The following is a 140,519-nucleotide window of genomic DNA, read 5'->3' on the forward strand; positions in this document are numbered from 1 at the left end:
GAATGCTGGTCCCCCACCAGCTAAAATGCAATCCGTCCCTTTTGTACTGTTCCCCCTTAATCCAAAACAGATCCCAGTGATCTAAGAATCTAAAACTTCTAAAACTACTCAGAACTGCTGTAGTTTTGGGAGCAACAGCAGCACGAGGTTAGCAAGAGATAGGACTGATTGGCTCTAGCCCAAGTGGGAGGAGAGAAGTGAGTCAGAGGGGTGAAAACAGTTAAAAAGTAGAGGTCAAGGACAGGCAGACTTTACTCAGAACTGCTGTAGTTTGGGAGCAACAGCAGCAGGAGTTTAGCAAGAGATACGACTGATTGGCTCTAGCCCAAGTGGGAGGAGAGAAGTGAGTCAGTGCCGGGAAAACAGTTGAAAACTGAGGAATTCGGTTTGTAAATTGGTAAATCAGGCAATTTATCAGTCAATTTAAGCAAGACTGCTCTTGGGGAGCGGCAGTGAGGAGCGGCCTTGTGAGGGAAGTGTGAGTCTTTGGCTCGAGAGTCTTAGGAGGCTGAGGAAAGGAGGCTACGCAAAACGCTGGAGAGGTAGAGACGAAAGAAGGAGATGTCAGGCAAGCTGATTCAGTGCGATGCTTGCAGTATGTGGAAGGTCAAGGACACCGCTGGTGCCTCTGGCTGCTACAAATGCGAGAAGTGCATCCAGGTAGAGCTCATGAAGGGCCGTGTTGGGGAACTGGAGAAGCAAGTGGATGACATCCGGTTCGTCCGAGAAACAGAGTCGTTCCTCGACAAGTCCTACAGTACGCTTGTTACACCTAAGGTACTGGAAGAGAGAAGGTGGGAGACAGTGAGAAAGGGAGGGAAGCATGGAATGCTAACGTCCCCGGGTGTTGTACCTCTTGTGAACAGGTTCACCCACTTAGAAGCTGTCGGGGCAGAAGACGTGTTTACACTGAGCGGCGGACTGGCTTGCGATGCGAATAGGGCTGTTGAGCCAGAACCAAAAAGGCCTAAGGCAGGCAACGCCATTGTAGTGGGAGACTCCATTGTGAGAGGTACGGACAGGGGTTTCTGCGGCAACAGACGGGATGCGAGGATGGTGTGCTGCCTTCCTGGTGCCAGGATCCAGGATGTCACGGACAGAGTGCAGAGAATCCTCAAGGGCAAAGGTGGACATCCGGAAGTGGTAGTGCATGTCGGCACAAATGATGTTGGAAAGAAGGGGATGAATATTCTGCAGCGTGACTTTAGAGAGCTCGGAAAAATGCTGAAAAGCAGGACCTCCAGAGTTGTTATCTCCGGTTTGCTTCCAGTTCCTCGTGCTGGCGAGAGCAGGAACAGGGAGATACGGGACCTGAACGTGTGGCTGAGGAACTGGTGCACGGGGCAGGGATTTAGATTCTTAGATCACTGGGATCTGTTTTGGGGTAAGGGGGAACTGTACAAAAGGGACGGATTGCATCTTAACAGGTGTGGGACCAGCATTCTGGCAGGCAGGTTTGCCACTGCTACACGGGTGGTTTTAAGCTGAATAAGGGGGGTGGGGTGTCGAATGGGATAGTGGAGGATGGAGTTAAAGGGAAATGGTTTCTTAAATGTGTGAGCGTAGAGACAGAGGGGTGTAAAATGAGGGTAGAAGCAATAGGTAGCAAGGTGAAAAGTAAAAGTGGCAGGCAGACAAAACCAGGGCAAAAATCAAAAAGGGCCACTTTTCAACATAATTGTATAAGGGGTAAGAGTGTTGTAAAAACAAGCCTGAAGGCTTTGTGTCTCAATGCAAGGAGCATTCGTAATAAGGTGGATGAGTTGAATGTGAAGATAGCAATTAATGACTATGATATAGTTGGGACCACGGAGACATGGCTCCAGGATGACCAAGGCTGGGAGCTGAACATCCAGGGATATTCAATATTCAGGAGGGATAGAGAGAAAGGAAAAGGAGGTGGGGTAGCGTTGCTGATTAGAGAGGAGATTAACGCAATGGAAAGGAAGGACATTAATTTGGAGGATGTGGAATCGGTATGGGTAGAGCTGCGAAACACTAAGGGGCAGAAAACGCTGGTGGGTGTTGTGTACAGGCCACCTAACAGTAGTAGTGAAGTTGGAGATGGTATCAAACAGGAAATTAGAAATGGGTGCGACAAAGGCAAACCAGTTATAATGGGTGACTTCAATCTACATATAGATTGGGTGAATCAAATTGGCAGGGGTGCTGAGGAAGAGGATTTCTTGGAATGTATGCGGGATAGTTATCTAAATCAACATGTAGATGAACCAACGAGAGAGCAGGCTATTTTAGACTGGGTATTGAGTAATGAGGAAGGGTTAGTTAGCAGTCTTGTTGTACGTGCCCCCTTGGGCAAGAGTGACCATAATATGGTTGAGTTCTTCATTAGGATGGAGAGTGACATTGTTAATTCAGAAACAATGGTTCTGAAATTAAAGAAAGGTAACTTTGAGGGTATGAGACGTGAATTGGCCAAGATTGACTGGCAATTATTTCTAAAAGGGTTGACGGTGGATATGCAATGGAAGACATTTAAAGACTGCATGGATGAACTACAAAAATTGTTCATCCCAGTTTGGCAAAAGAATAAATCAGGGAAGGTAGTGCATCCGTGGATAACAAGGGAAATCAGGGATAGTATCAAAGCGAAGGATGATGCATACAAATTAGCCAGAAAAAGCAGCATACCAGAGGACTGGGAGAAATTCAGAGACCAGCAGAGGAGGACAAAGGGCTTAATTAGGAAAGGAAAAATAGATTATGAAAGAAAACTGGCAGGAAACATAAAAACTGACTGCAAAAGTTTTTATAGATATGTGAAAAGAAAGAGATTAGTTAAAACAAATGTAGGTCCCTTGCAGTCAGAAACAGGTGAGTTGATCATGGGGAACAAGGATATGGCGGACCAATTGAATAACTACTTTGGTTCCGTCTTCACTAAGGAAGACATAAATAATCTGCCGGAAATAGCAGGGGACCGCGGGTCAAAGGAGTTGGAGGAATTGAGTGAAATCCAGGTTAGCCGGGAAGTGGTGTTGGGTAAATTGAATGGATTAAAGGCCGATAAATCCCCAGGGCCAGATAGGCTGCATCCCAGAGTACTTAAGGAAGTAGCTCCAGAAATAGTGGATGCATTAGTAATAATCTTTCAAAACTCTTTAGATTCTGGAGTAGTTCTTGAGGATTGGCGGGTAGCAAACGTAACCCCACTTTTTAAGAAGGGAGGGAGAGAGAAAACGGGGAATTACAGACCAGTTAGTCTAACATCGGTAGTGGGGAAACTGCTAGAGTCAGTTATTAAAGATGGGATAGCAGCACATTTGGGAAGTGGTGAAATCATTGGACAAAGTCAGCATGGATTTACAAAAGGTAAATCATGTCTGACGAATCTTATAGAATTTTTCGAGGATGTAACTAGTAGCGTGGATAGGGGAGAACCAGTGGATGTGGTGTATCTGGACTTCCAGAAGGCTTTCGACAAGGTCCCACATAAGAGATTAGTATACAAACTTAAAGCACACGGCATTGGAGGTTCAGTATTGATGTGGATAGAGAACTGACTGGCAAACAGGAAGCAAAGAGTAGGAGTAAACGGGTCCTTTTCACAATGGCAGGCAGTGACTAGTGGGGTACCGCAAGGCTCAGTGCTGGGACCCCAGCTATTTACAATATATATTAATGATCTGGATGAGGGAATTGAAGGCAATATCTCCAAGTTTGCGGATGACACTAAGCTGGGGGGCAGTGTTAGCTGTGAGGAAGATGCTAGGAGACTGCAAGGTGACTTGGATAGCTTGGGTGAGTGGGCAAATGTTTGGCAGATGCAGTATAATGTGGATAAATGTGAGGTTATCTATTTTGGTGGCAAAAACAGGAAAGCAGACTATTATCTAAATGGTGGTCGACTAGGAAAAGGGGAGATGCAGCGAGACCTGGGTGTCATGGTACACCAGTCATTGAAAGTAGGCATGCATGTGCAGCAGGCAGTGAAGAAAGCGAATGGTATGTTAGCTTTCATAGCAAAAGGATTTGAGTATAGGAGCAGGGAGGTTCTACTGCAGTTGTACAGGGTCTTGGTGAGACCACACCTGGAGTATTGCGTACAGTTTTGGTCTCCAAATCTGAGGAAGGACATTATTGCCATAGAGGGAGTGCAGAGAAGGTTCACCAGACTGATTCATGGGATGTCAGGACTGTCTTATGAAGAAAGACTGGATAGACTTGATTTATACTCTCTAGAATTTAGGAGATTGAGAGGGGATCTTATAGAAACTTACAAAATTCTTAAGGGGTTGGACAGGCTAGATGCAGGAAGATTGCTCCCGGTGTTGGGGAAGTCCAGGACAAGTGGTCACAGCTTAAGGATAAGGGGGAAATCCTTTAAAACCGAGATGAGAAGAACTTTTTTCACACAGAGAGTGGTGAATCTCTGGAACTCTCTGCCACAGAGGGTAGTCGAGACCAGTTCATTGGCTATATTTAAGAGGGAGTTAGATGTGGCCCTTGTGGCTAAGGGGATCAGAGGGTATGGAGAGAAGGCAGGTACGGGATACTGAGTTGGATGATCAGCCATGATCATATTGAATGGCGGTGCAGGCTCGACCTAATTTCTATGTTTCTAAATCCCTCCCCCCTGCACCAGTTCCTCAGCCACACATTCAGGTCCCGTATCACCCTGTTCCTGCTCTCGTCAGCACGAAGAACTGGAAGCAAACCGGAGATAACAACCCTTGAGGTCCTGTTTTTCAGTATTTTTCCGAGTTCTCTAAAGTCACGCTGCAGAACATTCATCCCCTTCTTTCCGACATCGTTTGTGCCGACATGCACTACCACTTCCGGCTGTTCACCTTCGCCCTTGAGGATTCTCTGCACTCTGTCTGTGACATCCTTGATCCTGGCACCAGGAAGGCAGCACACCATCCTCGAATCCCGTCTGTTGCCGCATAAACCCCTGTCCGTACCTCTCACAATGGAGTCTCCAACTACAACGGAATTGCCCGACGTTGGCCTCTTTGGTTTTGGCTCAACAGCACTTTTTGCTTCGCAAGCCAGTCCGCCGCTCAGTGTGATAACGGCTTCTGTCCCGATCGCTTCTAAGTGGGTGAACCTGTTCACAAGAGCTACAACACCCGGGGACCTTTGCATTCCAAGTTTCCCTCCCTTTCTCACCGTCACCCACTTTCTCTCTTCCAGTACCTTAGGTGTAACAATCTTACTGTATATAACATTATGAGTGGCATAGATGGGATAGACAGTTTGAACCTTTTTGTTCACAGGGTGGGAATATCCAACACTGGAGAGCAGAGTATTAAGTTAAAAAAAATAACGCTTAAAGGAGATTTCGGAGCATTTTATTTTTCTCAAGATTGGGGGAGGCCTGGAACGCATTACCAATGGTGTTGCCGGAGCCTGATTTAGGGGGGGGGGGGGGGGGGGGGGGGGATCACGTGCAGACAGATGGAATCATGGTAGTTTAGTTTACTTTGCTTTACTTTGCTTTAGTTTAGTTTACATTTTGGTTAGTTTACTTCAGTTTAGTTTAGTTTAGTTTGGATTCATTTTAGTTGTTTAGTTTCGATATATTAAACTTAACTGGTATGGAAATAATCCCTTTAGCCCATCGAGTCCGCGCCGACCATCGATCACCCGTTCACATTAGTTGTATCCTATACACTGGTGTTGAGCTCAATTAACCGATTCACCTGCAAGTCTTTGAGGTGTGGGAGCAAACCGGATCACCCGCATAGAATCCACGCCGTCACGGGGAGAACGTACAACCTCTTCACTGACAACACCCCTAGTCAGGAACGAATCCGTACGGCAATACGGTGCGGTACGGTAGGAGCTATGCCGCTGCTCCACACTGCCGTTATTCTGTGCCGTAGGTGCAGTCAGAGAGCAAGCAACAGATAGTTTTTCAATGTACCTCGGTGGATGTAACTAAGCCTAAACCAAACATAAGCTAAACTACATCTCAACAAAACCTGAATCTTAACCAAATTAACGTATTTTCCTCCAAACCCCTGGCCCTGTCCTCCCATCTACATGATGGGACACGAACGGACTATCTTTAATCAGAATTTACTGGACTTTATCGTGACGACACGTTTTCCCAGTTTTCCTGTTTCTATCCGCTGTGAATAGCTTGGTTGAATGAATAAATGACTTATTTATTTAATTGATTGATTAATAGGTTTACTGGCCAAGTATTCACATACAAGGAATTTGCCTTGCTGCTCAACCCGCAAGTGAGAACCAGTTAGGAATGGCACATAAAACATTAAATATTAATAATAAAACATTATCGATTAAACATGTGAATTACATAAAATACCAGAGCAAAAGGAGGCTACAGATTTTTGGTAATTGAATCTGCTTTGACAATCCGGAGTCACGTCCAGAGGGAAGTGATTCAAAGAGTTTGTGGTCCGGGTGAGAGGGGTCAGAGATTATCTTCCCCGCTCGCTTCCTGGCCCTTGCAGTGTACAGTTCATCAATGGAGGGAAGGTTGCAGCCAATAACCCTCTCTGCTGATCGTACGATTCGCTGCAGCCTCCAGGTGTCGTGTTTGGTGGCTGACCCAAACCAGACCATGATGGAGAAGGTGAGGCCAGACGCTACTATGGCCGTATAAAATTGAACCATCATTGCCTGTGGCAGATTGTGTTTCCTCAGCTGCCGCAGGAAGTACATCCTCTGTTGAGCCGTTTTGGCTGTGGAGTCTATGGTAGCCTCCTATTTAAGGTCCTTAGAGATGATGGTTCCCATGAACTCAAAATACTCCACAGATGTGATTGTGGTGTTGCTGATAGTGAGTGGGGTTAGAGGAGAGGGAGCTCTCCTAAAGTCTACAAATAATTCCACTCTCTTAAGAGCATTGAGATCCATGTTGTTGCGATGGCACCAGGATGCCAGCTGTGTCAATTCCTGTCTGTAGACAGACCCCTCCCCCTTCTGGATCAGTCCAATCAGGGTTGTATCGTCCGCAAACGTGAGAAGCTTGACAGATCACTGGAGTTGTAGTCATTTGTGCAGAGAGAGTAGGGGTGAGGGGAGAGGGGAGAGTACGCAGCCTTGCGATGCTCCTATGCTGAGGGTCTGCGAGTCCGAGATGCGCTTTCCCAGCCTCAAATGCTGCTTCCTGCCTGTCAGGAAGCTGGTGATTCACCCACAGAGGGGTTTAGGCCCAGTCATAGAAACATAGACAAAGAAAATAGGTGCAAGAGGAGGCATTTCGGCCCTTAGAGCCAGCACCGCCATTCATTGTGATCATGGCTGATCGTCCCCTATCAAAAACCCGTGCCTGCCTTCGCCCAATATGCCTTGACTCCACTAGCCCCCAGAGCTCTATCTAACGCTCTCTTAAATCCATCCTGTGACTTGGCCTCCACTGCCCTCGGTGGCAGGGAATTCCATAAATTCACAACTCTCTGGGTGAAAACGTTTTTTCTCACCTCAGTCTTAAATGCCTTCCTCATTATTCTAATACTGTGGAACCCGGGTTCTGGACTCGCCCAACATTGGGAACATTTTCCTGCATCTAGCTTGTCCAGTCCCTTTATAATTTTATATGTTTCTATAAGAATCCCCATCATCCTTCTAAACTCCAATGAATACAATCCTAGTCTTTACAATCTTTCCTTATATGACAGTCCCGCCATCCCAGGGATCAATCCACATCCACAAATCTATTGGCCCTGTAGGCAAACTGCAAAGGGTCCAGCAGGGGGTTTGTGTTATTTTGAAGCTTGGCCAGCACAAGCCTTTCAAAGGTCTTCATGACTACACAGGTCAGTGCGACAGGCCTGTAGTCGTTAAGACTAGTAATCCTTGCCTTTTTGGGTATACGAACAATAGTGGAGACTTTGAAGCTGGCAGGGACACTACAGGTTTGCAGGGACCAGTTAAAAATGTCAGTGTAGACCGATGCCAGAAGTTCGACACAGAGCATGAGAGTAGGGGAGGAAACATTGTCCAGTCCTGGCCATTTCCGGCTTTTCTTTCTTCTGGATAGCCTCTCCACCTCCGCAATTTCTATTGTTGGTGATGGAGGTGGCCAGCATGATGCTGGGTAGCACGGAGGTGGTGGGTAGTGGTCAAGGCCGCAGTCGTTTGCAGTCAGGCTGTAATCGGGTGTTAAGTGGTAATTGGAGAGGTGTGGGTGGGAAAGGGTCCAGTCTTTTCAGACTGGGGTCTTTTGCTTTAACTAGTTGTGAAGAGCTGATTGGGGAGGAGTGGTTGTAGAAGGGTCCAGTCTTTGCAGACTGTGGTCTGGCTGAGGAGAAAGGGTGTACCAGGGTTACGTTTCTGCTTGTCAAACGTACAGTAGAACTCATTCAGGTCGTTGGTCACCTGACGATTGTCCAAAGAGCTTTCCACTTGTAGCTGGTGATTTCTTGCAAGCCCTTCCAAACTGAAAAAAGAATCACTTGCTCCTCAACTTCTCAGAGTACACTTCCTTGGCAGCTCTGATTCCTCTTCTCAGTTTGTACCTTGCCTGCCTGTAGAGGTCTGCATCTCCGCTCCTATGGCTTTCCTCTTTACACTGTCGGAGCAGCCTGGATTCTGCAGTGAACCAGGGCTTCTCGTTAATGAACCAGGTCTGGGTTCTAGTTGGAATGCAACTGTCTTCACAAACGTTGACATTTGATGATACAGTGTCCGTATACTCATCGAGGTTTGCGGTTGCTTCCCTGAACACATTCCAATCCGTGTAGTCAAAGCAGGATCGTAGGTTCTCAATGCCCTCGCTTGTCCACCTTTTCATTGTTCTGACCACAGGCTTAGCAGCTTTTAGTTTCTGCCTGTAGGTAGAAATAAGGTGAAGTAGACAATGATCATGCAATCATGTAATCATTGTATTAATATTCAGTCTTTTCGCTGACTGGATAAAACGCAATAAAAAAAACGGTTTTCAATGTTACATGGTACATGTAATGAATTTAAATTAAATCTAAACCGTAAACTAAATTAAACTCAACCTAAACTAAACGTAAATCAATCAAAAATAAACTAAAGATGAACTAAACGTATCTTAAACCTAAACTAAACTGATCCTACATCTAATCCCAAATCTAAACTCAAATAAACCGAAACCTAAACTTAACGTAATCTAAACTAAACCAAAACGCCACTATCCTATTGACCGCTACCTCCCCGAAAGCGTTTTCCAGACACCCACCACCGCCAGTGATCAATAAAACCTGTCCTCGGACATCCCCTATAAACATTTCCTGGGTCGGACGTGACACAGTCAGTCGAGACGCATGCGCGCCTCAAGTAGGCTGGGTAGGCGTCCAATGAAAATGTGTCGAGTGGTGAAGGAGGAGCGGCGATCCGTCCGGGTTCCGGTGACTGAGCTGCTTCGGGAGCGACTGAACGGGACGCTCTGAATATGGACGAGCTGGGTGAGTTCGTGAGACTGGCAGGGCTGGGGATAGAGCGGTCGGCGTTGGGGGATGGAGGCAGTGAGGGACGTGGTGGGCGTATGTGACTGATGGATGGAGTTGTGCGGTTAGGAGTTGGGCGAGGGAGGGAGTTATAGGGAAGAAGGGTGGTAGGTGTCCGTCAATCGAATTACGCGGCGGGAAACGGGGAGAGGGAAAGAAGGAAGGCGATGGGTGGAGGGAAGGGGAGATGGGGGACGTGGGATGGGAGACAGGGAACGTGAGTGGGGGACGATGCACGAAGGCAAGGAGGCGGGAATGAAGTGGTCGAGATTATGGCGACGGGGTTGGGGCGTAGGGAACGAGGAGACGAGGGGGGGGGAGGGGGAGGGGTGCCGCAGATAGACAGGGGGCAGGGAAGACGCGGACGCAGGAAGGGAATAGGGGTATTGGGACGCTGGACGGGGTGATGGAGGGAGGCGAGCATAGTGGAACGCACGAGGAACGGGGAGATGGGGACGGAAGGAAGGGAGACGGAATGGTGACCGGGAACGGTGAGAATGGGACGGGAGGACGAAAAGGGTGGAGGGGCTTCTGCGGCAGTGATGCTTCGGGCAGTGATGATTATCGGATGTGATGTGGGGCGGGGTGCAGAGGACACCTTTCGATGTGAGGCGCGGACGAAAGCTTGCGGAGTGATAAGGATGGAAGGCGAAGGCCAGCGGGAGGTGAAGTTTGTTGCCTTGAAAAGGATCCCAGGCTCACGTATGAATACGCCGAAGCTGTCTGCGGCTTTAGGGGTAACGGAGTGTTGAACCGAGTGTCCAAGTGTATCTCAGGAGGCAGTGCTAAATAAAAGCAAGGCATCAAGTGCTGTGGTAACTCAGCGGGTCAAGCAGCATCTCTGGAAAACATGAATAGGAACAAAGTGATCGAGTAACTCAATGGATTAGGCAGCATCTCTGGAGAACATGGATAGTTAAAAAGGTCTGGTGTAATTCAACCTGTCAAGAAGCAACTGACGTTAGTTGTGTGTGCGTGTGTGAGTGTGCGTGTATGTTTGTGTGTATGTGTGTGGGTGTGTATATGTGTGCGTGTACGGGTGTGGGTGTGTGTGCGTGTGCGGGTGTGGGTGTGTGTGCGTGCGCGCGTGTGTTTGTGTGTGTGTGTGTGCGTGCGCGTGCGCGTATGGGTTTATGTGTGTGCGTGCACGTATGTGTGTGTGTGTGTGCGTGCACGTATGTGTGTGTGTGTGTGTGTGTGTGTGTGTGTGTGTGTGTGTGTGTGTGTGTGTGTGTGTGTGTGTGTGTGTGCGTGCTTGTGTGTGTTTTTGTTTGTGTGTGTGTGTGTGTGCGCGCGCTTGCAAAGGGGAATGTGCAGTTTCTCGTATCACCGGATTTCGTCTTTGTGGTTTTAATTTAGCAGCGAGCTGGAGGGACGGATGTTGTGCCTCTCGCTGTGCCTCTCCCTGCGGTGTGTAACCAAGAGACCGAAGTTTCACTGGTCTGGTCACAGAGAGAATGCATCATCGGGGCGAGTGTCATCCGGTCTTCAGGTCATACGTACAACCAGGCCGTACGTGCCATCTCGTCACTGCCGACCAAGGTGCCACCTACACTAATACCACATGCCTGCGTTTGGCCAAATTCCTATCAATGCACCTGTCCAAATGTATTTCAAACGTTGTTATAGTTCGAATGTCCATATGTCAACGGAGCAGAAATGGGGTATTCGGCCCATCGTGTCCATTTATTCGTGGCTGTTCTATCATTCCCTTTCAACCCCACACCCCTGCCTCCCAATAATCTTTGATACTCTTACTAGTCAAACATGTCAGTCTCCGTATTAACATCACCCAATGACGGCCTCCACAGCCGCCGGTAGCAATGAATTCCACAGATTCACCGCCCTGTGATGAAAGAAAATCATCTTCATCCCATTTCCTAAGGTATGTCTTTATAATACTTGCCGTACCTAGATCCACAGACACCTCGTTCAATTTACCTACCACGCTATGTGCGGCCAAAGTTGCCTTTGACGTCCACGATGTCAAGGTCACCAGGCCAGCGACCGGAGCACTCCTCTCTGGCGACCCCCGGCAATGGTTCGCCCGCTCGCGATGGAAAGTCCACGCCGCGTCTGCTGCAGATGCTCGGTGCCCGACTCCGGGAAAGGCCGCTCCAATCCATGGTGTTAGGCCGCGAGGGAGGCGCAATGGAAATAGTCGCCTCTCGGTCGAGGAGGCGACCGAAAGCGGTTCCCCTGTCCCTCTTCCTACCACCCCCACACAAGACACACAGAGAGACACCCAAACTAACAATAGACAACAATAAAAAAGACGAAAAGAGTGAAATAAGCCCCACGGTGAGCTTGCGCGTCCTCTCGAAGGCGGTGGCCTGAGGAAAGTGTTGGCCGCAGGGCTACGTGAGTCGCAACAACAACCTCGTCAAACGGACCGCGTGCGAGTGAAGGAAGGCGCGCTATTGTACTTTACCTGCACTTTACTTGTATTGGGCACCGGGGGGCACCTTTGAAGCGCAGAGCAGGCTATGCTGGGAACTTGGATTAGATTGGTAGGAGAGGTCGGCATGGGTATGTGACATATATTAATAGCGTTTGACCAAGGGACTCAACCCACCAAAGTGCCACTGAATCACGTCCCACCACGTTTCTTTGTTAGTGGGCGAATCTCTATCGAGCCAATCCGATCATGACACAGCTACGCACGGGCAAAAGGAGAATTGTGAATAATTGTGTCTTGCAGAAATAAGAAACTGCAGGTACTGGTTTACACAAAAGAACACAATGTGTGGAATGATTCAGCGGGTCAGGCAGCATTTCTGGAGAACGCTTGTGCACTGTCACTTGCTAGCCTTTGTCCTGCTCTTACCACCCATCCGGATTTCTCTCCGACTGGATTCAGTCTGAAGGGGGGTGCCCACCCGAAACGTCGCAGTCCACGTTCACCAGATATGCCACACGACCCGCTGAGTTGCTCCAGCACTTATTCCTATCCATGTTCTCTGATGATGCTGCCTGACCCGCTGAGTTACTCCAATATTTTGTACCTATCCATGTTCTCCAGAAATGCTACACGTCCCGCCGAGTTCCTCACGCACTTGTCAAGTCAAGTCAAGTCAAGTTTATTCGTCACATACACATACGAGATGTGCAGTGAAATGAAAGTGGCAATGCTCGCAGACTTTGTGCAAAAAGACAAACAAACAAACAACCAAACAAACTATAAACACAATCATAACACACACATATTCTTTTACATATTAAATATTGGAAGAAAAACGTTCAGTAAAGTTAGTCCCTGGTGAGATAGGAGTTTACAGTCCGAATGGGAAGAAACTCCTTCTCAACCTCTCCGTTCTCACAGCATGGCAACGGAGGCGTTTGCCTGACCGTAGCAGCTGGAACAGTCCGTTGCATGGGTGGAAGGGGTCTCCCATGATTTTATTGGCTCTGGAGTTGCACCTCCTGATGTATAGTTCCTGCAGGGGGGCGAGTGAAATTCCCATAGTGCGTTCGGCCGAAAGCACTACTCTCTGCAGAGCCTTCTTGTCCTGGGCAGAGCAAGTCCGAAACCAGATGGTAACATTTCCGGACAAGATGCTTTACACAGCCGCAGAGTAGAAGCACTGGAGGATCCTCGGAGACACTCTGAATTTCCTCAAATGCCTGAGGTGGTTAAGGCGCTGCCTTGCCTTACTCAAGAGTGCTGCGGCGTGTGATGTCCATGTCATATCCTCAGAGAATTGGACTCCCAGATATTTAAAACAGCTCACCCTATCCACAGTATCCCCATTTATCCTCAAGGGTGTGTACGCCCTCGGATGATGTGCCGATATCCATGTGTACATATCCATGTGCTCCAGAGACATTTCCTCACCCGCTGAGTTACTCCAGCATTTTATATCACTGAAAACCAAAACCTGCAGCACCCTATGGCTTAATTGATAGGGCAGCCAGGCCTTTGTAAGTTCGAGTTTCGTGTACGTGGGTGTAGGAGATTTGAGAAGTAAATTTGGGGAAATGAAACGAGAAAGTGGCGTCGTTTCCTTGGAGATCACACGTTTGCTGAACTTTCCAAATGTCCTGCTTCTGTATGGTTATCAGATTTCGCAACGTTTTCTATTCTTAGCATAACAACCATGAATCATGCAGTATATCGGCCTATCCAACGTTCCTAATCCGCCACCAACCACTCTGAGTAAAATAATTGCCACACACATATTCTTTATACTGTGCCTCTTTCGGGTCCAAGCCATGCTTCAAATCGTTGACATTTTCGCCCTGGGAAAAGGAACTGCAGAGGTGCAAACTCGGTCTATATGGATTTCAGCAAGACATTTGGCAACGTTCCGCATGGGATACTGTTCAGAAAGTTTAGATCGCATGAGGTCCAAGGAGAGCTAACCGACTGGTTAAAAAATTCCTTTCATGGAAGAATGTTGGTTGGTTTTCGGACTGGCGGCTTATGACTAGTGGTTAGCCTCAGGGAACTGTGTTGGGCCCATTGCTGTTGGTTATCTATATAAATGATTTGCATGAGAACGTGCAAGGCATGACGTGTACGTTTGCACATGACACTCAGGTGTTGCAGTAGCGCAGATGGTTATCAAAAAATTGCAGCATGATCGCGATCGACTGGTCAGGTGGGCTGAAGAATGGTTACTGAACCCGGTTAGCACCTACTCAGAGAGTGGCAGGAATCTTGGGAGTGTTTTAGAGCATAGGTATCTGGGATCTTTGAAAGTATCGTCACAAGTAGATAAGGTGGTCAATAAGGCTTTCGCCATATTGGCCGTCACCAGTCACACTAATGCATATAGAAATTACGAGGCAATGATAATTATATGTGGCATTGGTGAGACCACATTACAATCGTTTTAGTCTCTTTATTAGAAAAAAATGTTTGTTATGATGGAAAGGGTGTACAAAAGATTTACCAGCATGTTCTCAGATCTCGAGGTCCTAAGCCAAAGGGAAAGATTCAGCTTGCGTGGGACTAATGTGCCAGAGCCATGTTATTTGGCGAGGATAATTGTGGCCAAAGGACATGTTTCCTCTATGACTGTGAATAATGTTTTGAATTACTACGATATGTTTACGTGTCATAATTTTATGTACTTCTATGAGGTCTTCTCGCAGATTTCAGCGTTCAACAATGCAAGTCTGTTCAACCTGCATATAATGCAGACAGAATTCTGGTAAACCTTATTTGCACAATTTCCAACGCTTCCACATCCATCTTGTTACGAGGCGAACACAACTGCGCATTGTATTCTTAAGACGGCCTACCTAAACCCTATAAAGCTGCACAATGAACTCCTTGCTCTTATGCTCAATGCCCCGAACAATAAATGTTCCTTTTCCCCTCTAGCCGTTTTACATCTGCTAGCTGCAACTCCCACCCCCACCCCCACGCCCCCCGCCGCCCACCCCCTTCTTCTGTATTCACCTCTCACTAACCATCTCTGTTTTCCTGCTTTCTCGCACGTGCTCCAATGTCTGAAGAAGCGTCTAGACTCGAAATTCCACTTCTCCATTTCCCTCCATATTTGCTGCCTGATCCGCTGAGATCCTGGTTGAGCGCGTGATTACTCGTTCTTCCCCCTTCCCAGTTTTGTGCAAGAAGAGGATTGCACATCGGGATAATATAGCATTCATGTGAACGGTGATCGTTTGTCATCATATTTTGTAGCCTACTGTTCTTAAAATAACAACCTCGACTCAGTGACATATCGGCGATTCAACAGTCTGACGTTTTTTGGTGGAGACACAAAGAAATACAGATAATGGCATCTTGCACATAACATAAAGATGTCTAGTAAAGCAGCGGTTCAAAGAACACCTGGAACGCAGGGGGTTGCGAGGAGACCTGACAGAAGTATATACATGTATTTACCCAGATAGGGTAGGCAGACAGAACCATTTACCCAGAATGAAAAAAAAACACACATTAGAGGCCATGACATCAAGATGAGATGGGATAAGTTCAATGGAGATGTGACCAGCAAGTTTTTTTGTACACAGTCCAGTGTCGTGAAGAAAATAAAGAGTGTGTTATTGTCAGATGTCCTCAAACGGAACAATCAAGTCCTTACTTGCAGCAGGACAACAAATATGTAAAAATAATACTCTGTAAACATCATGGCGAGCAACAAGCAAAGTTCAGTGCAAACATGCCCGCGCGCACACACACGCTCAACACGCAAACACATACGCGCACACACGCTCACACAAACTTTAATAGTGCAAAGAGAGACAATGTCCCCCAAATCTACGCTTTTCGCAGTTTATTTGGTGTGGTCCTTTTTAACATCTTGTTACAGATTTCATGCTCCTTTACTGATGACAGGAGCGAGCGTCTGGAACTCGGGGTTGGTAGTTGATATGCAGGAAATGGAGGGATACGAATTCTATGCAATCGGGTAATAGGTGTTCCGAGCATCATGTTTGGCACAGATATTGTAGACGATGGGCCTGTTACTGTGCTATATTAGACAATAGACAATAGGAGCAGGTATAGGCCATTCGGCCCTTCGAGCCAGCACCGCCATTCAATGTGATCATGGCTGATCATCTACAATCAGTACCCCGTTCCTGCCTTCTCCCCATATCCATTGAATTCTCTATTTTTAAGACCTCTGTCTAGTTCTCTCTTGAAAGCATCCAGAGAACCAGCCCCCACCGCCCTCTGAGGAAGAAAATTCCACACTCACAACTCTCTGCGTGAAAAAATGTTTCCTTGTCTCCGTTCTAAATGGCTTACCCCTTATTATTAAACTGTCGCCCCTGGTTCTGGACTACCCCAACATCGGGAACATGGTTCCTGCCTCTAGCATGTCGAAACCCTTAATAATCTTATATGTTTCAATAAGATAGCCTCTCATCCTTCAAATTTCCAGTGTATACTGGCCCAGCCCCTCCATTCTATCAACTTATGACAATCCCGCCATCTCGGGAATTAACCTTGTGAACCTACGTTGCACTCCCTCAATAAAAAGAATGTCCTTGCTCAAATTGGGAGACCAAAACTGCACACAATACTCCAGGTGTGGTCTCACTAAGGCCCTGTACAACTGAAGAAGGACCTTTGTGCTCTTATACCCAACGCTTCTTGTTATGAAGGTCAGCATGCCATTTCCTTTCTTCACTGCCTGCCAACACCCCCACCCCAGATCCCGTTGTACTTCCCCTTTTCCCAACCTGATCCATTTAAATAATAATCTACCTTCCTGTTTTTGCCACCAAAGTGGATAACCTCACACTTATCCCCATTAAACTGCATCTGCCCACTCACCCAAACTGTCCGTCACCCTGCATCCTCATAGCATCCTTCTCACAGTTCACTCAGCCAGCCAGCTTTGTGTCATCTGCAAATTTGCTAATGTTACTTTTAATCCCTTCGTCCAAATTTTTAATATATATTTTAAATAGCTGCAGTCCCAGCACCGCGCCTTGCGGTACCCACTAGTCACTGCCTGCCATTCTGAAAGGGACTCGTTAATCCCTACCCTTTGGTTCGTGTCTTCCAACCAGGTTTCTATCCATGTCAGCACCTACCCCCAATACCATGTGCTCTAATTTTGCCCACTAATCTCCTATGTGGGACCTAACGTGAATTTCCTTCTGTTCCTCCGCCACCCTGGATCCTCTCGCCACTAGTACATCAGGGAGATTGTTTGTGTCTTCCTCAGTGAAGAGGGATCCAAATTACCTGTTCAACTCATCTGCCGTTTCATTGTTCTCCATAATAAATTCACCCTTTTCTGTCTTCAAGGGTCCAACTTTGGTCTTAACTAATGTTTTCCTCTTGACATATCTAAAGAAGCTTTTACTATCCTCCTTTATATTCTTGGCTAACTTACCTTCGTACCTCATCTTTTCTCCCCGTATTGCCTTTTTAGTTTTCTTCTGTTGCTCTTGAAAAGTTGCCCAATCCTCTGGCTTCCCGCTCATCTTTGCTATGTTATACTTCTTCTCCTTTATTTTTATACTGTTCCTGACTTCCCTTGTCAGCCACGGTCGCCCCTTACTCCCCTTGGAATCTTTCTTCCTCTTTGGAATGAACTGGCCGTGCACCTCCTGCGTTGTTCCCAGAAATGTCTGCCATTGTTGCTCCACTGTCATCCCTGCTAGGGTCTCTTTGCTGTAAACTTGGCCAGCTCCTCCATCATGGCTCCATAGTCCCCTTTGTTCAACTGTAATACTCACACCTCCGATTGACCCTTCTCTCTCTCAAATTGTAAACTTATCATATTAACACTACCTCCTAATGGCTCCTTTACCCCGAGTTCCCTTATCGAATCCGGTTCATTACACAACACTAAATCCAGAATTGCCTTATCACTGTTAGGCTCCAGTACAAGCTGGAACTCTCTGCCAGAGAAGGTAGTTGAGGCCAGTTCATTGGCTATATTTAAGAGGGCGTTAGATGTGGCCCTTGTGGCTAAAGGGATCAGGGGCTATGGAGAGAAGGCAGGTACGGGATACTGAGTTGGACGATCAGCCATGATCATATTGAATGGCGGTGCAGGCTCGAAGGGCCGAATGGCCTACTCCTGCACCTATTTTCTATGTTTCTATGTTTCTATGCTGCTCTAAGAATCCATCACGGAGGCACTCCACAAAACTCCCTTCCTTGGGGTCCAGCACCAACCTGATATCCCCAGTCCACCTGCATGTTGAAATCTCCCATAACAACCATGGCATTACCTTTACGACATTCCAATTACAACTTTTAATTCAACTTGCACCCTATATCCAGGCTACTGTTTGGGGGCTTATTGATAAGTCCCATTGGGGTATTTTTACCCTTACAATTTAATCTTTAGAATTATTGTTAATGTTTAGAAGGATGAGAGGTAATTGAACTTTACAAAGTAATGGAAGTTCTGGATGTGAAGAAGATGTTCCCACGAGTGGGATAGAATAGGACCAGAAGGGACACTCAGAATTAAACGTCGTGCCTTTAGAAAGGAAATGATGGGAAATTTACTTAGCCAGAGGGTCGTGAATCTGTGGTGAATTGCAACAGACGACTGTGGAGGCCAAGTCAGTTGGTATTTTTAATGGGGGGATTGACAGGTTCTTGATTGGTGGATGTGAAAGGTTTTGACGAGAAGGCAGGGGAATCGGGTTGTAAGATCAGCCATGATTGAATGGCGGAATACACTCAATGGCCTAATTTTGCTCCTATTACTTGTGAGCCTATAAACTTCTAAGTTCTACATCTCTGGAGAATATGTCGATATTTTGGGTCGGACCCTACACCTGTTTTAGTGAATGGTTTAATTAAATGTTGCCTCTCATCTCCACCTTACCTTTGTAGATATGTTGCTGGCGGAACTTGAGCGACCGTCGGTTGCCGCCGCTGGGGCCGGCGACGACCCGTCTTTTCTGGCTGGGATTGACTTTCTGACTACATTGGCCACCGATGGCACTTCACGAGTGAATTCAGAGCAGCCAAAACCGACGACCTCTGGTGGCCAGCAAGTGGAGTCGTCTGTTCCAACTAAAGTGAGAATCAAAAAGAGACACACAATGCCTGAGTAACTCTGCGGGGCAGGCAGTATCTTTGGGGTATATGGATAAGTACAAAGTGATGGAGTAACTCAGTGGGTCACGTAGTATATCTTGAGAACATGGATAGGTACAACGTGCTGATGTAACTCAGCGAGTTCAGGCAGCATCTCTGGAGAATAGGGATAGGTATCAACTGCTGGAGTAACTCAGTGGGCCGGGTAGGATCCCTGGGTATCATCCTGAGACTGATATTGTATAACATTATGACCATATGACTCCCTGTCTGTCTATGTTTGTCTTCTCTCTTAATCTACTTACCTCATACCTCACACTCCACACTTTCTCTGTCTCCATAACTCTTTCATATGAACGCAGTCACTCTCATCGCCAGTTTATCTCTCTGTGTGTCCCTGTTCATCTTCTCGCTCTTTCCTTCTTCCTCCTCAATACGGGGAGATAGAGAGGAGATGAGAGCGAGAAGAGCGAGAGCTAGAGAGAGAGAGAGAGAGCGCGAGAGAGCGGAAGAGAAGAGCGGCGAGCGCTCGAGAGAGAGCGAGAGAAGCAGCGGTCTCCGCTCCTCTATCTGTCTATCTCTCTCTCTCGAGATATCTCTCTGCACTCCTCTCTCTCTCTCTCTCTCTCTCTCTCTCTCTCTCTCTCTCTCTCTCTCTCTCTCTCTCTCTCTCTCTCGCTTTCTCCCTCCCTCCATATCTCTCTCTCTGTCTCTCTGTCTCGGTCCCTCTCTCTCTCTTTCTCTCGAAGCTGTCACTTCGGCCGCCGGAGCCGTATGGAGTTGTGCGGGGCTGGTCCCGACGTCGCGCGGGGCTCCGAAAAACTGACACTGTCCAAGAAATCCGCGCGGCAACGGCCTGCCGGCCCGCAGCCGCATTGAGGCCATACGCACCGCCTCGACGGGCGTGCGCAACGTCTCGACGCCGTACGCAGCGACTTGACGGCGTACGCAGCGTCTTGACGGCGTACGCCTTCGCTCGAACTTCCCGTCAACTCGTACGGGATCACTCGACCTCCGCGCGGCCACTGCTTCCGGTTTGGTCGTGCTCGCCGCATGCAGTCGCATGCTGGTGGGACCGGCCCTGTACGAGGATCACTCGACCTCCGCGCGGCCCCCGCGCGGCCCCCGCTTCCGGTTTGGTCGCGCTTGCCGCATGCAGTCGCATGCTCCTGGGACAGGCCCTTTAAGGCACCCCGACAGGATGCGTTTTCCGGAGCATCTGTGGAAGTTTGCATGAGTCATTAGAGACATGCCGAGTTTCCTCAGTTTCTTGAGGAAGTTAAAGTGTCAGTGTGCCATATTGGCTATCATTTCAGCGTGGTGACCCACGCCAGGTTATTGGTGGCATTACGCGAAGGACTCTGAAGCAATTCGACATCTTTGATGTTGAGTGACGCATTTACTCCACCACACTTTTCTCCGTTCGAGTCTTTACTTTCTCTCTCTGCGTCTCCGTGTCTCCCATGTTCTCATCACTCTCGTGTCTCTCTCCTTTTCTTTCACTTTCTCTCTCTCTGCTCTTTCAATCTCCCTGCCTCTATCCCTGCCACTCCCTCTCTGCCATTCTCTCTCTGCCTGTCCCTCTCTACCTCCCTGTCTCACTCTCTGTCTCTCCATATCTGCATGTCTCCCTACGTCATTCTCTGCCTCTCTCTCTTTGCTTCTTTATCTCTGCTTCTTTCTCTTGTTCTCGCTTCCCATCTGCGTATCTCCGTCTCTCTCTCCTCTTCTCTCTTTCTCGGCGACTAACTTTGAAAACTGTTTTTATTGTTTTCAAAAGTTGGTGGACTGTAAATGTGAGAAATGCCAATCTCAGCTCCATCGACGTAAACGTTTGAGATCATAACTGAGTCTGCTATCCGCACCTGGACTAAAACTGATTCCATTTAATTTATCTTTGCAGTTGGACCCAGTCTATTTCACGTTTCTCGTTGACAACGAGGGAGCTGCCTCCAAAGGAGGAAGACCGTCTGATGGCGTTGAAAGGTGGGCTCCAAGACCCAGCACGAATACATCTGGTTCGGCCTCACTTGGAGTATTACGTGTAGTTCTGGTCACCCACTATAGGAAGAATGCGGTTGCTCTGTAGAGGCTGCAGTAGCCCTAACAGATGAGGGGATATTAGCTACAAGGAGATGTTGGCGAGTGTGCAGATGAGATTTACCAGAGTGCCCCCGGGGTTAGATGTTATTAGCTGCATGGATGTTTCGGGCAGAGCAAGATTACCAGAATTTTGCCTGTATTATGGGGTATCAGTTACAGGGAAAGGTGGGTGTAGAGGAGGTTTGTCAGAATGCTGTTTGAATTAGGGGGTAATAGTTACAAGGAGAGAGGTAATCCTTTTCAGGCGGATAAGATCAATAGAGGAATAGATTGGGTGAATGCAATGAGACTTTTAACCCAGGGTAGAGGAATAAAACAATTAGAGAGCATAGGTTTCAGGTGAGTGGGGGAAGATTTAAGTGGAACCTGGGCCTCTAGCACCATCGCTGGCAGCGCATTCCAGACCCCACCACCTTCTGTGTAAAATAATCTTGCCCCAAACATCTATAAAATTTGCCCGTGTCACTTTAAATCAATGGAAATTTGGGCAGGTGCACGGATGAGAAAATTTTGGAGGGATATGGGCCAAACACGTGTTAATGGGACGAGTTTAAATGGGGCATCTTGGTCGGCACGGGGGATTATTGGCCAAAGATCCTATTTCCTAATATAGACACAAGGTGCTGGGGTAAATCAACGGGTCAGGCAGCATCTCTGGATAAAAGGTTTCTTATGAAGAAACTACTTTACAGAGCCCGACTTCTGCTGCTGCGGCTGCGGGGCGAGACCCTTCTTCAAAGTAAATGTGGCGGGTGAGGGGCTATTGGTGAAGAGATGGATGTAAGAAATGACCGGGACAAATCAGGGTCTGAAACAACTGACCTCAGCAGGGCGGTGCGCTGCTAGGTCTATTGTTGGCCAGAGAATATGAGATCTCAAGAGAAACAACGCAGAACACTGTGGAACTGTCAACACGACCAGAGTGGAGGAAGGGGGCAAGAAGTGATGGGGGCAGGGTATTAGTGTGAAGTTAATTTAAAAAAATAGAGAATTCAATGTTCATACCGCTGGGCTGTAAGCTATTCAAGTGTCCTCCAATTTGCCTCTGGCCTCACTCTAGAATGGAGGGGGCATTGGCCGAAAGTTCACAACGGGAATGGACAAGGGAGTTGAGATGGTTAACATGCGGGAGAGCCAGTAGGCATCGGCTGACCGATTGTAAGTGCGCAGCGAAACAGTCTCCGGTCCAGATTTTGTCTCGCCGACATACAGAAGCTGACATAGATACATAGAAAATAGGTGCAGGAGTAGGCCATTCGGCCCTTCGAGCCTGCACCGCCATTCAATATGATCATGGCTGATCATCCAACTCAGTATCCTGTACCTGCCTTATCTCCATACCCCCTGATCCCTTTAGCCACAAGGGCCACATCTAACTCCCTCTTAAATATAGCCAATGAACTGGCCTCAACTACCCTCTGTGGCAGAGAGTTCCAGAGATTCACCACTCTCTGTGTGAAACAGTTTCTTCTCATCTCGGTCCTAAAGGATTTCCCCCTTATCCTTAAGCTGTGACCCCTTGTCCTGGACTTCCCCAACATCGGGAACAATCTTCCTGCATCTAGCCTGTCCAACCCCATAAGAATGTTGTACGTTTCTATAAGACCCCCTCTCAATCTCCTAAATTCTAGCGAGTATAAGCCAAGTCTATCCAGTCTTTCTTCATATGAAAGTCCTGACATCCCAGGAATCAGTCTGGTGAACCTTCTCTGCACTCCCTCTATGGCTATAATGTCCTTCCTCAGATTTGGAGACCAAAACTGTACGCAATACTCCAGGTGTGGTCTCACCAAGACCCTGTACAACTGCAGTAGAACCTCCCTGCTCCTATACTCAAATCCCTTTGACATCGGGAACACCCGCATAAAATAGACGAAATTTGAGGAGGCACACGTGAACCTTTGGCTCACCTGGAAGAACTGTCAGTGTCCCTGGATGGAGTACAAGCAGGACGTATATGCACATAGATGAGGCCCTCACACGTGTCTCCTCTGTGTTCAATCATTAAGAAACATTGAGACAGGTATATGGATAAGATGGGTTTACAGGAACACAGACGAAACGTAAACGGGAAGGAATAGTGCGGATGCGAGATGTTGGTCGGTTAGGACAAGTTGGGCCGAAGGGCTTGTTTCCACGCTGTATGACCCTGTGACTATGGGATCCCTGTTGCACAACTTCACGCACAAGGCCCCCCCTCATCCAACACATAATTCTCCGACATTTCCGTGACATCCTCAAAGTTTGTCACCACTGAACACATCTTTCCCTCCCCACCACCTTTCCACAAGGACCGTTCGTTCCGCAACTCCTTGGTCCACTAATCAAGTGATGCATCTCGTCCGGTTTTCCAGCAGGCGGACTATTAATACAATCTGCCTGTTTATCTGACAGCATTTGGTCCTTATTTCAGACCGCCTGTGGAGCGTTCTCCGGACACCCAAGAAACTATTTTACTGAGCCCGACTTCGGCTGCTCGGGAGTTGGACGAAATCATGGCGAACCTGGCCGGCGTAAGTCTGTGCGCCCGCGAGCCGCTGCAAATCCGCCACAATGCGTGGGAGGTGGTGGCAGGTGGGAGTGGGGGTGGGGGGTCTATATTGCTCCAAAAAGCCTCGTAAATCCAGAGTTGTTCAACGTCCCGCTCAAACAGGGGCGGTGCAGTGGCGCAGTGGTCTCACACGGTCAGAGACCCGGGTTCAATCCCAACCTCGCTTGCTGTCTGTACGAGGTTTGTACGATATCCCTGTGATCGCAAGGGTTTTATCCTAAAGCTCCGGATTCCTCCCACATTCCAAATACTAGCTGGTTTGTAGGTTAATTGGCTTCTGTAAATTGTCCCCCGGGTGCAGGGTAGAACTAGTGTGGATAACTGATCGTTAGTCGGCATGTACTCAGTGGGCCGACGGACCTGGTTCCACGCTACATCTCTAAACTTAACTGAACTAAATTAAAATAAGTGACATAATGCATTCCCTGTAACGGTCTGTAAATGTCACAGTTATATGACCCGTTGCATAATTTTAGAGGTAGAAGATGCACCTCATTGAAACTCAGCGAACAGTGAAAGGCCTCGATAGATTGGGTGTGGAGACGATATTTTAATTGCTGGGAAAGAATAAAGGCCTCCGCAGAATTCATTGCCACAGATAGTTGTGGATGCCACATCATTGTGTATTTTTAGTGCTTGGATTGACAGATAAGGGCGGCATAGTAGCGCAGCGGTAAAATGGCTGCCTTACAGCGCCAGCTACCGGGGTTCGATCCTAACCACGGGTGCTGGCTGTACGGGATTTTTTACGTTCCCCCTGTAAAAAAGCGGTCACAGGGAGAACGTTCAAAAACAGCTTTTTTTTCACGAGCAGTAACTCTACTCAATAACCAAATGTCTGTAGCCCCCTTTTACTCTGGTATTTTATTTCATTCACATGTTTAAATTATAATGTTTTAGACTTAATGTTTTAATGTTTTATGTTTTTTTCTTAATTGTTTACTGTATGGCGTGTTATTACTTGCGAGCGGATCATCAAGGCAAATTACTTGCATGTGTACATACTTGGCCAATAAACTTATTCATTCATTTGGTCATTCATACATTCATTCATACAGCACCCGTCGTGAGTGTCGAACCTGTGTCTCGGGGACTGTAAAGCAGCAACCCCACCGCTGCGCCACTGTGCCACCTTCAAAGGCTTACATTATTCACCAGTGCGTGAAAAGTACCTGTATATATGGCGATGTATTCATATCAGAAGCCTCTTCTTCGTCTTTAAATCAGGTTCTCAGCCTCAGTGAACCTTCGCCGACCTCGGCCATTCACATCCCAGAAGCAAACTCGCAGTCGCCGGAGACTTCGCTGGACACCATGCTTGGTACCCTACAAACGGACCTCAAACGTCTTGGGGTAAGCACCGGACCCAAGGGGATCTGCTGCTCCTGCAAGAAGCCCATCGTAGGAAAGGTGAGTGCAGCACTGTTCGGTTCCGTGTGATTGTGCGATGGGTTCTGGTCCTGGGGTTTTGCGCGTGTGACACGATTCGCGTAATGATTGTCATCTCATAGTGCTACTGGGCACTGAGTACCGGCCAATCGGTCGCACTCGTCCATGGTACTGCATCTAACCTGGTCCCGTTTTCCGTGGTTTTACCCAAATCCCAGCTAATCATTTCCTTTCTATGTACGTGCAAATGTATTTAAATATTGTTAATACATTCATATAATATATTATATTATATTAAAATAATTGATAATATTATATAATATATTAGCTTCATCCACTTCCTCTGGCAGCTCATTCCATACACTCACCACCCTCTCTGGATGAACATTACCACTCAGGTTCCTCTCAACATAAACCAATCCCCTCCAGTTCCTGACTCCACTACCCTGGGGGAAATTAGTTTTGTATTAACCGGATTAATTCCCCTCCTGCTGTTGTCCACCTCCATTGAATCATCCCTCCGCCTCTCGCTCTCCAAAGAATAACGCCCGAGGCTGCCCGACCTTTCTGTGTATATCTAACGCCCTCCGTTAATGGCAACATCCTCGTAAATCATCTGTGCGCATTTTCCAGATCAATTTGACGAGAATTAAGGGACTGAAGTTTAGGGGTAACATGAGGGGGAACTTCTTTACTCAGAGAGTGGTAGCTGTGTGGAATGAGCTTCCAGTGAAGGTGGTGGAGGCAGGTTCGTTTTTATCATTTAAAAATAAATTGGATAGTTATATGGATGGGAAATGGATGGAGGGTTATGGTCTGAGCGCAGGTATATGGGACTAGGGGAGATTATGTGTTCGGCGCGGACTAGAGGGGTCGAGATGGCCTGTTTCCGTGCTGTAATTGTTATATGGTTATATGGTTAATTACATCGTTCTCAGTGCAACGTTACGTTAACTGAATAATATTCCAACCGCGTGGTCAGGAACGTCTTGCACAACTACAACGTTATGTCCCAACTGCTATACTTAATTATTTCACTGTCGTGCGGCAGCGTTCTGGAAGCCTTCTCCGCCACCCTATTTATCTGCAGATGGAGTATACTGGTGCGCATGGACATCTTGGGACTAAGGGCCCGTTTCCATGCTGGTTGAGTATGATAAGTGTAAGACCCCACGAGGGGGGAGGGGAAATAGGAGAGGAGGGGCACCACTGGATTGGTGGTTGAGGAGGAAGAGGGTGGGGGCGCACGGGGGGGGAGAAAAAGAGACATCTTGTCTGGGATGCAACTGGGAAGGTGATGTTTGACAAAATGTGCTGCAGTAACTCAGCGGGTCAGGCGGCATCTCTGGAGACAATGGAAAGCGTAAAATGATGGAGTAATTGTGGGTCTGGCAACATCGCCGGAGAACACGGAATGGTATAAAGTGCTGAGATAAGTCAGTGGACCAGGTAGCATCTCTAGAAAACAATGATAGGTAAAACTGCTAAAGGAACTCAGTTGGTCTCAGGCAGAATCTCTGGAGAACACGGACATGTACAAGATGCTGGGGTAGGTATGCGGGTCATGCAACATTTCTGGACAACATGGAGAGGTACAAAGTGTTTAAGGAACTCGGCGGGTCAGACATCATCTCTAGAGAACATAGATATGTACAAAACGCTAGAGAAACTCGGCGGGTCAGGCAACAACTCTGGAGAACATGGATAGCTACGAAGCGCCACTGGAACTCGGCGGGTCAGGCAGCGTCTCTGGGGAACATGTATAGGTGACGTTTTGGAACCCTTCTTCCTGATGAAGGGGAGAGAGTGGAGGGGAGAGAGAAGGGGGCGAGAGAGAAGGGAGAGAGCCGGGGAGAGAACGAGAGAAGGGGAGAGAGGGAATAGAGTGAGGGGGGGAGATAGAGAGTGGGGAGAGAAAGAGAGAAGGGGGGAGGGAGAAGGGAGAGAGAGGAGGAGGAGAGAGAGGATGAGAGAGAGAAGAGAGAGAGGGGGGGAGGGAGTGGAGGGGAGAGAGAAGTGGACGAGAGAGAAGGGAAAGAGACGGAGGAGAGAACGAGAGAAGGGGAGAGAGAGAAGAGAGTGAAGGGGAGAGATAGAGAGTGGGGAGATAAAGAGAGAAGGGCGGAGATAGAAGGGAGAGAGAGGAGGAGGAGGAGAGAGAGGAGGAGAGAGAGAATGGAGAGAGAGAGGGAGATATACGGGGAGAGCGAGAATAGGGGAGCGAGAGGGGGGGAGAGAGAGAAGGGGGGGGGAGAGAGTGAAGGGAGTGAGAGAAGGGAGAGAGAGGGGAGAGAGAGAGAAGAGAGCAGAGAGAAGGGGTAGACATTTTTCCACACAAGCCATGGGTGACTGGGCAATCTGAACCTAAGCACCAAGTTGTGAGCGGCCAAAGGTGCGCATCGCTCGGGACAGCCCCCACTCTCGCACGGCTACCCTCCGCGGGCTGTTGGTCAGGTAGAGCGGAGGTTTGGGACAATGTTCATCCCTCCACAGTGATGTGATGAACGCGGGGATCTGGACCAATCGCTGACAGGTCCCGCCCCCGGCAACGTCATGTCCGTTATTGGACTTTTCTGTTGAGCGGCAGTCGGTTCGTTGGCTTGTAGGCGACGCCGCCTTTCGGGTTGGTGGCCTGTCGATACTGCGGGCATTCGGTGAGTTTGCTTTAAAGCGACGCAGCTTTTCGGTTAGTTGGCTTTTAGGCGTCCCGCCCTGTCAGTTATTTTGCATTTATGCGTCCCATACTTTCGGTTAGTTGGCGTTTCGCCTTCGTACTTTTTTGTTTTTTTGGCGTTTCGCCTTCGTACTTTTTTGTTTTTTTGGCGTTTCAGCCTCGTTTCCATTCGGTTCTTTGGCTTCGACTTCTTTGCTTCGGCTTCACGTGCGTCGGCGCCACGTCCGGGTACCCTGTCGAATAGTCTGGTTCTATGCTAATTTACACTGTCTGATTCCAATTGACGCAGCACAGTGGAGCCTCACAGCTCCAGGGACCGTGGTCGATCCTGAACTCGGTCGCTGTCTGTGTGGACTTTCCACGTTCTCCACTAAGCACGACACCCGGAGGCTGCAGCGCATTGTCCGATCAGCTAAGAAGGTTGCAACCTTCCCTCCGTTGACGAGGGCCGGGAAGCGAGCGGGTAAGATCATCTCTGACCCCTCTCACCCTGGCCACAAACTATTTGAATCACTCTGGAAGGCGACTCCGGACTGTCAAGGCTGTCACAGCCAGACATGAAAACAGCTTTTTTTCCACGAGTAGTAGCTCTACTCAATAGTCAAAGATCTGTAGCCTCCTTTTGCTCTGGTATTTTGTTTGGTTCACATGTTCGACCAAAGGTGTTTTTATTAATAATGTTTATTGTTTTATGTGTCATTCGTAACTGTCACTGTATGTCATGTTGTCGCTTGAGCACGGAGCACCAAGGCAAATTCCTTGTATGTGAATATTTGGCCAATAAACGTATTCATTCATTCATTCATTCATTCATTCATTCATTCATTCATTCAATCATTCATTCATTCATTCATTCATTCATTCATTCATTCATTCATTCATTCATTCATTCATTCATTCATTTTCATGTGACCGTGTGGGGTTCCTCAAGGTGCTCCGGTTTCATCCCACATCCAAAAGACGTGCGGGTCTGCGGGTTATTTATTCCTGGTGTGCAGGCAGTGGATGAGGGCAATAGACAATAGACAATAGGTGCAGGAGTAGGCCATTTGGCCCTTCGAGCCAGCAGCGCCATTCAATGTGATCATGGCTGATCATCCCCAATCCGTACCCGTTCCTGCCTTCTCCCCATATCCCCTGACTCCGCTATTTTTAAGAGCCCTATCTAGCTCGCTCTTGAAAGCAACCAGAGAACCTGCCTCCACCGCCCTCTGAGGCAGCGAATTCCACAGACTCACCACCCTCTGTGAGAACAAGTGTTTCCTCGTCTCCGTTCTAAATGGCTTACTCCTTTTGCTTAAACTGTGGCCCCTGGTTCTGGACTCCCCCAACATCGGGATCACGCCTCTAGTGTGTCCAAGCCGTAAACAATCTTATATGTTTCAATGAGATCGCCTCTCATCCTTCTAAACTCCAGAGTGTACAAGCCTAGCTGCTCCATTCTCTCAGCGTATGACAGTCCCGCCATTCCGGGAATTAACCTTGTAAAGTTATGCTGCACTCACGCACTAGCAAGAATGGACTTGGGATAACAATAGACAATAGACAATGGGTGCAGGAGCAGGCCAATCGGCCATTCGAGCCAGCACCGGCGTACACTGTGATCATGGCTGATCATACCCCGTTACTGCCTTCTCCCCATATCCCTCGAGTCCGCTACCTTTATAAGCTCTATCTAACTCTCTATTGAAAGAATCCAGAGAACCTGCCTGCACCGCCTTCTGAATTCCACAGACTCACAACTCTCTGGGTGAAAACGTTTTTCCTCATCTCCGTTCAAAATGGCCTACCCCTTATTCTTAAACTATGGCCCCTGGTTCTGGACAATATCAGGAGCATGTTTCCTGCCTCTAGCGTGTCCAATCCCTTAATAATCTTATATGACTCTTCCTTCTAAATTCCAGTGTACACAAGCCCAACACAGAATGAGTGAGAATGTTTGATCGATGTCAGCATGATGGGCTGAAAGGCCTGTTTCCAAGCTGCATCTCTAAACTAAAATAAAATAAAATACAGCGTAGAAATAGGCCCTTCAGCCGGACTATCCCACGACGACCAACATGCCCCATCTCTAACAATCCCACATGCCTGCGATTGGCCCATATGCCTCCACAACTACCCTTTCCATGTACCTGCACATACGATTTTTAAAGGTTTCGATAGTGCCTGCCTCAAATATCTCCACTAGGAAGTGTATGAAGGAACTGCAGATACTGTTTTAAACCGTAGATAAACACAAAATGCTGGAGTAACTCAACGGGACCATTGCGGTCTCTTCTGGGGTAGGGGAGGCCTGTACAATATGGACTGTTTACGCCTTAACTGGGGGTGGGGGGCGGGACTAACGATATGACAGATGGTTTGCTAGTGCTACACTTGTGGGCCTAAACTAAATAGTGGGCGGGAGAGATTGACTAATTGGGAATATAAAGATGGATTTAAAGGGAAAGCGAGTACAGGAAAAGTTAAAAAAGCCTCCCGAATTAATGGGAAGGAAAGTTCGAGATGGGATAACAGAGTAAGATCAGGTTCAATAGTGACCGGTGTGAGAGGGGAGGTGAATACCGAAGTTAAAGTGTTGTATATTAATGCGGAAAGTATAATAAATATAATGGACGAGCTTGAGGCTCAGTTAGAAATTGGCAAGTATGATGTTGTGGGAATTACAGAGACATGGCTGCAAGAGAGCCATCGCTGGGAACTGAATATTCACGGGTATACCTCCTATCGAAAAGACAGACAGGTGCGCAGAGTGGGTGGGGTAGCTCTCATGGTGAGGAATGAAATTCAGTCCCTTGCCAGAGGTGACATAGAATGAGAAGATGTAGAGTCAGTATGGATAGAACTGAGGATTTGTAAGAGTAAAAAGACCCTGATCGGAGTAATCTACAGGCCCCCAAACAGTAGCCTGGATATGCGGTACAAATTGAATCAAGAGATAAAATTGGCATGTAGTAAAGATAATAAAAGGTAATACAGGGGCTTTTAACATGCAGGTAGACTGGGAAAATTAGGTTGGTACTGGAACCAAGAAAGGGAGTTTAAGGAGTGCCTCCGAGATGGGTTCATAGAGCAGCTTGTATTGGAGCCGACCAGGGAGAAGGCAATTCTGGATTTAGTGTTGTGTCATGAAGCGGATTTGATAAGGGAACTTGAGGATAAGGAACCATTAGGAGGTAGGGACCATAATATGATACGTTTTAATCTACAATTTGAGAGGGTGACGGGTAAATCGGAGGTGTCACTATTACAGTTGAACAAACGGGACTATGGAGCCATGAGGGAGGAGCTGGCCAAAGCTGACTGGATAGATACCATAGCAGGGATGATAGTGGAACAGCAATGGCCAAGAATGTAAAGGAAGATTAAATTCTTTAGGTATGTGAAGAGAAAAAAATAGTTAGGACCAAAGCTGGACCCTTGAAGACTGAAAAGGGTGAATTCATTATGGGGAACAAGGAAATGGCAGATGAATTGAACAGGTACTTTGGATCTATCTTCACTAAGGAAAGCACAAACAATCTTCCAGATGCACTATTGGCCGGAGTATCTGGGGTGACGGAGGAAATGAAGGAAATCCACATTAGGCAGGAAATGGTGTGGGTAAACTGATGGGACTGAAGGCTGATAAATCCCCAGGGCCTGGTAGTCTGCATCCCAGGGCACTTAAGAAGAGCCTCGAGAAATCGTGGAAGCATTGGTGATCATTTCCCATGTTCTATAGATTCAGGATCAGTTCCTATGGATTGTAGTGTTGCTAATCTTATCCCACTTTTTAAGAAAGGCGGGAGAGAGAAAACAGGGAATTATAGACCGGTTAGCCTGACATCGGTGGTGGGGATGATGCTGGAGTCAAGCATATATGCAACGAGACCTGGGTGTCATAGTACACCAGTCATTGAAAGTAGGTGCAGCAGACAGTGAAAAAAGCGAATGGTATGTTAGCATTCATAGCAAAAGGATTTGAGCATAGGAGCAGGGAGGTTCTACTGCAGTTGTACAGGGTATTGGTGAGACCACATCTGGAGTATTGTGTACAGTTTTGGTCTCCAAATCCGAGGAAAGACATTCTTGCCTTAGAGGGAGTGCAGAGAAGGTTCACCAGACTGATTCCTGGTATGTCAGGACTTTCAAACGAAGAAAGACTGGATAGCGACTTGTACTCGCTAGAATTTAGAAGATTGAGGGGGATTCTTATAGAAACTTACAAAATTCTTAGGGGGTTGGACAGGCTGGTTGCGGGAAGATCGTTCCCGATGTTGGGGAAGTCCAGGACAAGGGGTCACAGATTAAGGATAAAGGGGAAATCCTTTAGGACTGAGATGAGAAAAACATTTTTCACGCAGAGAGTGGTGAGTCTCTGGAACTCTCTGCCACAAAAGGTAGTTGCGGCCAGTTCATTGGCTATATTTAAGAGAGAGTTAGATGGTCCTTGTGGCCCTTGTGGCTAAAGCGATCAGGGGTTATGGAGAGAAAGCAGGTACAGGATACTGAGTTGGATGATCAGCCATGATCATATTGAATGGTGGTGCACGTATTTTCTATGTTTCTATGAATGAATGATTGAATGAATGAATGAATGAATGAATGAATGAATGAATGAATGAATGAATGAATGAATGAATGAATGAATGAACGAACGAATGAATGAATGAATAAATGAATGAATGAATGAATGAATGAATGAATGAATGAATGAATGAATGAATGAATGAATGAATGAATGAATGAATACGTTTATTGGCCAGGTATTCACATATAAGGAATTGGTGCTTATCCGCAGCTGACTGAATGACATACAGTGACAGTTAGGAATGATACATAAAACATTAAACATTAATAATAAAACATTATTGTGCATGAAATAAAATGCGAGAGCAAAAGGAGTCTACAGATTTTTGGTTATTGAGTAGAAACTACTCGTGGAAAAACAACAGTTTTTATGTCTGGCTGTGGCAGCTTTGACAGTCCGGAGTCGTCTTCCAGAGGGTAGTGATTTAAAGAGTTTGTGGCCAGGGTGAGGTGTCAGAGATGATCTTACCCGCTCGCTTTCTTGCCCTTGTAGTGTGTACAGTTCGTCAATGGAGAGAAGGTTGCAGCCAATAACCTTCTCAGCTGATCGGACGATTCGCTGCAGCCTCCAGATGTACTGCTTGTGGGCTGAGTCAACCCAGACCATGATGGAGAAGGTGACAACAGACTTTACGATGGCTGTATAGAATTGGACCATCGTAGCCTGTGGCAGATTGTGCTTCCTCAGCTGCCGTAGGAAGTACATCCTTGTTGTGCCTTTTTGACTGTGGATGGTAGCTCCCCACTTAAGGTCCTTCGAGATGATGTTTCCCAGGAACTTAAACGACTCCACAGATGTGACTGTGGTGTTGTTGATGGTGAGTGGGGTCAGGGGAGGGGGATCTCTCCTAAAGTCTACAATTAATTCCACTGTCTTAAGAGCATTGAGCTACATAGTGTTGCGATGGCACCAGGACGCCAGCTGTGTCACTTCCTGTCTGTAGGCAGATTCCTTCCCATCCTGGACCAGTCTAATCGGGGTTGTGTCATCCACAAACTTGACAAGCTTGATAGAGGAGTCAGTGGAGGTGCAGTCATTGGTGTAGAGAGAGTAGGGGAGAGGGAAGAGTACTCAGCCTTGCGGTGCTCCTATGCTGAGTGTTTGCGGGTCCGAGATGTGTTTCCCCAGCCTCACATGCTGCTTCCTGTCTGTCAGGAAGCTGGTGCTCCACCGATAGAGGGGTTCAGGCACAGTCAACTCGGAAAGTTTGGAGTGTAGTAGCTCTGGCACAATGGTGTTGAATGCAAAACTAAAATCAACAAACAAAATCCTGGCATAGTTCCCCTGGCGGTCTCCGTGCTGGGGGATGAAGTACAGGCACAGATCTATTGGCCCGATATGCAAATTGCAGTTCGTGATATTTTTCAGCTTGGCCAGCACAAGTCTTTCAAGGATCTTCATGACTCCAGAGGTCAGTGCGACAGGCCTGTAGTCATTAAGACCAGTAATCCTTGCGTTTTAGGGTAAATGAACAACAGTAGAGACTTTGAAGCAGGCATGGTCAGCACAGGTTTGCAGGGACTGGTTAAAAATGTCTGTGTAGACCGGTGCCAGTTGTTCGGCACAGAGCTTGAGGGTAGAGGGGGAAGCAGTGTCCCGTTCTGGAGATTTCCGGCTTTTCTGTTTTCTGAACGGCCTTTCCACCCCCTCTATTTTTATTGTTGATGATGGAGAAGTGGTGTTGTGCAGCACGGAGGGGATGGGTAATTGGGTGTTAAGTGGTGAGTGGAGGGGGAAGGTAGGGCTGGAGTCTTGTCCTAAGTATGTGTGAAGTGGTGAATGGGAGTGAGTGAGTGAAGAAGGTTCCAGTCTTTGCAGTCTGTCAGGCTGTGAGTGGGTGTGAAAGTGGGTTAAGGTGGGAAAGGGTCCAGTCTTTTCAGACTGGAGCCTTACTTTAAGTTGGTGTGAAGTAGCGATTGGGGAGGAGTGGATGTAAAAGTGTCCAGTCTTTGGAGACTGGGGTCTGGCTGTGTTTGTTGGCGTGGGGGGGGGGGGGGGACTAGGGTTACGTTTCTGCTTGTCAAACCTGCAGTAGAACTCGTTCATGGCGTTGGTCAGCTGACGCTTGTCCAAAGAGCGGAGAGATTTCCTCTTGTAACTGGTGATATCTTGCAACCCCTTCCAAACTGAAGAAGGGTCACTAGCTGAGAACTTGCTCGTCAACTTCTCAGAGTGCCTTTCCTTGCCAGCTCTGATTCTTCTTTTCAGCTTGGACGTGGCCTGCCTGCAGTGGTCTGCATCCCCGCTCCTATAGGCTTCCTCTTTGAAACAGGTCCGGGTCCTAGTGGGAATGCAACTGTCCTAAAAAAAGCTGACATATGACGATACAGTGTCTGTAAACACACCGAGGCTTGAGGTTTCTTCCCTGAACACATTCCAATCCGTGCAGTCAAAGCAGGATTGTAGGTTCTCAATGCTCTCGCTTGTCCACCTGTTCGTTGTTCTGACCACAGGCTTAGTAGCTTTTAGTTTCTGCCTGTAGGTCGGAATAATGTGAACTAGACAACGATCAGAAAAGATTAAATATCGGCACATTTGCCTAGCACTAACAGGATCGGTCCGAGTCAGCATGGATTTACGAAGGGGAAACCATGCTTGCCTAACCTTCTGGATTTTTTTTGAGGATGTAACTAGGAAAATGGGCAAGGGAGAGCCAGTGGATGTAGTGTACATTGACTTTCAGAAAGCTTTCGATAAGGTCCCACACAGGAGATCAGTGGGCAAAATTAAGGCACCTGGTATTGGGGGTAGAATGCTGACATATAACCATATAACCATATAACAATTACAGCACGGAAACAGGCCATCTCGGCCCTACAAGTCCGCGCCGAACAATTTCTTTCCCTTAGTCCCACCTGCCTGCACTCATACCATAACCCTCCATTCCCTTCTCATCCATATGCCTATCCAATTTGTTCTTAAATTATACCAACGAACCTGCCGCCACCACTTCCACTGGAAGCTCATTCCACACCGCTACCACTCTCTGAGTAAAGAAGTTCCCCCTCATGTTACCCCTAAACTTCTGTCCCTTAATTCTGAAGTCATGTCCTCTTGTTTGAATCTTCCCTATTCTCAAAGGGAAAAGCTTGATCACATCAACTCTGTCTATCCCTCTCATCATTTTAAAGACCTCTATCAAGTCCCCCCTTAACCTTCTGCGCTCCAGAGAATAAAGACCTAACTTATTCAACCTATCTCTGTAACTTAGTTGTTGAAACCCAGGCAACATTCTAGTAAATCTCCTCTGTACTCTCTCTATTTTGTTGACATCCTTCCTATAATTGGGCGATTACAGTATTGGATAGAAAATTGGTTGGCAGACAGGAAACAAAGAGTAGGGATCAACGGATCCATTTCAGAATGGCAGGCAGTGACTAGTGGGGTTCCGCAATGCTCGGTACTGGGACCGCAGCAATTTACAATATATATTAATGATTTAGATGAAGGGATTACAAGTAACATTAGCTAATTTTCAGATCATACAAAGCTGGGTGGCAGTGTGAACTGCGAGGAGGATGCTATGAGAATGCAGGGTGACTTGGACATGTTGGTTGAGTAGGCATGTGTGCAGATGCATGGCAAATGCAGGTTAATGTGGCTAAATGTGTGGTTATCCACTTCGGTAGCAAAATCAGGAGGTCAGATTATTATCTAAATGATGTCAAATTGGGAAAAGGGGAAATAGAACGGGGTCGGGGGGGGTCCTTGTTCATCGGTCAATGAAAGTAAGCATGCAGGTACAGCAAATCGTGAAGAAAGCGAATGGCATGTTGGCCTTCATAACAAGAGGAGTTGAGTTTAGGAGCAAAGAGGTCATTCTGCAGTTGTACAGGGCCCTAGTGAGACCACACCTGGAGTATTGTGTGCAGTTTTGGTCTCCCAATTTGAGGAAGGACATTCTTACTATTGAGGGAGTGCAGCGTAGGTTCACAAGATTAATTCCAGGGATGACGGGACTGTCATATGCTGAGACAATGGAGCGGCTGGGCTTGTATACTCTGGAATTTAGAAGGTTGACAGGGGATGTTATTGAAACATAAAATTATTAAGGGTTTGGACACGCTAGACGCAGGAAACATATTCCCGATGTTGAGGGAGTTCAGAACCAGGGGCCACCGTTTAAGAATAAAGGGGTAAGTCATTTAGTTCGGTGACGCAGAAACACATTTTCGCACAGAGAGTTGTGAGTGTGGAATTTTCTGCTTCAGAGGACGGTGGAGGCCGGTCCTCTGGATACTTTCAAGAGAGAACTGGAGAGAGCTCTTAACGATTGCGGAGTCAGGTGATAGAGGGAGAAGGCAGGAACGGGGTGCTGATTGTGGATGATCAGCCATGGTCACATTGAATGGCGGTGCTGGCTCGAAGGCCGTATGCCCCACTCCTGCACTTATTTTCTATTGTCTCCAGTGATGCTGCCTGTACCGCTCAGTTACAACATTGTGTGTCTACCCCCTCTGGAAGCTCGTTCCAGATATAACCACACTTTGTTTTACAAAGTGTCCTCCCAGTTTTCCATTAATACTCCCCCTCCCCTCCCCTCCCCTCACCTTAAACCTATCTCATCTGGTTCTTGATACCGGTATTCTGGGTGAAATACTATTTGCATTCATCCTATCTATAATTCACGATGTTGTACACTTCTATGAGATCACAGATAATGCTCCTGTGGTCCAAGGAAAAGAGTCCAAGCCTGCTCAACCTATCCGTGTTGCTCAGGCGCTCCAGTCCTGGCAACGTCCTCGTAAACTCTTACAGATGTTTTCTGTACCCGATTCGCGAACGGTGGGTTGACCTGTGACTCCTGTTGATGCAGCCGCCTCTTTGCATTTCCCGCTTTGCAGATTCTCACGGCGATGGGTCTAACGTGGCATCCCGAACATTTCGTCTGTGCGCACTGCCAGGAAGAAATTGGACACAACGGTTTCTACGAGCGGGATGGTCGGGCCTATTGCAACAAGGATTACCAGAACCTTTTCTCACCACAATGTGCTTACTGCGGCGCAGCTATTATTGACGTAAGTCGTTCTACTTGGAGTACATTATGTAGGTCTGGTCTCCCAGCGACAGGAGTGATGTCATACATGGACCAAAGAACTCTGAAACTCTCGCTTACTGCCTCTACCTCTCTGACTGCCCATCTCTCCTTTCTTTCTTACTTTCCCATGTTTCTGTCCCAGTTTAGCTCTCTCACTAACCCTCTCACATCACCTACTCACTCAGTCCCAGTTTGTCTTCCACCTCTATCTCATTACCCCGCCCCCTCCCATCCCTCTCCGTCTCTCTCTCCCTCCGACCAAGCCAGTCACTCTCATCACCAGTCCCCCTCTCTGTCCGTCTCTGCCTTTTGTATCCATATTCCCCTTCTACATACCCCCTAATCCCGTCTTTATCTTTCACTAACTCTGCCGCTCATATTGTCAGTGCCGCTCTCTCTCACTCTCTCTTTCACCGCGTCTCGCTCTTTCGTTCCCGTCTGACCCTCTCGCAATAATCTCGTCGCTCTCACTGTCAATGTTTCTCTCTCTTTCTCTCTCTCTCGCGCGCGCGCTCCTTCACTCACTGATTCACTCACTCACTTACACGGTTCTAGTTCTTTGTCCGCCACGCGTTGTCTTCTCTTTCCCTTTCTCTTCCCCGTCTCTGTCTCCGCATCTCACCCTGATTAACCTTCTCTCTCAACACCGCTCACCCTCTCTTTCACTGTCTCTATTCGTCTCTCACCACCCCTTACCCCATATCTCGCTCTTCTCCCACTCTCTTTCTTGTCAACGTAGTCAGTCTCATCGCCAGTTTCTCTCTCTGTCTGCCCCTGTTCATATTTTATCTCTTTCTCTCTTCTCCCTCTTCCCCCTCTCTCCGTCTCTCCTACTAATCTAGTCGCTCACATTGTCAGTACCTTTCTCCATATCTCTCATTTTTCTCTATCCCTCTCTTTTCCCCATCTCTCGCTCTTCCCTCCACCTGTCTCCGTCTCCCTCCCCCACTGTCCCGGGCGCTTCAACTATCCCTGTCTCTCTCTCTTGGATTATGAATAGGTACAAAGTGCTGAAGTAACACAACGGATCAGGTAGCATATGTGAGGAGAAGGAATAGAATAGATGATGATTCTGATCGGAACCCTTCTTCAAACCAGTATATGTAGTTCTATCCTACTGATTTGCCTGCTCCTCTACGGAGTCTGAAGAATGGTTCCGGAAATGTCACGTATTCCTTTTCTCCAGAGATGCTGACTGACCCGCTGCGTAATTGCAGCAATTTGTAATTACAGCAATTTGTCTTCCATTCATTTTAGTCACTGATCACATAGTACACATGAACGGGCGCTTGGCCCACAATGTCTGCCATACATGATGCCAAGAACATTTCTTATTTACCTGCACATCACCCGCATCCCACCATTCAATGCATAACCGCGTACCTATCCACCGCCTTTTAAATACTGCTGTCGTATCTTCTTTCACCGCCAACCCTGTCAACATGTGCCACGCCTCTGTGTAAAATGCCAGGTACAAATAATCTAGGCGGGCTGCACATGATCCACACACCTCCATTCTTTGCATACTCATGAACCTATCTGAAAGCTTCTTAAACGCCACTATCATATCTGCGCCCACGCCCACACCTGGTAATGCGGTCCAGGCGACCACCACTCTGTGTAAAAAATAAGCTTGCCCCGCACATCTCCTTCAAACTGTGTTCCTTTCTCCTTAAAGATCTGCCCTCTGGTCTTTGATATTTACCCCCTTGGGAAAGTGGTTCTGGCTATCTCCCCTATCTATGCCTCTCATAATGTTACATGCTTCTATCAAGTCTCCCCCCAAACTCCCGCGATCCAGAGAAAACATTCGAAGTTTGTCTAACCTCTCAGTCTACCCAGTACCCTAAATACCACCACTCAGTGGACAGCACAGTGGTGCAGCGGCAGAGTTGCTGATATACAGCGCCAGCGATCCAGTTTCAATCATAACCACCATTGCTGTCTCTGTGGAGTTTAAACGTGCTCCCTGTGGACGGGTGGGTTTTCTCCGGGTGCTTGGTTTCCTTCCACACGCCAGAGATGTGCGTGTGTGGGGGTTATTTGGCTTCTCGAAATTGTCCGTATTACGTTGGATATAATTGGTGTACGTGTGATCGCTGGTCGGCGCGTACTCGCTGGGCCGAAGGGCCTGTATCCGCGCTATAACGATAGAAAAAAAATAAGGCTTTATTTGATAAACCTCTTCTGCACCTCTCCAAAGTCCCCAAACATTTGCTGATACATTACGATATCATCATTTTACATGTACAATTGAGATGAATTATATTTGCCGAACTGGCAATATCCAGTTGATTCATGGCCAATATTTCTACATTGCCGTTTTATTTTTGCTTCTTTACAGAAGATCCTCACGGCCTTAGATAAAACCTGGCACCCGGAACACTTTTTCTGTGCACACTGTGGCGATATATTTGGCACCGATGGTAAGTGTCATTGGTACTGCCGATATCGTGCTCATCATATAGTCAGCGAGGACAGAGCAATGGGCTGAACCTTAGAGCTGCCAAATGGCACAGCTGGTAGAACTACTGCCTCACAGCGCCAGAAATCCGCGTTCAATTCTAACCTCGGGGGCTGTCAGAGTCTAACTTACACGTAGAAAATAAGTGCAGGAGGAAGCCATTTGGCCCTTCGAGCCGTCCTTGTCGTTGGTCACCCTGTGCGTAGGAGAAAGGGTAGGGCAGAAGATGTCCTGGTTGGGTTGCTGCTGGGCTTGCCCAAGATGGCCATCTGCGAGTCACGGCGCCAGGCGGAAGAGGTCTCTGCCCGAGCCGGCTGCCTGCCTCTTTTCCTGGGTTACGTCCGCGCCCGGGTGGGGTTAGAAAGGGACTACGCCCTGTCCACGGGCACCCTGGCCGATTTCCGAGACCACTGGGGTTGACTGCACCCTCAATAAGCTTTGTAACATGGCTGTATAGTAGCTAAATTAGGATATTTCTTTGTATTGGATTATAGTGGTGGGTACTGGTTTGTTTTATTATATTGTAAATATTATTTTTAATAATTGAATACATTTGTTGATAAAAACATAATTAAAAAATTAAAATATCTATAGATATATTAAAAGCTGGTTACGCGATTGCCCGATCCAGAGGCTTGCCCCTTTACCGAGGTTACGTCTGCGCTCGGCTGGTGTTAGAGAGGGACATAGTCATATAGTAGTTGTTTAGTATGTTTATTACATAGTTGTTTGGAATTTAATGTCTGAATAATTTGGTGGTTTTGTAATATGGTGGTGGATGTGTCATCACGGTTTTGTTTTTGTTTTTTTGTTGTTTTTGTATCCGTGTTGTTCGTAATAAATATTGTGTTTGTAATCAAATAAATTATTTTTCATACAAATAAAAAGCTGGTTACGGAGACGAGGTGTGGTTTTGCGGTGCTCCCGTCCAAATACAAAACTAGTGAGTTCAAACATGTTTTTAAAATTCGGAGTTGGTACCTCGGCACATTTAAACATCCTTGTGTATCGATGCGACGCTGCATACATTGATTCGCAGATTGTCTGCGGTCAGCAGGAGAGCCCAGAGAGCCGGGCGAAGATGCAGCAGTTTTCGTGGGAGTTTTCGTGGGAGCCGCCATTACCGACGTTCGAGGCAACATCACTTGCCTCCCTCCCTCGAACGTCGATATTGTTTTTGTGTGTGGACTTGGCCTCGTGCAATTTGGACCGTCTGTGTATGACTAGCATTTTGTTTATGTGCTTTGCTTAAATTATAGCGCCTGATACCATGCAGGGTCAGTGTTCTGGGGGAGCAGGGCCTTTCCGGAACTATGCAGAGGCGGCTGCTTCGGTTGCTCCTCTTGGGGCCCGGTTCCCCATAAGGAACCCCCCTTTCGAGCATGGGAAAAGGTGCTTCAAAAGAAGATGAAACACCTGGAGAACAAACCCCCCGAAGCCAAAAACGTTCCACCCATGCCATCAGCTCCTGTTAGGAGGGTGGAAGATTGCAACCTTCACGTGGTCCGCCCTGTTTCGACTAATGCAATCAACTCGACGTGCACGAACGTAAGATAGGCTGTGCACGCCACACGAAAGAAGAAGACGCTCCTGTTAGGGAGACCGCAAGCCCCAAGCAGCGGGTATCGGGGCCGGTGGAGTGGGTGCTACAGACATACTTGCATGGCAGTTATTTAGAATATTTGTAACATAGTTGTTTGGAAATTTAGTGTCTGAATAATTTGGTGATTTTGTAATATGGTGGTGGGTGTGTCACCGCGGTTTCGTTTTGTATCGTGATAGTAATTAAATATATTATTTTTGATGAAAAAATAACGCAGTTACCAAGCTCATGAAACTGGTTCTGCAATTGGATAATCCCTCTGAAATTGGAGAATCGACTTCTCCATGCACAGTCTGTTCGAATTGGCAGAAATACTTCTTCCTCATTAACAATCAGTTCGGGAGCACCTCAAGGGTGCGTGCTCAACCCCTTGCTCTACTCACCCTAGACTCAAGACTGTGTAGCCGGACATAATGCGAACTCCATCTTCAAGTTCGCCGACGACACCACCATTGTTGGACGAATGATAGATGGTGATGAGTCAGAGTATGGAAGTGAGATCGACCGATTGACCAACAACCTGGCACAACAACCTGCCTCTCAATATCAGTAAAACCAATTAACTGATTGTGGACTTTGCAGGAGGAAGGATGAGGACCTACAATCCTGTTTATGTGGTGGAGAGAGTCAAAAAGTCCTGGGCGGGCATATTTCTGAAGAACTTTCCTGGACCCAGCACACTGATGCAACTATAAATAAATCACACCAACGCCTCTACAACCTGAGAAGATTTAGGAGATTCGGTATGTCCAATCCAATCCAATCCAACTTTATTTGTTAAGCACTTTAAGACAACCAATGTTGACCAAAGTGCTGTACAGAAGAAAAAACAAGACATCATAAACAGACAACATAACAGAACATAACATAACAGCTCACATAAGGCGCATAAATCACATATGAAATACAACAATAAATCAAAAGACATAAAACATGAGTAAAAACAATAGCCATGCAATAAGCAATCAAAATAAGAAACCAATCAAGCAAATAAAGTCGACATCTTACTGTGTATCAAAGGCCACGGAGAAGAGATGTGTTTTAAGAAGAGATTTAAAAACAGACAGAGAAGAGGCCTGTTTAATGTGGAGAGGCAGATCGTTCCATAATTTGGGTGCCGACACAGCAAAGGCACGGTCCCCTCTGAGCTTCCGCTTAGTTTTTGGCCCACTCAGGAGCAGCTGATTATCTGACCTGAGAGAGCGGGCGGGTGTATAAGGGTGTAGAAGCTCAGATAGGTAGGGCGGGGCAAGACCATTTATGGTTTAAAAGCAAATAAAATAATTTTAAAATGGATCCTAAACTGAATAGGCAACCAGTGGAGTGAGGCTAAAATGTGCGAAATGTGCTCATGTTTACGTGTGCCAGTTAAAAGACGTACAGCTGCATTCTGTACCATCTGGAGACGGGCGACGGAGGACCCACTAACCCCCACATACAGTGCATTGCAGTAATCCATCCGAGTGGTAACAAAGGCGTGGATTACCGTCTCAAAGTGCTGCCTTGACAGAATTGGCTTTATTTTGGCCAGCTGCCTCAAATAGAAAAAGCTTGATTTAACAACAGCCTTGATCTGACTGTCAAATTTAAGCTCAGGGTCCAATTTAACCCCTAGGTTTGTGATGCTTGGTTTGATATACTGGGCCAGGGAGCCCAGATCTACAGGGGGGGGGGCCCAGTGGTGCCACCAAAAACCATTACTTCCATCTTTTTATCATTAAATTTTAAAAGGTTCAGAGCCATCCAGGCCTTTATGTCGTTGAGACACTCAAGTAACAGTCCGACTGAGTGTTCATCCTTCTTTTTAAGAGGCACATAAATCTGACTGTCGTCTGCATAAAAGTGGAATGAAATTTCATGTTTCCTAAGTATGGAACCAAGTGGGAGCAAATAGAGAGAAAAGAGGAGAGGGCCAAGAACTGAGCCCTGTGGGACCCCACACGAGAGAGGAGCAGAGGAGGATACAGAGTCCCCAAAGAAGATTCTCGTGAACTTCCACAGAGTACAGTAGAGAGCATAGCATAGAGAGCATAGTGACTGGTGGCATCTTGGCCTGGTTCGGCAACTTGAACGTCTAGGAGCGGAAAAGACTGCAAAACGTTCTGAGCACTGCCCAGTTAATCACTGGCTTTGACCTACCCACCATGGGATTTATCGGAGTCGCTGCCTGAAAAAGGCAGCCAGCGTCATGAGAATGTCACACCATCCTGCCCTCACACTCATTTCACTACTGCTATCGAGAAGAAGGTACAGGAGCCAGAAAACTGTAACGTCTCGGTTCTGGAACAGTTTCGTCCCTACAGCCACCGGGCTTTGAAATACTACAACCTCAAATAAGCTCTGAACTACAATAGATTGTTTACAGGGTACTATGTTTACATGTTCTGTTGTGCTGCAGCAAGTAAGAATGTCATTGTTCTATCTGGGACATATGAAAATAAAACACTCTTGACTTGATTCTTGACTGGTGACTCTCTCATTACCCGAAAATCCACGTTTTCTTTAGTTTATCTGTACCATGCGAACGGCTTGATTGTAATCATGTATATTCTTTCTGCTGATTGGAAAGCACACAACATAAACGTTTTTCACTCTACCTCGCTACACGTGATATTAAACTAAACTAAACTAAAACAAACTAATCCAAAGTAAACTAAACGAGACTAAATCACTATCTATTTTCTCCAGATGTGCTGCCTGGCCGGCTCAGTTACTCTAACATTTTGCACGTGTGCATGTCCTCCAGAGAAGCTGCTTGACCCTCTGAATTACCCCAGCACTGTGGCCATCCATGTTCTCCAGACATGTTGCCTGGTTCACTGTTACTTCACCACGTTGTACATATCCATGTTCTCCAGAGATGCTGCTTGACCAGCAGAGTTACTCCTGCACTTTGCTTCTTTTATTAGTAAACCAGTCGCCTTTTCATCCAATTCCTGTTTAACACAGTCTCTTACCTAGAGTATGGCAATCGAGAACTAGGGGATGTAGGTTTAAGGTAAGTGGGGAGGTTCAATGGGAAACTGAGGGGTAACTCTTTTACACAAATTGTGCTGGGTGTGTGGAACGCGCAGCGGAAGCAGGTAGTTGATCTTGGTACTATCGTAATACTTCATATATTTGGACGGTTTGATGAATGGGATAGGTTTTGAGAAAATATGGGTCAAACGAGTGTAGTGGGACCAATGTAGATGGGACATTTTGGTCGATGTGGGCAGGTTGGGCTAAAACGCCTGTTTCTATGTTGTATGACTATCGTTTTATGTCTCTACCTCAAGGAAAAGGGAAATAGCATGGAAACAGACCCTTCATCCCACCGAGCCTATGCAGACACAGGGAGGCCGTTTCCACGTTGTACGTCCCTATGATTCTATGAGAGGCCTGTTTCAGGAGAGTTAGTTGCGCCACCAGTTAATTGACCCAAGCATGTGTATTGCTTTCACCAACTCTAGCATCCCCTCCCCATCCCCCCCACCCCCCCCCAACAATCCGCACCTCCGTAAACGCACCACCACACTCGCTCACATCTCCTCAATGTCCTTAGGTTACCTCGAGAAGGACGGGAAGGCGTACTGCCACAAAGATTACTTCTGCCTGTTCGCGCCCAAATGCGGCTGCTGCGATCGGCCGGTCCTGGAGAACTACCTTTCCGCGTTGGACAACGTCTGGCACCCAGAGTGTTTCGTTTGCAGGGTAAGTGGTTGTGACCCGGGGGGCAGATGGGTTGTACGGGAGTTGTGTGGGGGACGAATGCCCTTCACTTTTAAAGTGGGCAGTAGTATTGTGGATAGCGTAGACGATTTTCAAAATCGCAGCAGGATCTTGATGCTTTGGCAGGTGGGCTGATAAATGGTTACGTGGAGAGAAGTGAAAGGTGTTGCATTTTGGGAAGTCAAAGCAGGGCAGACGAATCTAGGAGTGCAGGTACACAATTCCATGAAAGTAGCATCACACATACACTGGGAGTGTTGTAGAACAGAGGAACCTTGGAGTGCAGGTACATAGTTCACTGAAAGTAGCGACATATATAGACAGGGATTATTGTAGAGCAGAGGGATCTAGGAGTGCAGACACATAGTTGACTGACAATGGCATCACAGGTAGACAGGCAGTGTTGGCGAACAGAGGGTTCTAAGAGTTCAGGTGCATAGTAGATAGGGTGGCAAATAAGTCTATCGGCACATTAGTCTTTATCAGTCAGAGTACCGAGTATAGAGCTTGGGTGGTCATGTTGTACAAGACGTTGATGAGGCCACACTTGGAGTATTGTGTTCAGTTAAGTACACCGTGTTATAGGAAATGTGTTGTTAAACTGGATGAGGGTGCAGAAAGAATTTACGAGGGAGTTGCCTGAAGCCGAGGGCCTCAGCTATACGGAGAGGTTCAGCAGGCTAGGACTTTATTCCTTGGAGCGCAGGAGAATGAGAGGTGAAGAGGTTTAAGATCATGTATGGTGTAGATATGATACATGCACATACTTTTACCAGAGTAGGAGAATCAATGGGCTGAAGGACCTGTTTCCACATTGTATGACTCCATGGCTATGACTGCGATCTGGGGACGGAGGAGGAGAGCGAATGGGGGAGCGGTATTGCCATGGCCTCCGCCGACTCCCCACATCACAGCAACTTCGGGAAGGGGCGTCAAGCGTGGACGGGCATGTGAGAAATCAAGGGTTCGTGCAGCAACTGCGGTTTAGCAATGGATTTATGTAACAAACAAAAAAACAGCTTTAGGCGATTCAGCACAATGTTCCTGCTATGGAATTCAGCAAGATAATGACAATCCCTCGACCGGTCAAAAACATTATGTTTTAGGCCACGGGATCAGTCCGCTACAACATAGAACATAGAACATTGAAAAGTGAACACAGAAAGCAAAACGTTGAAAATATGACACAGAACATAAAACATAGAAATGGAACAAAAAATACGAAACCTATCATATAGAGCATAGAATATGGAACATAGAAACATAGAACATGGAACAGTACAACACATGAACAGTCCCCTCGGCCCACTACGTCTGTGCTGAACAAGATGCCAAGACGATCTCTTATCTGCCTGCCTATAGTGAATATCCCCGAATTCCCTGCATATACAGGCATCTATCCAAATGACTCTTATATGTCTCCAAACCTTCTGCCTCAATCACCGCCCGATAGTTTGCTAGGCGCACACCACCCTCTGTGTAAAAAAAACTACCTCGTACATCTCCTTTGCACCCATCACTTAAAGCTATGCCCTCTCGTGTTTGATATTTCCATCCTGGGAAAACGTTTCTGACTGACTATCCTATCAATGTCTCTCAGAATGTGTTGTAAATTGCTCGAAGTTCCCTTCAAACTTTGTTGTTCCAGAGAATGGGATCCATGTTTTTCCTACCTATCCCTGTAACTAATGCCCTCTAATCCAGATACAATTCTGGTAAATTGACTCTTCCCCCATTCCACCCTCTCCCTCTAGCTAATAGTCTATAGTCCATGCATCATTCTGGTATAATAGACACAAAATGCTCGAGTAACTCGGCTGGTCAGGCAGCATCTCTGGAGAAAAGGTGTAGGTGACGGTTCGGGTATAGATCCTTGTTTAGTCTGCAGATAAAGGGTCTCGATGATCATCAGACGAAGGGCCTCGAACCGAAACGTCAAATTCGTATTCGCCATAGATGGTGTCTGACCCGCTAAGTTACTCCACCATTTTGTGTTTATCTTCGGTGAAAACCATCATTTGCAGTTTCTTCTTGCACATAATTTCGGTAACCCTCTCCTGAACCCTCTATATCTTCTCCCTGCAGCAAATAAGACGATCTGCTATCTGCCTGACTATAGTGAATATACCCGAATTCCCTGCATATACATGCATCTATCCAAATGACTCTTATATGCCCCCAAACCATCTGCCTCAATCACTAAGGAAGACGCAAACAATCTCCAAGTATTGGAGGACAGAGGATCTAAGGGGGTAGAAGAACTGAAATAAATTGTCATTAGGCGAGAAATAGTATTGGGTAGGCTAATGGGTCTGAAGGATGATAAATTCCCTGGGTCTGATGGTCTGCATCCCAGAGTCCTCAGGAAGGTGGCACAAGAAATAGTGGACGCATTGGTGATCATTTTCCAATGCTCAATAGATTCAGGATCAGTTCCTGTGGATTGGAGGATAGCTAATGTTATCCAACTTTTCAAGAAAGGTGCGAGAGAGAAAACGGGGAATTACAGACCAGTTAGCCTGACTTCGGTCATGGGAAAGATGCTGGAGTCAATTATTAAAGAGGTAATAATGGGGCATGTGGATAGCAGTAAAAGGATTAGTCCAAGTCAATATGGATTTATGAAAGGGAAATCATGCTTGACTAATAACCATATAACCATATAACAATTACAGCACGGAAACAGGCCATCTCGACCCCTCTAGTCCGTGCCGAACACATAATCTCCCCTAGTCCCATATACCTGCGCTCAGACCATAACCCTCCATTCCTTTCCCATCCATATAACTATCCAATTTATTTTTAAATGATAAAAACGAACCTGCCTCCACCACCTTCACTGGAAGCTCATTCCACATAGCTACCACTCTCTGAGTAAAGAAGTTCCCCCTCATGTTACCCCTAAACTTCAGTCCCTTAATTCTCAAGTCATGTCCCCTTGTTTGAATCTTCCCTACTCTCAGTGGGAAAAGCTTTTCCACGTCAACTCTGTCTATCCCTCTCATCATTTTAAAAACCTCTATCAAGTCCCCCCTTAACCTTCTGCGCTCCAAAGAATAAAGCCCTAACTTGTTCAACCTTTCTCTGTAACTTAGTTGCTGAAACCCAGGCAACATTCTAGTAAATCTCCTCTGTACTCTCTCTATTTTGTTGACATCCTTCCTATAATTAGGCGACCAAAATTGTACACCATACTCCAGAATTGGCCTCACCAATGCCTTGTACAATTTTAACATTACATCCCAACTTCTATACTCAATGCTCTGATTTATAAAGGCCAGCACACCAAAAGCTTTCTTTACCACCCTATCTACATGAGATTCCACTTTCATGGAACTGTGCACAGTTATTCCCAGATCCCTCTGTTCACCTACATTCTTCAATTCCCTACCATTTACCATGTACGTCCTATTTTGATTTGTCCTGCCAAGATGTAGCACCTCACACTTATCAGCATTAAACTCCATCTGCCATCTTTCAGCCCACTCTTCCAACTGGCATAAATCTCTCTGTAGACTTTGAAACTCTTCTTCATTACCCGCAACCCCACCTATCTTAGTATCATCTGCATACTTACTAATCCAATTTACCACACCATCGTCCAGATCATTGATGTACATGACAAACAACAGTGGACCCAACACAGATCCCTGTGGCACCCCACTCGTCACTGGCCTCCAACCTGACAAACAACCATCCACCATTACTCTCTGGCATCTTCCATTCAGCCACTGTTGAATCTTCTGGAATTTTTTGAGGATGTGACAAGTAAAATGGACGAAGGGGTGCCAGTGGATGTAGTGTATCTAGACTTTCAGAAAGCCTCTGATAAGGTCCCGCACGGGAGAATTGCGACTAAAATTAGAGCACATGGTATTGGGGGTAGGGTGTTGACATGGATAGAAAGTTGGTTGGCAGACCGGAAGCAAAGAGTAGGATTGAACGGGTCCTTTTCAGAATGACAGGCAGCGGCGAGTGGAGTGCCGCAAGGCTCGGTGTTGGGGCCGCAACTGTTTACCATAGATATTAATGATTTGGAAGAGGGAACTAGGAGCAAGTTTGCCTATGACACAAAGCTGGGTGGCAGTGTGAACTGTGAAGAGGATGTTAGGAGGTTTCAAGGTGACCTGGACAGGTTGAGTGAGTGGGCAGATGCGTGGCAGAAGCAGTGTAATATAGATAAATGTGAGGTTATCCACTTTGGCGGCAAAAACAAGTGGGCAGATTTGTATCTCAATGGGGTTAGGTTAGGTAAGGGGGGGGGAGGGGGGGGGGGTGCAGCGAGACCTGGGCGTCCTTGTACACCGGTCACTGAAAGTTGGCTTACAGGTAAAACAGGCAGTAAAGAAAGCTAATGGAATGTTGTCCTTCATAACAAGAGGATTTCAGTATAGGAGTAAAGTGCAGTTGTATAGGGCTCTGATGAGACCACATCTGGAGTACTGTGTACAGTTTGGTCTCCTAATTTGAGGAAGGACATCCTTATGATTAAGGCAGTGCAGCGTAGGTTAACGCGATTGATCCCTGGGATGGCGGGACTGTCATATGAGGGAAGATTAAAAATGACTAGGCTTATATTCAATTGAGTTTAGAAGGACGAGGGGGGATCTTATAGAAACATATAAAATTATAAAAGGACTGGACAAACTAGATGCAGGAAAAATTTTACCAATGTTGGTCAGGGAAGATATTACAGCAGTGCTTTGGCAGGATAGATTGGAGGGCTCATCTAGGGAGGCTATTTGGGTGGAACTGAGAAGTGGGAAAGGTGTAGCAACACTTATAGGGGTGTATTATAGACCGCCAAATAGGGATCGAGAATTGGAAGAGCAAATAAGTAAGGAGATAGCAGATATTAGTAGTAAGCACAAGGTAGTGATTGTGGGAGATTTCAACTTTCCACACATAGACTGGGAAACACATTCTGTAAATGGGCTGGATGGGTTGGAGTTTGTAAAATGTGTGCAGGATAGTTTTTTGCAGCAATACATAGAGGTACCTACTAGAGGAGGGGCAGTGCTGGACCTCCTGTTAGGAAATGAGACGGGACAGGTGGCGGAGGTATGCGTTGGGGAGCACTTCGGGTCCAGTGATCACAATACCATTAGTTTCAATATAATTATGGAGAGGGTCAGAACTGGACCTAGGGTTGAGATTTTTGATTGGAGAAAGGCTAACTTTGATGAGATGCGAAATGATTTAGAAGGAGTGAACTGGGACATTTTGTTTTATGGGAAGAATGTAGAAGAGAAATGGAGGACATTTAAAGGGTAAATTGTAAGAGTGCAGAATCTTTATGTCCCTGTTCGGTGGAAATGAAACAATAAAAATTGGAAAGAGCCCTGATTTTCAAGGTAAATTTGATATCGTTCGGAAAAAGAGGGAGATCTACAATAATTATAGGCAGCATGAAGTAAATGAGGTGCTTGAGGAGTATAAGGAATGTAAAAATAATCTTAAGAAATAAATTAGAAAAGCTAAAAGAAGACATGAGGTTGCTTTGGCAAGTAAGGTGAAAGTAAATCCAAAGGGTTTCTACAGCTATATTAATAGCAAAAGGATAACGAGGGATAAAATTGGTCCATTGGAGAGACAGAGTGGACAGCTATCTGCAGAGCCAAAAGAGATGGGGGAGATATTGAACAATTTATTTTCTTCGGTATTCACCAAGGCGAAGGATATTAAATTATGTGAGGTAATGGAAACTAGTAGAGTAGCTATGGGTACTATGAGTTTCAAAGTAAAAGAAGTACTGACACTTTTGAAAAATATAAAAGTGGATAAGTCTCCAGGTCCTGACAGTATATTCCCTGGGACATTGAGGGAAGTTAGTGTAGAAATAGCCGGGGCTATGACAGAAATATTTCAAATGTCATTAGAAACGGGAATAGTCCCCGAGGATTGGCGTACTGCGCATGTTGTTCCATTGTTTAAAAAGGGTTCTAAGAGTAAACCTAGCAATTATAGACCTGTTAGTTTGACTTCAGTGGTGGGAAAATTAATGGAAAAGATACTTAGAGATAATATATATAAGCATCTGGATGAACAGGGTCTGATTAGAAACAGTCAACATGGATTTGTGCCTGGAAGGTCATGTTTGACTAAACTTCTTGAATTTTTTGAAGAGGTTACTAGGGAAATTGACGAGGGTAAAGCAGTGGATGTTGTCTATATGGACTTTAGTAAGGCATTTGACAAGGTTCCTCATGGAAGGTTGGTTAAGAAGGTTCAACTGTTGGGTATAAATGCAGGAGTAGCAAGATGGATTCAACAGTGGCTGAATGGGAGACGCCAGAGGGTAATGGTGGATGGCTGTTTGTCGGGTTGGAGGCAGGTGACTAGTGGGGTGCCTCAGGGATCTGTGTTGGGTCCTTTGTTGTTTGTCATGTACATCAATGATCTGGATGAAGGTGTGGTAAATTGGATTAGTAAGTATGCAGATGATACCAAGATAGTGGATAATGAAGAGGATTTCCAAAGTCTACAGAGTGATTTAGGCCATTTGGAAGAATGGGCAGAAAGATGGCAGATGGAGTTTAATGCTGATAAATGTGAGGTGCTACACCTTGGCAGGACAATTCAAAATAGGACGTACATGGTAAATGGTAGGGAATTGAAGAATGCAGTTGAACAGAGGGATCTGGGAATAACCGTGCATAGTTCCTTGAAGGTGGAATCTCATATAGATAGGATGGTAAAGAAAGCTTTTGGTATGCTAGCCTTTATAAATCAGAGCATTGAGTACAGAAGCTGGGATGCAATGTTAAAATTGTACAAGGCATTGGTGAGACCAAATCTGGAGTATGGTGTACAATTTTGGTCGCCCAATTATAGGAAGGATGTCAACAAAATAGAGAGAGTACAGAGGAGATTTACTAGAATGTTGCCTGGGTTTCAACAATTAAGTTACAGAGAAAGGTTGAATAAGTTAGGTCTTTATTATCTGGAGCGCAGAAGGTTAAGGGGGGACTTGATAGAGGTCTTTAAAATGATGAGAGGGATAGACAGAGTTGATGTGGACAAGCTTTTCCCTTTGAGAATAGGGAAGATTCAAACAAGAGGACATGACTTCAGAATTAAGGGACAGAAGTTTAGGGGTAACATGAGGGGGAACTTCTTTACTCAGAGAGTGGTAGCGGTGTGGAATGAGTTTCCAGTGGAAGTGGTGGAGGCAGGTTCGTTGGTATCATTTAAAAATAAATTGGATAGGCATATGGATGAGAAGGGAATGGAGGGTTATGGTATGAGTGCAGGCAGGTGGGACTAAGAGAAAATAATTGTTCTTCACGGACTTGTAGGGCCGAGATGGCCTGTTTCCTTGCTGTAATTGTTATATGGTTATATGGTTAATGTTGGGCGAGTCCAGAACCAGGGGCCACAGTATTAGAATAAAGGGGAGGTAATTTAAGACTGTGGTGAGAAAAAACTTTTTCACCCGGATAGTTGTGAATCTATGGAATTCCCTGCCACAGAGCGCAGTGGAGGTCACTGGATGGATTTAAGAGATAGTTAGTTAGAGCTCTAGAGGCTAGTGGAGTCAAGGTATATGGGGAGAAGACAGAAACGGGTTATTGATAGGGGACGATCAGCCCTGATCACAATGAATGGCGGTGCTGGCTCGAAGGGCCGAAAGGCCTTCTCCTGCACCTATTTTCTATGTTTCTATGTTTCAATGTTTCTATGTTACCCTCTAATTCAGGCAACATTCTGGTAAAAGCTGCTGCACCCGCTCTAACCTCTCCCTGTAGCTCATCCCCTCTAATCCAGGCAACGTTCTGATAAACATCTTCTACTCCCTTTAAAAAAGCTTCTGCATCCTTTATGCATTGAGGCGACCATAACTACACACAATTCTCCAAATGCGGCGTAACTAATGTCCGAAAGTCTGCACCGTAACATTCTGACTCATAATGAGTGACCTAACATTGAATGCAAACATGCCATATCCCTTCGTTATAAATCAACCTTCTTTTATTGCCATTTTCGGACTTAGACCTCAAATTCTCCTGTACATCAATGCTATTAAGTTAAGTATCTGTATAGTTTATCTCACATTCAACCTCCCAAAATACATCGCCCCCACGCTTGCTCAGATTAAAACAGTCAGCAGCATCAATGACGCCCCTTTCACTGTAGTCGCTCAGCAGTTAAGATAATTGCAAGTGGAATGAGATCTGGTTTGCCTACACAGGAAACCCCTCTCAACTGCTCTCCGGTGGTTAACCCTGAACACGAACTTCCCCTCTCCGGTTCTATTTCCTCTCTGTGTTTCTGAGGCTTTTCTCTGAAATCTGCAGCAGAACACCTTCTACATATAACGTAAAACAGAACAGTACCAAACACCCCCTCCATCTTTGTATACCTGTTAACAGCACGGAAAGAGGCCTTTCGGCCCAAATGGCAATGCAGACAAACATCTGTCATCGACGCTAGTGCCACCTGTCTGCACTTGTTCCATAACCCTCTAAATCTAACCTCTTAAATGTTAATGTCGTACCAGCATCAACTACCTCCTCCGGCAGCTCGTTCCATACACCCACCACCCGTTTTGTGAAATTGTTACCCTCCAGGTTCCTGTTTAATTACCCCCATCCTCACATTAAGCCTATCTCTTTAGTTCTCGATTCCCCTGCTCTGGGCAAATGACTGTTCATTTAAGCGATCTATTCTTATCCATCTTGACAACATCCTTCCGAAAACATTGTGTGCAAAACTGAACACAATACTTTAAATTAGGCCTCACAAACGTCTTATACCAATGCAAAGAACCTCGCAACTTCAACACATTAGTCGGAAAGTGGGACCCACTCCTAGGCCCTTCTGCCTACAATGTGTGTGCGTAACAAGTCGCCAAGTTAATCTCAACTAATTTGCTAGCATATGATCCATATCCCAGCCCATTCGCGTGTCTATCCAAGGCAAATTCATCTGTCCCCGCCCCACGCCTGACACCCAACACCCTCTGTGTAAAAGCTCCCCCCCCCCCACCCCCCCCCCCCCCCCCCCCCCCCCCACACCCCCCCCCCCCCCCCCCCCCCCCCCCCCCCCCACACACACACACAACTCTTTGAAACTTGCCCCTGTCACCTCAGGTTCATTTGTCTCTAGTCAGTGATATTTCCATCCTGGGAGAAAGAAGACTGTCTACTCAATCTCATAATTTTAAACACTTCTATCAGGTCTACCCTGATCTTCCAACGTTCCATGGAAAACAATCCAAGGCTATCCCCATCTCTGCCTGGAGCTGAAACCCCCTGGAGTTAATACACCAGACTCTTCTCACGTACGCAGATCGAGTGTATAAATGTCCCCTTTTCCCAATGAAGCCAAGCATGCCACACGCCTTCTTCACCAGGATGGCACAGTGGCGCTGCGCTAAGTTTGCTGCCTACAGCGCCAGAGACTCTGGTTCGATGCTGTCTACGGCTGCTGTCTGTACGGAGTTTGTACCCTTTCATTGTGACTGCGTTGGGCTTACTCCGGGTGCTCCGGTTTCCTCCCAAATGCCAACGGCGTTAAGCTTTGCAGGTTTTTAAGAAGGAACTGCAGATGCTGGAAAATCGAATGTACACAAACCTCCTCCAACCTCAAATATTGCATCCGCTACTCTAGATGTCAGCAGATCTATATCGGTGAGACCACGCGGAGGTTGGGCGATCGTTTCGCCGAACACCTCCGCTCGGTCCGCATTATGCCTCATATTCCGCTTGGGGAGTCTGCATCCTGGGGGCATGAACATTGAATTCTCCCAATTTTGTTAGTCCTTGCTGTCTCCTCCCCTTCCTCAGCCCTCCTGCTGTCTCCTCCCATCACCCAGCATTCTGGCTCCTCCTTATGTTTCCTTTATCCCCGCCCCTCACCCCCGATCAGTCTGAAAAAAGGGTTTCGGCCCGAACGTTTTACATTCCTTTTTCCTTCATAGCAGCTCCATAGATGCTGCTACACCCGCTGAGTTTCTCAAGCTTTGCAGGTTAACTGGTTTCTGTAAATAAATGTTGCTAGAATATATTATAGCATCAATGTACAGTGATCGCTGGCCGACGCGCACACGTTGGGCCGAAGGGCCCCATTTCCACGCTATACCTCTAAACTAAACTAAACATCGCCCATCCACCCGACTCGCCATTTTCAGGGAACCGTGCTCCTGCACTCACAGGTCTCCCTTTTCCGCAACGCGGTCCGGGGTTCTACCATTTACAGTTGATGTCCTTCCCTGATTAAACATGTCGCAGTGCAGCAGAGTGGAGCAGCTTATCGGGTTGCTGTATCATTGCGCTAGTTCGACTCTAACCTCCGGTGTTGTCTGTGCGTGCGAGAACGTTCTCCCTTATCTGCGTGGGTTTTTTCTTGGTGGTCCTGTTTCTTCCCACATCACAAAGATATGCGGGTTGGCAGGTTAATTGGCCTCCGTAAATTGCCCCATAATATGTATGGAGTGGATGAGAAAGTGGGATAACGTGGCACTAGCGTGAACGGGTGATCGATGTCTGGCATGGACTCCGTGGGCCGAAGGACCTGCTTCCATGCTTTGGCTTCATTAAAAAAATAATATGAAGTACAACACTTCACCCTTGTCAGAGTTAAATTTCATTTACCATCCATTGACCCATCTTCCCAGAGAAATAGCTTCCGTTATTCCTAATATGGAGCGTCGGTCAGACTCAACTGCTTCCTACACAACAAACACTTCCGGCCATGTGACTTCTCCTGTCTTTCTGTAGCCTTGGTCGGTTGAATTATCTCCTCTAATCCAGAGGCACTCACTCAGTCCGAACACCTTCAGTTACAAGTAGAGAACTGAACGGGCCCATTGCCTATCCCCATTCTCACGAGCCATTCCTCCTGGGTTCAATATCCTCATAATTTCGGTAGAGCACGTTCTGTTGTCCGGGTGGACTCTGCATGTTCCTGTGTTAAGCATTGGATGGTCAACAGGATATCTGCCTCTGTAATCCAATCGATTGGCCATATGGCCTGTATCGATCAAAGAATCATAGCCACAAAGTGTACAGCATAAAACAATCCCTTTGTCCCGACATCTCCGTGCAGACCATGATGCCGACCTGAGCTCGTCATATCTGCCACGTTTGATCCTTTAATCGCTCTGAACCTTTCCTATGTACCTGTCCAGATATTTCTTAAATTGTATTTTAGCACTTGCCTTATCTACCTCCTGTGGCAGCTCGGTCCATATACCCGCCCTACTACGTGTAAAAAAAAGATACCCCACATATATCTTTCTCCTCTCACCTGAAATCCACGTCCTTTCAATCTGGATTGCCCTATTCGGCGAAAAAGACTGTGTGCACTTAATTATGTGTGACAATAGACAATAGACAATAGGTGCAGGAGTAGGCCATTCGGCCCTTCGAGCCATCACCGCCATTCATTTTGATCATGGCTGATCATCATCAATAAGTACCCCGTTCCTGCCTTCTCCCCGTATCCCCTGACTCCGCTAGTTTTAAGAGTCCTATCTAGCTCTCTCCTGAAAGCATCCAGAGAATCTGCCTCCACTGAGGCAGACATTTCCACAGACTCAGCAATATCTGTGAGAAAAAGGTCCTCGTCCCCGTTCGAAATGGCTCATTCTTTATTCTTAAACGGGAACATGTTTCCTGCCTCTAGCGTATCCAAACCCTTAACAAACTTATATGTTTCAATGAGATACCCTCTCATCCTTCTCAGCCCCAGAGTGTACAAGCCCAGTTGCTCCATTCACTGTGTGAATCTGTTAGCACGTCCTCTTGATCGATACATCTCCCTAAGATCATGTCTTAGCCTACTGCACGGCCAAAAACGTCGTAGCCTGCCCAATCTCTGCTTATAGCTCATGCCCTCCAGTCCTGGCAACATCCTCGTAAATCTTCTCTCCCCTTTTCCCAGCTTAATGATATGCTTCCTGGAGCAGGGTTACCAAAATAGAACACAATACTCCAAATTGTCCGTATCAATACAATTTCCCCAGTGAGGGATAGAGTGTTGGGCAAATCGCCTGTGGGCAAGGGGTAATATCTGAGGGGGGAGAGCGATAGCGTCGTACAACATTGGAGCAGGCCTTTCGGTCCAATTTGACCATGCCGACCAAGATACTGATCTGCGCACTATTGGTCCATATTGCTCTTCTTCTTCATCCGTATGGGGTACACAGCCCAAAGATGAAGGACAACTTGTTCTATTTGATCTTATCTGACTGCGCTCACCAGGCATTCGATGAAACACGGCGGACCACGTGAATGTTGCAATCTCCCACCCCCATATTGCTCTAATTCTTAGGTAGACACAAAATGCGGGAGCAACTCAGCGGGACAGGCAGCATCTCCTTTTCCTTCGCTGCAGAGATGCTGCCTGACCCGCTGCGTTACTCCAGCATTTTGTGTCTACCTTCGATTTAATCCAGCATCTGCAGTTCTTTCCTACGCATTTAATTCGCTCTAAACCTTTTCGTGTACCGGTCCAGGGGTATTTTCAATGTTGTTATATTATCTGCCTCAGCTGCTCCTCTGGCGGCTAATTCCATTTTCCAACCACCCTTCGTATTAATTCTGGCAGCTCTCAACTTAAACAAATGTCCTCTTGTTCTGAAATCCGCTACCCTGAGGAAAAGGTTTCGGTGCGCTCACCCGATCTTTCCCCTTCTTTAATTTATAAACCTCTGTAAAACCGCCCCCCACCCCCCGTTCCTGCGCTCCAATTAATAAAATCCACGACTGCCAGTTCCCACCAACCTTTGTGTGAAAAAAGTTATGTTTCAGATTCCTATTAAATCTTCTTTCCTCTCTCACATTAAACCTTTGTCCTCTGGTTTTCGATTCCCATAGTCCATGCAGAAGACTGTGCATTCACCCGATATCTTCGACTCATGCTTTTTCTACGGATCTATATTACCGCTCATCCACCTGCGCTCGCATGAAGGAAGTTTTCTCCTGCTCAATCCTTCAAAAGCCAAGGCCCTCGAATCCTTCTCTGCACAATTTTCGTTCCTATAACAGGATAACCTAAAATTGAATACAATATTCTAAATGCAGCCTCACCAACGACATACAACTGTAACGGTTTGGTGAATCTGTAGACTTCATCGGCACAAACGGTACCCAGACATGGCGCCGACGGACGAGAAGCCGAAGCAAAGAAGTGGAAGCCAAATAACCGAATGGAAACGAAGCCGAAACGCCAAATATCCGAAAGTGTACGAAGCTGAAACGCCAACTAACCGTAAGGGTGGGACGCCGAAAAGCAAACGAACCGAATGGGCGGGACGCCTGAAAGCCAACGAACCGAAAGCCTGCGTCGCCTAAAAGCAAACTCACCAAATTGCCGCTCTGCCGAAACGCCACCTACCTGAAAGGTGGCGTCGCCTACAAGCCAACGAACGAACGCGGCTCAACAGAAACGTCAAATAACGACATGACGTTGCCGGGGGGGCGGGACTTGTTAGCGATTGGTCCAGTCCCCCGCGTCCATCACATCACTGTGGAGGGATGAACATTGTTAGCCCCACCCGACCCATAGCCCGTCACAGTGCGGCCGCACGGGGGAGACGGGGCGGAGGGTGGCCGTGGGAGAGTGAGGGCTGCCCAGAGGGATGCGCACCTTCGGCCGCTCCAACTTGGTGCTTGGGTTCAGATTGTCCAGGCACCTATGGCTTGTGTGGGAAAATGACCCCCACCCTCCCACCGACAGCCCCTACTCTCCCACGGCCACCCTTGGCCTCGTCTCCCCCGTGGGGCCGCACTGTGACGGGATGTGGATCAGGTGGAGCGGAGATGTGTGACAATGTTCATCCCTCCACAGTGATGTGATGCGCGCAGGTGTCTGGATCGCAAACAAGTCCCGCCCCCCCGGCAACGTCATGTTCATTATTTGAATTTACTGTTGAGCGGCATTCGGTTCTTTGGCTTGTAGGCGACGCAGCCTTTCGGATAGGTGTCTTTTGGGCAGAGCGGCCATTCGATGAGTTTGCTTTTAGGTGACGTTCGGTTAGTTGGCTTTCAGACGTCCCTCCCTTTCGGTTAGTTTGCGTTTAGGCATCCCACCCTTTCGGTTAGGTGGTGTTTCGGCTTCGCACGCTTTCGATTATTTGGCGTTTTGGCTTCGTTTCCATTCGGTTATTTGGCGTCCACTTCTTTGCTTCGGCTTCTCGTCTGTCGGCGCCACGTCCGCACACGTTGTGATGTAAAACACAGTATTGGGGTTAACACAGTCGCCACCTTGCATTTCAGAAGGCATGTAGACATTACGGAAGGCTTTAATTCTGCTATTTTGTCTTAAGAACATGACCTCGCAACATCTGTGCACTCTGTGACTGATGAGATATTCTAGGTAGACAAAATGTACTGCAGGTAACTCAGCGAGCGGGCAGCATCACTGGAGGAAGCAAAAGATGGGCGAAGTTTCGTATCAGAACTCGTCTTCGGATTAAAAGATTCGGAAGGGAACTAGAGGCAGCAAATTGCCGGAACAAATCAGACCACCAGCAGATGACCGACAAGTGGAGCCCACAATGGAACATTCGTGGCTGCGGAAGATGTGATAGCAAAGGGATGTATGGATGCGAATTGTGGATCGAGTCGGACGACTAAAGTGGGGAAGGGAGGAGGGACGGATTGCAGTGGTTATTTGAATTTAGAGATATCAACGTTCATGCCAGTCGGTTGTCAGCTGCCCAAATGAAATATGAGGCGCTGTTCTCCAATTATCGAGGGGGCTCACTCTGACAGTGGAGGAGGCCCAGGACTGAAAGATCAGTAAGGGAATGGGAAGGGGATAAAATGTTCAGCCACCGGGATCTCGCGTACGAGAAGGCGGACTGAGCGAAACTGTACATCTTCGCTTGGTCTCGCCCTTTCTACACAAGAATAAATACTGTGACTGGTGTGTCAGAGTATTTTTTAATTTATTTTTTAATATATATATATTTTTTGAAGGAAGTAAGCAAGACAAGAAAAAGAAAACAATAGAAAGGGGAAAAAGAGGAAAAATAGATGGTAGAAAATAGAAAAACGTGAAGTGTGTATATAAAAAAAAGAAAAAGTGGAAAGTAGAAATAGGAGAGAAGGCCCCTTAAAAGAGAAATTTTCAAATCTTTATTCGGAGATGTAGATCTATCTACGGCATGAACTGAAATCAGCAATCTTTACGGTACCGCTGCATCACATGATTCCAAAAAGTCGATGAAAGGAGACCAACTCCTTAAGAATTGGTCATATTTATCTATTAGACGGAGTCTCATTTCTTCAAGGCGTGCTATGTCCATCATATTCCTAATCCACATTTTAACAGTTGGTATGGTTGTATTTTTCCAAAATGTAAGTATCAATTTCTTTCCAATTATTAACCCATAATTAAAAAAACCGTTTGGTCTTTATTTAAATTGATAACTTCTACTATTATTGCAAATTTAATCCATTCCGTTTTAGGTTATATTGTGGACTTGAAAAGCTTATTATAAAAGTATGATTTTAGTTTTAAATATTTGAATCAGCCTTAATATTCATTGCTTCTTCTAAAGGGTCTAAAAATATAGTGTGAAATCTATGTATATATTTCTTCATAAAGTCACATATCCGTATATATTTAAAATATTGATTATCCTTCAGTTTAAATTTTAATTTAAAATGTTGAAATGATAACAGTTTGCCCAATTCATACATATCCCCTACTTTCCTAATTCCCAGTCTATCCCATTGTTGATATGTTTTGTCGATGAGAGATGGTTTGAATGCGGGGTTGTTCAATAGTGGTGTTAGTACTGATAGATTATTTAATTTCATGGATACTTTTATTTGTTTCCAAATTCTTATTGTATTGTGAATAATTGGGTTCTTCTTATATATTATACTATTCAATTTTATCGGTGAGAGCAAGATCGTTCCTATATCGTGCGGATAGCACTCCTCTTTCTCCATTCTTATCCACTCCAACTGCTGAGTGGAACTATCCAACCAATACATTATGTTCTTAATATGCACTGCCCAGTAGTAATACATAAAGTTAGGTAATGATAAACCCCCAACTTCTTTAGGTTTACACAAATGCTTTCGTTGAATTCTGTGTGCTCTGTAATCCCATATAAAATTAGTGATAGTAGAATCTAGTTTTTTGAAAAAGTATTTTGGAATATATATTGGGATCGCTTGAAACAAATATATTAATTGTGGTAAGAAAGTCATTTTTATAACGTTAATTCTACCTATCAATGAGAGCGGGAGCGTTTTCCAAAATTTAATCATATCATTCAGTTTATTTAATAGTGGCATAAAATTGGCACTAAATAATGATTTGTGTCTTCTCGTAATTTGAATATCCAGATACTTGAATTTTTCTGTTGCAATTTTGAAGGGGAATTTTAGTAAGTGTCTCGAATCCTGTGGTTTTAAAGACATAATTTCGCTTTTATTCCAATTTATTCTATATCGTGAAAAAGAGCCGAATTCCTCAATTAATGTTAATAAGGTGGGTATACTCGTTTGTGTATTAGTAATATATAAAAGGATATCATCAGCGTATAATGACATTTTATTCTTTGAGTCCTTAGTGTTATATCCGTGAATATTCGGGTCAGAGTATTTAATAAACAATATTTGTCTTTACTCTCTGGCTTCCCATGCAGGACTGCCTGACGCCGTTCACGAACGCCAGCTTCTTCGAGGTGAGCGGGATGCCATATTGCGAGATGCACTATCACGAGCGCCAGGGGTCGCTGTGCAGCGCCTGCCAGAAGCCCGTCACTGGCCGCTGCATCGCCGCCATGGGCAAGAGGTTCCACCCGGAACACTTTGTCTGTGCCTTCTGCCTCAAACAGCTCTGCAAAGGGGTCTTTAAGGAGAACAACGACAAGCCTTATTGCAACGCCTGCTTCAACAAACTATTCCTTTAAACGCCAGTTGTCCCGCCGACGCTTCCCATCCCCCAGCTGAGCGCAAGCATAATCTCCTTCCCTTCTTCCATTTCACGACGACTTCGTCGCTCAATGCTCGGCATCGGATCCCGACCAAAATAAAGACGCGGAGAGCAACTTTATATTAGAGCAGGCACCGAGAGGTGCGGATACAGAAGATGAGGTTAGAGGAGGTGCGTAAACCTCTGCCTTACCATTCTCCGCGTCCCTCTCTCCCCTTCCCTCACCCTAGTCGCCCCACTTCTTCCACTTGTCGCATCTTGTATCTATGCTGTTAGCAAGCCATCGCGAGCCCCAAAGGGGTATTATTATATTATCTCCCGTACCTATCCAAGTTCTCCCGAGCCGCTGTTTACCCCGCTGTTACTGCGACACGTTGAAACTACCCATGTTCTCCAGAGATGCTGCCTGAGTTACTCCAGCACTTTGCGTTTATATTAAATATAACATGATTCAGCCATTTGGTACCTGTTTCATCAGTAACATCGGAGCATTTCCCTGGTATATCGCCAGAATCGTCAATCGTGACTAACTGGTATATGTACCGACACAGAACAATGGAATTCCTACGTGCAACAGGCCTGTAAACAGAATGCATTATAGTTTAGTTTAGTTTAGTTTAGTTTTGTGTGGTTTATTGTCACGTGTCCCCGGGTACAGTGCAATACATTTTTCTTGCGTGCTGTCCAGTCAGCGAAGAGTCTATACATGATTTCAACGATGCCACCCAAAGGTTGCTGTTAGAGGATAACGGGAATAACCTTTAGTGGAAGATACATTGCAGGAAAGCCCGGTTTAAGATTACAATCAAGCCATCCACCGTCCACAGATACAGGATAAAGAGGATAACATTTTGTCTATAGAAATTCTAGTAAAGTCTGATTAAAGATTGCAATTAAGCTGTCCACGGTGTAAAGGACAAAACAGTTGGTAGATAATAAAGACTGTAATATCACATTAGCGGAGAATTAGGCCATTCGGCCATCGAGTCTGATCCCCAATGAGATTATTTCGGATCTAATTTTCCCTCAACACCATTCTCCTGCCTTTTCCCCGTGATATTTGATGCCGTTACTAACGAAGAACCGAACAATTTATGCTTCAAAAATGCCCACTGGCGGCCTCCACAACTGTCAGTGTCAATGAATTCCACAGATTCATCATCCACTGGCCAAAGTAATTCATCATCAGCTCCATTTTAAATGTACGTCATTTGATTCTGAGGCTGTGCTTTCTGGTTGTGGACTCTCCCCGAAGTGGAAACATCCTCTGCACATCCATTCTATCCAGGCCTGTTATTATTCGGTAGGTTTCAATGAGATTCCCCCATCACCCTTCTAGACCCCGGCGAGTAGGGAGGGTCCCAGTGCCTTCAAGTGATAACTCTACGACAAACCAGTGATCAGCAGAATCATCTTGTTAAGCTTTCTCTGGACACTCGCCAACGATAGCACATCCCCCGCACATCTGGGCTCTATTACTGCTCACTATATCCAAATATGGCCTGACCAGCTCTTTATTAAGCGTCAGCATTACATGCTTGGTTTCATATTCCAGTAATTTCAAATTAATGCATTGATAGCATTTGCATTCCGTATTATCTACTCAACCTGCAAATTAGTCCTTTGGCGATCCGGCATTAGCACTCCAAATTCCCTTTGCACACCCGATTGCTAAATCCCCTCTCCATGTATATGCCTTTATTCCTTCTACCAAAGTGAATGCCCGTACAATTCGGTATGCTGCACTGCTCGTGACACTCCTTTATCCACACTTCCAACCTGTCGCAGCCATTCTGCGAACTCTCTGCTTCCTCAATACCACTTGCCCCTCAACCTACCTTCGCAGCATCCGCAAAACATGGCCACAAAGCCACCAATTCTATTATCCAGATCATTAACGTAACGTGAAAAGTAGTGGACCCATCAGCGAACCCTGCGGAACCCCACTAGTCACTGACATCCCACCGGAGAAAGGCACCCAATATTCCCACTTTTAATAATCTGCTAGTCAGCCAATCATATATACATGCTAGCAACTTGCCTCCAATACGTTCGGCATCCTCACGCGTGGCTCTTTATCAAAAGCCCTCTGAACATCGCAGTAAGCATGATCGACTGACTCTCCTGTACCTATCCTGCTTATTTTGCTTCCTCAGAGAATTCCAGCATAATAGCCAGGCAAGAACTTCCCTTAACAAAAAAGCATGCCGACTTCGGCCTATTTCATAACGTTGCTCCAAGTACCACGAAAGTTTATCGTTTATAATGCACTCTAAAATCTAACCAATCTTACTGAAGTCAGACTAAACTGATCAACTATTTCAATTCCTTGTGTCGCTCCATTCTTCCGTGTAAGTAGAGCTGCATTCGCGATTTTCCAGTCTTCTGAATCTATTCCCGACTAATAAAGCCTCCGCATTCGCCACAGCTACGTCTTTCAGAACCCTGGGGAGTGGTCCATTTGGTGCGGTTGACCTATTGTTATGATAAACAAATATTCGATAAATTAATAAACGCAATACTCGTGAAAGGGTACACGAAGTTACTCGAGCAATCAAAGTCCTTGATGCATAGTGAAGTCAGTGTTGTGCTAATGGTTGGGGAATAATCTACTTTTGGACTTCGTGGCCCCAATTTTCAGGCTCTTCTATCTTCTTCCCGAAGGTAGAATCTGGACGAGATCATGGCCAGCGTGGTGGGCTCCTTAATTATGTTTGGGCTCTTTTGAAACCTGCACATCTTGTAGATCCCTACGACAGTGGGAGATCAGCACGTGTGATGGACCGGGCATTGTCATCCAGCCTCCATTATCGAGACTAGATATAACCATATAACATATAACAATTACAGCACGGAAACAGGCCATCTCGGCCCTTCTAGTCCGTGCCGAACACTTATTCTCCTCTAGTCCCCTCTACCTGCACTCAGACCATAACCCTCCACCACTTCCACTGGAAGCTCATTCCACACAGCTACCACTCTCTGAGTAAAGAGGTTTCCCCTCATGTTACCCCTAAACTTCTGTCCCTTAATTCTCAAATCATGTCGTCTTGTTTGAATCTTCCCGACACTCAATGGAAAAAGCGTATCCACGTCAACTGTCTATCCCTCTCATTATTTTAAAGACATCTATCAAGTCCCCCCTTAACCTTTTGCGCTCCAAAGAACTAGTTCAACCTTTTTCTGTAACACAGTTGCAGAAACCCAGGCAATATTCTAGTAAAGACATGAAGGATGACCGAAGCATGCCGATAGACAATAGACAATACGTGTAGTAGGCCATTCGGCGCATCGAGCCAGCACCGCCATTCAAAATGATCATGTCTGATCATCCACAATCAGCACCGCATTTCTGCATTCTCACCATATCCCCTGACTCCGCTATCTTTAAGAGCTCTGTCTAACTCTTTCTAGAAAATATCCAGACAATTGGCCTCCACTGCCTTCTGAGACAGAGAAATCCAGAGATTCACAACTCTATGCGTGAAAAAGTTTTTCCTCATCTCCGTTCTAAATGACCTACCCCTAATTCTTAAAATGTGGCCCCTATTTCTGGATTTCCCCAACATCAGGAACATGTTTCCCGCCTCTAGCGTGCCAATCCCTTAATAATCTTAAATGTTTCAATAATATCCCCTCTCATTCTTCTAAATTCCAGAGTATACAAGCCCAGCCGCTCCAATTTATCAACACATGACAGCCCCGCTTACCCGGGAATAAGCCTTGTGAACCTACGCTGCACTATTTCAATAGCACGAATGTCCTTCCTCAAATTTGGAAACCAAAACTGTACACAATACACCAGGTGTAGTCTCACTAGGGCCCTATCCAATCGCAGAAGAACCTCTTTGTTCCTATATTCAACTCCTCTTGTTATCAATCCCAACATGCCATTCGCTTTCTTCACTGCATGCTGTACCTGCATGCTTACTTTCAGTGACTGATGAACAAGAACCCCCCTGATCTCGCTGTACTTCACCTTTTTCCAACTTGACACCATTCAGATAATAACTTGCCTTCCTGTTTTCAGCCACCAATGTGGATAACCTCACATTTATCCACATTAAACTCCATCTGTCAGGCATCTGCCTACTCACCCAACTGTCCAAGTCACCCTGCATCCTCAAAGCATCCTCCTCACAGTTCACACTGCCACCCAGCTTTGTGTCATCTGCAATTTTGCTAATGTTACTTTTAAATTGTACAATTGTACAATCACCCATACCAGTTCTATGTCATGCTGAACATTTGCGCTCGGTCCGCCCTTCCCTACTGAATATCCCGGTTGCTAACCATTTTTACTCTCCGTTCCATTCCCACACTGACCTTTCTGTCCCGGGCCTCCTCCTTTGCCAACGAGATGCTACATGAAAGCTGGAGAAACAACCCTTTAGATTTCGCTTGGCTAGAGTACAACCCAATGGTATGAACATTGAAATCTCCTATTTTAGGTAACCTCGAAATATAACCCAACCACCTTCTTCCTCCCTCCCTTGTGACCCACCTGGACCCCGACCCTTTTCGACCATCCATCTCTCCATCCCTGCTACGTAACTTCCTCCGACCTCACAGTCCACAACTCTTCAAACCTGTTATACACTCTCCATTTTTACCTCTGGCCTTTGCTCCAAAAAACACCTCGCCTATATCGACCTATTGCCTGCCACGCTTTCTCGTGCCTGTCCCCTTTTGTAGCTTCCGCCACCCCCACCTCCACCTACCCACAATCAGACTGAAGATGGGACTGAACCCGAAATATTGCCTATGCATATCCTGCCGTGATGCTGCCAGACATATTGAATAATTCTAACTCTTTGTACCTTTCCATATTCTGCAGGGATGCTGCATGACATGACATGAGTTATACTCGCACAATGTGTCCCAAGTTCTATGTAATCTCACGTTCTCTTCCATAGGAACCTGAGGGATACCTTTTTCATACAGATGGCTTAATGCGTCAATGGTTCATTTATTGTCACGTGGAGCGTGGACCGAGTTGGCAGAGGGGATAGTTGCAGCTGTTACATCACAACGTTAAAAAACATTTAGACGGGTACACGGGTAGGATGGGTTTAGAGAAATATTGGCCATACGCAGGCAACTGTACTTGATGCAAATTAGTCGACTTGGTCGTTTGGCCGAAGGACCGGTTTTCACGCTGTAAGGCTCTATGACTTTCCATAACACTGTGACATAATGAAACCCGAGGGTATCCCTTGCGGTCACAGCGCAACGTGCAAAAACACACACACACATAGATTGCACCCGAGGTCATAATCGAACCTGTGTCCTTGTCGCAGTTAGGCAGAAGCTTTACGAGCAGCGCCATTGCGTCGCCAAGGTGGTGGTGTGGTCTGTGTAAATAATTAGAAAAGGCGCCCTAGATATGTTGACGCGCGATCGCGTAGTTAGTTTACTTTGTGCCAATATAAAGTTTGGCCTCCTTTTCTTAGAAGACAATTGGTGCGTTAATGTTCCTCTTAAATCCAAGATGCTGCCAGCTCTGGCAACGCCCGTGTAAATCGCCTCTGATCTTGTTCCAATTGATCGCATCCCCAGCCTTAACTGGTGACTTGAACCGTGCAAGTGAACGAAAGGTCCAACTGCAAGTAAGACATCCATTGTTACTTTTCCGGACATATGTCAATAAAACTGTCTTTACGTTTGACTAGATGTCTATTTTATTTTAGTTTAATTGGGTTGAGTTTAGTTTGGTTGAGTTAATAACGTTTAGCTTGGTTTAGTTTCGTTTTTTTTGTTTTGTTTAGTTTATTTCCTCTCAGTTAGTTTTGAGTTCAGTTGACTTTTTTCAAGTCAAGTCCAGTCAAGTCAATGTTATTTCTATAGCACATTTAAAAACAATTCTCGTTGACCAAAGTGCTTTATATCAGGGCAGGTACTAACGTGCTACATACAGTGGTACATAGATCTAACAATACATACATAAATACATACATACAGCGCTCCCTCAGAGGACCTCAAGAAACGCATGTGAGTAGAAATAGGTTTTAAGTCTAGACTTAAAGGAGTCGATGGAGGGGGCAGTTCTGATGAGAAGAGGGATGCTGTTCCACAGTCTAGGTGCTGCAACCGCAAACGAGCGTTCGCCCCTGAGCTTATACCTGGACCGGGGGATAGTCAGTAGCCCCAAGTCGGCCGACCTGAGGGACCTGGAGGTAGAATGGTGGATTAGCAGATTTTGTCACGTACGGTGAGAAGCTTATTTGTTGCGTGCTATCCAGTCAGCGTGAAAACAACTATTGGTGATTACAATCAAGCCGTCCACTGTGTGTAGATACAGGATAACGGCAATAAGGTTCAGTGCAAGTCAAATAAAGGCCGATTAAGAAAGTCCTAGGGTCCACAATGAGGTTAATGGTAGCTCAGTTCCGCTCTCTAGCTCCTGAGCGGACGTCTCAATTGCCTGATAACAGTTGAGAAGAAACTCCCCCTGAATCTAGAGGTATGCATTTTCACACTTCTGCACCTGTTGCTTAATACGAGAGGAGAGAAGCGAAAATGTCCGAGGTGAGACTTGTTCTTAATTATGGTGGCGGCCTTGTCGAGGCAGCCTGAAGTGTATTTTGTGTCAAAGGAAGGGAGGTGGATTTGGGTTATGATCTGGTCAGCATCCACAACTCTACAATTTCTCGCAAACCATGCTGTGATATATTCCCACAAAAATGCTTTCTACAGTGCAGAAGGTCTCAATGTCACCAATTTCCTTGTGTACGTTCACCATCGATCGGGTTGGCATTAAGAAAACCATATTCGTTTCCCTGTTGAACCACCCCCTCACGTTTATTTAACTGCCTGTTGGACGGTCCAAGCAGATTGTTCTCGGCGTGCTATATTGAATAGCATTAACAATGCTGCTGGTAACTGTTTGAGCACGGTTCATTGTTTCACGACAGGCTATCAACAATCGTGAAGGGGAGCAGTTTTGCCATCTGTTCTAACCAACAGCCAAGTATGCATTTCCCAGGTGTACAGAGGCAACATCATCTGCCCACGCGTTCAACGTGACCTTTGAAGAGCATTTGACATTTATTGCACAATAGACGCCATCCATCAAAAGCCAGAAATTGGCTCCGATTTCCCTCACTGGTCTCTTAGACCCGGGAGTAAAATAACGGCCTGACTCGTTGGAGAATACAATTCATACTGACATTACATGCCTGCAACATCACCTACATGTGACATTTGTCTGATAGAACGCAGAATAGGGCAGCGGATCTGTGTCGCCCGTAATGCCGAAATAAACCTATCCTTATACTTGTGCATGGTCCATATTTATCTCTATTTTTCTCCTTGACCAATTGCCTCTTAATAGTCGCTCTCATGTGTGATTCTACCACAACCACCAGGATATGAGTATAGTAGAGGTTCTTCTGCAGTTGTACGGGGCTCTGGTGAGACCACATCTGGAGTATTGTGTGTGGTTTTGATCTCCGAATTTGAGGAAGGACATCTATGCTATTGAGGCAGTGCAGCGTAGGATCACGAGGTTAATCCCCGGGATGACGGGACTGTCATTTGAGGAAAGATTATAAAGACTGGGCTTGTATTCACTGGAATTCAGAAGGATTAGAGGGGATCTTATAGAAACGTATAAAATTATAAAAGGGTTCGACAAGCTAGATGAAGGAAGAATGTTCACAATGTTGGGGGAATCCAGAACCAGGGTCCACATTTCAAGAATAAAGGGGACGCCATTTAAAACTGAGATGAGAAAAAACTTTTTCGCCCAGAGAGTTGTGAATTTGTGGAATTGTGTGCCACAGAAGGCAGTAGAGGCCAACTCACTGGATGAATTCAAAAGAAAGTTAGACAGAGTTCTAGGGGTTAGCGGGACCAAGGGATATGAGGAGTAGGCAGGCAAAGATTACCGATTGCGGATGATCAGTCATGATCACAATGAATCATTCTCGCCATTTGGCTCGAAGGGCCAAATGGCCTCCTCCTGCACCTATTGTCTATGTTTCCATGTTTAACCACTGACATCGCGCGCCAGGCTCCCACCACTATCTATGTAACAGTCTTGTCACGTATACCTGCTTGAATTTGACACCCCCATCCCTCCACCAGCTAGTCATCGATATTTACAACCAAGCGAACGATTGTATTTCCACCGTAGCGACCAAAAACTAATGGTCGTATTATAAAACATTTGGATAGAATTATGCATATGGTGGCTCAGTGGCGCAGCGGTAGAATTTCTGCCGACAGCACCAGAAACCCTGTTTGCATCCTGACAACACGTGCTGTCTTTCTGGACGGTGTTTGTACGTTCTCCCTGCGTCCGCGTTGATTTTTTATCTGGTTTCCTTGCACACTCCAAAGAGGTGCAAGTTTGTAGGTTAAATGGCTTCTGTAAATTCCAAATTTTTCCGAATGTGCCGTGTGTACGCAGTGATCACTGGCCTGCCCAAAGGGCCTCTTTCCACGCTGTATCTTTAAAGTCTAAATTATGTAGGAACGGTTTTTAGAGATACGAGATTTGGAACGACCTCATAACGCGAACTTGATCGGCATGGCCAATGTAGGCCGAAGGGCCTGGTTCCGCGCTGTGTCAATAAAGTCCAAAGTAAATTCTATTGTCTTTAGGAAGGGGTTAGAGAGAAACGGGAGCAAATGGGATGACTCAAGTATGCGAACTTGGTGGCATGGCCAAGGTTGAGCGAATGGCCTATTTTTCTTCCGTTCAGCTTTGTAACTCTATGAGTCAACTAAACCATTGGAAAACTATTTCAAACAGTGTTATACAGTTAATAGTATTTGTGAAATTAGACAACTGTATCTACATATTTACCAATACTCATCGCTACTGGAATATAGACTCATTATGGGTGTTGTTGATAACCCATCCATGTTCTCCAGACATGTTGTCTGACCCGCTGAGTTACTCCAGCACTTTGTCGCTATCCGTTTTATCTAGAGATGCTACCTGACCCGCGGAGTCACTCCAACACTTTGTAGCTATCCATATTCGCCCAGATGCTGCCAAACATGCATAGCTACTCCAGCAGTTTGTACCTATCCATGCTCTCCAGATCTGCTGCGTGACCCGCTGAGTTACTCCAGCGTACTGTACATATTAATGTTTCCAGAGATACTGCTTGAAACGTTGAGTTTCTCCAACATTTTGTGTCCATCTTAGGTATAAACTAGTTACTTTTTATTACATTGTAGGTGTTAATTGCCCAGCCCGCCTTTACTCACGACCATCCAACGCAGCCGAGAACATTCTCAAAAAATGCAACAAGGAAGACAGCGTTGACGATTAATAATTTTTTATTAAATCCAGACTTCGTGAATATATGGCTACAGGATGGGTGGACTGCTATTCAGTTGAGTTACATTAGGCAGCCTCGGCCTGAATCCTAAATCAACAGTCGAAATGGATGCTATCGGATCAGAGGGCTCTGTAACAATAGGTGCAATCTCTACAAATACAGTTGGTCTAGCGGCAGTTGGCACTGACTGTTCAGTGACAACAGACAGGCGCGGCCCGGTATATACAGACACAGTTGGAGTTGATACAGTTGGAACATCGGGCAAACCGGCTCCCGTCCCTACAGGCACAGTCGGCGCGGTGAAAAGAGGGGCAAAATCTTCAGTTACATGAGACAAGCGCGGTCCGGTGTCTACAGACACAGACGGAGGGAATACAGTAGGAATAGTCGGTTCAGCAACAACAGACAGACCGGCCCCGGTCCATTCAGGCACATTAGGAGTGGTTAAAGAAGGGACCATCCGTTTTGTTACAACAGGTAGACGTGGTAAGGTCTGTATAGACAGAGTGGGGGGTGATACAGTTAGAATAGTCGGTTCAGTAACATCAGACAAACCGGCTTCATTCCTAACAGTCATAGTCCGAGTGGTTAAAGGAGGGTCAGAATGTTGAGTTACAACAGGCAGACGCGGTCGGTTACCTATATTCACACTTGGAGTGGTCACAGTTGGGATAGTTGGTTCACTTACAACGGATAGACGGGGCCCGGTCTCAATTTTTACAGCAGTAGTCGTCATTATAGGGACCGTGTGGCCAGTTGCATCAGACAGACCTCGCCCGGTTCCTGCAAGCACCGTTGGTCTGGAAGTAGTCGGGGTGTTTGCTTGAGTTACCACAGACAGACGCGGCAAGGTCTTCACATTTACAGTCGATATGGATGAGGTTAGGATATTCGGTTCAGTTGTGATAGTCAGACTGGGTCCGGTCTGCATGGACACGGCCATAGTGGAAACAGGTAAACGTGTCGGTACAGTTACAACAGACACAGTGGCCGCTGTCTGTATATTCACAGCTGGAGTGGACGCGATGGGCACAATGTGATCAGCAACAGCAGACAGACGCGGTCCGGCCTCTAATTTCACACTCGACATGGTTGGGACGTGCGTTTCAAATACCGCAGCCAAACCAGAACGGGTCGCTACGGAAACAATCTGATCGGATGCAGTTGGGACGCCAAGTCTAGTTACAATGGACAGGCTGGGCCCGGTCGCTGCAGGCACGGAGGCTCTCGTCGCGTTAGAGGGTGTGGGTTCAGTTGTAGAAACCAAGCGGTGTCCCGTTTGTGTGGACACAGTAGCGATGGTCACGGACGGGGCATTGCCTTTAGTTACGAAGGACAGTCGCGACCCCGTATCGGTCGAACTGGGCATTGTAGAGGCAATATTGGTAGTTACAATAGAGATACTCGGACCGGCCCCTGCAGCAGCCGGTTGATTGGATGAAATTGGGACCCTCCGCTTGGTTACAACAGAGGTTCCAGGCCTAGGGCCTTCTATCAATGCAGTGGTCACGGTAGTGTCAGCCCGTTCTGTTGGGTCAGTAGCTTCAATGGACAGTGTTGGGGCGATCGGTACAGAAATTCTGGTAAAGTTAGGACTATTCGGTTTAGCTACAGAGACCAGTTCCGGCCCGGTCCCTGCAGACGCGGTCTGACTTTTCATGATCGGGGCAGTTACAAAGGACAGTCGTGGGCGGGTCTCTATTGGTACAATCTGCCCACTCATGGTTGCGATATCAATTTTCTTTGTTGTAGAGACTCGCGCGCCGGTCCCGACATTCAAGGTCTGTCCGGGCGAAGTGGAAACATTCAGCTTAGTTACATAAGACATTCGTAGCCTTGTCCCTGTCGATGCAATCGTCCCGGTCACAAATGAAGCATTCTGGTTGTTTACGGTGGACGCTCGCGTTCCGGTCCCTACAGAAACTGTGGCTCTGGCCATGTTTGGGACGGTGGATTTAGCTACAGTGGGTAGTCCCGGTTTTGTCACAGCAGACAGTCGAGGCCCATTTTCGATCGGTACAAACATTCCAGCAAAAGTAGGGCCAATCGGTTTAGTTACAGTGCCCAGACCTGGTCCGGTTCCTGTAGACATGGTTAGTCTTGTCACGGTTGGGGTAGTGTGGTTCTTTACAAAGGACGGTCGTTGTCCGGTTTCTATCGGTACTGTCGATGTGTTCACAGTTGCGAGATTCAGTTTCGTTGCAGTAGAGAATCGCGCTCCGGTCGCCACAGTTACGGTGCGTTTGGTCGAAGTGGAGACATCGGGTTTAGTTAGATTAGACATTCGCGGCACAGTCCTTATGGGTGCATTGGGCCCGGTCACAAATTGGACATTGGGGATATTTATGGTGGAAGGACTCGGTCCGGTCCTTATATAAACTGTGGTTCTGCTCGTTGTTGGATCATGGGGTTTATTTAGAGTAGTCGTTCCCGGTTCAGTTACAATAGGCAGGCGCGGCCCGCTTTCGATGGGCACAGTCATTCTGGTAAAAATAGGGCTAATGTATTCAGATACAGAGGCCAGGCCCGGTGCAGTCATTGCCGACACGGTCGGCCTTTTCACAGTTGGGGCAGCATGGTCAGTTTGATGGGACAGCCGTGGCCCGGTCTCTACCGGTACAGTGGCCTTGGTTAGATTTGGCACATTGGATTTATTTATGGTAGACATTCGCGGCCTGGTTGCGATAGAGACTGTGGCTCTGCTCGCGGTTGAAATACTGGTTGTAGTTACAAAAGACATATACAGTCCTGTACCTACGGACACAGTGGATTTAGTCACAATAGGGACATTGGATTTAGTTACGGTGGGCAGACTCGAGCTGCTCGTAATCGGTACTCTGGGTCTGGGCACAGATAGGACGTTGGGTGCAGTTACAAGAGACAGACGCGGTCCGGTACCTACAAATACAGTGGATTTAGATATTGTAGGGACAATGGGTTTACTTATGGTAGACAGTCCCAGCCAGGTCCATATCGGTACCGTGGGTAGAAGAAGCGAAGTACGCCGGGATGTAGCATGGGCCGTGCTGGCATGATGTCCAGTGTGTGTAGAATGCGATGGAGAAGTCTGCACGAAAGCTTTGGGATCGGGCAACGGAGTTGACGTTGTTCCCCTCGACGACGTCGTCACAATTACCATATGTCGACTTGTCACCGTGGAAATGATAGGATCCCGCGCTGGGGCGTCACTGGGCGTCGAAAATATCTCTGTGATGGAGCTTGGTCTCTTCGGTGTTGTATCCAAACCTAGTTGGAGAGTTATAGCAAATTAGTTATTTGAAGCGTTTCGTTGGACTCAGTTATCCCACACTTTGGGCAATTTAGATTTTGTACTTTAGAGATACGGAGTGGTACGAGCGAGAGGTTGGGCATTCTATGACTTTACTCCTTGGAGCTCAGGCAGAGGGATGATCTAACAGAGGCGTATAAAATCATGTGATGAATGGAGCAAGTAAGCCCATTATTTCTGCCGAGTTGGGGAATGGCGAACTAGAGAACACAGGCTTAAGATAAGGGGGACGGCAGGTTAATAGGGAACCTGAAGGGTAACTTTTCAACGCAAAATGGCGGTTTGTGTATGGAACGAGCTGCCAGAGAAGGTACTTGAGGCAGGTACTATCGCAACTTTTAAGAAACAATCAGACAGGTACATAGATACGATAGGTTTAGATTGATGAATTCCAGAAGCAGGAAGGTGGTACTAGGGTAGATGGGACAGGTTAGTTGGCCTGGGCAAGCTCGGCCGAAGGAACTGTTTCCGTGCGGTATGACTGTAACAATAGTTGTTGAGGTTGGGCAGTATTCAAGAGCTATTCTATTAATCGGAGGAACTGTGGCGAAGTGGGAGCGCTGTTGCCTTACAGCGCCTGGGACCCGGGTCTGGTGCTGTCTGTACGGTGCTGTCTGCACGGTGCTGATCGCGGGTTTGGACCTCCTTCTTTTGACCACGTGGATTTTCGACGAATGCTCAGGTTTCATCCAACACTCCCAAAACGTACAGTTTTAGAGGTTAATTGGCTTCGGAATATTGTAAATGTCCTTAGTGTGTAGGAGAGTATCCCACGAGCATGCGACTTGCATGCGGCAAGCGCGACCAACCCGGAAGCGGGGGCCGGGCGGAGGTCGAGTGAGTGACGTGAAGTTCGAGGAAGTCCGCGGGAAGTTCGCGCGTGACGTAAGGCGTCAAGACGTGCGACCGGCGTCAAGACGCTGCGTATGTCCGTCGAGCCGGTGCGTACGGCGTCGAGGCGGCTGCGGGCCGGCAGGTCGTTGCCGCGCGGAATTTTTGAACACTGTCAGTATTCGGAACCCCGCGCGATGTGGGGACCAGCTCCGCACAACTCCATACGGCTCCGGCGATCGAAGTGGGACCGGCCCCGCGAGGCCGTTCGGCTCAAGCGACCACGTTAGGTCACGCTTGCCGCATGGAGTCGCATACTCGTGGGACTGGCCCTTTATGGTGTATGGCATGGACAGTGTGGGCCGAATGTTTCCCCGCTGCGTCTCTAAAGTCTAACATGTTTTATGCTTCTTCACTTCCTCCTCACACTCCGCACGCATTTTCACCAATTGCACTTACTTCCAGAGACTGGACAGTCTATATTCCTCACGTCCAGGTAGCTTTTTCCACTGAGAGCTATGAGCGCCTGGGACAATAATGTCAAGTCCCCGAGGTTTCCGCGCGCGATTTCCTGCCCTAATTTCTCCACTGTCTTGGCGCAATTATAGACACGTGAGGTGAAAACGTTAATGTGTTCGTTCAGAGCCTGGAAGACAAGGGACAAAACGAGCGTTTTAATATTCTTGCGAAATCGATGTTAATTTAGTTTAGTTTAATTTATAGATATAGAGTGGAAACAGACTATTCGGCCCTACATGTCCGCGCCGACCTTCAACCAACCGGCCATACTAGTTTAATTAAGAGATACAGCGTGAAAACAGATCATTTCGGCCCCCTGACTGCGCTCCGACCGTCGATTACCCGTTCACACTTGTTTCGTTTAGAGAAACAGCGTGGAAACTGCTCCTTCGGCCCAACTTGCCCACGCCGGTCAGCATATCCCATCTGCCTGCATTTGGCCCACATCCACCCAGACATCTCCAACCCACATAACGTATACAAAGGGTGGGCAATCAGAACCTTTCCCCCCAGGGTGGAAATGTCCAAGACTATAGGGGATACATAAGGTGACAGGGACTACGACGTCTCCAATGTCCTCCGTGGGAGAAATGGGATTGAGCAGGTGTGAACTGGTGATCGGTTGTCGTGGGCACGCTGGGCTGAAGGGCCTGTTTCGTATAATAAATCGACAAATATTTAAAAATCACCGCACTGATCTGATGTGAGAGGAACTGGATCAAGAACCAGAGGGCACAGTTATAAGAGGAGGAAGATTTAATTGCAATTTTTTTCCACACAGTGGGAGGGGGAACGAACTGTCAATGGCATGACGTCCGGAAGATACATCAGCAACATTGAAGAGGCTCTTGGGCAGATACATGGATACGCAATGTGGGCCAAAATCGGGCAAGTGGGCAGCTTATATCTCACAAGTTCTGGAGCAACTCAGCGGGTCAGGCAGCATCTTCGAAGAGAAAGATGGGTGACGTTTCGGGTCGGAACCTTTCTTCTGACTGAAAGTAGGCGATGAGGGGAAGGTGGTGGGGGACTGGTGGCGAGGAGAGGCCAGGAACAATCAGGGCCGGCAACAAATAACCCCCAGCAGGATGGTGCCCTGGAAGCCCCATTGTTATTAGGAAAGGTGTGATCTCAAGAGGGAGACAATGTGGAGAACCGCGGAAGGAGGAGGAGTGGGGAGGGAAGTGGGGGTGATGGCAATGTTACTAGTGTTTACACGTTCATTCCGCGGAGCTGTCAGCCAGTGGAGCTAAATATGAGACAGTCCGTCCATTTTGCATTTGGCAGCTTATATGTTGATCGGCATGGACGAGTTATGCCGATTCGCTTGTCACTAAAAAGCGTTCTTCTTTCCTATCGCCTCATTTAGTTCAGTTTAGTTTTGATGTCACGTGTTCCGGGATAAAATAAAAGCCTAATCAATGACCAGTCACACCCAGGTCACTCATCATTCGCTCCAACCCTATCAAGTAAGAGGCACAACATTATGAAAACGCGTACCTCTAGATTCAGAGTCGGCTTCTTCTTATCAGGCATCTCAACCACCCTATCAACAACCAGGGAGCGGTCCTGAGCTCATATCTATTCCCTTGCAGATGCATTGACTAGGTTTAATCGCACTTTACTGGACTTTATCTTGCACTAAACGTTATTCCCTTTGCAATGTTTCGGTACACGCATGCACAACTCGATTAGAAACATAGAAACATAGAAAAATAGATGCACGAGTAGTCCATTCGGCCCTTCGAGTCAGCACCGCCATTCAATAGATCTTGGCTGATCATCCGAAATCAGTACCCCATTCCTGCTTTTTCCCGTATCCCTTGATTCATTTAGCCCTAAGATCTAAATCTCAGGCTAAGAGCTAAGAGTTAACATGATTTTCATCATGTATAGTCTTTCTGACTGGATAACTTGGTTGTGCCACGGTACACTTGACAATAAACGAACCTAATCTAAACTACTTTGTGTGTTGCGTGCTCTCCGGTCAGCGGAAATACTATGCACGCTTACTATGGACCCATTCATAGCGTACAGATACACGATCACCTGCATGGCCAGTCCCGTGTCGCGCAGGCTCCCGATTGTCCCGTCGTAACGCACATGGCTGAGGATTCGCTTCGTTAGCCACATCAAAGTCCTGGCCAGGTGAAGCCGCGACCTGCCTCTGGCTTGCTGAGACTCGATCAAGCACTTCAACGTCAGGGTGACAGTGGACATCACGCCTGCGGCACAAAGCGGAAAATATCAATGAAGACAAATTTGAGAGAGGGTTGAGAAAGTCAATTTACAAGCACGTGACAAATAAGCAGGACATATTGGGAACATTCAAATTCTCCACGGAGTTGCAGGGATCCTATGAAATAATGTCCACTGTCCGGAAAAAAATGTTCGCGATGTTGGGGGAGGTGGGTGGGGGGCGGGTCCAACACCAGGGGTCACAGTTTAAGAAATATAGGTCGGCCATTTAGGACTGAGATGAGGAAAGAAAATCACCCGGAGAGGTGTGGATCTGTAGAATTCTCCGCCCTAGAAGGCGGTAGATGCCAATTGACTGGATATTTTCAAGAAAGGGTTTCAAGAAAGGGTTAGATTTAGCTCGGATGGCTAATATAATCAAGGGATATTTGGAAAAAATCCCTTGGGTACTGATTATGGATGATCAGCCATGATCATATTAAATTGCGGTGCTGGCTCGTAGGGCCGAATGGCCTACTCCTGCAACTAATTTCCATGTTTCTATGTTAGTCATTGCTGATCTATCTTTCTCCCTCAACCAACCCCATTCTCCTGCCTTTAGCCGATTATCTCTGACTCACATACTAATCAAGAAACTGACAATCTCCACTTTAAAAATACCCAAAACAATGGCCTCCACGGCCACCTGCGGCTACAAATTCTATAGGTTCACCTCACTCTAAGGAAATTCCTACTGATTTCCTTTCTAAAGCAACATCCTTATATTCCTTATATTCTGATCCTGTGCCCTCTGGTCCCAGATTCATTTACTGTGGAAATATCCTCTCCTCAACCACGGTATTGAGGCCATTGGTAGTTTTTCGCCAGGATTACCAGGGTACAGAGGGAACCATTGATTTTTGCCTGCAATCCCGGGAGAACATTTTTACATAAATACAACCCGGACACGCAGAAAATACCGTAGCGTTACAGCATCAGATGACACACTGACCAAAGAAAGTGTGCAACTTCTGCAAATACATCAGTTGTGAATTAGCAACTGTTTCAGAGGTCCATCTGATTTACATTTTACTCTTCTTTCAGGGCTCTTCTCTCCTTATCAACACAATATAGCCTCCATGTACTCTTCCTTTAATCGGATTTTGGCACCATGTCGTTACAAGCACAATGATGCAATCACAAACAAAGTAAGTCAACGCCTCCAATAACATTGGATGGATTCGGTATTTCAACTCTATTGAACATCCACAGGTGAAGGGTACAGAGCATATTTACTGGTTGCTTCATGGCCTGGGTCGGTACCTCGAACGCACATGGAACGAAGAAGTTTGTAAAAAGTGTTGAACAATGCCTGGTCCAACATGTGTACTGGCCTTCCCACCATCCAAGGGAAGGACAGGATGCGCTGCCTCAAAAAGGCAGCCAGCGTCAATAGAAGCCCACACCATCTTGGCTACGCTTTAATTTCACTCTGCCATCGGGAAGTGGGTACAGGAGCTGAAAACGGTGACATCTATGTTCAAGAGCAGCAGCTTCCCACCACCCATCAAGCTATTGAACACTACGAACGTCAACTAAACTCCGAACTACAAACTGCATTGATTGTACTTGGGACCTGTTTGCAGAGTATTGTATGTACATGTCCGTTGTGGTGCTGCAAGTAAGAATTTAATTGTTCCGTTTCTTGCCTATTGTCTCTTGAATATTTTCTCCTTTACATCCCCAGTTTGATGCGCACTGGACGACAGATTCAGACATCAGGAGTGCAAAGAGACTGGTGCAGCATTCCCAAAAGGTTAATGTGCAAGTTGAATCAGGGAAAGTGATAGCAAATGCAATGCATTTATTCCGAGGGGATTATAATTTAAAAACACGGGTGCATTGGTGAGACATTAAAGGACGATGGTTAGACCGCATTTGGAATACTGTGGGAACTTTTGGCTCTCATATCTGAGGAAGGATGCACCGGCATTGGCTGGAGTTGATGTTGAAGATAATGATCCCGGGGATGATTGGGTTAACATATGAGGAGCGTTTGATTGCACTGGACCTTTACTCGCAGGAGCTTAGACGGACGTTGGAGACCTCATTATGGAATAATGAACGGCTCGAATAGAGTGGGTGTGGAGAGGGTGTTTCCACTGGTGGAAGTATCTACGACCAGAGGACACTGATTCGCAATGACATGAGATGAATATGAGTTTATGTATCAATAGGGTAGAAAAGCAGTGGATTTATTTGCCATTGACGGCTGTGGAGGCCAAATCATTTGTTTTTTTCAAGGGGGAGATTGACACAATGATGAGTAAGTAAGTTTATGGGGAGAAGGCGGCATCATTGGGTTGAGATGGAACGATTGAACAACCAGGATTAGATGGCGATATGACGAGTGGCCTAATTCTGCTCCCATGAATTATGAACGACAATTAATGGTTCTTGAGTACTTTGTTTTACTGTTGAACCTGCCAGCATCTCGCGACTGAAATTGTCCAGTGCGCTGGTTTTCGTGACAAAGTTACCCTGGGTTTGGTGTAACCGTCTTTTTAACGTCTTAACCGTCATCTAAATTCACGACACATTTTACACTTTAGAGATGCTGCGCGAAAACAGACCGTTCGTCCCACTGACTCCGCGCAGAGAGGCGATCACCCCATATACTAGCACTATTCTACACATTAGGGACATTTTTTATCGAAGCCAATTAACCTACAAACCTGCACGTCCTTGTGGGAGGAATCCGGATCACGGAAATGAAACCACACGCGCTCCTAGGGAGAACGTACAAACGCCACACAGAAAACGCAGTCGAACATGTTACTCTGTGCGTCCGCAACTCTACCGCTGCGCCTCTATGCGGCCCGCATTTCCTCAAGCTGTGATTAGATGTGAGGACATATACTGTTTGTAAAATGGATATCTCTGGATTATTATTAAAATTAAACGTGGTGTCTCCACGCACAGACCTACGGTTAGGTGTCTCCCATGTGTAGCCATCTTTCTCAGATAACTCCGAGCGAACGTATGAATGAGAAACTTGTTGACAGGTTCTTCAACAACGCATAGCGTCAGCATGGCAAGACTTCCGTCGGTTAACTCCTTCAGGAAATACTTGGCGCTTCCTACAAAACAGGGCAACAGAGTTTGCGGTTGTTAGGATACAAAGGTAAGACGGCGACCCTTGGATGTGAGAATCACTCACTAATGTTAATCGTCATGAAGTCTGACTACAGAGATGCTGCCTGATCTACCCTGTTACTCAGAAATTGGAGTCTATCTTTGGTATGAACCAACATCCGCAGTTATTTGTTTCTAATAGAAGTAGTGTTCTTGCTGGCAGAAGGAGGGATGCAAACTTTTCTCACCACCTGGAAAAATTGCAGATGAAGTTTAGTCCGAGCAAGTGGGAGGTGAATTTGAGGGGAAGGCATACGGTTGACTGCGAGGCCATTGACAGCATCAATGTACAGATGGGGTTGAGGACCAAGTCCATAGTTGCCTGAATATAGCGACACGAGTAGATAGATTGGTAAAGAAGGCGAATACCATACTAGACTTCGTGGTCACGTTATTTTGTATAGCGATCAGAAATACAGAGGGAGTACAGAGAAGGTTCACCAGACTGATTCCTGGGATGGCAGGACTTTCATATGAAGAAAGACTGGATAGACTCGGCTTATACACGCTAGAATTTGGCAGATTGAGGGGGGATCTTACAGAAACTTACAAAATTCTTAAGGTGTTGGACAGGCTAGATGCAGGAAGATTATTCCCGATGTTGGGGAAGTCCAGAACAAGGGGTCACAGTTTAAGGATAAGAGGGAAGTCTGTTAGGACCGAGATGAGAAAAACATTTTTCACACAGAGAGTGGTGAATCTGTGGAATTCTCTGCCACAGAAGGTAGTTGAGGCCAATTCATTGGCTAGATTTAAGAGGGAGTTAGATGTGTCCCTTCACTCTAGTTATAGAGTCATACAGCTCGACAACAGGCCCTTCGGCCCACCTCGTCCATGCCGGACAAGATGCCCCATCTAAGTTAGTCCTGTTTGCCCGTATCTGACATATCTTTCTACAGCTTTCCCGCCTATGTGGATGTGCAAATATCTTGTAAATGTTGTTATGGTGCTTTGTACCCGGGTGCAATTACGGAATGTAAATCCCTCTTGGAAGGTACAGAGGGGGGAAAAGGCTATGCGGGTCAGCTTGGGTAAGCTAGGTGGCGGGCCCATTTCCCCCCAAACCTATCCTGCCCATGCACGTGTCCGAGTGACCTTTAAATAATGGTGTACATGCCTCAAATACCAAGTAGTTTATTTTAGTATAGTGCAAGTTTGTAGTAATTTGGGATCGGTAAGTTGTAAAAAAAATGTCCCAACTGGGGCGGGGATTGGTATTGTACGGTGTAATCGACAGTCTGCGCGTCCTTGGAGTGTGGGAGAAAACTGGAGCACCCGGAGAAAAAACATGCGGTCAGGATAAGACCGAACAGACTCCTCACAGACATCATCGGAGGTTAGGATGAACCCGGATCACTTGTGCTATGATGCGGCAACTGCCGCAGCGCTACCGTCCCGACCCTAACCCATATCTCATCCTTCCCTGCATATCCCCGTGCCGATGCTAAAGCCTCTTGGATGCCACGACCGTATCAGTCTCAACCACCACGCCCTGCGGCATTCTCCTTTAAAAGTTGCCCTTCTCACCATTGAGCTGTGACCGCTAGCATGTGATATTTTCATCTTGGGAAAGAAGGAGATTCACCTACCTTGAGTGATCGTAGAGGGTGGATGGGGGGAGGGGGGGGGGGGGGAGAGAGAAAGGAGATCTGGCATCAATCAGTTAATATCGCCGACGGGAGATCACCAGCAATATATAATTTACTGACAGAGTGAGGGGAGAGGGAACAGGAGGGAGGGCACGGGGCTCAAGTATGGGAGAACACAGTTGGGAAGGGGTGTAGTGGAAGAAACGAGAGAGGGACAGAGAATGGAGAGAGGATGTGTAGTGGGGGGAAAGAGAGGAAGGTGAGCGGGGGAGTTCAGCCCGGGAGGGTGACGTGATCCGGAGACGGGGTTGACACCGTCAGGAGCACGCTATGCGGCAGTGACTCACTGTCCGTGTGGCAGTGGCTGACCCGCTGCTTGAACTGCGGCAAGAGGGGGGAGGGGGGGGGCGTGTGTGGGAGGGCGGGTAGCAACCTCCCCCTCTCCGCCGGTACGGGTCTGCTCTCATCGTGCACCCCTTCCCCCCAATACAGAGAGCGGTAGTAACTGAGGATGGTGGGCAACCGGCCAGTGACATGTATCATTATATTTGTTCAACTGTCCGCCTAATGTACTTTGCAAATAATATATTGAGGCATTGAACCGTTGCCTTACCTCCAGAATAGGTGAACCGGGGTACCTCATGTAACTGGTGGTACAACGCCTCGTGGAGCATCTCGACCAAATTCACCTCATGGTTTCCTATCAACAGTCTGGTGGAATCCCGGCACGAAGACCTGAAGGCTAACACATAGGAAGCCAGGAGGTCTATTGGGAAATGTTGACCTGAAGAAAGAGAAATATCGTCTCCATCGATTACCGATATGTGGCCCTAGCGAGCACTCTCCTTACACACTGAAAACGCGTCCCAATGGGCCACCTTATCATCTCTTTCGAGTGAAATGCCTCACTCTGAGATGCACCAACGTTGTCATCTTAGGTTTAGGTTTTTTTTTATTGTCACCAGCACCGTAGTATAATTAAAAGTTTATTTTTGCACATTATCAAATCAGATAATACTGAATACATGGATCAGGGGCTATTGTCGTTATTGGGATAATGTCTGAATTAGAAGGTATTAACTAAAGGGGGAGCTGGGAGGGGGTGCAGAGAAGATTTGCCAGAATGATCGCAAGCTTAGAGGCTATTAGCTCCAGGGAGAGTTTAGGGGTGGTGCAGAGGAGGATTACCAGTACTGCATGGTTTCAGCTACAGAGAGTGTTTGGAGAGGGTGGCGATGAGAGTTTCCAGAATGTTATCTGGATTAGAGAATTTGAGCTGCAGGGAGAGGTTGGAGCAGGTGCCGAGGAAGTTTACAAGAATGCTGCCTGGATTGTAGGTCATTATCGGCAGGGATGGGTTGGACAGACTTGGATTATTTTCTCTGGGGCGCAGGCGTTTGTGGGGAGATCTGCTAGAAGTACACACAATGATGAGAGGCATAGGTAGGGTAGACAGTTAGAACTGTTTTTTCTTATGGTGGAAAACCAAATACCAGATGGTATACCTGTTACGTGAATGGAGCACTTTAGAGGAGATGCGTGAGGCACGTGTTTTTAGGCAGAGAGTCGTTGCTGCCTGGATCTTACTGCTACGTGTGGTGGTGGAGGCAGATACAATAGTGGAATTTTAAAATAATAGAGTGATTGAGTTATGCAGCAAGGACATGTGAGAGGCAAGTTTGATTACAATGATGGGTGCCTGGAGATGTGGAGGCGCGCGTGGTGGTGGTATTTTGGTGGTCACGTAAATAAGTAAGTGGTAGTAGGATATAAATCGTAAGCAGGCAGATGAAATAAATTATGCATGGCATCTTGCTTCGCGCATGTCTCTTCAGCGACATTGAAAGGGAGGTGGCGGCGGCAAACATTTGGTAAGTGATGGGCTGTCGTGGGTAATGGGTTTTAGATTGACAGATGTTTCGACAAAGGCTAGAGATGGTGTGAGGTAAGGAGATAATAATAGAAGAGACACGAAAAATGAAAGCAGAGAAACGACTAGATGGACAGGAATAAGGTGAAAGGGTGAGATGGGTGCGAATCCTGGTGGGGCGAATGGTTGTGGAGGGGGGGGGGGCGATTGGCTGATGTTTACTTAAATCCGTGGAATTCCATTTTGCTACAATTGGGCCACACGACACCAAACTGTGAAGTACTGTTCCTCCAGTTTGCGTGTGACGTCACTCTGGCAATGGAAGAACGCTAAGATGAACAGGTCTGTAAGCAAAATATAAAAGCAGCGCGGGCGAGCGCTGACTGAAGGAACACGATCACCTGATAGACAAAAAGAAAGATTCAAAGATAGACACAAAGTTCTGGAATAACTCATAAAAATAGAGGAACATAGAAAATAGGTGCATGTGTTGGCCATTCGCCCCTTCGAGCCAGCACTGCCATTCAATATGATCATGACTGATCATCTAAAATCAGTACACCGTTCCTGCTTTTTCCCCATATCCCTTGATTCCGTAAACCCTAGGCGCTATTATCTAACTCTCTCTTGCATACATCCAGTGATCTGGCCGACACCACCTTCTGTGGCAGAGAATTCCACAGATTCACAACTCTCTGGGTGAAAATGTTTTTCCTCATCTCAGTCCGAAATGGCCAACCCCTTATTCTTAAACTGTGACCCCTGTTTCTGGACTCTCCCAACATCGGGAACAGTTTTTCCTGCATTTAGCCTGTCCAATCCCTAAAGAATTTCAAATGTTTCTATAAGATACCCCTACATCCTAAATTCCAGTGAATACAGTCGACACATTCATTCATCATATCTCAGTCCCGGATTCCCGGGAAGTAACCTGGTGAACCTACCCTCAATAGCAAGAATGATCTTCCTCAAATTAGGAAACCAAAACTGCACACAATTCTCCGGGTGTGGTCTCACCAATGCCATGTACAATTGCAGTACGACCTCCTCGTTCCTATACTCAAATCCTCTCGCTGTGAAGGCCAATGTTTTATTTGCTTTCTTCACTGCCCGTTATGCCCCACAGCAAAATGTCCACCACGCGGGGCTGGGAACTGGAAGTATCGTAAGTGGTGGCTCCAACTGATTGTCGCAGGAAACTTGCGTCCTTTTCAGGACCGACGATAACAGCGAGGCCAACAATTGTAACAAAATGGACACACACAGAAGAAGAAGAGTGCCTGCTACCTGCATGCTTACTCTCAGTGACTGATGTACAAGGACACCCATGTCTCATTGCATAATTCCTTTACCTAATCTGACACCGTTCAGGTAATAATCTGCCCCTCCCATTCCGTATCCGACCTCTTTGTCCTGGGTCTCCTCCATGGCCAGAGCGAGCAACACCGGAAATTGGAGGAACAGCACCTCATATTCCGCCTGGGGAGTCTGCATCCTGGGGGCATGAACATTGAATTCTCCCAATTTTGTTAGCCCTTGCTGTCTCCTCCCCTTCCTATCTCTCCCTCAGCCCTCGGGCTCCTCCTCCTCCTTTTTCCTTCCATCTCCCCCCCCCCCCTCCCACCCGCCAACAGTCTGAAGAAGGAGAACGTACAGATTAGGTTTCTCGAGCTGTGAGTCAAGAACTCTACAGCTGCATCTCTTCGACGTCACCCGCACAGCTCCGCCAGTGCAACTGCTGAACGGTTGAATTCTTCAGCCTGAACTTGAAACACTGTTGGATAAATTGCACGGCAGTAGTCGAGAGAAAGCGCGGTACAAGAACGTCAACAAATGTATCAATGCTCACCCGCGGCCACTTTCAGGGCGACATCTTTGCTCAGCCTCCGCAGAACATCTTGTTCGATCTGCGGCGAACTATCACTTGCGAGACGCAGGGCAATGAAAGCTCTGGGATCCGGCTTGACCGTGTGATCGACAAGGTGTGTCACTATATCGCCAAGGGCTACATTTCGCTGCTCCTCGGGTGCCACTGGAACAAACAAACACGCCCACAATTTAAGGTTCAAGAACCATACTCAGCCCGGTCAATCCAACCTCCCCTCTCCCACCAGGCAAGAGGTAAGGAAATGTGAAAACGCACACCTCTAGTTTCAGGAACACTTACTTCCCAGCTGTTATTCGGCAACTGTACCGTCTCATCACCAGTTAGTACGGTCTTGACCTCCCACCAACCTCAACGAACATCAGAATATCTTTAATCGTATTTTATTGGACTTTATCATGCGCTAAACATTGCTCTCCGTCTCCTGGTTGTACATCGTGGACGGCTTGTTGCAATCATGTAAAGTCTTTCCGCTAACTGGATACCACGCAACATAAGAGCTTTTCACTGTATCTCGATACTCCTTATATGAAACTAAACTAAATGTATCTAAGCTAAACTAAACGAAACTAAACTGGGGTAGGAAGGAACTGCGGATGCTGGTTTATACCAAAGATAGACACGCAGTGCTGGGGTAATTCAATGGGTCTGGCAGCATCCCTGGAGAAATAGGATGGGTGGTGTTTCGGGTCGGAACGCTTCTTCAGAATGAAAGTCAAAAGGGGTTGCTGGAGGTAGGAAACGGACAGAACAAATCAGGGTCTGCAATAGATTATCGGGGAAGGGTGTGCCGATAATGGCCTATTGTCTGATGGGGAAGAGGTGATAAGAAATGCATGCAGTGATGCGAACAGTGGAACTGGTAGGACGACTAGAGTGGGTAGGGGCGGGAGGGGGTGCAGGGAAGACTTCAAATGACAAAAATCATATTCATACAGTTTATATGCCGCCCAAGCGAAGTATGAGGTGTTGTTCCTCCAATTTGCGTGTGACCTCACAGACAGTGAAGGACGCTCAGGACAGAAAGATCAGTATGGGAAGGTGAGATAAAATGTTTGCCAACCGGGAGATCGCGGATGCCAAGGAAGGCTGAGCGTAGTTGTTTAGCGAAACGATCGCCAAGTCTACGCTTGATATCGCCAATAAATAGGGCCCCGCACAGAGAACAGCAGATACATTAGATGAGGCGGAGGAAGTGCAAATGAGCCTCTGCCTCACCTGAAAGGACTGCCGGGCTCCTTGGATGGATTCGATGGAGGGGTATAGGGACAGGCGTTGCCTCTCCTGTGGCTGCGGGGGGGGGGAAGTTCCTGGAGATGGGTTGGTTTGGGTGGGAAGGAATAAGTGAACCAGCAATAATCTCTGCCGGAAGTAGAAAAGGGCGTAAATGGGAATATGTGACTAGTGCTGGAATATATAACCATATAACCATATAACAATTACAGCACGGAAACAGGCCATCTCGGCCCTACAAGTCCGTGCCGAACACTTATTTTCCCCCAGTCCCATCTACCTGCACTCAGACCATAACCCTCTATTCCTTTCCCATCCATATACCTATCCAATTTATTTTTAAATGATAAAATTGAGCCTGCCTCCACCACTTCCACTGGAAGCTCATTCCACACAGCTACCACTCTCTGAGTAACGAGGTTCCCCCTCATGTTACCCCTAAACTTCTGTCCCTTAATTCTGAAGTCATTACCTCTTGTTTGAATCTTCCCTACTCTCAATGGGAAAAGCTTATCCACGTCAACTCTGTCTATCCCTCTAATCATTTTAAAGATCTCTGTCAAGTCCCCCCTTACCCTTCTGTGCTCAGAAGGTTGGAAGTGGTAAAAATATTGGAGGATGGTGTGTAGCATTGAGGTGAAAGGTGAAGACTAGTGGGACCCTGTCTCTGATGCAAGTGTGGGGAGATGGAGCAAAACCGGGACTTCTGTAGATGGTGTGACAGGTGACTATGGCCTAGGTAGATCGAAGGAATTGTTTCAATGTTGTAATTTTCCAATTCAACAGCAGAAAGTCTTCGGCAAAAGATGTGAGACTGTAGGTTACTTCAGTGGTTCGTAAGGTTTTAGAGTACATTATTAAGAGTGAGCACATAGGCGCACATGATCAAATAGACCAAAGTCTTTGGTTGTAGGAATAAAGGCGCAGACTATTTTCTGAATGGGAAGAGGTTTCAGACATCGGAGGTAAATTGGGGATTTGGGAGTGTTCATTAGCATTTATTTCGCGAGGACTCGCACATAAAAGCGGAGAGGGGGGGGGGGGCGTGTGTAAAGCCGAAGGTTTATATAATAGTCAGAGCGAATTTGGTGGTTTGTCCCAGATGGAATATGCTCGAAACGAAGGGATGCAGATGTGCTTTACGGGGAAAATCCCGGGTGTTATTGGGTTAACATATAATGAGCGTTGGACGGCTCTGGGTCTGTACTCGATGGAATTTATAAGGATGAGGGGACATACCCACACACAGAAAATAGACGAGGAAGAATTTCGTTAGCCAGAGGGTGGTGAGTCTACGATAGTCATCGCCACATAGGACTGGAGGCTGTCATTGTGTATTTTTAAACGGGTATTGATTGGTTCCTTATTACAAGATGATCCATTTCTAGGCGACTCCAACATGGCGCCCAACCCAGGGAAATATTTGTGGCCTCGTCAGAGAAGTGGAATAGCAATCGCATTACAATCGCTCCACACTTTTAAATCTCTACCCCGACAGCAACATTTCTGACTTTAAAGATGATCTTTATCTTGCACTAAACGTTATTCCCTTATCATGTAGCCGTGCACTGCGAGTGGCTCGATTGTAAACATGTATTGTTTTTCTACTGCCCGGTATGCAAGCAACAGATGTTGTTCACTGCATCTCGATACACGTGACAATAAACTAAAAGAAATAAACTAAAATACGCTATCGGGTGTCGAATGTTACGAGGGGAAGGCAAGAGAAAGAGGTTGAGAGGGAACGATAGATTCGCCATATGTTCATAAGGTCATAAGAAATAGGATCATAATTAGGCAATTCGGCACATCGAATCCACTCCGCCATTCAAGCATGGCTAGTATATCATTCATCAGCCATGATTGCATGGTGGAGCAGACTCGATGGAACAAATTGACTAATTCTGCTCCTATGGCTTCTGAACATAATAACAACATTTATGATACATTTATATTGCTACATGAAAAAGAATGACTGAGAGGGGTCAAATGGGGATACATGGAACTAGGTTATCAACCACCATGTCCAGGTTTGGTCTATGGGCCTGCTTCTGTGCGGCCGTGGTCGCTAATGCCCCTGTCCCAATTAAGAAACCTGAACGGAAACCTCTGGAGACTTTGCGCCCCGCCCAAGGTTTCCGTGCGGTTCCCGGAGGTTTTTGTCAGTCTCCCTATTGCTGAAAGTGGTTTCCGCTTCTTCTATGTTCCGGCGATTATTTCAAAAAATTCAAACCCTGCCGCGACTAAAAATAGGTTGCCGTTTTAAAAATCGGTAATTTTTCAGTCGAAGCCGGTTGCGATGCCAGTTGAAGATGGTTGCCGGAGGATGTAGGTCGTGGAAGGTAAGACCTCCCTGGTGGAATAAAACTGGGTTAAAAAAAGGTGTTACCTTCCACTAGCTGCAACCTCCGGCAACCACTTTCAACTAGCATCGCAACCGGCCTCGACTAAAAAATTACCGATACCTGGTACCTGTCATGTCATCCAGAGCTATTGTCTAACTCGTGGAGCTGCTCCAGCACTTGTGTCGAAATTTACCATAAACAAGCATCTGTAGTTCTTTGCTTCTACGCTTTCCGCTGCCACAATATGCAGCCCATATAATGACATCCTTCTCCACACCTTTCATATCTCATTCTCTGCGCACCTTACCTTCAGAAGAAACACTAATGAAATTGTGTTCAACAGCGTGAAATTGTGCACCACCATTCCACTGTACCTCCCGTGCACCCCACTATACATTGGGGCCAATTTTATAACTTTACAATTTTACAGAAGCCAATTGTCCTTCAAACCTGTACGTCTTTGGAATGCGTGAGGAAACGGGATTATCAGGAGAAAACCCACGCTCTCACAGAGAGAACATTCAAACTCCGGACAGACAGTCTCCGGACAGACACTCGGTACTCTGACGCTGTAACTCAGCCACTATACTGTCCATCCCATGTGTAACTATACATCTACAGTCCTGAGAAACCATATTAAGAATTCTGATATATTTGTTGCTTCGCCGTATTTGTTGTGCTTGTGTGGCTTGATTAGACAATAGACAATAGACAAGAGATAATAGGCGCAGGAGTAGGCCATTCGGCCCTTCGAGCCAGCACCGCCATTCAATTTGATCATGGCTGATCATTCCCAATCAGAACCCCGTTCCTGCCTTCTCCCCATATCCCCTGACTCCGCTATTTTTAAGAGCCCTATCTAGCTCTCTCTTGAAAGCATCCAGAGAACCTGCCTCCACCGCCCTCTGAGGCGGAGAATTCCACAGACTCACTACTCTCTGTGAGAAAAAGTGTTTCCTCGTCTCCGTTCTAAATGGCTTACTCTTATTCTTAAACCGTGGCCCCTGGTTCTGATCTCCCCCAACATCGGGAACATGTTTCCTGCCTCTAGCCTGTCCAAGCCCTCAACAATCTTATATGTTTCAATGAGATCTCCTCTCATCCTTCTAAACTCCAGAGTGTTCAAGCCCAGCTGCTCCATTCTCTCAGCATATGACAGTCCCGCCATCCCGGGATTTAACCTTGTAAACCTACGCTGCACTCCCTCAATAGCAAGAATGTAATTCATAGAAACATAGAAACATAGGAAAATAGGTGCAGGAGTAGGCCATTCGGCCCTTCGAGCCTGCACCGCCATTCGATATGATCATGGCTGATTATCCAACTCATTATCCCGTCCCTGCCTTCTCTCCATACCCCCTGATCCCTTTAGCCATAAGGGCCACATCTAACTCTCTCTTAAATATAGTCAATGAACTGGCCTCAACTACCTCAAATTAGGGCACCGAAACTGCATACAATACTCCAGATGTGGTCTCACTATGGGGTCTGTACAACTGCAGAAGGTCTCTGTACAACTGCAGAAGGACTGTCCATGCAGATTGTCCTTGTATATTATCTGATTTGATTTTGAGTTTGTCACCGTATGTCGGGACGCGTGGCACCAACAAGAGTGTGGTATAATGGTGCAGCTGGTAAAGCCGCTGTATTACAGCGCCAGATGCCCGGGTTCGATCCTAACCTGCGGTTTACCCCTACTTCCCAAATACGTGCGAGCTTATTCGTTTATTGCCCTCTGCAAAATTGTCCTTAATGCGTAGAATGTGAGATAATACAGAACTGGTGTGGGAAAAGATGATGGATCAATGGTCGGTGTGGGCTCGAGAGGCTGAAGAGCCTGCTTACACACTACGCCTCTAAACTCTAAACTTTACACTGCAGGGATACAACGTAGAAAAAGATAATTCATCCCACCGAGTCCGCGCTGACCAGCGATCACTGCGTATACCAGCGCTGTCCTACACACTGGGGACAATCTTACAATTTTACAGAAGCCAATTAAGCTACAAACCTGATGTTTGGGGGGTGTGGGTGGAATCCGGAGCATTCAGAGAAACCTCATACTGTCCAATGGAGAACGTACGAACTCAGTACAGACAGAACCCGATGTCATTATCGAACCCGAGTGTCTGTCGCTATAATGCAGCAAATCTACCCTGTGCCTGTGCCATCCCTAATCCTTAAGTGGCCATGAAGGAATGATTAATTGATAGTAAATCAGCGATGGTGTATTCTTAGAAAAAGTGGCGACGTCGTGTCCCTCTGGTAGCAGGGAGAATATGTTCTCGTGGGATTGAACAGCGGGACAGGGACCATAGTTGTGACTTACCGCATTGCTTAGATACCGCTGGGAATAAGGTGACGAACAGCAGCCACAGAGTCATCGCGTGGGCCATTGTTCCAGGCGAACCGTGGACCGCAAGCAGGTTTCCCTCCTGCCGTGTGCGGGGAGAAGGAAGCGCGTAACCTGAGGGGCCAGCCCGAGGATCGGAGCGCCTCATCTCATTGATGCCGTCCGCCTTTAAGCAGAGTGGGTATGGTGAAACTACGAGTGCGGCGGGCGGTGTAGGAAACCGCAAAACCCGTGATAACACCGTCACCTGTATACTTTACAGCTCAACCAATGAATATGGCAACTGACCTCTCCCCCGCACATAAACAGAGAAGAAAGAAAGCGGCAGCGCAATGGCGCAGCGGTAGAGCTGCTGCCTTACAGCACCAGATACCCGGGTTTGTATCTGCCTACGAGTGTTGTTTGTGCGGAGTTTTCCGTTCTCCCTATGACCGCCCGGGCTTTCTCAGCGTGGGGTTTACTTCCGCACTCCAACGACATGTAGGTGTTTTGCATAACTGGCTGCGGTAAAGTAAAACTGTCCCTGGTGTGTAGGATAGTGTTCACTTGATGCCCCTGTCCCACTTAGGAAACCTGAACGGAAACCTCTGGAGACTTTACGCCCCACCAAAGCATTCTGTGCGGTTCCCGGAGGTTGCAGGTGGTTGCCGGAGATTGCAGGTAGTGGAAGCAGGTAGGGAGACTGACAAACACCTCCGGGAACCGCACGGAAACCTTGGGTGGGGCGCAAAGTCTCCAGAGGTTTCCGTTCAGGTTTCCTAAGTGGACAGACGGTGCGGACTCGGTAGGTTTAAGGGCGCTCTTTTGTTTTCGCTCTCTTTCTCCAAAGTCTAAAGTCTAATTATAAAAAAAAGACACCAATAACAGATTACTAGAGTCTGATAAGATGGTACAATTATTCTGCACGGTTCCTTGAAATAATAAAAGCAATACGTTTATATTTCCATGTTGGGACAAAAAGGGTTTTACGTGTCTATCTTATGTATATTCTCGACAGGCCTTTCAATATTTTACATACGCGCATCATGCCCCCGTTTAGCAATTAGTGTTCCAAAGAAAACTAAAAACATGTTTGTCATACTCCTCTACGCCTTTATGCTTTAGACAATAGACCATAGGTGCAGGAGTAGGCTGATCATCTACAATCACTACCCCATTCCTGCCTTCTCCCCATATCCCTTGACTCTGCTATCTTTAAGAGCTCCATCTAACTCTCTCTTGAAAGCATCCAGAGAACCGGCCTCCATTGAAGCATAGAATTCCACGGACTCACAACTCTCCGTGTGAAAACGTATTTCCTCTTCTCCGTTTCAAAGGGCTTACCCCTTAATCTTAAACTCTGGCCGCTTGTTCTGGACTCCCCCATCATCGGGAAAATGTTTAAGAAGGAACTGCAGATGCACCGATGTAGATCAAGCGTAGGCTTGGATGAGTGACCAAGCGTAGGCTTGGCGATCGTTTCGGCGAACACCACCGCTCGGTCCGCAATAACCAACCTGACCTCCCGGTGGCTCAGCACTTCAACTCCCCCTCCCATTCCGTATCCGACCTCTCTGTCCTGGGTCTCCTCCATGGCCAGAGCGAGCACCACCGGAAATTGGAGGAACAGCACCTCATATTCCGCTTGGGGAGTCTGCATCCTGGTGGCATGAGCATTGAATTCTCTCAATTTTGTTAGCCCTTGCTGTCTCCTGCCCTTCCTATCTGGCCATCAGCCCCCCCCCCCCCCCCCCCCCACACACACACACACACACACACACCTCCCATCAGTCTGAAGAAGGGTTTCGGCCGGAAACGTTGCCTACTTCCTTCGCTCCATAAATGCTGCTGCACACGCTGAGTTTCTCCAGCATTTTTATGTACCATCGGGAAAATGTTTCCTGCCTCAAGCGTGTCCAAATCCTTAATAATCTTTCTGTAAGATAATCTAACAATAAGATGCCCTATCATCCTTCTATATTCCAGAGTGTACATAGAAACATAGAAATATAGAAAATAGGTGCGGGAGGAGGCCATTCGGCCCTTCGAGTCAGCACCGCCATTCATTGCGATCTTGGCTGATCGTCCCCCAATCAATAACCCGTGCCTGCCTTCTCCCCATATCGCTTGATTCCATTAGCTCCAAGAGCCCCATCTAACTCTCTCTTCAATCCATCCAGTGATTTGGCCTCCACTGCCCTCTGTGGCAGGGAATTCCACAAATTCACAACTCTCTGGGTGAAAACTTTTTTTTCTCACATCCGTCTTAAATGGCCTTCCCTTTATTCTAAGACTGTGGCCCCTGGTTCTGGACTTGTCCAACATTGGGAACATTTTTCCTGCATCTAGCTTGTCCAGTCACTTTATAGTTTTATATGTGTCTATAAGACCCCCCCCCCCCCCCCCTCATCATTCTAAACTCCAGTGAATACAATACAATCAATACAATCAGTTTTATTCGTCACATTGCACATAAAGTGCAAGTGAAAGCCTAGTCTTTTCAATCTTTCGTCATATGACAGACCCGCCATCCAAGGGATCAATCTCGCCAACCTACGCTGCACTGCTTCAATCACAAGGATGTCGTTCTTCAAATTAGGAGGCCAAAACTGTATGCATTACTCCAGATGTGGTCTTACCAGAGCCCTATACAACTGTAGAAGAACCTCTCTACTCCTATACTGAAATCCTCTTGTTATGATGGCCAATATTCCATTAGCTTTCTCACTGCCTGCTATACTTGCACGACAACTTTCAGTGACCGGTGTACAAGGACACCCAGGTCTCGCGGATATAAACCCATCCGCTCCATTCTATCAACATATGACAGTCCCACCATCCCGGGAATTATCCGTGTGAACCTACGCTGCACCTCCTCAATAGCAAGAATATCCTTCCTCAAATTTGGAGACCAAAACTGCACACAATAATCCAGGTGTGATCTCACTGGGGTCATGTACAACTGCGGAAGTACCTCTTTGCTCCTACTCAACCCCACTTGTTAAGAAGGCCAACATGCCATTTGCTTTCTTCACTGCCTGCTGTATTTAAATGCTTACTTTTAGTGACTGATGAGCAAGGACCCCTCATATCCCGTTGTACATCCCCCTTTCCCAACATGACACCATTTAGATAATAATCTGCCTTCCTGGTTTTGCCACCAAAGTGACTAGAGCAATCAGGTCTTGTCGACTTAATGAGATGATCGAAGCGCACACTAAAACACTGACCACACCATATAACCATATAACCATATAACAATTACAGCACGGAAACAGGCCATCTCGGCCCTTCTAGTCCGTGCCGAACACTTATTCTCCCCTAGTCTCATCTACCTGCACTCAGATTGTGTTTTTTGATTTTTTGTCTTTGGAGCGATTTCTGTCTTTAATTTGTGTATTGGTGATGTCCTTATTATTTATTTTACTCCGACTATATGTAACGTGTCCTTGAGACTTTGAAAAGCGCCCGAAAATAAAATGTATTATTATTATTATTATTATTATTATTATTATAACCCTCCATTCCTTTCCCGTCCATATACCTATCCAATTTATTTTTAAATGATAAAATCGATCCTGCCTCCACCACTTCCACTGGCAGCTTAGTCCAAACAGCTACCACTATCTGAGTAAAGAAGTTCCCCCTCATGTTACCCCTAAACTTCTGTCCCTTAATTCTCAAGTCATGTCCTCTTGTTTGAATCTTCCCTACTCTCAATTGGAAAAGCTTATCCAGGTCAACTCTGTCTATCCCTCTCATCATTTTAAAGAGCTCTATCAAGTCGACCCTTAACCTTCTGCGCTCCAAAAAATAATGACCCAACTTGTTCAGCCTTTTTTTGTAACTTAGTTGCTGAAACCCAGGCAACATACTACTAAATCTCCTCTGTATTCTCTCTATTTTGTTGACATCCTTCCTATAATTAGGCGACCAAAATTGTCCACAGGCTGCGCTTTGCATCGAAGCTGCGGGACCGTATGTTAGAAGAGATCGACAACCTTATCAGCCAAATGAAACAAAACAAAACCCTTGTGGGCGGTCTGGCATAAGATGTATTTATTACTGCAATAATTGTGGAGGTTCACATATTGGCAAGCGGGAAAAGTGCCCTGCATTTGGTTAAATTTGCCATGGTTGCAAACGCAGAAACCATTTCTGGAGATGCTGTAAATCTCAGCAGACACGACACAAAATAAGCAGTCAACGAAATGCATTCTGAGATCCCACGCGACTTATCAGGGAGCTTCAACACAACCCACTAGATAACCTGCAGCAGTTGATGGAGTGTCTCTGAGAACATATCCCTCCGAGAGCAACTTGCAAAAAACAGAGATCCCATGGTCACGGTTAAAATAAACAATGTAACAGTGGTGGCGAACATTGACACGGGTGTTCGCTGTAATGTTATGTCTCCGATGGATTTTTCAAAGCTTCCGAATGCTGAGGAGGTAAAAGCAAGCAACGCCACCTTACGCGCTTATGGCGGAAACGAACTAATTCCCATGGAAGTTGCCAACCTAGCGACACAGTCATGCAAACTGCCGTTTGTGAAAGGCAAAGTGGTGCCCCTTCTGGGTGTAGTTGCTTGTGTTGACATGTGACTGGTTTCATTCGGCAAAGCTGCTGATCAACTAATGCCAGCCCCCGACCACACATAATGCTTTTTGGTGAATTACAAATAGGCTGTGGCCCGAGCATCAAAAATACGTCTAGAAATCTACTTTCGTGACCCATGTCTCGGAACTACATGAAATTCTGCACAGATTTAAATAAAATATAATTGAGAAGAAAGTCATAACTCATCAGTGCCAAAAGATGCACATTAATGAATTAGAAAATGAGATCGAAAATGTAAGCGCCATCTAGTGGCCACTGGCCATATAACACCATGGGGAGCCTATTTCCTTATTGTTGTCTATTTAAACTATATATTATCATACCAATATATATATATATATACGCTTATATATATATATGACGTGAATATGATTGTAATCATATAATTATGTATAATTATGTATAATTAAATTATATAAAAACAATATAAGGAATATAATTGTGAGTGTGTATTTTGAATGAGACTGCCACAGAGGTCCTCTTGAACCCCCCTAATTAATGGGTGAGGGCAATTCTTCTGGCCCGTTTACTAAACCAGTGAGCAGAGTGGGGGGTCGCGTCCACCTCGGCCAGCATGACCTTCTGGTGGTGATGATGGAGGGGTGCAGCACTGCCCTGCACGCCGCCCGGGCCGCCTTCAGCACCCCCAAAGCCGGCTCCGTCAGAGCGACAGCCCGACCGACCCCTCGGCGCACCCACCGGAGGCCCAGCCCGACGCTCATCCACCCGGCGACGCGACGCTCACCAACCTGGCGGAGGCCGGACCCGACGCTCACCAACCCGGCGGCCCAACTCTCACCAACCCGCATAGGCCCGAACCGACGCTCACCAACCCGGCGGACGCCCGGCCCGACGCTCACCAATCTACCGGCGGCCCGATGGCCCGACAACCCGACCGATCCTCCACAGCATCCGTCTACAAGCCCGACTGATTGACCGAGCGACTGACTGACTGACTGACCCTAACCCTAACCCTAGCTGTACATTTGTTATTTGTCATTTTTATTTAACAGTTCACATTATAACTTTATAAAGATTAATCAATTGAGAAACAAAACTATCAGCAAGGTGAGCATTATCTTTATTCCTTGGAAACCTTGCTATTGTTTTGATGTAATTAGGAGGCAGCCATGATCCCAGGGTCCTCGCTGCCTAGCGACCATAAAACAAAGTGCGGGATTGGTCAATTTGTGTCCGACCTCAATGTCAAACGTGCATCGATTAGGCAAATAATACTCAGAAAATTTGACGTTTTTCTCATCTATCTATATTTAAAACTGTGTGTGTGTCTGGCTGTGTGTGTTTCTGCCTGTCTTGTGGGTGCCACATTCGGCCTTTGATTCCATGCTACGCCAGCACTCCGTCATTAAACTCCGTCATTTTTTCTATGTCGCTTGCTCATTCATTTTACATCCGATTTTGTACTCCTCTAAACTTTTTTTCTTTTTATGTACCCATTTTGTAATAAAATGTACAGCTAGGGTTAGGGTTAGGCTCACTCATTTTGTCGCCTCCTGCTGGCCAGCGACCATAACGGCTGCTGGCGCCCGCCTCTCGCCTCAAAGACGCCATTTAAAAACAGCCGCACTGCTGAGTGCTGGAATCTTATGTTCGGGAACGGCTTGAGTTGGAGGACCACGTCTCCCGTGAGGGCTACGGGTAGAGAACGGGTGCTTTGGGGGAGCAACGGGTCTGCATTTGGTCTAGTATTTCTTAAAACTGTGCAGGTTTTGGTCTTGAGGAGTTTCTGATACGATTTATATAATATTTGTACACAATGTGATAAAAATGTAGGTAGTTAACCATATAACCATATAACAATTACAGCACGGAAACAGGCCATCTCGGCCCTACAAGTCCGCGCCGAACAATTTTTTTTCCCTTAGTCCCACCTGCCTGCACTCATACCATAACCCTCCATTCCCTTCTCATCCATATGCCTATCCAATTTATTCTTAAATGATACCAACGAACCTGCCGCCACCACTTCCACTGGAAGCTCATTCCACACCGCTACCACTCTCTGAGTAATGAAGTTCCCCCTCATGTTACCCCTACACTTCTGTCCCTTAATTCTGAAGTCATGTCCTCTGGTTTGAATCTTCCCTATTCTCAAAGGGAAAAGCTTGTTCACATCAACTCTGTCTATCCCTCTCATCATTTTAAAGACCTCTATCAAGTCCCCCCTTAACCTTCTGCGCTCCAGAGAATAAAGACCTAACTTATTCAACCTATCTCTGTAACTTAGTTGTTGAAACCCAGGCAACATTCTAGTAAATCTCCTCTGTACTCTCTCTATTTTGTTGACATCCTTCCTATAATTGGGCGACCAAAATTGTACACCATACTCCAGATTTGGTCTCACCAATGCCTTGTACAATTTTAACATTACATCCCAGCTTCTATACTCAGTTCCGTGAGTTGGGTCACGAACCTGAACGAAAAGGTTCCTCGGCCTACAGCTTAAAATATCTTTTCAATTATGAACTCGGCAAGCTGCCGCTCAGGTATTCAATGATTCTAGACCCGGACGTTAAGCAATGATTCGAGACCCGGACGTTAAGCCTGTTGTTCGCCCGGCTATTCGCGTTCCAGTTGCCGAGTTAAAGCGGAACTCCATAGACTGCAGGCCCTAAGGATCATCAAGCCAGTTGCTGAATCCACAGATTGGGTATCCTCGATGGTAGCTGCACCTCTTCTTGCGTATGGCGTGCACAGCCTAACGTTGAAGGACAACGTGTTCGATTTGATCTTATTTGATTGTGCATTGTGCATTTGATTGCATTGGTTCAAACAGGTTGGACCACGCGAAGGTTGCAATCTCCCACCCCAGCTGCCACAAAAAAGAACAAGCAGGAGCTACGTATATGTTTCAACCCTAGAGACCTAAATACTGCGTTAAAGACACCTCATCACCCCATGCGTACCATGGAAGAGGTGGCTGTGCACATGGGCAAGGCGACAGTGTTCTCTGTGTTGGATGCCAGGAGCTTCTTCTGACAAATTGTTCTATCATGCTGATCACTACTTTCGGACGCTACAGATTTCTGCGCTTGCCGTTTGGCATCAATTCAGCTAGCGAAATATTTCAACGCTCGATGGAGCAGATTTTTGACAGGTACCCCTGCGCGATCATTGTGGATGATATTATCGTAGCAGGTAAAGACGTGCAGGAGCACGATGAAAATTTGAAAAAGGTGCTCGACCGCGCCAGGGAGGAACATTTAATACTTAACCCTGGTATGGTCTCGGCGCGGCGATCCTCCAAGAAGGTCAGCCTATTGCTTATGCCAAATGGACCATGGCGGATTTAAAAACAAAAGTTACATTCGAGAACCTGGTTGATTAAATTGTGTGATTATTTCCCTGTCCTAACTATGCCTTTGCTTTTGCCGGTGGTCACCTCCATTCCATCCCTCCCTCGCAAATATGTGAGATTTGATTAAGAGCACACATGGTTGAACATGTGCAAGCGGCATGTAAAGCGTCCCTTCCATGCGCGCAATACATGAAGCCGATGAAATTAGACAACTGTCACACCAAAGATAGACACAAAATGCTGTAGTGACTCAGTGGGACAGGCAGCATCTCTGGAGAGAAGGAATAGGTGGCGTTTCGGGTCGATAATCTTCAGACCCGGTTTTTAGGTCTGAAGAATAGTCTCGATCCGAAACGTCACCCATTCCTTCTCTCCAGAGATGTTGCCTGTTCCGCTGAGTTATCCAGCTTTTGTGTTGATCTTCGGTTAAAACAGTTTACAGATTATCTGGTGTTTTGTGCGTGGGAGCGTGTGTGCGTTCCGCGGGCAACCAGACGGTAATAAAGAAAACGTGCTTCTTGTTATCAAGGGGGGGGGGGCGGAGATAAAATTGTTAGTGACATGCACACTTGTCATCGGCCAGCCATGGAATGTGTGCCCCCCCCCCCCCCCCCCCCCATGTTTTAAAAACGATTTTCAATGCCCCGATCCGTCTGTTCCCGCGGCCGGGGTGGGGGTGAGTCACCCGGTGTGTGTGTCAGTGTCCGGATGTCGGAGGCGGGGGGGGATCACCCTCGTGTGGGGCTTGGCTCCGATGGCGCTGCATCGCGGTCAGTGACTCTGGGTGGGCAGAGGGACCAGCCTGCTGCCCCACAACTCCGCTCCACCCGACCCACAGCCCGTCACAGTGCGGCCGCACGGGAGAGACGAAGCGGAGCGCGGCCGTGGCGGTGGGAATGGAGGCTGCCCGTTGGATGCGCACCTTCAGCCGTTTACAACTTGGTGCTTGGGTTCAGATTGACCAGGCATCTATGGCTTGTGTGGGAAAATGACCCCCACCCTCCCGTCTCCACCAGCCAGTGATGTGATGGATGCGGGGGTCTGGACCAATCGCTGACAAGTCCCGCCCTCGGCAACGTCATGTCCGTTATTTGACTTTTCGATTGAGCTCGTTGGCTTGTCGGCGATGCAGCCTTTCGGGTAGGTGGCGTTTCGGCAGATATGCCATTCGGTGTGTTTGCTTCTAGGGGACGCAGCCTTTCGGTTAGGTGGCTTTTCGGCGTCCAACCCTTTCGGTTAGTTTGCTTATAGGCTTCGTTCTCTTTCGGTCATTGGCGTTTCGGCTTCGTTTCCATTCGGTTATTTGGCTTCCACTTCTTAGCTTCGGCTTCTCGTCCTTGGACGCCACGTCCGCACACGCCCAGAAGACTCGATAAATCATGACAACGCGTGAAAAGTCACAAAGGTAAACCACTGTCTTCCCAGAGATATGCGAGACTGCTTTTGCGCAAGTTGCAACAAATAATTCTTGTTTTCGATACTAAGAATGATTGCAAATTTGAAAGCATAGTGTTAACTGTTGTTCTTAGGAGTGGCAGAGAGTGGTAAATCTCTGGAACTCTCTGCCACAGAAGGTAGTTGACGCCAGTTCATTGGCTATATTTAAGAGGGAGTTAGATGAGGCCCTTGTGGCTAAAGGGATCAGGGGGTATGGAGAGAAGGCAGGTACAGGGTACTGAGTTGGATGATCAGCCATGGCGGTGCAGGCTCGAAGGGCCGAATGGCCTATTCCTGCACCTATTTTCTATGTTTCTATGTTTCTATTCTATATATTAAAATGCGCTGCACAGGACGATGGTGCAGCAGAAAGGTTGTTGCCATTTTGCGCCAGCCAACTGTGTCCCGGGTTCAATCCCGACAACGGGCGCTGTCTGTTATTTGTACGAATAATTTGTTATTATGTCTGAATTTATACGTTCTCCCCGTGACCTGCGTGGGTTTTCTCCGAGATCTTCGGCTTCCCCCCACACTACAACAACGTACAAGTTAATTAGCTTGATACAAATGTAAATTGTCCCTAGTGTGTGTAGGATAGTGTTCATGTGCTGGGATCGCTGGTCGGTACGGACTCGGCGGTCCGAATGCCTGTTTCTGCGCTGTATCTCTGAAACTGAAAACATAAAAAAACCATGAGCACACGGGACTGCATCCGCAGTCTGGAGCACGACCGGTGCCAAGGGAAGACTGAGAGCCCTGCTACGAACACAGCCTCCAGCCACTGACTCTCCTCTAAGGTTAAGTAAAAGTTGTTAAGTATAGATTCCGTAATAAAAACTTGCATGATTAATACTTTGTTTTGTCTCAGATTCCACAACCAAATAACCACAGTGAAAACATCTTGAGTAAGTGCTGCTTGTCGATTACAAGGAGAAAGCTGGAAGAGAGGCGGGGACGGGACAGAGTCTGTCTGGATGCAGGTGAGCATGTAACTACTTGTGAAATGTGAGGTGCTGTTTCTCCAGTTGGCGTGTGGCTTCACTCTGCCAATGGCGGAGGACAGGGGCAGAAAGGTTAGCATGAGTACGCAAAGGGGAGTAAAAATGATTAGCAAGCGGAAGATTCAGGAGGCCTCTATCGAAGCATGTGTTCAGCAAAACAGGCGCCTATTTCGCCGATGTAAAATCGGGTTACATCTTAGCAGTATCATAATTGGATTCTCTAATTTTAGGCAAGTAACCTAATCAGAACCCATCTTGTCACACCCCCTTCCCTTTCATTTAATATTTCGCTCCTCTTCGATCCCTACCTCCTTTTATCTCAATTTTTGTCTTTTTACCTCTGGCCTTTGTCCAAGCTTTTGCCAATCTACCCATACCTTAAATGTATCCATATATGATTTGGCTGACGTAGCCCTGCCCCCACCTCTCCTCAGTCTTTCTGCCCCCCCCCCCCCCCCCCCCCCCCCCCCCCCCCCCCCCCACCTCCTATCGTACCAGAACAAGAGAGCAGTGACGAACGACTATCTACCTCTTTCATGACATTCTGGCTATCCTTGAGAAACTCAGCGAGTGAGGCACCATCTAGGGAGCGAATGAAATAGGCGACGTTTCGGGTCGAGACCCTTCTTCAGACCCGAAACGTCGCCTATTGCCTTGGCTGCGTAGATGCTGCCTCACCCGCTGAGTTTCTCCCGCATTTTTGTCTACCTTCGATTTTCCAGCATCTGCTGTTCCTTCTTAAACATTCAGGCTATACTTGATCGGACTTGCTGACTTTACCTTGCACTAAATCATGATGCTCAGTTGGAATAATGTATTGCCTTTCTGCTGACTGGCTAGCATGTAACATAAAGCTGTTCACTCTACCTCGATAAACGAACTGACAATAAATTAAACCGAGAAACTGATAAACTGCATGGCCCGTTGAGTTACGATAGCAGATTGTGTCTTTTTTTTGCAAACCAACATCTGAAGTTCATTGTGTCTGTAGAATATTTTAAACCACATTAAGGGAAATAAAACTGAATTATGAAGGGCTCCTTCTTACATACAAAATTTCAGACGAATGGTAGGATCATTTTATATTTCATCCAGCCAGAACAGGAAAGTGAAGTAAGAGAGAGAACATGAGGATTCAAGATTACAAAAAAACATGTATAACTGATGAATTACAAAACAATGCGAAATCCATTGGCCATTAATATACAGAATTAATAGGCTATGCATGTTGTGATTCATTGAAATACTGATGATAGATGAGAGCCTTCTTGAGGCAGCGAGAGATGTACAGTAGATACTTTCGGTGGCGGGAGGGCCGGCGCTTGAGATACCGAACTGTATCAAGCATCTTCTGCAGGCTCTTGCCTTCCTGTTCATGGGATTGTATTTCCACGCCACGATGCAAACTGTCAAATTAGGTGATATCGTACATGTGGTGGTTTTTTAAGCGTGTTCTCTGTCATAACGAGTTTCCATACTCCTCTACTAACGTCAACGCGCATTAACATAGAATTGGTGCGGTGTCTGTGCCTATTTACTCCAGTGAATTTTGGTGAGCCCGAACTGAACACATCACGGAGGAGCTATACCGCGCCACATTATCAGTAAAAACTGCTTTAAAAACTGATCACCTCCCGCACAGCGTCTTCAGCGGCTAAATCCAGTGCGAATCTTGTCTGCTGGATTCCGGCTTTGTTACCACGTGGAACATTCCGGGTCTCAGAACCTCATACGGGACCAACATTGCGGAATAACAAATAGCTCGAGTGTGTGGGGGGACTGTCATGTTCTTACGAAACGTTGTCTTTGTTCCCTTTTCTCAGCTGCCACAGTGCCTGCTGAACATTCCTGTCACTTTCTATCTTCATTAATAATTGGTCCTTCAGCTTCGTCCCTTAGATCTCTCGTTTTGCACACCTTACTCATCAGTGTTTCTCGTTTCCCTCTCCCCTAACTCTCAGGCTGAAGAAGGGTCTCAACCCGAAACCCTGAAGAAGGGTCTCAACCCGAAACGTCATCCACTCCTTCTATCTAGGGATGCTGCCTGTCCCGCTGAATTACTCCAACATTTTATGTCTATCTCCGGTACACGGAAATTAGCGAATATCCGCTTTGCTACATTCCCAATGTCCAACTCATGATTCCCCAGCGTTGCTGCGGGACCTGCTAACTGATTCCACGGTCCCAGACCGATTTGTCCTTCCCACGGATTTCGCCTTCGCGGACTCACAGAGCAAAAACGCTGGGTTAGTCCAATGTCCCCGGTGGACGATGCTAACGGGGCCAACTTGTCTACGGGAAAGACTCACGTGGAATCCGTGATATATTTTCAGAATAAACAATAAATTAAAGTAAACTAAAAATTACTACACAGCGTGGAAGATACACGTCCCAGGGCACAAGATCTTTCCTGGAGCAGATGCTGTCAGATACAAAGCAAACATCGCTTGTTATACTACACTCACCTACATTTGCAACTTGCCGAATAGTGAAAGGCTTGTGGATGTGTGGAGTATGTTTCCACTCGTGGGAGAATCTAGGACCAGAGGTCGTAACCTCTGAAAGGACGTTCCTTTAGGAAGGAATTTCTTTAGTGAGAGGGTGGTGAATTTGTGGAATTCATTATCACAATGGATACTTTTAAGGCAGATATATAGATGTTGATTTGTACGGGTGTCAGGGTTTGGGGTAGAAGTTGGGAGAATTGGGGTTCCGAGGGAGAGGTAGATTAGCCATGGTTGAATGGCGGAGTAAACTTGATGGACTAATTCTCCTCCTATCACTTATGAACTATTTTGCTACCAAGTGTGTATGCAATGGTCGATAGCCAGTTTCCAGGCAGGGGCTGACTTAATGCCAGAGTATTTGCAACGCCATTGAGTCTGGCATACTTCAGTTTCATCGTTTTCAGACAGGCCTCTGACACAGGCTTGATGATCATCTTACAGCTTGGCTGATCTGCCTGAACAAACCGTCCACATTCATCCCATGTGTGCCTTCACGCTGTCAAACAATGGCATGGCAAAAAACATGATACATTTCTCCCCGGAACCACTAGCAAATACAATATCCGGTTCACCTCATAGAAACTGGAAATGTCGAGTGTCTGTGATCACCCGTCTTTCTCAGGCACACGAGGCACTGAATTTGAAAATGACCAAAAACTCAGAAATAACGGAAGTCTGACACAAAAGCCTAAAACGCCGGGAATATTCACCAGGTCTGGCATTGCTTGGGCAACGAGCGCATGACAAATTGAAAAGGTGTCTGACATTTGGTGGAATTTATATGACGGAGCTTTTTTGGCCAGTTGAATAGAATGAAAACTTGCAGGTTTAATTTGATTAAAAGCATTTATTAGTAACAGGACACATATCAATCAGCAGCGAGTGGTCCGCAAGGTTAGACCTATTAGATTGGGCTGCAGTATTGGAATCCGCTAGCAACAGTACCGCACCCGTGGTCGTAGATAATGTTTCAATCAAGCAAAAGACAATAGACAATAGGTGCAGGAGTGAGCCATAAGGCCCTTTGAGCCCGCACCGCCATTCAATGTGATCATGGCTGATCATCCCCAATCAGTACCCCGTTCCTGCCTTCTCCTCATATCCTTCGACTCCGCTATTTTTAAAAGCCCCTTCAAGCGCTCTCTTGAAAGCATCCAGAGAACCTGCCTCCACTACCCTGTGAGGCAGAGGATTCCACAGATTTACCACTCTCTGTGAGAAAACGTGTTTCCTCGACTCCGTTCTAAATGGCTTACTCCTTATTCTTAAACTCTGGCCCCTGGTTCTGGACTCCCCCGACATCGGGAACATGTTTCCTGCCTCTAGCGTGTCCAACCCCTTAACAATCTTATACGTTTCAATGAGATGCCCACTCATCCTTCCAAACTCCAGTGTGTACAAGCCAGCTACTCCATTCTTTCAGCATAAGACAGTCCCGCCATCCCAGGAATTAACCTTCGCTGCACTCCGTCGATGGCAAGAATATCCTTCTTCAAGTTAGGGGAGCAAAACTGCACACAATACTCCAGGTGTGGTCTCACGAGGATTCTGAACAACTGCAGAAGGTCCTCTTTGTTCCTATATGCGATTCCTCTTGTTATAAAGGCCAACGTGCCATTTGTTTTCTTCACTGCCTGCTGTACCTGCATGCTTACTTTCATAGACTAATGAACAAGGACATCCAGATCCCGTTGTACTACCCCTTTTCCCAACTTGACGCCATTTAGATAGTAATCTGCCTTCCTGTTGTTGCTACCAAAGTGGATAACCTCACAGTTATCCACATTAAACTTCATCTGGCATGCATCTGCCCACTTCCCCAACCTGTCCAAGTCATCCTGCATTCACATAACATCCTCCTCACAGTTCACACTGCCACCCAGCTTTCTGTCATCTGCAAATTTGCTAATGTTACTTTGAATCCCTTCATCCAAATCATTGATTTATAGTGTAAATAGGTGCGGTCCCAGCACCGAGCCTTGCGGTAAACCACTAGTCACTGCCTGCCATTCTGAAAGGGACCCGTTAATCCCTATTCTTTGTTTCCTGTCTGCCAACCACTTATCTATCCATGTCAGCACTCTACCCCCAATACCATGTGCCCTAATTTTGCCCTCTAATGTGGGACATTATCAAATGCTTTCTGAAATTCCAGGTGCACTGTATCCACTGGCTCTCCCTTGTACATTTTCCTGGTTACATCTTCAAAAAAATTCCAGAAGATTTCCCCTTCGTAAATCCATTCTGATTCGGACCGATCATGTTACTGTTATCCAAATGTTCGGCAATTTCATCTTTTATAATTGGCTCCAGCATCTTCCCCACCGTCGATGTCAGGCTAACTGGTCTATAATTCCCGGTTTTCTCTCTCCCGCATTTCTTAAAAAGTGGAATAACATTAGCAACCTTCCAATCCACAGGAACTGATCCTGAGTCTATAGAACATTGGAAAATTATCACCAATGCATCCACGATATCTAGAGCCACTTCCTTAAGTACCCACGGATGCAGACCATCGGGCCTTGGGGATTTATCAGCCTTCAGTCCCATCAGTCTATCCAACACCATTTCCTGCCTAATATGGATTGTCTTCAGTTCCTCCGTCACCCCAGATCCTCTGGCCACTACTATATCAGGATTCTTGTTTGTGTCCTCCTTAGTGAAGACAGGTCCAACGTACCTGTTCAACTCATCTGCCATTTCCTTGTTCCCCATAATAAATTCACCTTTATCGGTCTTCAAGGGTCCAACTTTGGTCTTAACTAATTGTTTCCTCGTCACATACCTAAAGAAGCTTTTACTATCCTGCTTTATATTCTTAGCTATCTTACCTTCGAACCTTATCTTTTCTCCCCGTATTGTATTTTTCGTTATCTTCTGTTGTTCTTTAAACATTACCCAATCCTCTCGCTTCCCGCTCATCTTTGCTACGTTGTACTTCTTCGCTTTAATTTTTATACTGTCCCTGACGTCCCTTGTCTACCATGGTCCCTTTCTCCCCTTGGAATCTTTCTTCCTCCTAGGAATGAACTGATCCTGCACCTTCTGTATTATTCCTAGGAATACCTGCCATTTTTGTTCCACTGTCATCCCTGCTAGTGTATCTTTCCAGTTAATTTTGGCCAGTTACTCCCTCATTGTCCCATAGTCCACTTTATTCAACTGTAACACTGACACCTCTGATCTACCCTTCTCCCTCTCCAATAACACAGAACAGTAATTTCATTGAAGCGGTTGTTGACATAATTCGCCTATCCGGTAAAAAAAAAAAGCTTGATCGTGGCTGGTCTTGAATTCGCGTGATTTCCACCTTTTAGCATTTCTTCAAAAATAACTAAAACCAAAATAGGTTAATTGGCGGCGGCGATGTAACCGTATAATGTATTCAATTTGATCGTTTGTTTTAAATAGCAATTGTGAATAGTGTTGCAACCCTTCTCCCCGAGGACATCTCCTGGTGCATAAATACCGGATAGTGTGTATCGGGTGTTTCAGTGTTTCATACTGACGGTTTGCCCTCATCGCCGACAGCTCGCTCCTCGCAGACAATGTTGGAAACATTTTACAAAGCAGAGAAAGTATCGTACATGATCATTGCTGTTATTGGAGCTCCTGGTGAGTGATTTACTTGTTCACCGAACCTTTCCAAATCAGTGTAAGCGCGTGAATTATTGTTTGATTGATAATTTATCGAGAAGTCCGTGAGATAAATTCATGCTTTCACGACGTCGTACAGATGAACGGCACGGAATGAGGCCCTTCTGCCCACCTTGTCCATGAAGAGCAAGTTTCCATTTTGGGCTGTCATAAGTGACTGCATTTGGACCCTGTCGCTTACCAATCCAAATATCTATGCAAAGCCTGTTGTAAAAAGTCGTAATTATTTACAAAGATAGACATACAATGCTGGAGTAACTCAGCGGGACAGACACTATCTATGGAGAGAAGGAATGGGTGACGTTTCTGGTCGAGATCCTTATTCAGACTAATTAGGGAAAAGTGGGACGAGAGATGTAGACGATGATGTAGAGAGGTAAAGAACAATGATTGAAAGATATGCAAACAAGTATATCGTTCATTCTTTTCGTTTCCGCAACATCCTCTCGCAGCTCATTTCCAGATATGGATTGAGCGATAAGGTTGCCTTGAGGTCTCTGTCAAATAACCCCGCTCACCTTAAGCCAATGCCCTCTAGATTTAGGATTGCAGGATTATTGCAATAATAATATTATCTTCAAAGTCAAAGTCAGTCAATGTAGCCTCTATTGTCATTCAAACCTTGCGGTCTGAACGAAATTTCGTTGCCATGCAGTCCTACATATAGTAAAAAATGACTAAAAACACACAATAAACACAAATTAACATCCACCACAGTGAGTTGAATACTCCTCGCTGTGATGGAAGGCAAAAGTCTTAAGTCTTTGTCTCTTCCCTATTCTCCCTCTGCGCCGAGGCGATCCAGGCTTCGGATGTTGTGACCCCGCCGGGTGATGGTAAGTTATGTCCGCGAACGGGCCGGTTCAACACCGTCGAAGCCACCCTCCAGTCCAGAGGACGCAGCTGTTGGCACGGGAGCTCCGGAGAACAGGTCACCAACCTGCGAGTTCCCGACGGTGTCGTCTACTGGGCCCGCGGCCGAGTCCACCGGGCCAGCCGCCGATCCTCCGAGGTGGGATCGCCGCAGTCGCTGCCCGCTCCGAGGTCGGGTCACCGCTGCCGCTGCCCGCTCCGAGGTCGGGTCGCCGTTGCCGCTGCCCGCTCCGTGGTCGGGTCGCCGCTGCCGCTGCCCGATCCGATGTCGGGTCGCCACTGCCGCAGCCGCTGCCCGCTCCGAGGTCGGGTCGCCGCTGCCGCTGCCGCTGCTCCAGCTCCGAGGCCGCCAGTTCCGCTATTAGGCCTCGGCGCAGGCGGAGACGGGGGATACGACAAGAGAAGTCGCATCCCCCCCGAAATAAGAGACCAAAAACATGTTTCTCCCCCCCACCCACACACATACACAATAACCCCAAAATCAACTAAAACAGGACAAAAGAACAACACAAAAAAAAAAAAACAGACGGACTGCAGGCGAGCCGCAGCTGCTACGGCAGCGCCGCCATCTTGGAATATGTATTCTTGAGTTGTCCCATGGAAACACGGGCGGCACTTTGCAGCATTATCACGATTGCAGGAACAGGAGTGTGGAGTAGATTGTATTGGAAAGTACGCAAGATTTTGCCTGCGATTGAACATCCCAGTTATCAACCAAGACAGGACAGGATGGATGCTGAGAAACGATGCCTCACAGCAGCGACATTGAGGGCTGCTTGCTCAACGGTAAACAGCACCTCATATTTCGCTTGGACAGCTTACAACCCAGCGCGTGATATTCATTTCTCTAACTTCTAACTTGCATTCCATCTCTCACCATCCATCCCTCCCCCATCCTAATCGCTGCACAATTTTCAAAGCCGTCTTGTTGAATCTCATTGTCTGCAACTCATTTTCACCTAGTCCACGGCTGACAATGGCCAATTTCCTTGATCATCGTTGCTTTTCTTGCATATCTTTCATTCATTTGTTCTATATCTCTATAACACCCTTTCCCCTGACTCTCTCAGTCCGGAATAGGGCCTCGACCCGAATATTCACCTATTATTTTTTACCCAGTGATGCTGTCTGAACCTCTGAGCTACTCGAGCTGTTAGTGTCTATCTTCGGCTTAAACTAGCATCTGCAGTTCCTTGCTACGCAGTTAGTGGCTGTTTCAACATCAGAGATTAAGAGATCTTAAATTTTATTTTTCACCTTTAGTTTAGTTTATTATTGCACGTGTACTGAGGTACAGTCAAACGATTTTGTTATGTTTGCGATCCACTCAAAGGAAAGACTCAACATGAACACAGTCAAACCGCCGACAACGCACGGATAAAGGTAAAAGATAATGGATACAATATTTAGTGCAAAGATACAACATTGAATTCCTGTAAATTTTGACCAACTTTGAGCTGGTTGCCTTCCGGCCATACTGCCCGATGAGAGGAAAGAGGCAGATATTTAAAAGATGATCACTTGAATTGCTCATACATACATATGCTTACGGAGGAATTAACAGACATTGAGATACAGATAACCTAATGGTCGGCATGACAATGGTGAGCCGAAAGGCCTATTTCGGTGCAGTCCTCTACTAAGCTCATTCATCTTCAATGTAAAATCTTATTATTGTCCCACTTACACTGACTAATGATGCAACAGCGTTAGTGTCTGTAAATAAAAACTAAAAAATGTAGAAATTACAGTGATTGAGAATCGCAGCATCATGGAAGTGTTGTCTGTTCCCGCAGCTTCCCGCTGAGTTTTACTGGCATTTTCTGCAGGGAGTTAGTGCCGATTAATGCTTCTCCTCAACAGGTTTGATAATCTATAGAACGTCAATTAATTATCTAATTTAAATTAACTATCTTCCCGTCCGACCCTTTCTCTCTTTTACGGATTCGACCTGGTTCGCTCATATATCTAATTCTTCCCAATCCTCTAAAACCTATCACCCATCTCGTTCTTCTCCATCAAATAACCGACCTGCCCATCACCCTTACAACTCCCGCCCAGTGTTACCACGCATCCCTTCAGCACAGGTTTAAACCCTTAAGAATTTATATGCTTCCATGTGATGCCCTCTCATCCTTCTAAACTCCAGTGAATACAATCCCAGTCGACCCATTCTTTCAACATATCTCAGGCCCGCAATCCTGGGACTTGAAATCATTCTCATTTTTATGGCTTCAAAAACTCCACTTTCCCTTCATTTTCCTTCCTGCAGTTAACTTGATAGCAGTTGTGATTTTGTCTCGGGGAAAGTGTGGTCTCTCTCCCTGCACCACTCGTTACCTCGCGGGCATGGCGGTCGCGGATCTGCTCTCTGTCATCACGGAGGTCATATTCGGATGCATCAGGTATTATTATTTTCCTGGGTCGTATTTGGAAGTGACCCCTGTCTGCGGTGTTATTGCTGTGTCGCTCTTTGCTACAACTGACTGCTCCGTATGGTTCACCGTCATGTTCACCTTTGATAGATTCATCGCAATCTGTTGTCAGAAACTGAAAACAAAGTATTGCAGGGCGAAAACTGCGACTGCAGTTCTTACAACGACCAGCATCGTGCTTTGCCTAAAGAACGCGCCCTTCTTCTTTACCTATGAACCTGCAGTGATCATCGACAACGTGCCATGGGATTGCAAAACCAAATCAAGCTATTTCACCGAGGCGGGATGGGTGGTATTGGACTGCATTGATAAAGTATGTACTCCATTGGTCCCATTCGCATTTATTTAGCTGCTCAATGCTCTTATAGTCAGACACATATTGGTAGCGAGTCGAGTCCGTAAGCGCCTGAGGGGTCAGAACAAAGGAGAGAATCAGAATGACCCAGAGATGGAGAGTAGACGGAAATCTGTGATAGTGGTCTTCACCATTTCCGGCAGCTTCATTCTACTGTGGTTGGTGTATGTCTTGGATTTCATGTACTATAACATCGTCGGAACAAATCCCACACATTACACTGGTTCACTGCTTATATTTAAACATGTTGGATATTTGCTGTCAAGTTTAAGTTCCTGCACAAATACATTTATTTATGGGGTGACGCAATCCAAGTTCCGGGAACAATTGAAGAACATTGTGAAATATCCCGCGATATTAGTTTTGACCTTAATCAATAAACCACGACAATTAATGTGTGGGAAGGAACCGCAGATGCAGGTTTAAACGAAAGATAGACACAACAACTTGGATTAACTCAGCGGGACAGTAGGCTGTGGGCCGAGCATCAAAAATGTGTCTAGAAATCGGTTTTCGTGACCCAAGTCACCAAACTACATGAAAATGTCCACAGATTTAGATGAAATATAATTGAGAAGGGTGTCATCACTCGTCACTGCCAAAAGTTGCACATTAATTAATTAAACTAATTAGAAAATGAAATCGGGAAAGTAAGCGCTATCTAGTGGCCAATGCCCATTTTATACCATGGGCAGCCTATTTCCGTGTTGCAGTCCATTTAAACTATATATTATTATACCAAATTAACATCCACCACAGTGAGTTCACCAGGCACCTCCTCACTGTGATGGAAGGCAAAAGTCTTAAGTCTTTGTCTCAACCCTTCTTATTCTCCCTCTGGGCCGAGGCGATCCAGGCTTCAGATGTTGTGACCCCGCCGGGCGATGGTAAGTAATGTCAGTCCCGCGGCTGAATCCGAGCCCCGCGAACGGGCCGGTTCAACTCCGCGGCATGGGGTGGTCGAAGCTACCAAAGCTGCGGCCCGGGGTTGTCGAAGCTGCCGAAGCTGCGGCCCCCCAGTCCATCGGACGCAGCTGTTGTTGCGGAAACTCCGGAGAACAGGTCACCAGCCTGTGACTGTGAGCTCCCGACGATGTCGTCCACTGGGCCCGCAGTCGGGTCGGGTCGCCGCAGCCGCCGGAACACTGCCCCAGCTCCGAGGCCGGGTGGCCGCTGCCCCAGCACCGAGGCCGGGTCACCGCTGCCGCTGCCCCAGCTCAGAGGCCGGGTGGCCGCTGCCTCTGCCGCTGCCCCAGCTCCGAGGCCGGGTGGCCGCTGCCTCTGCCGCTGCCCCAGCACCGAGGCCGGGTGGCCGCTTTAGCTACCCCACATCCGAGGCCGGGTGGCCGCTGCCGCTGCTCCAGCTCCGAGGCCGGGTCGCCGCTGCCGCTGCCCCAGCACCGAGGCCGGGTCGCCGCTGCCTCTGCCGCTGCCCCAGCACCGAGGCCGGGTGGCCGCTGCCGCTGCCGCTGCCTCAGCTCCGAGGCCGGGTGGCCGCTGCCGCTGCCCCAGCTCCGAGGCCGGGTTGTGTGCTAGCCTGAATGAATGAATGAATGAATGAATGAATGAATGAATGAATGAATGAATGAATGAATGAATGAATGAATGAATGAATGAATGAATGAATGAATGAGTGGGTGAATGAGTGGGTGAATGAATGAGTAAGTGAATGAATGAGTGAGTGAATGAGTGGGTGAGTGAATGAATTAATGAACCAATTAATTAAATACTTAATTGATTGATTAATTGATTAATGAATTAATTAACTAATTAATTAATTGATGAATGAATGGATGAGTGAATGTACAGCTTCCAAATCTCATTTTGTTCACATTATAAAAGGGTGCAATTAAATTAATTAAAGTCCATACAGATAGATTTTCATAAATTCAGACTTTAGATCTTACCTTTCAGTTCCAGCTGATTCACAAGTTTGACTGCAGCACCTCAGCAGCGACTTTGCTTCCAACACTTTCTTCCACTCTATCCACTTAGCAGCACATACTTCAGCCTTCTTAATGCTTTTCTCACTAAAATCAATTACCCTGTTGCAAGTTGCCACGACATGTATTCCACAGAACTAGAAAGAACCTTCATCGGAATCTCCAGTAAAACAGGCATCAGTGAAGTCCTCTCAGGTATGTTGTGTGCTAGCCTGAAGCAAAGCGCGTGATTGGCCAACTGGTATACAATGTTAAACGTGCTTTGATTGGACTAAATATGCCCGAATTCTTTCCGGTCTTTCTCTAATTTAATAAAAATATGCAAGTCTTGTTCATGACGAGTTTCAGGGGTGATTTATATAATATTTTTACACAATATGTGAAAATGCCATGTAGTTCTGTGACATGGGTCACGAAACACTGGAGTAAAGCTCCTCGGCCCACAGCCTACAGACAAACTTGTCTACACTGACAAACTTTCATAAAATAAAAGGGTTTCATTCTTGGTGTCTTTAACTTACAAAAATGATGTCAGGAGAGACAATAAGTGTTTAAATTGCAAGGCAGCGAGCTGGATTGAGGATGAACATGGAATGTTGTGGGAAGGAACTGCAGATGTTGGTTTAAACCGAAGATAGATACAAAGAGTTGGAGTAACTCAGCTGACCAGGCAGCATTTCTGGAGAAAATGAATAGATGATGTTGGGGTCCAGTCCCAGTTTGAAGAAGGGCCCTGAGCCGAAACGTCACATATTCCTTTTCTCCAGAGATGCTGCCTGACCCGCTCAGTTACTCCAGCTTTTCTGTCCATCTATGGAATGTTGTTAATCATGCTGAGGGCAATAAAACCGACCATGCTTTAAATGAAAGGCTACAACGTAACATTGATTACTGATGGATTATATCCACCATAATATCTGCAATGTTACACTTGTGTCATGAGACATACAATGTTGTAGGTTCTGTGAATCAGTGGAACACTTTGGGTCCCATCCTATTGTTTCCCAATATATATTGCGGAGGCCTTGAATAAATCACGTACTTTGAGAAACTCCCCCCAGCTCAACGGGATTTGACTTGTGTGCTGTCCTGTTCTATGCCACAATTAAGTGGACGACTGGGGCCCGTGTTAGTGGCAAAGACAGAACACCGACCAAACATACAATTTCCTTCAAACACTGGTGCTAAGATATGAACAATACTGTTTGCTCATTGAATATAATCGGGAAGTGCGTGTGTGAGATAGAGACAAGAAGGCACAAAAATGTGGGAACAGGGAAATGGAAAGGCAGACATGTCCGTTAGATTGGACAGAACAAGTCCTTTACTCCAGCAGGGTTGAGAAGGAATGAATGACTGAATGAAAAAGTTTATTGGTCATGTATTCACATACAAGGAATTTGCCTTGATGCTCCGCCCACAAGTGACAACATGACATACAGTGGCAGTTAAGAATGATACATAAAACATTAAACATTAATAATCATACGTTATAGATTAAACATGTGAATTAAATAAAATACCAGAGCAAAAGGAGGCTACAGATTTTCGGTTATTGATTAGAGCTACTACACGTGGGTAAAGTCTGTTTTTATGTCTGACTGTGGCAGTTTTGACAGTCCGGAGTCGCCTTCCAGAGGGAGGTGATTCAAAGAGTTTGTGGCCAGGGTGAGAGGGGTCAGAGATGATCTTATCCCTTCTGAAGGCTCTTGCCTTCCTGTGCATGGGATTGTATTTCCACGCCACGCCACAAACTGGCAAATTACATGATATCGTGGTTTGTTAGAGTGTTCTCTGTCATAACGAGTTTCCTTAACGTTTGCGTGCATTTACACATAATTGGTGCGGTGTCTGTGCCTATTTACTCCAGTGAATTTTGGTGAGCCCGAACTGAACACATTACGGAGGAGCTATACCGCGACACATCACTAGTAAAAACTGCTTTAAAAACTGATCACCTCCCGCACAGCGATTTCAGCGGCTAAATCCAGTGCGAATCTTGTCTGCTGGATTTCGGCTTTGTTACCACGTGGAACATTCCGGATCTGCGAACTTCATACGGGACCAACAATGCGGAATAACAAAATGCTCTAGTGTGTGGAGGGACTGTCATGTTCTTACGAAACGTTGTCTTTGTTCCCTTTTCTCAGCTGCCACAGTGCCTGCTGAACATTCCTGTCACTTTCTATCTTCATTATTAAATGGTGGAGATCTGCAAGGCCAAATGAAGGAAAGTCATCTTGCGAGTATTGCTTGGACCCTCTTGATGCCTCGCTAGGTATAATAACAACATTCAAAATAAATTTGGACAGTTATATCTACATGTATATGATCTTAAAGCGGGCAAATGAGACTGTCTTACACGGGGCATCTTGGTCGGGGTGAACCTGTTGGGCCAGTTTCCGTGATGTACGATTCTTCGACTCTATGATCATTTAAAAGTTACCATATGTGAACTCGAAGTACCCGCGTTTGGCATCTACATAGATCACGTATCGGTCGATGGAATATATCGTGACTCCGAGAGATTCCTACCGCTGCTTCAGGTTCACACCCCATGCACAGGTCGGAAGTGTAGCAGGAATAATCCACGTGGAGTGCGGGTTTTATTTTCTGAAAAAACTTCCTTGTTTACAAATTGGCCAATTTGGAAGACCCATGTCCGAACAATTGTTTTCCGGTCCTGGGACAGATGAGCTTAAATAGAAAGTAGACCCATTATCTACTTTTCTCCACCCCCTGGAGTCTATGGAATTGTTGCTAGGCAGTCTCGTAGGATAACTTAAGGTCACTTCATTTGCAACTCAACATGGAGGCTGGTAGAATCCCGTTTCGACGAGGTTTCCCTGAGAGCCCTGACCCTGGCTGAGGGATCATCTTCCATCTTGGGCTGATCTGCTTCAAGCCCACTATCCACGTTAACCCATTGTCTGCCATGGCCCATTGGGTCCTTTGACGTCCACCCTCTTCTCCCCTCCTTGATCGCGACGTGCTCAGTAGGCCATCAATGTGTACCATGCCTCTGGTTGGTGCTTCAGAAGAGTTTCAACGGATGTACAATTTAACCCTAATTTAGTATCAAGTATTGATTCTCATTGGCTATAACTCGTTTACACCCACGGCTAAGAATAGCCTGTTTCCTATATCGTCATTACTGTTTTGCATATATTTAAAATATTTGTTCTATTTCTCTATATCAACGTCTATATCTCGTGCTTCCCTTCCCCTTGATTCTGAGTCTGAAGAAGGGTCTTAACCAGAAACGTCACCTATTGCCTTTCTCCAGAGATGCTGCCTGACTCGTTGACGTACTCCAGATTTTCGTGCCTGGCTTCGTTTTCCTATATAACCTGTTAACGTATTATTTTGGCCGTTTGGTTTGCTTGAGGACAAATACGTTTGTCGCAGACTGACCATTCATGGATCTATTTGCCTTATTTTTTGTTGTCTTCCGGCAGCAGGCACTGGTGGCATTGAATATTATATCGAACTTTCCATATTCCAACCCATTCCTTGTAATCGGTTGTGTTTGTCCTTCGATGGAGTGTAGTGTGTAAACGTTCGGGTGACCAGGTTGTGTCCAGGCACGGTACAGTTAATTTATCCTTTGGTATACCACTGGGTTGATGTTGCCACATAATATTTGCCATGAGAAAATGCAATGCTGGCGAAAGTGGCCTCAGTATTCATATCCACCGCAAGTGGACAGTTATTATAATGAGTAAATCAACACTGGATTCCACTATATTAATAGGATCACATGAATAAGTCCAATGTGCAGGAAAGAACTGCAGATAGTGTTTTACGCCGAAAATAGATTCAAACTGTTAGAGTAACTCAGCGGGTCAGGCAGCCTCTATAGGGAAAATGATTAGGCGACAATAGACAATAGACAATAGGTGCAGGAGAAGGTAATTTGGCACTTCGAGCCAGCACCGCCATTCAATGTGATCATGGCTGACCATTCCCAATCAGTACCCCGTTCCTGCCTTCTCCCCATATCCCCTGACTCCGCTATTTTAACAGCCCTATCTAGCTCTCTCTTGAAAGCATCCAGAGAACCTGCCTCCACCGCCCTCTGAGGCAGACCTGTCGAGTCGAGACCACACTTCAGATCTGAAGATCGGCCCGTCTGAGGAATGGTCTTGATTGCTTCCTGACCCGCTGAGTTACTGCAGTATTGTGTCTATGAATAAGTCCAATGTTCCCCATGTCACTGGCGTAGGTGGATTATCATCCCTGTGAGTTAGTTACCCGCTAAATATTCTGGCGTGATCTGGGTTAGGCACCGCGATCCATGCCTCATGTTCCTACTGTGCGGCATGTTTTAATTTATACAGAAGGTGTTATTCTGTATACGCCGGGAATCCGGTGCCAGCTAACTGCAGCATATACCATTGTGTTTGGGTAAGTAGCCATGTAGAGTAGGTGGAACACACCCGTTCCCAATATTCATCTCGGATACATTTCTTATTCTCTCAACGAATCAATTTATCGTCTTTTAATAAGGTCTGCGAATACACACTTCCTTCAAAAAATATTTATGAGGCTTATTCCCTTTTCTACTCATCTCGCTCTTTTTTGATAACATTGTTTTAAGAACCGTCTGATATCGCTCTTCAATTTTGTAATCTGCTCAATAAGCCCTGCTATATCTGAGTTTGTGTTTACTGAGGTACCGAGGTGCAGTGAAAAGTTTTCGTTGCGTGTTAACCAACCAGAAAAACAATACATGATTACAATCGCGTCATCCACAGTGTGCAGGTACATGATAAAGGAAATAACGTGAATAACATTTAGTGCAAGATAAAGCGTGTAAAGTCCGATCAAGGAAGGTCCGAGGGTCTCCAATGAGGTAGATAGTAGCTCAGGACCGCTCGCAAGTTGTTGGTAGGATGATTCCGTTGCCTGATAACAGCTGAGAAGAAATTGTCCCTGAATCTGGAGGTGCGTGGAGAAGCGAAGAGGAGGTTTCAAGGGTGCGACTAGTCCATTATTGCCGCGGCACATTAAGATGTAAATGGAATCTATTAAAGGGAGTTGGTTTGTGTGATGGTCTAGGCTGCGTCCACAATTCTCCACATCTTTTTGCGGACTTGGGTGGAGCGATTCTTAAACCATAATGTAATGCATCTCGAAAAAGAAATCCTTTCTACGGCGCATCTGGAGACGTTGGTGATTGTTGTTGGTGACATGATGAACTTCCTGCGCCTTCTATGGAAGTAGAGGCATTTGTGTGTAGAAATACAAGCTGCGTATCCTGCTATCTCTACCAACACTCTGCATGTTCTGTGAGAACCATGTTTTTTTCTCGATTAATTGTTCTCTTAACAAATTTTGAAATAAATGCTGTACGAGGATGGGACACTAAGTAGGAACAGCAAAGCCAGTCAAATCTGAAATTATTTGCGATGATAGTGTGGCACCAGTGTAATTTACTCCTTGTTTGGCGACATCACCAACTCGTGCCCCTAGTGGCGCCATATTTGCAGCACATTGCCGCCTATTAATTGTTGTCGGGAATTTAGTTCGCGACGTCACTGCGTTCTCTGGTAAGGTGCATTTTGTGCATTTCCAACAATTTCACCTGTGCAGTTTGTAAATACTTCCAACCATTTTCCTTTTTGCTTTGCAGCCAACTGAATGCTCCGTCTTGAAAGCTCGTATCTTCCCCAGATCACATCATAGTCAATTTCTTTTCATCTCAGGTCACTCTTGGATCACAGTTTACATTAACATGTGTACAATTCAATGTACATTTCTTGGAAATAGTGGAGTCATTAAGGCACAATGCTCGCGTCCAATGTTAGTGCTACGCCCCCCCCCCCCCCCAATCCCCACGCACCCACCCCGTATAGGGTCTTGGTGAGACCACACCTGGAGTATTGCGTACAGATTTGGTCTCCTAATCTGAGGTAAGACATTCTTGCCATAGAGGGAGTACAGAGAAGGTTCACCAGACTGATTCCTGGGATGTCAGGACTTTCATATGAAGAAAGACTGGATAGACTCGGCTTGTACTCGCTAGAATTTAGACGATTGAGGGGGGGGGGGGTCTGATAGAAACTTACAACATTCCTAAGGGGTTGAACAGGCTAGATGCAGGAAGATTGGTGAATTTCTGGAATTCTCTGCCACAGAAGATAGTTGAGGCCAGTTCATTGGCTATATTTAAGAGGGAGTTAGATGTGGCCCTTGTGGCTCAAGGTATCAGGGGGAATGGGGAGAAGGCAGGTACAGGATACTGAGTTGGATGATCAGCCATGATCATATTGAATGACGGTACAGGCTCGAAGGGCCGAATGGGCCTACTCCTGCACTTATTTTCTATGTTTCTATGTTTCTATGTTTCTATGTCACCAACACCCTTCAAGCTGTTTCCTCCAACCGCTCCGCCATCACCAGTGGAGTCAATACGACTGCAACCCACAATGCTATTCATTGTCTTGGACCCGCCAAGGGCTGCCGGGTCTTCCGGCTGCTAACGCTTCAAAATTCCCATTCTCATGCCAATACTGACCTTTTTATTCTCGGTTTCCACCAGTGTCACATGCAAACTGGAGAAACAGCAGCCCATATTCCATTTGGGAAGCTTAAAATGCAACGGTATGAGCATTAAATGCTGCATCATTAGGTAACCTCTATCAACCTCTCCCCACCTTCCCGTTCCAACACACCCTGTTATTCACCGCCCTCCTCCGCTCCCCAGCAAGACTCGCACCTATTCCTCACATCACCCCCCCCCCCCCCCCCCCCCCCCCCCCCCCTACCCAACCCCTCCCCAACCTTCAACCTGCTTCCTCGCTTCATAAATCGCAACCAATCGACTATCGCATCAACAGCTGATGCAGTCAGCCTTACCTGTTTTATGGTACACAAAAATGCTGGAGAAACTCAACGGGTGCAGCAGCATCTATGGAGCGAAGGAAATAGGCAACGTTTCGGGCCGAAATCCTTTTGGACCTGTTTACCTGTTTCATTTACCTGTTTCATGTGTGGCTTTTCCAACTCTCAAGTTGCCTCTTGTCCTGTTTACTACTCCTGACCTCTGCGCGTGGAAGGGAATACGGTATATGTATTTAATTCGCAACAACTTGCAAGTCTATCTCATTACGGTACAATGTAAACATGGTCCATTATTTGAATCAATCTTTGTCGACATTTCTCATCTCGGAACTTTTCTCATTACTCAATAGTTTTTTCGCTGAAGTTGGAGAACAGCCGCGCATTGTAAAGATTTCTGTCCATTTTGTCCAATCATCAATAATTACTAAACAACACTTCTTAACTCTATGAGAGTTTAATGGTCCCGTAAAATCACTCTGAGTATCTTTCAAGTGTTCGAACAGCCGCTCTCTGTCTCCCATTCGGATATTGTATTTCATGCCTTTCGTCGTATTTGGCGCAAGCAATACATTTCCGACAGTTTGGCTCCATCCCTCCTATACTTGACCAGGACCAATGCTGCTTCAATAGGTACAACTGTCTGTCAGGTCCTGCATGGATAATAACATGGCATAATTTCACATGTTGCTCTCTTATGCATCGTGGTGCCATCACATCTCCTGTGTGACTTCTCCATACTCCCTCTTCTGTCGAGCACCCCTCTTCCAAGCTTTAATTTGGCTCCTGCTTTCCTCTCAATGTACCGCAGCCACATTAATCTCTTCAGAGTCTAATACATCTTCCATCCCTTGTACGCCAGCGCCCAATAAAGTCAAATGTCGCTGTATGTGCAGCGATACTTGCGTAGCTATATTCTAATATGTGTGCCTTTTCCTGCCCAACCTTTTCCCCCTGCCCACTTGTGCCTGACCTTTTATAATACTTTCCTCCTTTCCCACAGAAGGCTGGGGAGGCCAGGTCAATGGATATTTTAAGGCAGAGATAGATTCTTGATTAGTACGGGTGTCTGGGGATATGGGGAGAAAGCTGTAGAATAGGGATAGGAGGGAGAGATATATCACACGTAATTGAATGGAGGAGTAGACTTGATGGGCCAAATGGCATGATTCTGCTCCTATCACATGACCTTATGTACTTAGATAGGGAGCACTGTGGCCCCGTGACCTGTACGAATTCCCGGATATTATTTCAATTTTCCCTCTGTCCCGCTGGTAGTTAGGAATCCCTTTCATGTCTTGCGAGCATATAGTCGACTAAAAGTCCAAAGGCACAACGACTGCCTGTACAATTATTAACCCCTTTGTCTGGTCCTAGTTTAAGCGCTCGTACCGGTAACACTAGTTCTGCCACGTGAGCGGAGTCCATTACCAGCAGTGCTGCCCTATCTAAGACATAGCCTTCCACATAGATCACCGCCCATCCTGTTATAACTTCCACGTCATGATATTTCCTGGATCCATCTACACAATTTCTCAATCTGGGTGATGCAAAATTACCTTCCAGTATGCGACCCTCGTTTTCTGCTGCAATAAAGGTTAACCCATTTAGAACGGAGTCGAGGAAACACTTTTTCTCACATAGAGTTGTGATTCTGTGGAATTATCTGCCTCAGTGGAGGCCGGTTCTCTCTATACTTTCAAGAGCGAGCGAGATAGGGCTCTTAAAGATAGCGGAGTCAGTGGATATGGGGTGAACGCTGGAACGGGGTACTGATTGTGGATGATCAGCCATTATCACATGATGACGGTAGCCGGCTCGAAGGGCCGAATGGCCTACTCCAGTACCTATTGTCTATTGTCTACTGTCTATTGTCTAATTCGTTTTAATAAACTCAGCTCTTCTCCATCCGTTGCAATCCAATCAACTGGATTTATCCCTGTATACATTTGTATCTATACCGATTGATCTCGAGGCATCAGAACCGCTTCCCATCTAGCCACATGGCTACCTGGTATAGTGTTTATTTTCTCAGCGTTCAAAAAATCCACAGCGGTGTGTTCAATTCCTAGCGTAATATCCGCATTAATTACAACATAGTTTGACACTCCATCAGTCGCAATCGACGGCAGACAAACAGTTCGGAATTCCTGCTGTTACCGAGAAGCATTTAGTTGAATAATATGTCACTGGTCTTTGTCGTCATTTGTATTCCTACATTATCATTGCATTGTAGCTGGCAGTGTCTAGAGCGTAGTATATATAAGGGGTTCTGATTTCCTGCCAAGCCCAGCGGTAGTGCGCTAAATATAGGTTTATTTACATTATTCTTGGCTGTGTATTGATGTAGAGCCGATTCACCGAGTTTAATAGCTCTCCCTCACCTCGCACGAGGTTCTTTATTGTCTCTGCCATCGCAGAATATTTATGTATAAATTTCCGACTGTAATTTAGAAATCCCGGCATTCTCCGTACCCCCCAAACATTGAAGGGGCTGGCAGTCGACTCACCATTTCCTTTCTCGCCTCTCATCTGTTTATTACCTTACCCTGGATTATGCTCCAAATATTGTCCTATAAATTGAGCTATTGGAGCGTTTGGGGTGATATTCTCAACCCCACCCCGCCGCGTTCCCAGAGCCTTGGCTAACACAGCCAGATGACCCCTCGTGAGTCTAGATGCAATCAGGTCATCCATATAATTTACGATTGCAATCTCATCAGCCTCCAAGCCTAATGTCATTAGTTTTTGTCATTAGTTGAAATATTATTGGTTGACTGGTTAACCGTTGAGTCAACCTTGCCCATGTATACTCCTGGTGCCTAACAGCAAAAATATAAGTATTCAGGAACTCCCTGGATAGCGGAATATCCAAAACCGGGTAGGTATGTCCACTACTGTAAATCATTTTGCTCTCGGATCTAATCACTGCTGCGTATGTCACCGTCGGGTGCAGGTGAGTATTAACGTTGTTCAAGGCAGTATCGTCGATGGTCAGTCGATATGACTCATCTGGCTTCTTTTCTCGCTACATTAGACTGTTCGCAACGGATCGAGTGAGTCTCACTGTACCCGACTTCTCTTAGCATTTTGCAACATCCCCTCCAGCATTAGCTGCTCCAGTTTCATTCGGTATTTTAATCTGGTTTGTACATTTGCCCTCGATCTGCACTTGATTTATTTTTACTATTCCACAATTTTGTGCACGCTTCACTCTCCATCCAAGTCAAGTCAAGTCACGAGAGTTTATTTTCATGCGTCCTAGATAGGACAATGAAATTCTTGCTTGCTGCAGCACAACAGGATATTGTGAGCAAAAATACAGAACAGTTCAGTTCAATATACGCATAAATGAGCAGATAAAGTGCAATAGGTTGTTGCAGTTCAGAGTATGTTTGTTGGCGAGTTTAATAGCCCGATGGCTGTGGGGAAGGAGCTGTTCCTGAACCCGGGTGTAACAGCTTTCAGGCTCCTGTACCTTCTGCCCGATGGTAGCAGAGAGATGAGTGCGTGGCCAGGATGGTGTGAGTCCTTGATGGTCCTTTTTGAGGCAGCGACTGCGATAGATCCATTCGATCGTGGGGAGGTGAGAGCCGATGATGGACGAGGCAATGGTCACAACTTTCTGCATTCTTTTCTGCTCCTGAACCCTCAGGTTGCCGAACAAGGCCACGATGCAACTAGTCAGCATGGTCTCTACTGTGCACCTGTAGAAGTTCGAGAGAGTCATCTTTGACATACCGATTCTCCGTAATCTTCTCAAGAGGTAGAGGTGCTGATGTGCTTTCTTTATAATTGCAGCAGTGTGCTGGGACCAGGAAAGATCTTCGGAAATATGCAGACCCACGAATTTGAAGTTCTTGTACCTTTGGTATAAGTGGGATTGTGGGTTTATATCCTACCCCTTCTAAAGTCCACAATCAGTTCCTTGGTTTTGATGGTGAAACGTGGTGGTGGGGGTGTTGAGAGCCAGGTTATTGTGCTGGCACCATTTGGTGAATCGGTCGATCTTACTTCTATACTCTGACTCGTCCCCAATGATTTATTCTACATATTCCGGTTGCATCGTGGCTTGGTTCGGCAATTTGAGCGCCCTGGAGAGGAAAAGACTATAAAAAGTAGTAAACACTGCCCAGTCCATCATCGGCTCTGACCTTCCTTCCATCGAGGGGATTTATCGCAGTCGCTGCCTCAAAAAGGCTGGCAGTATCATCAAAGACCCACACCATCCTGGCCAGACACTCATCTCCCTGCTACCTTCAGGTAGAAGGTACAGGAGCCTGAAGACTGCAACAACCAGGTTCAGGAATAGCTAATTCCCCACAGCCATCAGGCTATTAAACCTGGCTCGGACAAAACTCTGATTATTAATAACCCATTTTCTGTTATTTGCACTTTATCAGTTTATTTATTCATGTGTGTATATATTTAGATTGTGGTATATGGACACACTTATCTGTTTTGTAGTAAATGCCTACTATGTTCTGTGTGCTGAAGCAAAGCAAGAATTTCATTGTCCGAAACAGGGACACATGACAATAAACTCACTTGAACTTGAACTTGATACTCTTTAACCTTCGTCCCTTTGATCTGTCGTTTTCCACACCTTACTCATCCATGTTTCTCGTTTCCCTCTCCCCTAACTCTCAGTCTGAAACATCACCCATTCATTCTATTCAGGAATGCTACCTGTCCAGCTGAATTACTCCATCCTTTTATGTCTATCTTCGGTGTCACGGAAATAAGCGGATATCCGCTTTGCTACATTCCCCAATGTCCAACTCAAAGATTCACCATCGTTTCTGCGGGACCTGTTACCTGATTCCACGGTCCCAGACCGATTTGTCCTTCCCACGGATTTCGCCTTCCCGGAATCACACAGCAGCAACGCTGGGTTAGTCCAACGTCCCCGTGGACGATGCTAACGGAGCCAACTTGTATACGGGAAGACTCACGTGGAATCCGTGATGTATTTTCCGAATAAACAATAAATTAAACTGTAGATTGAAACTAAAAAGGAATACACAGCGTGGAAGATACACGTCCCAGAACAGAAGTTCTGTCCTGCGTTAGATGCTTTCAGATATAAAGCAAACGTCGCGTTTTATACTACACTCACCTATATTTCTAATTAACCGAATAGTGAAAGGCTTGGATAGAGTGGATGTGATGTGCATATTTCCACTCGTGGGAGAATCTAGGACCAGGCGCCGTAGCATCAGAATTAAAGGACGTTCCTTTAGGAAGGAGATGAGGAATTTATTTAATGAGAGGGAGGTTAATATGCGGAACCCATTGCCGCAATGGATACATTTACGGCAGAGATATAGATTATTGAATAATACGAGTCTCAGGGATTATGGGGAGAAGGCAGTAGAATTGGGGTTAGGAGGGGGAGCTAGATCAGCCATGATTGAATGGCGGAGTAGACTTGATGGGCTAATTCTACTCCTATCATATAGGAACTATATTGCCACCCCTGGTGAGTATGCAGTGGTTAATAGCCAGTGTCCAGGCAGAGGCTGACTTAATGCCAGACTATTTGCCACGCCACTGAGTCTGGCATACTTCCGTTTAATCAAGTTTTCAGAGACGCCTCTGACACAGGCTTGATGAACATCTTGAAGGAACTGCAGATGCTGCAAAATCGAAGGTAGACAAAAAATGCTGGAGAAACTCAGCGGGTGAGGCAGCATCTATGGAGCGAAGGAAATAGGCAACGTTTTGGGCTGAAGGAGGGTTTCGGATGATCATCTTACAGCTTGGCTGATCTGCCTGAACAAACTGTCCACAATCACCCCCTCTGCCTCTTCACTCTGTCAAACAATGGCATGGCAAAAAAAAATGTAATATGCCTCCCAGAACCACTACCAAATACATTATCCGGTTCACCCCATAGAAACTGGAAAAGTCGAGTGTTTGTGATCATCCTTCTTTCTCAGGCACACGGGGCACTGAATTTCAAAATGACCAAAAACACACAAATAATGGAAAATGACACAGAAGCCTAAAACGCAGGGGATATTCACCAGGACTGGCATTGCCTGGGCAACGCTCAACAGACTTTGCTCATGACAAATTGAAATGGTGTCTGACATTTGATGGGGTTTATATGGCGGACCTTTATATAACCGGTTGAATAGAATGAAAACTTCCAGGTTTAATTTGATTGAAAGCATTTATTAGTGTCAGGATACATATCAATCTGCAGCGAGTGGGCCGCAAGACTAGATCTATTAGATTGGGCTGCAGTATTAGAATCCACAAGCAACAGTACCGCACCTGTGGTCGTAGTTAAAACTATAACGTTTCAATCAAGCAATAACACAGAACAGTAATTTCATTGAAGCAACCGGTGGTTGACATAATTCGCCTCCGGTAAAAAAAAAAAGCTTGATCGTGGCTGCTAGTTCTCTTGAATTCGCGTGATTTCCACCTACTCTTTAGCATTTCTCCAAAAATGTCTCAAACCAAAATAAGTTCATTGGCGGCGGCGATGTAACCGTATAATGTATTCAACTTGATCGTTTGTTTTTAATAGCAATTGTGAATAATGTTGCAACCCTTCTCCCCGAGGACATCTCCTGGTGCATAAATACCGGATAGTGTGTATCGGGTGTTTCAGTGTTTCATATTGACGGTTTGCCCTCATCGCCGACAGCTCGCTTCTCGCAGACAATGTTGGAAACATTTTACAAAGCAGAGAAAGTATCGTACATGATCATTGCTATTATTGGAGTTCCTGGTGAGTGATTTACTTTTTCACCGAACCTTTGGAAATCGGTGTAAGCGCCTGATTTATTGTTTAATTGATAATTTATCGTGATGTCCGTGAGATACGGGTCCGTTGGATAAGCGGTTGCTTTCACGAAGTCGTACAGATGAACAGCACGGATTCAGGCCCTTCTGCCCACCTTACCCATGAAGAGCAAGTTTGTATTTTGGGCTGTCATAAGTGACTTCATTTGGACCCTGTCGTCTCAAGCCGTTCCTATCCAACTTTCTATACAACTGCTTATTATATAAGCCTTAATTCTTTACGAAGATAGACACAAAAACCTGGAGAAACTCAGCGGGACAGACACCATCTGGGGAAAGAAGGAATGGGTGACGTTTCGGATCGAGATCCTTATTCAGACTAATAAGGGAAAATGGGAACGAGAGATATAGACGACGATGTAGAGAGATGAAGAACAATGAATGAAATATAAGCAAACAAGTATCTCTTTAATTTTTTCCGTTTCTGCAACATCCTCTCGCAGCTCATTTCCAGATATGGACTACCGTCTGAGCCACAAGGTTGCCCAGAGGTCCCTGTCAAATAACCCCGCTCACCTTAAGCCAATGCCGTCCAGATTTAGGATTGCAAGATTATTGCTATAATAATATTATCGTGAGTTGTCCCATGGTAACACAGGGGGCACATTGCAGCATTATCACGATTGCAGGAACAAGAGTGTGGAGTAGAATGTATTGGAAAGTACGCAGGATTTTGCCTGCGATTGAACATCCCAGTTATGAACCGAGACAGGACAGGATGGATGCTGAGCAACGATGCCTCACAGCAGCGACATTGAGGGCTGCTTGCTCAACAGGGTAAAGAACACCTCATATTTCGTTTGGGCAGCTAAAAACCCAGCTGTATGATATCGATTTATCTAACTGCAAGTAACCATTCTATCCCTCTCCGTCTCTACCCCCCCCCCTCCCCCATCCTCGTCGCTGTACTAACTTCAAAGCCGACTTGTTGAATCTCATTGTCTGTAACGAGTTTTCACCTAGCCCACGGCTGGCAATGGCCCATTTCCTTTATCATCGTTACTTTTTTGCATATCTTTCATCAATTTGTTCTACATCTCTATAACACCATCTATGTCGCCCGTTTCCCTTTACCCTGACTCTCTCAGTCCGGAGTAGGGCCTCGACACGTAAATTCACCCATTGCTTTTCTCCAGAGATGCTGTCTGGCCAGCTGAGTTACTCGAGTTCTTATTGTCTATCTTCAGCTTAAACTAGCATCCGCAGTTGCTTCCGACGCAAACAGTAAGTGGCTGTTTCAACAGAAGAGATTGAGAGATCTTAAATGTTATTCTTCGCCTTTAGTTCAGTTTATTATTGCACTTGTACCGAGGTACAATCAAAAATTGTTGTTCTGCTTGCAATCCACTCAAAGGAAAGACACTACATGAACACAACCAAACCGCCCACAGCACACAGATAAAGGTAAAGGATAATGGATACAATATTTAGTGCAAAGATATAACATTGAAGTCTGATAAAGTCTGAGCAACTTTGAGCTGGTTGCCTTTCGGACATACTGCCCGATTAGAGGAAAGAGGCAGATATTTCCGCAACATTTAAGAGATGATCACTTGATTCGCTCAGATAGAGATGCTGACGGAGGAATAGACAGGCATTGAGATACAGATAACCTAATGGTCGGCATGGCAATGGTGAGCCGAAAGGCCTATTTCGGTGCAGTCCTCCACTAAGCTCATTCACCTTCAATGTAAAATCTTATTATTGTCCCACTTACACTGACTAATGATGCACCAGTGTTAGTGTCTGTAAATAAAACATAAAAATGTAGAAATTACAGTTATTGAGAATCGCAGCATAATGGAAGAGTAGCCTGTTCCCGCAGCCTCCCGCTGAGTTTTACTGGCATTTTCTGCAGGGAGTTAGCGCCGATTAATGCTTCTCAATAGTTTGATAATCTATAGAACGTCAATTAATTATCTAATTTAAATTAACTCTCTTCCCGTCCGTCCCTTTCTCTCTTCTACGGATTCAACCTGGTTCGCTCATATATCTAATTCTTCCCAATCCTCTAAAACCTATCACCCATCTCGTTCTTCTCCATCAAATAACCGACCTGCCCATCACCCTTACAACTCCCGCCCAGTGTTACCACGCATCCCTTCAGCGCATGTTTAATCCCTTAAGAATGTATATGCTTCCATGTGATACCCTCTCATCCTTCTAAACTCCTGTGAATTCAATCCCAGTCGACCCATTCTTTCATCATGTCTCAGTCCCGCCATCATGGGACTTGAAATCATTCTTATTTTTATGGCTTCTAAATCTCCACTTTTTCTTCATTTTTCTTCCTGCAGTTAACTTGATAGCAGTTGTGATTTTGTCTCGGGGAAAGTGTGGTCTCTCACCCTGCACCACTCGTTACCTCGTGGGCATGGCGGTCGCGGATCTGCTCTCTGTCATCACGGAGGTCATATTCGGACGCATCAGTTTTTATTATTTTCCTGGGTCATATTTGGAAGTGACCCCTGTCTGCAGTGTTATTGCTGTGTCGCTCTTTACTGCAACTGACTGCTCCGTATGGTTCACCGTCATGTTCACCTTTGATAGATTCATCGCAATCTGTTGTCAGAAACTGAAAACAAAGTATTGCAGGGCGAAAACTGCGACTGCAGTTCTTACAACGACCAGCATCGTCCTTTGCATAAAGAACGCGCCCTTCTTCTTTACCTATGAACCTGCAGTGATCATCCACAATGTGCCATGGGATTGCAAAACCAAACCAAGCTATTACACAGAGGCGGGATGGGTGGTGTTGGACTGCATTGATAAAGTATTTACTCCATTAGTCCCATTCCTATTTATTTTGCTGCTCAATGCTCTTATAGTCAGACACATATTGGTAGCGAGTCGAGTCCGCAAGCGCCTGAGGGGTCAGAACAAAGTAGAGAATCAGAATGACCCAGAGATGGAGAGTAGACGGAAATCTGTGATAGTGGTCTTCACCATTTCCGGCAGCTTCATTCTACTGTGGTTGGTGTACGTCTTAGATTTCATGTACTATAACATCGTCGGAACAAATCCCACACATTACACTGTTTCACTGCTTATATTTAAACATGTTGGATATTTGCTGTCAAGTTTAAGTTCCTGCACAAATACATTTATTTATGGGGTGACGCAATCCAAGTTCCGGGAACAATTGAAGAGCATTGTGAAATATCCCGCCATATTAGTTTTGACCTTAATCAATAAACCGCGTCAATGAATGTGTGGGAAGGAACCGCAGATGCTGGTTTAAACCAAAGACACAACAACTTGGATTAACTCAGTCGGACAGGCAGCATCTCTGGGGAAAATTAATAGATGTCGTTTCGAGTCGAGACTCTTCTGAGCACAGTTCAGAGGATCCCGGATTTATATTGATTGTGTGTCATGTTTAGCCCTGGAAGGCGGGGAACTGAACTATTGGAACATTTGTAAGGTTGTTCTCCTTTCGGAACGTTTCAGAGTTATGTGCACGCGGACAGACAAACATTCATAAAATAAAATGATTTCACTCTCGGTGTCTTGTAATAATAACAATGATGTCAGGAGAGGCAATAAGTGTTTAAATTGCAAGGCAGCGAGCTGGAGTGAAGATGAACATGGAATGTTGTGGGAAGGAACTGCAGATGTTGGTTTAAATCGAAGATAGACACAAAGAGCTGGAGTAACTCCGCTGATCAGGCAGCATTTCTGGAGAAAAAGAATAGATGATGTTGGGGTCCAGTCCCAGTCTGAAGAAGGGTTCTGAGCCGAAATGTCACATATTGCTTTCCGCCAGAGATGCTGCCTGACCCGCTCAGTTACTCCAGCTTTTCTGTCCATCTATGGAATGTTGTTAATCATGCTGAGGGCAATAAAACCGACCATGCTTTAAATGAAAGGCTACAACGTAACATTGATTACTGATAGATTATCTCCACCATAATATAACCATATAACAATTACAGCACGGAAACAGGCCATCTCGGCCCTCCAAGTCCGTGCCGAACAACTTTTTTCCCTTTATACTCTTGTGTCATGAGATATACAATGTTTTAGGTGCAGTGAATCAGTGGAACACTTTGGGTCCCATCATATTGTTTCCCAATATATATTGCGGAGGCCTTGAATAAATCAAGTACTTTGAGAAACTTCCCCCTGCTCAACGGGATTTGAATTGTGTGCTGTCCTGTTCTATGCCACAATTCAGAGGATGACTGGAGCCCGTGTTAGTGGCAAGGACAGAACACCGACCAAACATACAATTTCCTTCAAACACTGGAGCTAAGATATGAACAATACTGTCTGCTCACTGAATATAATCGGGAAGTGCGTGTGTGACATAGAGCCAAGAAGGCACAAAAATGTGGGAACAGGGAAATGGAAAGGCAGACATGTCCGTTAGATTAGACAGAACATGTCCTTTACTCCAGCAGCGTTGAAAATGAATGAATGAATGAATGAATGAATGAATGAAACATAGAAAATAGGTGCAGGAGTAGGCCATTCGGCCCTTCGAGCCTGCACCGCCATTTGATATGATCATGGCTGATGAATGAATGAATGAATGAATGAATGAATGAATGAATGAATGAATGAATGGCTGGATGGATGAATGAATGAAAAGGTTAATTGGCCAAGTATTCACATACAATGAATTTGCCTTGGTGCTCCGCTCACAAGTGACAACATGACATGCTGTGGCAGTTAAGAATGATACATAAAACATTAATAATAATAATAATACGTTATTGATTAAACATGTGAATTAAAAAAAATACCAGAGCAAAAGGAGGCTACAGATTTTCGGTTATTGATTAGAGCTACTACATGTGGAAAAATAGCTGTTTTTATGTCTGACTGTGGCAGCTTTGACAGTGCGGAGTCGCCTTCCAGAGGGAAGTGATTCAAAGAGTTTGTGGCCAGGGTGAGAGGGATCAGAGATGATCTTATCCACTCGCTTCCTGGCACTTGCAGGACCAGAAAACAAGAAAACGGAACAGAAGACAACCAGGATGACTTTACATGGACTGACATCTTGACACCCCATCCTCCTGTAAAAACACGATCCTCTATTCGCAATTCCTCCGTCTATACCGCATCTGCGCCCAAGGTGAGATGTTCCATATCAGGATATCCGAAATGTCCTAATTCTTTAGGCAACAGGAGTACCCTTTTCCCATCATAGATGAGGCCGTCACATGTGTGTCCACGATACTCCGCAGCTCCGCCCTTGCTCCCCTCCCCCTAGTCGCAACAGGGACAGAGTGCCCCTTGTCCAACGGGATCCCAACACTCGCCACATTTTCCAAATCTCCACCCCTTTCCGCTTTCCACTGGGCCCGTACCCTCCACAGGTCCATGCTTAATTCGTCCCTTCCCTCCCAAACCACCCCCTCCCCAGTACTTTCTCCTGCTACGTACTTTACACTACAACCGCAGGTGATGCAACACCTATCCCTGTGCCTCCTACATCAATTATGTCCAGACACCAACAAGTTCTTTCAGGTTCTTGCACCTCCTGCAAGCTCTTCGACTGTATCAGCTTTTCCAGGTGCGTATTCCTATATAGCAGGACAAAGCACAGACTCGGCGATCGTTTCACTGCACACTTCTGTCCAGTCTCCCCCCCACAACTGCACGTTGAATGGACGGGACACTTTCCCCTGCCCCTCCGCCCTTACCCCCCTCTACAACCCCCTTCCCCTCTACCCCTTCCCTCTCTGCCCCCCCACCTCTCCCCTCCTCCACTCCCCTCTCCCCTCCTCCAACCCCCTCCCCTCCTCCAACCCCCTTTCCCCTCTCCTCTACACCCTCCCTTCCCCCCATCTCTCCCCACTCCCTCCTCTCGACCCCCATCTCTCCCCCTCCTCTCTCCCCACGTCCTTTCTCCCCACCTCTCCCCTTCTCTCTCCCCCTCTCTCTTCCCGTCCCATTTCCCCCTCCTCTCCCCCTCTCCCCTCCCACCCCTCTTACCACCCCTTCTAGCCGTAACCCCCTGACTCCCCCCCCCCGCCTGCTCTCCCCGTGTGTGTGTGTGTGGGGTGGTTAGTGTGCGAGTGAAGCCGCAGCTCCCGTCCCCCATCCCAACCGCACGTCGGGGGAACAGACCCAGCACTTGGTCTAGTATCCATTAAAAATGTGTGTGCGTGTGTGTGGGGGGGGGGGGGGGGTGTCATTTTGCCTTTGAACCATATCTCCTCGAAAATCAGTTGCCAAAACGGGGAAAGTTTTACATATTTCAGTAGAGATTTGACTTGTGATTTTAGAAATTCATTCCTCTGTATATTTGGTACATTATTTTCCTGACTATTTTATTAAAATTGTTGACCAATCTGACTTTTTTTTTTTTTAATCTGACCGCTGGCCAGCAGCTGACGTTATAATAACAGTAAAGTGTTTACATCTTCTGGTAGAAAATTTCCTTATGATTTCAAAAATCCAAATGTGGTCAATTTTTTCCCGAGATCGTTACTAAAATTTATCACAAACTGACATTTAAAAAAATATATAACAGTTGCCCAGCTGCTGACCTCACAATGCCTTTGCTCCTGGCCCACCTGCCTCCTGGCCCCGCCCCCCGCCTGCCTGCTGCCCCCCCCCCCCTGTGGATTAAAGCATTTATTATTTCCTTTTTCATTGCATTGAATTTTATTGTTTCTCATTTAACTCTACTAATTATTGTTGATTCCATTGTTTTTCATTGAATTTAATTTAATTATTTCTCACTTAACATTCTTAACATTAACTTTTAATTTAAAAGAGTTTAAAAAAATAAATTTGCTGTCTTCATTGTCTGCTGAGATCGCACCCGCTGTGTGTGTGTTGGGGGGAGGAGTGTGGTTAGTGTGGGTGTGATGCGGCAAGCTCCTCCCCTGAATTCCACAGAGCTGCCGACAGCTTTCGTGCATGAGACGCGCAAGCTTCATTTCCAGAACATTCTGAATGCGTGACGCACACGGTTGCATTTCGCTCTGTCTCTCCCGCTCTCTCTCTCCCCCTCTCTCTCTCCCGTCTCTCTCTCCCCCTCTTCCCTCTCCCCCCTTCTGTCTCCCCCTCCCTCTTTCTTCCCCCACCTTCCCTTCCCAGCCCCCCCCCCCACCTCCCCCCTCCCTCCCCTTCCTCTCCCTTCACCCCTCTCAGACCCCCTCTCCCTCTCTCGCCCCTCTCTCTCCTCCCCTCCCTCACCCCTCCTCCCCACCCTCCCCCTCCCTCTCCTCCTCCCCTCCACCCTTCTCCATCTGCCTCTTGCCCTTCTGTCTCTGCCCCTTTCTCTCTCTCCCCCCCCCCATTCTCTCCCTTCCCTCACTCTCTACCCCCCTCCATCTCTAGACGCGTCTGTGAGTTGGGGGCTATGCGTCAATGGATAGGGCGGTTGTGGGGTAAAAGTAGCCATATAATAATATAAATATAATATCAGGGGGGGGTAGTTAGTGTGTGTGTGGGGGGGGGGGAGTTAGTGTGTGTAACGCCGCGTGCCGCCCCCCCCTGCCTCTCCCCCCTCCACCCCCCCCTGCAACCGCATTGGGGGACCAGACCCAACGTGTCTGCACTTGGTCTAGTTCTTAAAACTCTCGTTTTAGGTTTCTGGTTTGTTACGGATTCTATTTCGTGAATATTCATTTAAGGCGTTTGTGAATTTACTCCTCCACCCTTTGCTGTAACAGAGAAATGTTTACGTATTCCTGTAGAGTTTTTCCTCCTCCACATTTTTTTCAAAATTAGGAAATTTGTTTATTAATTTCCCCGCTTTTCTTTTAGCAAAGATCATCAACAAAATTTAAAATCAAACAGCTGCATGAGTCACAGTGCCATCTCACAGATGTCCAATGACAATGGATCTAATTTACATATGATATCACAATGGGACAGGGGTGGGAGATTGCAGCCATCACATGGTCCCACGAATGCAATCAATCTGGCGTGCACAATCAAATAAAATCAAATAGAATAAATTGTCCCACCACCCTCCTTACCCCCCCCCACTATCTAACCGCCCTCCCTCCCTCTCCACCCCCACCACCTCTACCCCTCCTATCCTCACCCCCTATCCACCCTCCCCTCTCCTCCACTCCTCCCTCTTCTCCCCCCTCCATCCCTCCCCCTCCACATTTCCTCCTCCAGCTTTACCCCTGCTCTTCCCTCCCCCCTCTACCTCCCCTCCGCTTCTCTCCCCCTCCAACTCCGCCTCTTCTCTCCCCCTCCCCTCTCCTCCCTCCCCCTCACTCACCACCTCCTCTCTCCCCCCTACTCTCCTCCCCTCTCTCTCCCCCTCCCTCCCTTCCACCTCGTCTTTCCCCCTCTCCCGTTCTCTCTCTCCCCCTTCTCCTCTCCCTCTCTCCACCCCTCTTCTCTCCCTCTCCTCTCTCTCCCCCTACAATCTCTCTCCACCTCCCCCTCTCCCATACCTCAACCACCCTCTCTCTTCCCTCCTCTATCCCTCCCCTCCTCTGCCCCCCTCCCGTCTATCCCCTCCCCTCTAACCCACTCCACTCCCCCTCCACCCTCAACCGCCTATTCTCCGCCCTCTCCAACCTCCCCTCCTTTCCCCCCTCCACCTCACCCCCCCTCTAACCCCCTCTAACCCACTCCACCCCCTCAACCTCCTATTCTCCTCCCCCTCCAACCTCCTCTCCCCCCCCTCTCTACCCTCCCTTCCTTTTCCCCCTCCACCTCACCCCCCCTCTTCGCTCCCATCTCCACCTCTCCCCCCTCTACCTCTCCCCTCTCTACCTCTCCCCCTCCAACTCTCCTCCCTCCCCTCATCACCCCTCTCTCCCCCTCCCCCTCTACTCTCCCTCAACCCTCTACTCTCTCCCCTCTAATCTCTCCCCTGTAATCGCTCTCCCCCACCCTCCCTCCCACCCCCTGCATTTCCCACTCCCCTCGTCTCTCTCTCTCTCCCCATCGTCACGCTCCCCCTCCACTCTTTCCCCCTCATCTCTCTCCCTCCAACTCTCCCCCTTCCCCCCCCCCTTCTCCTCTCCCCTTACCCTCCCCTCTCCTCTCCCCTTCCCCTCCCCCACCCCTCTCTACCCCATCACCCACTCCTCTCCCGCCGTCTCCCTACCCGTCTCCTTCTTCACCCTCCCCGCTCTCCTCCCCTCCTCCATCCTCAACCCCTTCTCTTTCCTCTCTTCTCTACTCTCTGGGACCCAGCCGTCTCCCCCCCCCCCTTCTCCTCCCCACTATCTCTCCCCATCTCCGCCTCTCCCCCTCCCACCCCCTCTCTCCCCTCATTTCCCTCCGCCGCTCCCTCTCTCTCTTTCTCTGCCCCTCGAGATAGGGTGGGGATGGGGTAAAAGGAGCCAATGAATAATATTAATATAATATCAAGGGGATGATTTGTGTGTGTGTGTGTGGGGTGGTCAATGTGTGTGTGTGTGGGGGGGGGGGGGGGTGGTGGTCAATGTGTGTGTGACGTCGCAACCCCCCCCCCCCCCCCCCCCCACACACACACACATCCGCGCGTTGATTGGACGGGACCCTCTCACCTTATCCCTCCCCACTCTGCTCCGCCCACCCTCTCTGCCCCCCCCCCCCCCCACACACCCCTTTCCCCTCCTTCTCCCTTTCTCCAACTCCCCTCTGCAGCCCTCCTCCTCCAAATGCCTCTCGCTTCCTCCAACCCCCTCTCCCCTCCCCTCTACCCCCTCTCTCCCCCACTGACCCTCCTCTCTCTCCCCTTCATCCCTCGCCCCTCCTCTCACCCCCGGTCCTCTCTCCCCATCTCCTCACTCCTCTCTACTCTCTGGGACCCAGCCGTCTTCCCCTCCCCACTATCTCTCCCCATGTCCGCCTCTCCCCTTCATCTCTCACCCCATCTCCTCCTCCCCCCCCCCCCCCATCCCCCCTCTCTCCCTTCCCCCCTCTCCCTCCCCCTCCCCTCCCCACTCTCTCGCCCATCCTCCTGCCACATCCCCCTCTCCGCCCCCATCCTCTTCCTGCCTCCTCCACCCCACCCCCTCCCCCTCGGTCAGGCGGAGAACGGCGTGGCCGTGTGTTTATACCTGTATGCTGAGAGGAGCGTCACTTGTAAAGACTACATTCATGTGCCTCTTGGTACGAGACAGGTGTCGGCTACGAGGTTGCTCCTACATTGCTGGAGTGGAAGGAAACGCCTGGTATGTTAATTCTGGTTCTGGACTTAACTCCCTAGTCTGGTTTAGTCAAACACTAAGTCAAACTCTGGTTCCAAACCTTTGAAGAACAAACTGCAGGGACAGTTGCCGATCCACTCACGCAAGGCAGCTATATCTCGTGCAAACAGAACAGAAGTCACAATCAACCGACCTGCCCCAAAGAATTACCCACCCTCTCATACCCTTCCAAACTAAGGGCGTGACATTCCTTAGGGGAAGCAACCCCTGAAAGCCAATTACCGATACGCTGCAAAACACAGAGAATGACAACCTTTTTGTCCAATCATATGACAGTACATAACACAGTTTCAACACAAAGCACTTAGGGAGAAACACTTCCATTAAGTAAAAAAACATCATCACTAAAGAAGGAAACATCTTTAGTGAGGCCACACTCCTGGACCAATCACAAGTGACGGGAGTAATGTACTGCAACAGAATCTGCAACATAGTTGAGACATAACGTTTCTCCAACCAATCCCAAGCATGCTTTTGCAACAGGACCTAGCTCCTTCTGCAAAATCAAATACATATTAACAATTGACGGCCATCTAGACATCAACCTCTATTCAACCCCTTCCCAGGCCACAGACTTTCTGGAGCCATGGTTCTCGTGGTTTTGTAGCTTTTTGCAAGAGATGCCAAGCAGGTTTCACAGATATTTTAAACAGAAATTTTCCATCTTATCAAATGAGTGATATTAACAGGTACAGAACCAGTAACGGCAATAGACAATAGGTGCAGGAGTAGGCTGTAGGAGTAATATACAAGCCCAGCCACTCCATTCCCTCAGCCTATGACAGTCCCGCCATTCCGAGAATTAACATTGTGAACCTACGTTGCACTCCCTCAATAGCAAGAATATAATTCCCCAAATTAGGGGAGCAAAACTGCACACAATACTGCAGGTGTGGTCTCACTAGGGCCCTGTGCAACTGCAAAAGGACCTACAGTATTTGCTCCTGTACTCAACTCCTCGTGTTATGAAGGTCAACATGCCATTCGCTTTCTTCACTGCCTGCTGTACCCGCATGCTTACTTTCAGTGACTGATGAACAAGGACCCCCAGATCCCCTTTTCCAAACTTGACAACCATTTAGATAATAATCTGCCTTCCTATTTTTGCTACCAAAGTCGATGAACTCACATTTATCCACAATAAATTGCATCTGCCATGCACCTGCCCACTCACCCAACCTGGCCAAGTCACCCTGCATTCTCATAGCATCCTCCTCACAGTTCATTACTGCCACCCAGCGTTTGTCTGATTTGTCATCTGCCAATTTGCTAATGTTACTGTGAATCCCTTCCTCTAAATCATTGATGTATATTGTAAATAGCTGCGTCCTAGCACCGAGCCTTGCGGTACCCCACTGGTCACTGGAAGGAATTGCAATGTGTTCAGTCAGGATAAGGGGAACCTGCAAATGGTGCTATTTGCATGCCTATATTCATGGCCACGGATTGATTTCAGTTATCGGAGTGCCCTGGACGGGTAACCGTGGGGATTTTCATGGGGCTACTTTACACTGGATGGCATTGAGTTCGTTTTGTCTGAATCACAGTGACACAAACAGACAGTGGTAATTCCAGCGCCATCGTGATCTGCACCCTGTAGGTTGTGGAAACGCCTGATCTGGAAACCACCAAAGTAATCTGACATCAGCGGGTTCTGGTAAACAGCGATCCCACTGTGTTATCTTGGGGACTCGGCACAGGTCCACTGAATATCAAGGTACCTTGTAGAACTCTCTCGTTCTAGGTGGTTGGCTGATCATCCAACTCAGTATCCTGTACCTGCCTTCTCTCCATGCCCCCTGATCCCTTTAGCCACAAGGGCCACATCTAACTCCCTCTTAAATATAGCCAATGAACTGGTCTCAACTACCTTCTGTGGCAGAGAATTCCACAGATTCACCACTCTCATTTCTGAAAAATGTTTTTCTCATCTCGGTCCTAAAAGGATCCTTAAACTGTGACCCCTTGTTCTGGACTTCCCCAACATCGGGAACAATCTTCCTGCATCTAGCCTGTCCAACCCCTTAAGAATTTTGTAAGTGTCTATAAGTTCCCCCCTCAATCTTCTAAATTCTGGTGAGTACAAGCCGTGTGCTGAATAATGTGCTTC

The 140,519-nt window shown here is 46.6% G+C and overlaps 1 protein-coding gene across 1 annotated transcript; it reads left to right on the forward strand.

Annotated features, from left to right (window-relative positions):
• The first annotated feature begins 9,255 nt into the window (after positions 1-9,255).
• On the forward strand, positions 9,256-62,366 carry LOC116988709 (leupaxin-like). The gene is made up of 9 exons (XM_033045549.1): positions 9,256-9,371; positions 18,697-18,884; positions 20,807-20,889; positions 23,420-23,519; positions 24,785-24,967; positions 37,038-37,211; positions 39,576-39,657; positions 44,843-44,991; positions 61,622-62,366. The coding sequence occupies exons 1-9, from the start codon at positions 9,359-9,361 to the stop codon at positions 61,886-61,888; spliced, it is 1,239 nt and encodes a 412-aa protein (XP_032901440.1). The 5' UTR covers positions 9,256-9,358; the 3' UTR covers positions 61,889-62,366.
• The last annotated feature ends 78,153 nt before the right edge of the window (positions 62,367-140,519 follow it).

This window comes from Amblyraja radiata, chromosome 28, assembly GCF_010909765.2.
Source record: "Amblyraja radiata isolate CabotCenter1 chromosome 28, sAmbRad1.1.pri, whole genome shotgun sequence".
In the NCBI taxonomy this organism is placed as follows: Eukaryota; Metazoa; Chordata; class Chondrichthyes; order Rajiformes; family Rajidae; genus Amblyraja; species Amblyraja radiata.

Excerpts from the sequence above, each read along its gene's own strand:
- LOC116988709 (XM_033045549.1), top strand. Across the intron at positions 39,658-44,842 it reads CGATATATTTGGCACCGATG|GTTACCTCGAGAAGGACGGG; the intron begins GTAAGTGTCATT and ends CAATGTCCTTAG. Across the intron at positions 44,992-61,621 it reads CAGAGTGTTTCGTTTGCAGG|GACTGCCTGACGCCGTTCAC; the intron begins GTAAGTGGTTGT and ends CTTCCCATGCAG.